The sequence below is a fragment of the Musa acuminata genome, chromosome BXJ1-1, assembly GCF_036884655.1.
Source record: "Musa acuminata AAA Group cultivar baxijiao chromosome BXJ1-1, Cavendish_Baxijiao_AAA, whole genome shotgun sequence".
In the NCBI taxonomy this organism is placed as follows: Eukaryota; Viridiplantae; Streptophyta; class Magnoliopsida; order Zingiberales; family Musaceae; genus Musa; species Musa acuminata.
Window position 1 is genome coordinate 37,619,539 of NC_088327.1, and position 125,462 is coordinate 37,745,000.

At 33.3% G+C, this 125,462-nt stretch overlaps 6 protein-coding genes and 1 long non-coding RNA gene across 20 annotated transcripts; 4 read left to right on the top strand and 3 right to left on the bottom strand.

Moving 5' to 3' along the window:
* The first annotated feature begins 58,878 nt into the window (after positions 1–58,878).
* LOC103974132 (probable sodium/metabolite cotransporter BASS2, chloroplastic) lies at positions 58,879–68,508 on the top strand. 5 transcript variants are annotated; one of them, XR_001976557.2, is made up of 14 exons: positions 58,881–59,254; positions 59,347–59,440; positions 61,930–62,053; positions 62,183–62,224; positions 62,355–62,468; positions 62,557–62,619; positions 63,608–63,735; positions 65,122–65,203; positions 65,316–65,367; positions 66,236–66,333; positions 66,704–66,865; positions 67,560–67,649; positions 67,747–67,944; positions 68,109–68,360. XR_001976557.2 is itself a non-coding variant. In XM_009388892.3 (13 exons), the coding sequence occupies exons 1-13, from the start codon at positions 59,086–59,088 to the stop codon at positions 68,184–68,186; spliced, it is 1,296 nt and encodes a 431-aa protein (XP_009387167.2). In that variant the 5' UTR covers positions 58,882–59,085; the 3' UTR covers positions 68,187–68,508. The 5 variants fall into 5 exon arrangements, 3 of the variants coding, with proteins under 3 accessions (XP_065047407.1, XP_018677274.2, XP_009387167.2); XR_010514962.1 differs by lacking the exon at positions 66,236–66,333 and having other exon boundaries at positions 58,879–59,254; XM_009388892.3 differs by lacking the exon at positions 67,747–67,944 and having other exon boundaries at positions 58,882–59,254; positions 68,109–68,508.
* On the bottom strand, positions 68,279–69,164 carry LOC135678480 (uncharacterized). The gene is made up of 2 exons (XR_010514967.1): positions 69,087–69,164; positions 68,279–68,913 (listed from the first exon to the last, which is right to left on the bottom strand). It is a non-coding gene; the product is annotated as an uncharacterized LOC135678480 (long non-coding RNA).
* A 122-nt stretch (positions 69,165–69,286) lies between these two features.
* Positions 69,287–72,929, top strand: LOC135678475 (indole-3-pyruvate monooxygenase YUCCA1-like). Its single transcript, XM_065191351.1, has 4 exons — positions 69,287–70,901; positions 71,011–71,259; positions 71,477–71,599; positions 71,892–72,929. Exons 1-4 carry the CDS (start codon positions 70,272–70,274, stop codon positions 72,087–72,089), a joined length of 1,200 nt encoding a protein of 399 aa, XP_065047423.1. The 5' UTR covers positions 69,287–70,271; the 3' UTR covers positions 72,090–72,929.
* Positions 72,930–81,319: 8,390 nt separating this feature from the next.
* Positions 81,320–93,895, top strand: LOC103974134 (transcriptional corepressor LEUNIG). The gene is made up of 19 exons (XM_009388895.3): positions 81,320–81,428; positions 81,561–81,774; positions 82,148–82,245; positions 82,338–82,447; positions 84,552–84,893; positions 84,993–85,078; positions 85,353–85,440; positions 85,509–85,584; positions 85,898–85,947; positions 87,914–88,228; positions 88,358–88,537; positions 89,172–89,414; positions 89,504–89,621; positions 89,757–89,866; positions 89,985–90,134; positions 92,140–92,295; positions 92,432–92,548; positions 92,882–93,088; positions 93,451–93,895. Exons 2-19 carry the CDS (start codon positions 81,743–81,745, stop codon positions 93,592–93,594), a joined length of 2,622 nt encoding a protein of 873 aa, XP_009387170.2. The 5' UTR covers positions 81,320–81,428; positions 81,561–81,742; the 3' UTR covers positions 93,595–93,895.
* Positions 93,896–94,398: 503 nt separating this feature from the next.
* Positions 94,399–101,847, top strand: LOC103974135 (protein PGR). Its single transcript, XM_009388896.3, has 5 exons — positions 94,399–94,635; positions 94,715–94,828; positions 97,904–98,126; positions 101,115–101,363; positions 101,564–101,847. Exons 1-5 carry the CDS (start codon positions 94,490–94,492, stop codon positions 101,693–101,695), a joined length of 864 nt encoding a protein of 287 aa, XP_009387171.2. The 5' UTR covers positions 94,399–94,489; the 3' UTR covers positions 101,696–101,847.
* A 91-nt stretch (positions 101,848–101,938) lies between these two features.
* On the bottom strand, positions 101,939–104,570 carry LOC135678492 (acyl transferase 5-like). The gene is made up of 2 exons (XM_065191375.1): positions 104,064–104,570; positions 101,939–102,866 (listed from the first exon to the last, which is right to left on the bottom strand). The coding sequence occupies exons 1-2, from the start codon at positions 104,553–104,555 to the stop codon at positions 102,021–102,023; spliced, it is 1,338 nt and encodes a 445-aa protein (XP_065047447.1). The 5' UTR covers positions 104,556–104,570; the 3' UTR covers positions 101,939–102,020.
* A 1,813-nt stretch (positions 104,571–106,383) lies between these two features.
* LOC103974137 (protein MLN51 homolog) lies at positions 106,384–121,634 on the bottom strand. Of its 10 annotated transcripts, none has more exons than XM_065191415.1 (12): positions 120,855–121,634; positions 119,884–119,986; positions 119,519–119,733; positions 118,549–119,414; positions 118,215–118,329; positions 111,773–111,892; positions 110,241–110,263; positions 110,061–110,106; positions 109,916–109,983; positions 109,754–109,832; positions 106,783–106,868; positions 106,384–106,692 (listed from the first exon to the last, which is right to left on the bottom strand). In XM_065191415.1, exons 1-9 carry the CDS (start codon positions 121,406–121,408, stop codon positions 109,956–109,958), a joined length of 2,070 nt encoding a protein of 689 aa, XP_065047487.1. In that variant the 5' UTR covers positions 121,409–121,634; the 3' UTR covers positions 106,384–106,692; positions 106,783–106,868; positions 109,754–109,832; positions 109,916–109,955. The 10 variants fall into 10 exon arrangements, with proteins under 10 accessions (XP_065047487.1, XP_065047481.1, XP_009387172.2 ...); XM_065191409.1 differs by having other exon boundaries at positions 109,916–109,986; XM_009388897.3 differs by having other exon boundaries at positions 110,220–110,263.
* Positions 121,635–125,462: the final 3,828 nt, after the last annotated feature.

Here is a 125,462-nt window from a genome sequence, read left to right on the forward strand (position 1 = left end):
TGATGGTGCGGTTCATCCTCTCTGCAATTGCATTATGCTGAGGTGTACCAGGAACTGTCATCTCATGTTGGATCTCATGCGACCTGCAATAGTCATTAAACAATCCCATATACTCACCACCATTATCTGATCTTATGCATTTCAATTTCCTTTCTGTCTCCCTTTCAACCCTGGCATGAAACTCTTTGAAGACATTAATAACCTGATCTTTGGTCTTCAAAGCATAAGCCCAAACTTTCCTGGAAAAATCATCTATAAAAGTGACAAAATAAAGTGCACCACTTATACCAAGAACATCAACAGATCCACCAGGAGTTTTTGTCCTCAAAGGACCACATACATCTGTATAAACACGGTCTAAGGCATGCATTTTTCTAGACAAAGCAGCACTAGCAAATGAAACTCTATGTTGTTTACCAGCCAAACAATCAATACAAGGGTTCAGATGTATACCTCTGAGATCTGGTAATACCTCTCTCTTGGAAAGAGCTTGCAGCCCCTTCTCGCTCATGTGTCCCAATCGCCTATGCCACAACTCCATACTGAAGTCTTTCTCTGTAGCATTTAACTGCTCACCATAAGCTTTAGCCTACAACCTGTACAAAGTATGACATTTCTTTCCATTAGCTATAACAAGAGAACCCTTACTGAGCTTCTATTGCCCTCTGTGAAATCTGCTTTCATACTCTTCATCTTCTAGTCTTCCAACTGAAATTAAATTTAGCCTCAAGTCAACCACATGCCTCACATCCTTAAGTACCAACTTACAGCCAAGGTTGGTCTTTAAATGGATATCACCCATGCCAATGATGTCTGCTGTGCCATAGTTGCCCATCTTGACAACACCAAAGTTTCCAAACGATGTCAAATGTTTTTATATCTAAAATATCATATTTCAAATAAAATATTATTAAGTATAATATTTGGGAAGTAAAACAACAAATAATAAAAACAAATCCAAATTGGAAGGTCCGAACCATTTGACGACCAAATAGATCTTTTGCTATCATTATAATATATAGAAAATCATAAGTTCAGTTAAGAATATTTGATTTATTGTCTTATTTATGAAATAAAAGATAAAAATTATGTTTCATGTATTTTTAGTATATCATAAAATGGTAAATGTAAAATAGAATTTGTATAGCATAACAAGTTAATTGATGATATATTTATGGCACCATCCTGATGATATTTGATTAATTTCAAATATTTTTTATTAGCATTACAATATTCAAGAGCCTAGTCTATTGAAAAATTTTTACAAACATGTTTTACATAGAAATATAAAAAATGGATAGAAATCATATGTGAAGTAACATGAATGATATTGATGAATGTTTATTCTTATTATCATAATAATACTAACATAGTATTCTTGATTATCTTTAAATTGATTACTTTTTATTATTATAATTCATTATGTGTATATAATATTTGTTCTTATTACTACATTAATCCAAACTTAGTATTCTTAATTATTTTTAGATTGATTAATTTGTATTCTTATAAATATATATATATATATAATAATTATGAATATTATTGTTAGACAACATTTGATGTTTCATAAGACATAAATAATTATTAAAAAATATATGATTATTTTTGTGATATTATTGTGTTTAAACAAAATCAATAACACTATCATATAACTCAATTTATCAAATTGGTTCCCAATATCTATTGATCATTTACAAGATGTTATCACTTTTGTATAATTGTTCACCATGTGATATTCATAATATCTAAAAAAATAGTAATTATTTTATAAACATTGTTGTGGATTTTAAAATATATGATTATTCATGATTGTTTTTTTTACGTAGTGCCCTTAAAATTTGTGAAATGTATATTACAAAAAATAAAATGACCTACCCATATTATAAAGTTATTAATAGTATCTTACTTATTAAAAGTTTTTTAATAAGTATTATACTATTTATATTAGTAGATTTATTCACGACTACGAGTATGTCAGTACTAGATTTTCTAAGAAATATGAGAAATAATATCTTTGAATTTATTTTAAGAATATTAGATGTATTATTTAATAATCTTTATTTGCAAAAGATAAATCTCTTTTGTACTTCTGCTCTGATAGCTTCATCGATTATGTTGGGAGGTATATATAATTTGTATAGTTTTTATTTTAATAATTATTTTTCTATTAGGTGCATACAATATATACTTTATTAGAGCTCAAAAAGAGGATGTGCCAATTGATTTTTGGATGATGATTCTTTTCATCATAATGATTTTATTATTTTGGTAATTCTGGATTATACATATGAAAAAGTAAGCATTTCTATTTTTATAAAAAGCTTGGTGGTTAATTTTTCACTTAAAATTTAATTATAATAAAAATTATGCATATATTAACAAATATTCTTTTCTTTCCAGATTATGATTGTGAAACTTAATTTTTGGTTCTCAAATGTAGCCACCAAGTATACATTATTAGATACTTTTCATCAAGATTATATGAATAATATAAGGTAATTTATTATTTAAAATATTAGATTATTTTATAAGAATTGAAATATAATACAACTCATTGTTATATAAATGTTATAGGAAATAAAACATGTATTGCAAACTTACATTTCTATTAAGCTTTACTTGGGGAATCATTCGGTGGATTTTTGTAAGAGAAATAGAGTGTGGTCTCTAAACGTTACCTATATTTGGCATATTAGTATTTAAGAAACTATAAGTTTCTATTCATATAAATTTTATTATAATAAAAAGTTATATTATAATTAATATTTATTTTGTTACATTAGATTGTGGTTGATATTGGCTCATTAGTTTAGAGTGTGGTTGATATTGGCTCATTAGATGGTATAAAGGTATAAATGTACTATTGTTTCATTAGAAGATCAAGTTGTGGTTTCAAGTGATAAATTTTATATCATTAAAATATTTTTATTGTTCGAACAAATTACTCTATCTTTTGATTGATTTAATAGATTTAACAACTTTTAGTACCTTCTATTACCATGTGAAGTTTCAAATCTGAATCTAATATAAGAATGTTATTCATGATTATTGTGCATATATGTTGACATAAATAGAGACATAAATTAATTAACAATTGCTAAAGAATACTAAACTAAATATAATAAATATTTTAATAAGAATACTATATTTCTTATTTGATTACATTATTTACTATTAATTAAAGGATTATGAAATGGTCATATAATTTCTGATATTTTAAGAATATTATGCTTCCATATAGATAAGAAAAATCTTGAGATAAAAAGTTAGGTCTAATACAAATCTGTAATCATGCTTATCATCATCAAATATCCTATATTTCCTCAATTTTCTATATAACAAATTATGTGTATTAGTTTAAATAATAATATTTTAAATGAATGATATAATAAAGAAATATTTTATATTTAAAAAATAATTATATTTTTCATAAATAAATTATCATCACAAATTAGTTAGAATTATAGTTTGATACCATATACAGCAAGTACTATAAGATTTTTTAGCCCATTATTTTTGGTTTGATATTTTATTATTTTAAAACTGCATTACAAAGGAATGTTTCTCATATCTGTTTTTTTTTTTATCATCATTTGATTTTCTTTGCAACATTTTAAGTTAAAAAAATTAAGAACAACAACAAGCAAACTATTTTTTTTATAAAAGTAAGCAGTATGGATTCAATTCCAAGAATATACTATGATCAAGATATTTATCATCTAAATTGACATTATTGGAAAATTTAAAATATTTTATGAGTTTGATAACTTTAATGATTAAATGTTCAATCTTTTAAATTAATCAAAATATAACATAATTTTATCGAATAATAAAAATAATTCATTAATAAAAAATTTATCACTTAAAACCACAAAATAACTTGATCTTCTAATGAAATTATAATACCTTTATACATTCTAATGAGCCAATATTATCCATATTATTTCATGTTAGTTTTCAGAATATCTTTAAGATCATTACATCTAATGTAATAAATTGGATATTCACTATAATTTAACTTTTAATAAAAATGAAGTTGATGTGAACAAAAACTGACTATTTTTGAAATACTAATATGTCAAATATGTGTAAGATTTGGAGATCATAGCCTACTTCTCTTACAAAAATTAATTGAATGGAACTAAAGCAAAACTTAGTAAAAATGTAAGCACACAATGCATACTTTATTTTGTATAATATTTATATAACTATTTGTTGTATTATATTCAAATTCTTACAAAATAATTTAATATTTTAAATAAAAATTACCTTATTTTTTGTGTAATCTTGATGAAATGTGTCTAATAATGCATAAGTGGTGGTTGTATTTGAGAACTGAATATTAAGTTTTATAAATATAATGTAAAAAGAAATAATAATTAATAATATATGCATAACTTTTAGTGTAATTAAATTTTAAGTTAAAAATTATCATGTAGTTTCAACAGTTTTAATAAAAAAAAAATATTTACTTTCTTCACATACATAATCTAGAATAGCTAACCTAATACAATCATTTTGATAAGAAGAATTATCATTCAAAAACTCTAATTGTATACCTTCTTTTTTAGGTATGCAGCTAACAAAAAAAATATTATTATCAAAATAAATAAATAAAATATATATATTAAAATAAAAACAATACAAATTGTATATACTTACAAATATGACGATGAAGCTATCGCAATAGTAATGCAAAGAAGATTTATCTTTTGTAAATTGAGATATTAGATGATACATGTAATTTTTTTCTAATAAATTGAATGATATGAACTCCTAAATTTATTGGAGAATCTACTTATACTAACATAACCAGTGCAGGGCATCTCTTTTAGACCAAGATTTTTGTTTCAGAACGATTAAGGTAGAGACAAGCTAGAAGGCTACCCGAAGCCAAACACATACCGCAGCTCATTGTAGGTCCAATTATTCATTGAGATGTCTTAAACTCTTCGCTTTTTTCAGTTCCACAAGATTGTATGTACTTCATTGATCTGCTTATGTTTCTTTCGTATGTGTATCTTCTTTCAATTATCACCAAGCGACCATCTTTTGTTGTCCTTAAATGAATAAGATTAAGAGCTAATATAAATGATAGTATGGCTTGGGACTTAGATGACAACAAGAGAAAATTTACAAGGAATCTGAGAAGTGACATGTGTAAAATATAAAGGGTCATCTCTAAAATTTTTCACTTTAAAGGATTATATCCAAAGAAAACCTAAAATTTAAGCTAATTATGGATTTACACACATTTGTTAAAATCAAAGTATTCCATGTAGAATTTTAAAATTTAGACGGGTGAATGTGTACAACCCCCTCATAAGAACATCGTACATAAATGTAATATTTCAAGTAATGTTGTTTACAGTTGTATTTTGCCAACTGTTTGCTTCTATCAATGGCAAGCCGTATGCTAAGTTTTTCATCATTTAGACTCGATGTAACTCTACAAGGATATACAAACATATTATTCCTCTGAATAAATCTACAAATGCATTGAAACCATCATTTACGAGGCTTTCCTTGCAACTGAGGCGATATTGCAAGTATAAAGTTTGCTTCTACCAAACCTCTTCTATGGAACTCATCTTCTACTCATACTCTCGACATCAACTCTCGAACTGCTATAGCCTCCTATGGTGTATGTCATTTTCCTCTTCCTTCTCAATGCAGCCTCGACATTCAAAACTCGTCATTGCAATTCTGCAAGGACAGATGATTTCATCAAAACCTGCTCAGATTCTCCACCTTGTAAATGTATTCCAACCTCCAATGAGCTGATGAGCAAACAATAAAAAGAGCAGCCAAAAATTTGAAATAAAAACTTAGATATGAACAGTACAAAATATCAACTTTGCTAGCGACCCTCCCCCAAAAGAATTAAACCATGCGGCTATCAATAGTACAATAATAGAATTGCTAGTGGATACAATGGACCAATCTACTGCATTATAAGATAATGATGTAAAGAATGATATGATTGGAGAAAAGATTATAAGATAACAATATGGTACCATATTAATGGAAGAATAAGAGGGATGAGTACAAAATGAAGGACTATGGTGCATATATGCAAAGGACCGATAAATTTTATAGGAATAAACTCTTTAATAAAGTACTGCCTTTGCCTCTCTTCTTTGGGATCATGATCTTGTAACCTTTCCCTCAAAAAGTGCAATATGAATTTAACACATGTCACAATCATTTTAAACATCTAAAAAACAATATCGTGAATGCAAATCGCAATATAAGTACAAGCCTGCAAAACACATTTAAACAATAGAAATAAATTACATTAATATTTGATATACTATATATCATAATCATAAATAAAAAAGATAAAAATAAAAATAAAAAAGATATATTTTATGATTTTACTATGTGAAAAATATATTGAAGTAACAAATAAATAAATAAGTAAAATTACAACTACATAACAATTATGTTGATTTACAAGTTCAATGGCAATGAAAAAGCAAATCTGAATAATTAATTCAACGCAAGGAGTGCAACATTTTGAGGGCTTCAGAAGTGAGCGCAAATATCTCAATATTAAATAGTAGCTAGCTAACTTGATGTATGAAGTATAACTCTTAAGGAGGTTGACAAAATCAGATAACCTTGGCTTTCTAAACTTTTGAGAGCATGGGTAAAACTAAGTACCCAACTTATCTTAGTTATCTAGTAAAAGAGTTTTGCATATTTTTGTAGATCATTTAAGTACTTAGCAACACATAATAGTTATCAAATTCTCACTTATGATGATTGGTTTTACTAAAGATAGTTTATTTGCTTCATTCCATAATAGGGTGGCAATTAAAAGTGGAGAGAATAGGAACCTAATTGGAGGTGACAATTTTGTAGATGAAGAATCAATGGACAAATACTGTGTAGGACATGGTCTCAAAACTTTTAACTTTCATGAGATGATGCTCATTGAATCTTCAATAAATATCCATCTAGTTCGGCCACTATAATATGCTACATATGAAGGTTTTCTCCTTCACTTGAAAGATTTGTTAGAACTAATGAAGATAAAGTGCAATTCGATCCACCACTCAATAGAGTCAGAGTTACAAGTGACTTGAACTGACACTAGTGATCAAAATTTGACTACTCAACAACAACAATAAGAAAATAATGGGGAGAGAGAAGGTGCATTATAGTTTGGTCCCCGGAGTGGCCCCTCAAAACTTCATTCATCTTAGAACATTGGAACCCTTGGATCGCACATGACAAGCTCTGGAGTAATGTATTAGGTTGATTTGTCACATAGTTCGGTAGCAATGTCGTATGGGCACTTGTCCTTAGGTAACTTTATGATATTATGAGGACGTCGACTCTTTATGTACAAGCATATAAGTGTCACACTACTTAGGCAAAACTAAAGTCTACGAGAGTATATCTTATTTGATTCTTTATTTGGATATAATTATATACTTGAGATTGAGAATACATTATATATGAAAGCTACAGTTGAAGACTTCATGCAAGTCTATTGCATCAACATTAAAAAGAGATAATAAATTTTAGATAATAGAAAATCTCAATTAAGATTAGGTAAAAGGTATGAAATTACTTTGTACCCTTAAAGGCTTCTTATATTAGAAAATTTGATGTGTTCATTGTACCACTAGCCCCCTTTGGTTTCTAAATATTACCACAAGATCCCCATAAGATTAATGCCCCTAGAAGCATGGAACATGTATGTCTCTTAAACATTACCATGCCTAGACAAATATAGGTCGTGGAAAAGTTGAAGTAGAACATGTAAATAGAAGATAATGAGAAGATCAGTGAAATTTATCATTATCAATTTTTAATCTAAATTTAAAAATGAATAATGAGAATAATATAAAGTAAATTATTGTAAGCTAAAATAATATTTTAATATTACATGGATATACAATCTATAAAATACAATCATTATATTAATGATATCGAATTATCATTATTGAGCTCGTCATAAGAAACTCTAATGTAATATTTAAAAAATTGAGTTTAAAGCTAGAAATTACACATAATAAAAAAATCTAATTTTTTATTTCAAAATACATATAAGTTCATCACATCTAATGTAACAAAATTGATATTCACTATGATATAACTTTTAATTATAATAAAGTTAATATGAATAGAAACTTACTATTTCTGAAATGCTAATTTGCTAAGTAAGGTTTAAAGACAGCAATCTACTTCTTTTGCAAAAATTTATTTAATAAGTATTATATTATCATTTATATTAGTAGATTTATTTATGACTATGAGTATATTAGTACTAGTTGATTTTTTTAATGAATCTGGGAGGTCATATTATTCAATATCTTAGAAGAATATTATATGTATCATTAAATAATCTCTATTTAGAAAAGATAAATCTCCTTTGTATTTCTATTGTGGTAGCTTAATCTGTCATATTGTGAGGTATATACCATTTATATAGTTTTCAATTTTAATATTAATATTTATATTTTTTTATTAATAATTTTCTATTATGTGCATACAAGATATATCTTGTTAGAGCTCATAAAGTAGGTGTGTCAATCGGTTTTAAGAAGATTATTCTTTTTATCATAATGATTTTATTAGATTAGAAATTTTGGATTATGTATGTGAAGAAAGTAAATATTTCTATTTCTATTAAAAGTTAAAAACTACATGATAATTTTAACTTAAAATTTAATTATACTAAGAATTATTCATAATATTAACAATTATTCTTTTCTTTTCAGGTTATGATTGTAAAATTTAATCTTCATTTGTCAAATGCAGTCAATACTTATGCATTATTATACACTTTTTATTAAGATTATAAGAAGAGTATAAGATAATTTATATAAATATTTTTGTAAACAAAACATGTATTGTGTACTTACATTTCTATTAAGCTTTGCTTGGGCATCAATTTGGTTGATTTTTTCAAGAGAATGAGGGTAAGGTCTTTAAAACTTAACCATATTTGACATATTAGCATTTCAAAAATAATATGTTCCTATTCACATCAACTTTATTATAATTAAAAATTATATTATAGTTAATATCAATTTTGTTACATTAGATGCGATAAACTTAAATGTATTCTGAAGACTAATATGAAGTAATTTGGATGATATTGTCAATAGAAGCTATAAATGATAAAGTACTTTTAGATAGTATAAAGGTACTATTATTTCATTACAAGATCAAGTTATTTTACGGTTTTAAGTGATAAATTTTATATCAATGAAATATTTCTATTATTCAATCAAATTACTTTATGATTTGATCAATTTAAAAAATTTAACATTTAATCATTTAAAAACTTATCAAACTGACAAAATATTTTAAAATTTTCAATGATGTCAATCTGGATGGTAAATATCTTAATCATTAGTCACATATTCTTGGAATCGAATCGATACTACTTAATTTTATTAAAAAAAAATATTGCTTGTCATTTTCCTCAAATTTTTTATCTTTAAAAGTTACAAAGAAAATTAGTTGATAACAAAAGAAAAAAGGGCTATGAGAATCATTCTTTTATAGTATAATTTTAAAATAATAAAATATCTAACCAAACGAAAATGTGGCTAAAAAAACCTTAAAGTATTTACTTTTGTTGATATCAAACTATAATTTTAACTAATTTATTATGTGAATTTATATATTAAAAACATAATTATTTTTTAAATATAAAATATTTCTTTATTATATCATTTACTTAAAAGTTTACTATTTAAAATAATGCATATAATTTTTTATAGAAAATTAAAAAAATAACAATGATATAAGCTAGTGATGATGATGAGCACGATGTCAGATGTTTTTATATCTAAAATATCATATTTCAAGTAAAATATTATTAAGTTTAAAATTTATGCAAACACTTTTTCTTTACGAAGATAAAAGCTTTTTAACAACTTTTATCTTATTTGGGAAGTAAAACAAAAAATAATAAAAACAAATCCAAATTGTAAGGTCCCAACCATTTGACGATCATGTAGATCTTTTGCTATCATTATAAAATATAAAAAATCATAAGTTTAGTTAAGAATATTTGATTTATTGTCTTATTTATGAAATAAAAGATAAAAATTATGTTTCATGTATTTTTAGTATATCATAAAATGGTAAATGTAAATTAGAATTTGTATAGCATAACAAGTTAATTGATGATATACTTATGGCACCATCCTGATAACATTTGATTAATTTTAAATATTTTTTATTAGCATTACAATATTCAAGAGCCTAGTCCATTGAAAAATTTTTACAAACATGTTTTACATAGAAATATAAAAAATGGCTAGAAATCATAAGTGAAGTAATATTAATGATATTGATGAATGTTTATTCTTATTATCATAATAATACTAACATTGTATTCTTGATTATCTTTAAATTGATTAATTATTATTATTATTATTCATTATGTGTATATAATATTTGTTCTTATTACTACATTAATCCAAACTTAGTATTCTTAATTATTTTTAGATTGATTAATTTGTATTCTTATAATTTTTTATTTATATATAATAATTATGAATATTATTGTTAAACAACATTTGATGTTTCAAAAGACATAAATAATTACTAAAAAATATATTATTATTTTTATGATATTATTGTGTTTAAACAAAATCAATAACATTATCATATAACTCAATTTATCAAATTTGTTCCCAATATCTATTGATCATTTAAAAGATGTTACATTTTTGTATAATTGTTCACCATGTGATATTCATAATGTCTAAAAAAATAGTAATTATTTTGTAAAAATTGTTATGGATTTTAAAATAAATGATTATTCATGATTATTTTTTTTATGCAGTGCCCTTAAAATTTGTGAAATGTATATTACAAAAAATAAAATGACCTACCCATAATATAAAGTTATTAATAGTATCTTACTTATTAAAAGTTTTTTTAATAAGTATTATACTATTTATCTTTGTCGATTTATTCACGACTACGAGTATGTCAGTATTAATAGATTTTCTAAGAAATATGGGAATTCATATATTTCAATTTATTTTAAGAATATTAGATGTATTATTTAATAATCTCTATTTGCAAAAGCTAAATCTCCTTTGTACTTTTGCTCCGATAGCTTCATCGATTATATTGGGAGGTATATATAATTTGTATAGTTTTTATTTTAATAATTATATTTTTATATTTTTATAATAATATTTTTTGATTAGGTGCATACAATATATACCTTGTTAGAGCTCAAAAAGAGGATGTGCCAATCTATTTTTGGATGATGATTCTTTTCATCATAATGATTTTATTAAGTGGGTAATTCTGGATTATGCATATGAAAAAAGTAAGTATTTCTATTTTATAAAAAGCATTGTGTATAATTTTTCACTTAAAATTTATTTATAATAAAAATTATGCATATATTAACATATATTCTTTTCTTTCCATATTATGATCGTGAAACTTAATTTTTGGTTCTCAAATGTAGCCACCAATTATACATTATTAGACACTTTTCATCAAGATTATATGAATAATATAAGGTAATTTATTATTTAAAATATTCGATTACTTTATAAGAATTGGAGTATAATACAACTCATTGTTATATAAATGTTATAGGAAATAAAACATGTATTGCAAACTTACATTTCTACTAAGCTTTACTTGGGGAATCATTCGGTGGATTTTTGTAAGAGAAATAGAGTGGGGTCTCTAAACGTTACTTATATTTGGCATATTAGAATTTAAGAAACTATAAGTTTCTATTCATATAAACTTTATTATAATAAAAAGTTATATTATAGTTAATATTAATTTTGTTACATTACATGCGTTGAACTTAAATATATTCTTGAACCCAACATGTAGTAATGTGGTTGATATTGGCTCATTAGATGGTATAAAGGTATAAATGTACTATTGTTTCAATAGAAGATCAAGTTGCACTATGGTTTCAAGTGATAAATTTTATATCATTAAAATATTTTTATTGTTCGGACAAATTACTCTATGTTTTGATCGATTTAAAAGATTTAACAACTTTTAATACCTTCTATTACCACATGAAGTTTCAAATCTGAATCTAATATAAGAATGTTATTCATGATTATTGTACATATATGTTGACATAAATAGAGACATAAATTAATTAACAATTGCTAAAGAATACTAAATTAAAATAATAAATATTTTAATAAGAATACTATATTTCTTATTTGATTACATTATTGACTATTAATTAAAGGATTATCAAATGACCATATAATTTCTAATACTTTAATAATATTATGCTTCCATATAGATAAGAAAAATCTTGAGATAAAAAGTTAGGTCTAGTACAAATCTGTCATCATGCTTATCATTATCAGATATCCTATATTTCCCTAATTTTCTATATAACAAATTATGTGCATTAGTTTAAATAATAATATTTTAAATGAATCATATAATAAATAAATATTTTATATTTAAAAAATAATTATATTTTCATAAATAAATTCTCATCACAAATTAGTTAGAATTATAGTTTGATACAATATACAGCAAGTACTATAAGATTTTTTAGCCCATTATCTTTTGGTTTGATATTTTATTGTTTTAAAATTACATTACAAAGAAATGTTTCTCATATCTTTTTTTTTCTTTATCATCATCTGATTTTCTTTGCAACATTTTGTATGTGAAGAAAGTAAATATTTCTATTTTTATTAAAAGTTAAAAACTACATGATAATTTTAACTTAAAATTTAATTATACTAAGAATTATTCATAATATTAACAATTATTCTTTTCTTTTCAGATTATGATTGTAAAATTTAATCTTCATTTTTCAAATACAGTCAATACTTATGTATTATTAGACACTTTTATCAAGATTATATGAAGTATATAAGATAATTTATATAAATGTTTTTGGAAACAAAACATGTATTGTGTACTTACATTTCTATTAAGCTTTGCTTGGGCATTAATTTAGTTGATTTTTTCAAGAGAACGAAGGTAAGGACTTTAAACCTTAACCATATTTGACATATTAGCATTTCAAAAATAATATGTTCCTATTCACATCAACTTTATTATAATTAAAAATTATATTATAGTTAATATCTATTTTGTTATATTAGATGTGATAAACTTAAATGTATTATGAAGACTAACATGAAGTAATATGGATGATATTGGCTTCAGAAGGTATAAACGATAAAGTACTTTTAGACAGTATAAAGGTACTCTTATTTCATTACAAGATCAAGTTATTTTACAGTTTTAAGTGATAAATTTTATATTAATTAAATATTTCTATTATTCAATCAAATTACTTTATGATTTGATCGATTTAAAATATTTAACATTTAAATATTTAAAAACTTATCAAACTGACAAAATATTTTAAAATTTTCAATGATGTCAATTTGGATGGTAAATATCTTGATCAATAGTCGCATATTCTTGGAATCGAATCGATACTACTTAATTTTATTAAAAAAAAAGATTGTTTGTCGTTTTCCTCAAATTTTTTATCTTTAAAAGTTACAAAGAAAATTAGATGATAACAAAGGTAAAAAGGGCTTGGAAAAAAAGGCTTTGAGAATCATTCTTTTATACTATAATTTTAAAATAATAAAATATCTAACCAAAAGATAATGTGGCTAAAAAAACCTTAAAGTATTTGCTTTTGTTGGTATCAAACTATAATTTTAACTAATTTATTATGTGAATTTATATATGAAAAATATAATTATTTTTTAAATATAAAATATTTCTTTATTATATCATTTACATTAAAGTTTACTATTTAAAATAATGCATATAATTTTTTTTTGAAAATTGAGGAATAACAACGATATAAGCTAGTGATGATGATGAGCATGATGTTAGATGTTTTTATATCTAAAATATCATATTTCAAATAAAATATTATTAAGTATAAAATTTATGCTAACACTTTTTTTTTATGAAAATAAAAGCTTTTTAACATCTTTTATCTTATTTGGGAAGTAAAATAACGAATAATAAAAACAAATCGAAATTGTAAGGTCCCAACCATTTGACGACCATATAGATCTTTTGCTATCATTATAATATATAGAAAATCATAAGTTTAGTTAAGAATATTTGATTTATTGTCTTATTGATGAAATAAAAGATAAAAATTATGTTTCATGTATTTTTAGTATATCATAAAATGGTAAATGTAAACTAGAATTTTTATAGCATAACAAGTTAATTGATGATATACTTATGGCACTATCCTGATAACATTTGATTAATTTTAAATATTTTTTATTAGCATTACAATATTTAAGAGCCTAGTCCTTTGAAAATTTTTTCAAACATGTTTTACATAGAAATATAAAAATTGGGTAGAAATCATATGTGAAGTAATATTAATGATATTGATGAATGTTTATTCTTATTATCATAATAATACTAATATAGTATTCTTGATTATCTTTAAATTGATTAATTTTTATTATTATAATTCATTATGTGTATATAATATTTGTTCTTATTACTATATTAATCCAAACTTAGTATTCTTAATTATTTTTAGATTGATTAATTTGTATTCTTATAATTTTTTATGTATATATAATAATTATGAATATTATTGTTAGACAACATTTGATGTTTCATAAGACATAAATAATTACTAAAAAATATATGATTATTTTTGTGATATTATTGTGTTTAAACAAAATCAATAACACTATCATATAACTCAATTTATCAAATTGGTTCCTAATATCTATTGATCATTTATAAGATGTTATCACTTTTGTATAACTGTTCATCATGTGATATTCATAATGTCTAAAAAATAGTAATTATTTTGTAAATATTGTTATGGATTTTAAAATATATGATTCTTCATGATTGTTTTTTTTATGCAGTGCCCTTAAAATTTGTGAAATTATATTACCAAAAATAAAATGACCTACCCATAGTATAAAGTTATTAATAGTATCTTATTATTAAAAGTTTTTTTAATAAGTATTATACTATTTATATTAGTAGATTTATTCACGACTACGAGTATGTCAGTACTAATAGATTTTCTAAGAAATATGGGAAATAATATCTTTCAATTTATTTTAAGAATATTAGATGTATTATTTAATAATCTCTATTTGCAAAAGATAAATCTCCTTTGTACTTCTGCTCCGATAGCTTCATCGATTATGTTTGGAGGTATATATAATTTGTATAGTTTTTATTTTAATAATTATATTTTAATAATTATATTTTAATAATTATATTTTTATAATAATATTTTTCTATTAGGTGCATACAATATATACCTTGTTAGAGCTAAAAAAGAGGATGTGCCAATCGATTTTTGGATGATGATTCTTTTCATCATAATGATTTTATTATTTGGGTAATTTTGGATTATGCATATAAAAAAAGTAAGTATTTCTATTTTTATAAAAAGCTTGGTGGATAATTTTTCACTTAAAATTTAATTATAATAAAAATTATGTATATATTAACAAATATTCTTTTCTTTCCAGATTATGATCGTGAAACTTAATTTTTGGTTCTCAAATGTAGCCACCAATTATACATTATTAGACCATTTTCATCAAGATTATATGAATAATATAAGATAATTTATTATTTAAAATATTAGATTATTTTATAAGAATTGGAATATAATACAACTCATTGTTATATAAATATTATAGGAAATAAAGCATATATTGTAAACTTACATTTCTACTAAGCTTTACTTGGGGAATCATTAGGTGGATTTTTGTAAGAGAAATAGAGTGTGGTCTCTAAACGTTACCTATATTTGGCATATTAGCATTTAAGAAACTATAAGTTTCTATTCATATAAACTTTATTATAATAAAAAGTTATATTATAGTTAATATTAATTTTTACATTACATGCGTTGAACTTAAATATATTCTTGAACACAACATGAAGTAATGTGGTTGATATTGGCTCATTAGATGGCATAAAGGTATAAATGTACTATTGTTTAATTAGAAGATCAATTTTCTCTATGGTTTCAAGTGATAAATTTTATATCATTAAAATATTTTTTTGTTCGAACAAATTACTCTATATTTTGATCGATTTAATAGATTTAACAACTTTTAGTATATTCTATAATCACATGAAGTTTCAAATCTGAATCTGATATAAGAATGTTATTCATGATTATTGTGCATATATGTTGACACAAATAGAGTCATAAATAAATTAATATACTATATATCATAATCATAAATAAAAAAAAGGTTAAAATAAAAATAAAAAAGATATATTTTATGATTTTACTATGTGAAAAATATATTGAAGTAACAAATAAATAAATAAGTAAAATTACAACCACATAACAATTGTGTTGATTTACAAGTTCAATGGCAATGAGAAAGCAAATCTGAATAATTAATTCAACGTAAGGAGTGCAACATTTTGAGGGCTTCAGAAGTGAGCACAAATATTTCAATATCAAATACTAGCTAGCTAACTTGATGTATGAAGTATAACTCTTAAGGAGGCTGACAAAATCAAATAACCTTTGCCTTCTAAACTTTTGAGTGCATGGGTAAAACTAAGTACCCAACTTATCTTAGTTATCTAGTAAAAAAGTTTTGCATATTTTTGTAGATCATTTAAGAAGTACTTAGCAACACATAATAGTTATCAAAGTCTCACTTATGGTGATTGGTTTTCCTAAAGATAGTTTATTTGCTTCATTCCATAATAGAGTGGCAATTAAAAGTGGAGAGAATAGGAACCTAATTGGAGGTGACAATTATGTAGATAAAGAATCAATGGACAAATATTGTGAAGGACATGGTCTCAAAACTTTAACTTTCATTAGATGATGCTTATTGAAGCTTCAATAAACATCCATCCAGTTCAACCAATATAATATGCTACATGTGAAGGTTTTCTCCTTCACTTGAAAGATTTGTTAGAACTAGCGAAGATAAAGTGTAATTCTATCCACCCCACAATAGAGTCAGAGTTATTAGTGATTTGAACTAACACTAGTGATCAAAGTTTGACTAATCAACAACAACGACAAGAGAATAACTGGGAGAGAGGAGGTGTATTATAATTTGATCTTCGGAGTGGCCCCTCAAAACTTCGTTCATCTTAGAACATTGGAACCCCTAGATTGCACATGATGAGTTCTGGAGTAGTGTATTAGGTTGATTCGTCACATAGTTCGGTAGCAATGTCGTATGGGCACTTGTCCTTAGGTAACTTTATGATATTATGAGAACTTCGACTTTTTATGTACAAGCACATAAGTGTCACACTACTTAGGCAAAACTATAGTCTATAAGAGTATATCATATTTGATTCTTTATTTGGATATAATTATATACTTGAGATTGAGAATACTTTATATCTGAAAGCTACAGTTGAAGACTTCATGCAAGTCTATTGTATCAACATTAAAAAGAGATAATAAATTTTGGATAATAGAAAATCTCAATTAAGATAAGGTAAAAGGTATGAAATTACTTTGTATTCTTGGAGGCTTCTTATATTAGAAAATTTGATGTGTTCATTGTACCATTAGCCTTTGTTGGTTTTTAAATATGGCCACAAGATCCCCATAAGATTAATACTCCCAGAAGCGTGAAATATGTACGTCTCTTAAGTATTATCATACCTAGACCAATATTGGTTGTGGAGAAGTTGAAGTAGAACCTGTAAATAGAAGATAACGAGAAGATCAGTAAAATTTATCATCATAAATTTTTAATCTAAATTTAAAAATCAATAAGGAGAATAATATAAAGTAAATTATTGAAAGCTAAAATAATATTTTAATATTACATGGATATACCATCTATAAAATCCAATCAATATATTAATGGTATCAAATTATCATTATTGAGCTCGTCATAAGAAACTCTAATGTAATATTTTAAAAATTGAGTTAAAGTTAGAAATTACACATAATAAAAAAAATCAAATTTGTTTATGTCAAAATACATTTAAGTTCATTACATCTAATGTAACAAAATTGATATTAACTCTGATATAACTTTTAATTATAATGAAGTTGATATGAATATAAACTTAATGTTTTTGAAACGCTAATCCGCTAGGTAAGGTTTGAAGATCACAATCTACTTCTCTTGCAAAAATCCATCGAACAAATCCCCAAGCAAAGCTTAGTAGAAATACATGATGGGAATATAAAGAGGAATAACCTTTGTATATAAACAAATACTAGTAGGCCAAAACACACAGCGGAATTAAATGGAAGCACAATCAAATAGAATACCAAGATATACGTGGAAAACTCCTTCAATATGAAGGGTAAAAAACCACGGAGCAAACTAGAGATAATCCACTATGAGAATAATGAATATATAAATCTCAATCTCTTGCCCTAAACCCTAGCAACAATCACAAGAGAATAACTGGGATATAAGGATCACGTCACTGCCTACAATATTAAAAACCTCCCCAAGTAATCACAACAAGATTCTACTGTAGATTTGATCTAACCTGAGATGACACACTACTAGATGATTGAGAACAGTCTCTCTGCATTGTCCTTGTCTTCTTCCCTTTTTTTCTCTTGTTTTTCTGTCTTGTTCTCCTTCTTTTCTTTAGAATCTTGTGGCTGTAGCCTTCTCCCATGTTGCTACCTTTTTCTGCCTCTAAAACACAACCTCCACCCCCCTTATATTGATCTAGGATTAGGTTAAGAGGGGGCGTGGGTTGTGGGCTGATAAAGCTCACATTGGGCTAAACATGGGCTATCAGCCCAACAACCTCCCCCTTCAGCCCATAAGGGAGGCTGTCCCATGACTCCTCAATGTGAAGTCACGCTAATCAGCTGGTTAGCTGTCGGTATATCTCCTGTCTTTCTTTTGGTAAAGTTTTTGTCAACATGTCTGCTCCGTTGTCATATGTATGAATTTTCTGAAGTTGCAACTGCTTCTCTTCAAATACATTTCGAATCCAATGATATCTAACATCTATATGCTTTGACTTGTAATGAAACATTGGGTTTTTACATAAATGGATGGCACTTTGGCTATCACAATATACCACATAATTTTTTTGTTTCAGCCTCAATTCTTGTAAAAATTATTTTATCCATAACATTTCTTTGCATACCTCTATAGCAGCAATATATTCTCCTTTTGTGGTAAATAGAGTAATACACCTTTGCAACCTAGATTACTATGGCACAGCTCCCCCTGCAAAAGTAAGTAAATAATCTGAAGTGGACTTCCTTATATCTATATCTCTTACCATATCTATATCTGTGTAACCTGTCAACACAAGGTCCACCTCCAAAGCTTAAACAAACCTTAGAGCTCCCTCTAAGATATTTAAAAATCCACTTCACTGTTGCCCAGTGCTCTTTGCCTGGATTTGCAAGAAATCTGCTAGTAACACCTACTGCATATGCGATGTTTGGCCTCGTACATACCATTGTATACATTAAACTTCCAACTGCTGAAGCATAAGGAACCTTTTGCATTTTCTCCTTCTCCTCATTGACGGACTCTGTTTTGAGCACAACTTGAAGTGGCCTACAAGAGGAGAACCAACTGGTTTTGCTATGACAACCAAATCTTCTTGTTTTTCTTGTCACGAGAAATTTACATGCCTAGTATTTGCTTTGCTGGCCCCATGTCCTTTATTACAAAAGACTCACTTAGTTCCTTCTTCAACCTGTCAATTTTAGACATATCTTTCCCAAGAATAAGCATGTCATCAACATAAAGTAAGAGAATAATAAAATCCTCACCAAACCATTTGATATATACACAATGATCTGAAGTCATTCTTTTGTATCCATTTTCTATCATAAATGATTCAAACTTTCTGTACCACGGTCTTGGAGCTTGCTTTAACTCATACAAGCTCTTCTTTAATTTACAGATAAAATTCTCTTTACCTTTGACTTTAAAGCCTTCTGGTTGCTCCATATAAATTTCCTCCTCCAAATCCCCATGAAGGAAAGCAATCTTCACATCTAACTGCTCAATCTCTAAGTCCTGGCTAGCAGCAATACCAAGAGCAACACGAATAGAAGATATTTTAACAACAGGAGAAAAAATCTCTTTAAAGTCAATACATTTCTTTTGATCAAAGCCTTTCACAACCAATCTAGCTTTGTATTTTGGTTGAGAATAATATTCTTGAGTCTTTAATCTGAATACTCACTTGTTCTTCAAGGCCTTCATTCCATTTGGTAGTAGCACCAAATCATAAGTGTGGTTCTTCTGAAGAGTATTCATCTCTTCTTATATAACAACTAACCACTTCTTTTTCTACTCACTTTCAACTGCTTCCTGATAACTTTCTGGTTCACCTGCATCAGTAACCATCACATACTCATTTGTAGAGTATCTTCTGGAAGGTTGACGTTGTCTAGAAGATCTTCTCAATTGAGGTTCTATGGGAAGTTGTTCTCCAACTTCTTCTTGCTCAACATGTCTTACAGGTAGATTAACATCAGGCTCCACACCATCTTCCTGCATATCTCTCCCATCACCCTAATATATTGAAAGAGTAACTGGGTCACAATCTGCTAATCCTTCTGTAGAAGTCTTGGCCGGTGCCCCTTTCTTCAAATCCTCAAAGGTTTGATCCTCAAAGAAGACCACATCTCTGCTTCTAAACACCTTCTGTTTTTTTGGATCCTAAAGCCTGTAACCAAAATGATCATGTGAGTAGCCAAGAAAAATACATTCTTTAGTCTTACCATCTAGCTTGGACCTCTCATTGTCTAGAATATATGCAAATGCATGACAACCAAACACTCTTAAATGCTTGTAGGAAACATCTTTCCCTGACTATACATGCTTTGCAACATCACCATCTAGGGCTGTACATGGTGATAAGTTGATCACATCGACTACAGTCCTCAAAGCCTCATCCCAAAACCTTTTGGGTAGCTTGGCCTGTGAAAGCATACATCTGATCTTTTCCATAATGGTATGATTCATCCTCTCTATAATTGCATTATGCTGAGGTGTACTAGGAACTGTCATCTCATGTTGGATTCCATGTGACCTACAATAATCATTAAACAATCATGTATACTCACCATCATTATCTGATCTTATGCATTTCAATTACCTTTTTATCTTCCTTTCAACCCTGGCATGAAACTCTTTGAAGACATTAATAACCTAATCTTTGGTTTTCAAAGCATAGGCCCAAACATTCTTGGAAAAATCATCTATAAAAGTGACAAAATAAAGTGCACCACTTATACCAAGAACAGATCCACCAGGAGTTTTTGTCCTCAAAGGACCACATACATTTGTATAAACATGGTCTAAGGCATGCATTTTTTTAGACAAAGCAGGACTAGTAAATGAAACTCTATGTTATTTACTAGCCAAACAATCAATATAAGGGTTCAGATGTATACCTCTGAGATCTGGTAATACCTCTCTCTTGGAAAGAGCTTGTAGTCCCTTCTCGCTCATGTGTCCCAATCGCCTATGCCACAACTCTATGCTGAAGTCTTTTTCTGTAGCATTTAACTACTCGTCATAATCTTTAGCCTGCAACCTGTACAAAGTATAACATTTCTTTCCACTAGCTATAATAAGAGAACCCTTACTGAGCTTCCATTGCCCTTTGTGAAATATGCTATCATAGTCTTCATCATCTAGCCTTCCAACTAAAATTAAATTCAGCCTCAAGTCAACCACATGACTCACATCCTTAAGCACCAACTTGCAGCTAAGGTTGGTCTTTAAATGGATATCACCCATGCCAATGATGTCTGCTGTGTCATAGTTGTCCATCTTGACAACACTAAAGTTTCTAGACCTATATGTGGCAAAAAACTCCCTCTGTGGTGTAGCATGATAAGAAGCACCTGTGTCAATCACCCACTTAAGATCCTGACACACACAAGAAAAAATATCATCAGAAGGAGACAAAATCAAATAATCACCACCCTACACTATAGTTATGATATTATCTTTTGACTCTATAGACTCCACTTCTTTCCCCTTTTTCTTGCTCTTGTTAGGTTGCTTACATTGGTTCTTGTAATGTCCTTTCTCACTATAGTTATAGCAAACAATATATTTTCTTGATCTCGACTTACTTTTACCCATGCATGAACTGCTTTTAGACTTTGACCTTCCTCTGTTCTTTGAGATAAGTGCCTGTAAATCATTCTGAGATGTTGCTGAACTCTTTATTCTCAACTCCTCATTCAATAAACTGCTTGTTACTTGACTTATAGTGATAATACCATCTAGCACAGAATTACTGAGGGAAACCACCAGTATCTCCCAACTTTCTGGTAATGAACTAAGAAGTAACAAAGCCTGCAACTCATCGTCAAGAGACATTTTCATAGAGGATAACTGGTTAGTAATACTCTGCATTTCATTCAAATGCTCAGCAATAGAAGCGCCCTGTCTATATTTTAGGTTCATAAGTTTTCTAATCAAAAAAGCTTTGTTGCTAGCTGTTTTTCTTTCATAGAGACTTTCCAACTTTTTCCAAAGAGAATATGCAGAAATTTCAATAGAAACATAGTGAAAGACATTATCATTAAGCCACTGTCTAATAAACCTAATTGTTTTTCGATCTAACCTTTTCCACTCATTATCCGTTAGAGTTGTAGGTTTTGCACTATCCCCCTACAAAGGTCCATACAAATCTTTGCAATACAAGAGATCTTTCATTCTTGGTTTCTATATCATCTAATTGTTTCCATTCAAACTAATCATACGAGAAACATTACTGGCCTCCATGTTCAAATACAAAAATTAAATCACCAAAACTCCGTTCTGATACTAGTTTATGGAGATATAAAGAGGAATAACCTTTGTATATGAACAAATACTAGCAGGCCAAAGCACACAGCGGAATTAAATAGAAGCACAATCAAATAGAACACCAAGATATACGTGAAAAACTCCTTCAATGTGAAGGGTAAAAAACCACGGGGCAAACTAAAGATAATCCACTATGAGAATAATGAATATACAAATCTCAATCTCTTGCCCTAAACCCTAGCAACAATCAAAAGAGAATAACTGGGATATAAGGATCACGTCACTGCCCACAATATCTAAAACCTTCCCAAGTAATCACAGCAAGAGTCTACTATAGATTTGATCTAACCTAAGATTAGAACACTGCTAGATGATTGAGAACAGTCTCTCTGCGTTGTCTTTGTCTTCTGCCCTTTCTTTCTCTTGTTTTTCTGCCTTATTCTCCTTCTTTTCTTTGGAATCACGTGGCTGCAGCCTTCTCCCATGTTGCTGCCTTTTTCTACCTCTAAAATGCAGCATCCACCCCTCTTATATTGATCTAGGGTTAGGTTAAGAGAGGGTGTGGGTTGTGGGCTGATAAAGCTCACATTGGGCTGAACATGGGCTATCAGCCCAACAATACAAGTATGCAATATAGGCTTTGTTTCTATAACATTTATATAACAATGAGTTGTATTATATTTAAATTCTTACAAAATAATTTAATATTTGAAATAATAAATTACTTGATATTTTTCATATAATTTTGATGAAAGGTGTCTAATAATGTATAAGTGGTGGCTGCATTTGAGAACTAAAGATTAAGTTTCACAATCATAATCTGAAAAAAAAAAAAAAAAGTAATTATTAAGATATGCATAATTTTTAGTATAATACATTTTTAAGTTAAAAATTATCATGTAGTTATCATAGTTCTAGTAAAAAAAGAAATACTGACTTTCTTTATATACATAATCCAGAATTGCCCACCTAATAAAATCAGTATGAGGAAAAGAATCATCTTCCAAAAACTGATTGGCAGACTCTCTTTATGAACTACAACAAGGTATGTCTCAAATGCACATAGCAAAAAAAGATATTAGTATAAAAATAAATAAATAAAATATAAATATTAAGATAAAACTATAGAAATTGGGTATACCTCCAAATATGATCGATGAAGTTGTCTCTCTTTTTTACTACAGCAAGGTATGTCTCATATGCACATACCAAAAAAAGATATTAGTATAAAAATAAATAAATAAAATATAAATATTAAGATAAAACTATAGAAATTGGATATACCTCCAAATATGATCGATGAAGTTGTCATAATAGTAGTACGAAGAAGATTTTTTCTTTTGCGAATAAAGATTATTAGATGATACATGTAATATTTTTCCAATAAAATAAAAAATATAACCTTCGAGACATACTAGAAAATCTACTGGTACTGACATGCTCGTAGTCATGAATAACTCTACTAATATAGATGATAGTATAATACTTATTAACAAACTTTTAATAAGTAAGATACTATCAATAACTTTATACCATAGCATGGTCATTTGTAATATATATTTCAGGAATTTCAAGGGCAGTGCATGAAAAAAAAAATCATTAGAAAAAATAGATTTTAAAATCCATACAATATTTACACAATAATTAAAAATTTTTTAAACATTATGAATATCATGGTGAACACATTTAAGCATTAAATTTTTAAACATTATATTAAGTATCATAATAAAACTAAATAATGAAATAAAATTATCCAAAAAGTAACATGAAAAGAATACAATTATACCAAAGTGGTAACATCTTAAAAATAATGAAAAGATATTGGAAACCAATTTGATAGATCGAGTTGTACTATAGTCATATTCATTTTGAATCAATATGACAACTATATAGATCTTTTTCTATCATTGTGATCTATAGAAAATCATAACTTTAGTTAAGAATATTTAATTCATCATCTTATTTGAGAAATAAAAAGTAAAAATCATGTTTTGTGTATTTTTTAGCACATCACAAAATGATAAATGTATACTAGAATCTGAATAGTGTAATAAGTTAATTGATGATATATACTCATGTCACCATTATAATGTGATTTGATTAATTTTAAATATTCTTTACTAGCATTGCAATATTCAAGAGCTTAATCCACTAAAATTTTTGACAAACATGTTTTACTTAGAAATATAAAAAATGGGTAGAAACCTTATGTGAAGTAATATGGATTATATTGGCTAATGTATATTCTTGTTATCATAGTAATCCTAACTTAATATTCTTGATTATATTTTGATTGATTAATTTGCATTCTTATAATTCTCTATGTATATATAATATTTGTTCTTATTATTATAGTAATCCACACTTAGTATTCTTGATTATCTTTAGATCGATTACTTTATATTCTTATATTCATTATGCATATGTAATAATTGTGAATATTAATATCCAACAACATTTGATGTTTCATAAGACATAAAGATTTGCTAAAAAACATATAATTATTTTTGTGATGACTTTGTGTTTAAATAAAATCAATAAGACTATCATATAACTCAATCTATTAAATTGATTTTCAATATTTTTTCAGCATTTTTAAGATGTTACAATTTTGGTATAATTATATTCTTGTAATATTACTTTTTGTATGATTTTATTTTTTATTTAATTTTATTATTATAATTAATATAATTTTTAAACTTTTAATACTTAATCATTTTCACCATGTGACATTTATAATGTTTAAAAAATATTAATTATTTTATAAACATCATTATGGATTTTAAAATATATGATTATTAATAATTATATTTTTTTTATTCAGTGCCCTTAAAATTTGTGAAATGATTATTATAGAACATGAAATTACTTTCAATTGTATAAGGTTATTGGTAGTATCTTACTTATTAAAATTTGTTCAATAAGTATTATATTATCATTTATATAAGTAGATTTATTCACGACTACGAGTATATTAGTACTAGTAGATTTTTTATTAAATTTGGGAGGTCATATTATTCAATTTCTTTGAAAAATATTATATGTATCATTAAATAATCTCTATTTAGAAAAAATAAATCTCCTTTGTATTTCTATTGTAGTAACTTAATCGATCATATTGGGAGGTATATACCATTTGTATAATTTTCTATTTTAATAATAATATTTATATATTTTATATTAATATTTTTTAATTATGTGCATACAAGATATACTTTGTTAGAGCTCAAAAAGAGGGTGTGCCAATCGATTTTCTTATAAAAGATGATTCTTTTCTTCACAATGATTTTATGAGGTAGGCAATTTTCGATTATTTATGTGAAGAAAGTAAGTATTTCTATTTTTATTAAAAGTAATAACTACATGATAATTTTTAACTTATAATTTAATAATACTAAGAATTATTCATAATATTAATAATTATTCTTTTCGTTTTAGATTATGATTATGAAATTTAATCTTTGCTTGTCAAATGTAGCCAATACTTATGCATTATTAGATACTTTTTATCAAGATTTTATAAAGAATATAAGATAATTTATATAAATGTTATTGGAAACAAAATATGTATTGTGTGCTTACATTTCTATTAAGCTTTGTTTGGACATTAATTTGGTTGATTTTTTTAAAAGGAGGGTAAGGTCTTCAAACCTTAACCATATTTGACATATTAGTATTTCAAAAATAATAAGTTCCTATTCACATCAACTTCATTATAATTATATTATAGTTAATATCAATTTTGTTACATTAGATGCGAAGAACTTAAATATATTTTGAAGACTAAAATGAAGTAATGTGGATGATATTGGCTTTAAAAGGTATAAACGATAAAGTACTTTTAGAAGGTATAATGGTACTATTATTTCATTACAAGATCAAGTTATTTTACGATTTTAAGTGATAAATTTTATATCAATGAAATATTTTTATTATTCAATCAAATTACTTTATAATTTGATCGATTTAAAAAATTTAACATTTAATCATTTAAAAACTTATCAAACTAACAAAATATTTTAAAATTTTCAATGATGTCAATTTGGATGGTAAATATCTTGATAATTAATCATATATTCCTGGAATCGAATAGATACTACATACTTTTATTAAAAAAATAAAAGATTGCTTGTCATTGTACTCAAATTTCTTGTCATAAAATATTACAAATAAAATTAGATGATAACAAAGGAAAAAAGAACTATGAGAATCATTTTTTTATAGTTTAATTTGAAAATAATAAAATATCTAACCAAAAGATAATGTGACTAAAAAAACCTTAAAATATTGCTTTGTATGGTATCAAACTATAATTGTAACAAATTTATAATGAGAATTTATATATGAAAAATATAATTATTTTTTAAATATAAAATATTTCTTTATTATATCATTCACTTAAAAGTTTACTATTTAAACTAATGCATATATTTTTTTATAGAAAATTGAGAAAATAACAATGATATAAGCTAGTGATGATGTTGAGCATGATGTCAGATGTTTTTATATCTAAGATATCAGATTTCAAGTAAAATATTATTAAGTATAAAATGTAAGCTAACACTTTTTTTTTATGAAGATAAAAGCTTTTTAACATCTTTTATCTTATTTGGGAAGTAAAATGATAAATAATAAAAACAAATCCAAATTGTAAAGTATCAACCATTTAACGACTAAATAGATCTTTTGCTATCATTATAATATATAGAAAATCATAATTTTAGTTAAGAATATTTGATTTATTGTCTTATTTGAGAAATAAAAGATAAAAATTATGTTTAATGTATTTTTAGTACATCATGAAATGATAAATGTAAACTAGAATTTGTATAGAATAACAAGTTAATTGATGATATACTCATGGTACCATCCTGATAACATTTGATTATTTTCAAATATTTTTTATTAGCATTGCAATATTCAAGAGCCTAATCCACTGAAAAATTTTAACAAATATGTTTTACATAGAAATATAAAAAAGGGGTAGAAATCATATGTGAAGTATTATGAATGATATTGACTAATGTTTATTCTTATTATCATAGTAATATTAACATAGTATTCTTGATTATCTTTAAATTGATTAATTTGCATTATTATAATTCATTATGTGTATATAATGTTTGTTCTTATTACTATATTAATCCAAACTTAGTATTCTTAATTATTTTTAGATTGATTAATTTGTATTCTTATAATTTTTTTATGTATATGTAATAATTATGAATATTATTGTTAGACAACATTTGATGTTTCATAAGACAAAGAATTACTAAAACATATATGATTATTTTTGTGATAACATTGTGTTTAAACAAAATCAATAAGACTATCATATAACTCAATCTATCAAATTTGTTCCCAATATCATTTGATCATTTACAAGATATTATCACTTTTATATAATTGTATTATTTTGATATTACTTTCTATATAATTTATTTTGATATTTAGTTTTATTATGATACTTAATATAATGTTTAAACTTTTAATGCTTAATCATGTTCACCATGTGATATTCATAATATCTAAAAAAACAATAATTATTTTGTAAACATTGTTATGGATTTTAAAATATTTGATTATTCATGATTGTTTTTTTTATGTAGTGCCCTTAAATTTTGTGAAATGAATATTACAAAAAATAAAATGACCTACCCATAGTATAAGGTTATTGATAGCATCTTACTTATTAAATTTTGTTTAATAAGTATTATACTATTTATATTAGTAGATTTATTCATCACTATGAGTATATCAATACTAATAGATTTTCTAAGAAATATGGGTGGTCATATTTTTTAATTTATTTTAAGAATATTAGATGTATTATTCAATAATCTCTATTTGCAAAAGATAAATCTCCTTTGTACTTCTACTATGATAGCTTCGTCGATTATATTAGAAGGTATATATAATTTGTATAGTTTTTATTAAAATAATTATATTTTAATAATTATATTTTTATAATAATATTTTTTATTAGGTGCATACTTTTGAATCTTGGATTTTGATGATTAAACTATTGATAGTGTTTGTGATTTAATATGCATTTAAGTGATGTAGGGGTAACGTCGATCAGAAAAGGTAAATTGATTAAAGCAGGAGGAATCAGATGTTGAGCCAAAGCAAACATATCAAAAGATTAGACGTCGGGTCGGAGGAATGATTGACATATCAACAGAAGGTTTCGGGCCGTGAATTTGGGCATTGGGCCAAGAATATCGGACGAAGCATCGGATGAACTAATAACATATCGGACAACAAGAATTCGCTTGTAATCGATTATGTCTAGATCGAGTTAATTAAAGTCTGATTGGTTAGTTTAGAAAGTAATTAAGCTAACTCAATTAGGGGCCAACTAGGCCCAAAATAGGGCTATTTTGGGCTAAGAGAAAGGTCATTCCGTGACCTAAGTTTGGGCTATGTTCGACCAAATGAAAGGCCCAAACAGTGACCAAACAGGTGAAACTATCATGGCACAGTCTCTAAGACTATGTCCGACAGTGGTACCGCCAGTTTGGGTGGTGGTACCACCCAAACACAGTCTCCGAGAGACTATCAGGCGGTGGTACCATCAATCTGGGTAATGGTACTGCCTAGTGCTAGTGTTGTAGACGGTGGTACCACCCAGCACAAGCAGTGGTACGGCCAGGACCCGGGAAACCCAGGATGAGATATTTTTAAGCTCCAAGTTTGAATCAACTTAAGGCCTATAAATACCTCTCTCGTCCCTAGTTAACAAACACAAGTATTGAGAGTGAAAAAGAAAAGAAATGCTGCTGTAATCTTATGTAGACTCCTCTCAAAAGATCTAAATGTTAGTATAGTTTGAGAGAGGAGTAAGTGGGGGTGTAAGGGTTATCTCCTAAACTTGGTAAAAGGAGAAAGAGCTATAAAAGGTGGTTGGTCTTCACCTATTGAAGTAAGACCGTTAGTGGATGCCGGTGGCCTCGACAAAAGAGGAATCAGTGGAGTGGATGTAGGTCACGATGACCGAACCACTATAACTCGGTTTGCATTTACTTCTTACAATTTACATTTACTACAAATTGTCCTTCTTTACTTGCTTTATATCCACTACACTCTTTCGTATGCTTTCAAGTTAACATCTTCCGAAACGGTTTTCAACGAATGAATATTTTCCAAAATCGATATTTTTACTACTGTACTAATTCACCCCACCCCCCCTCTCTTAGTGCCGACTCATTCCTAACAGTTGGTATGAGAGCCCCATTATTTCTCATTTGGTTTAACACCTAAGAGAAATGGCTCTTTTCGACTTTTAAGAAGGTCAGTCTCTCATTCGTCCTCTCATATTAAATGGGATGGACTACACATATTGGAAAACTCGAATGAGAGTTTTCTTGTTTTCTATTGATTTAAATTTATGGAATATAGTCAAAAACAGATTTCAAAGGTCTTCTCTTCCAATGAACGAATGGAATGATTTGGAGAAGAAAATTTTTCTTTAAATGCTAGAGCTATTAATGCTCTATTTTGTGTTTTGAGCAAAAATGAGTTTAATCGTGTTTCTTTATGCGAAACTGTACACGAGATTTGGCACATACTAAAAGTAACTCATGAAAGCACGAATATAGTAAATGATTATAAGATAAACCTTTTGATGCATGATTTTGAACTTTTTCGGATGAAGCCAAACGAGACTATTGGAGACTTGTATACCTATTTACGAATGTCGTCAATAGTCTAAAAGCTCTTGATAAAAGTTTTTCTAAATTTAAACTAGTTAATAAAATATTGAGATCCCTTCTAAAGAGTTGGGACCCTAAAGTAACGGTCATTCAAGAGGCCAAGGATTTAAACCATTTTTAACTTGAAGAACTTATCAGGTCTTTAATAACCTATGAAATAAGTTTTATAGCACAAAATGAATATGAGAACAACCTTTCAAAGAACAGGAAGGATTTGGCACTTTGAACAATTGAATACCACTTGAACAATGACTCAAGTGATGATGATGATGACCTTGAACTCCTCACAATGAAGCTTAAAAAATTCTTAAACCAAGAATCAAAGAATAAAAATAAACTTAAAAAGAAGTTTCCAAAGAAGAAGAGAGTGCTCAAGGCAATATGGGATGAATCGAGTACATCCAAAGATGAATAACAAACCAACAAAGGCGAGGTGGCAAACTACGCCTTAACAACTTTTGATAACGAGATAACCAAAACCCCTTTGCTTTATTTCGAAATTACATAATGCATTTCATGAGTTATTTTTAAATTAGTTTAGAAATTTTTTTAAAATTTGTATGATGTAATAAAAATAAAAAATTATTTTTGGGATCATGCTAGTAATTTTGAAAATGATCATGACAACTGCATGTGTTGTGAAAATACAACAAAATGATGCTTAACAAGATTAATCTTATGTTTAAGAAGTAATAATGTGTATCATGTTGATTTTCGTATTGCTTTTCAATTTTGATTGAAAATGCTTTATGTTTAATGAAACCATACTTAATGTTTTAATGAAAATGTTAAGAGATTTGATATCATGCTTAATAAATTTATAGTTTGAAATTGTGCATGATATATCTTGAAAACTTGAAACCATATTTTGATGTCATGCCCAAAGTAGTGATGTATAATGATCATGCTTAATAAGTTTATAGTTCGAAATTATGCATAATGATTTTTGTGATTCATGGCATATTGATTTTTGTCACAATGAAAGTTGCTTTTTCGGTTTTAAACAAGATGGATGGTTTTCATATGAAAAACTTGAGCATATTTATAGGAAATCAATCACATAAAATAAAACACATAAAAAGAAAAATGTATTATCATTGCAATTAAAATGATAAATCAAATCTCTTGTCTAAAGAAGCCATATACTTAATGTGTCATATTTTTGGACATGATGATTAAATTTGTTTTTCGGTCTTAAACCATGATGCATGTTTTTTATTTGGCATAAAAAGGACATAGGCATGCTTGTATGAAACAAACAATTTAAAATGAAACATCTCTATCTTATTGACTTTTCGATAAAAGATTTATGAATCCATATATATTATTTTCTTTTTATGAATCTCTTGAAAATGATTTTGATTTCAAGATTTGAATTTGAGTGAGATATATCTTGATTTTTTGAGATTTATAACTTAAAATTTCTTATGCATGAATCAATATATTATATCATTTGATCTATCAAGATTTCGTTTTGATTATTTAAAAGGAGATTTACTATATGAATTATGTCTTTTGGTATTCAAATGGTCTTATGTTTCATGACATGATTTCTTTATATTTATGACTTGTATGCCTTGTAATGATTGAAATATTTTACACCATTATGTTCTTCCCTTCTTTCTTGTTTAAAATGACAAAAGGAGGAGAAGTTATGATCATGCATGGTAGGATGTAATTTGACATTTTGATACCATCATGATGTGAAATATTTATAATTTTGAATGATGCATGCAATACTTATGATTTTATTTTGATGATGTATATGATGTATTGCATATGATGTGAATTATGATTAAAATTGCCTTGATTAAAATTGCATATGATGTATTACATATCTATGATTTTTTTTTAATGAAATGATGAGAGAGTCAACAATTATCATTTTCTAAAATGATACTCTAGAATGATTATTTATCTTTGTCATGCTTTGAAATTTTTTGTAAAGGTAAAAAGAAATACAAAATTGTATTCTTCCCTTCTTTTTGACAATGACAAAGGGGGAGATAAAATCTGCTAGCTTACACACTTCAAGAAGTAAAAGGTGGCTAATTTGCACATCACAAAGAGTGGCAAAACTTATTAGCTTGCTCATCTCAAAAGCAAAAGTGCTATCTTGCCTATCTCAAGAAGCAAAAATTGTAACTTGCACATTGCAAAAGGAAGCAAGAATCACTAGCTTGTACACGTCAACAAGAATGCTATCATGCATACTTTGAAATGATATAAAATCTGCTAGCTTGCATGATATGACATAATACTTGCTAAATTTTTTAGCTTACAAATTGCATGATGATAAATGCAACGTTTGACATTATATCTTAAAAACTTGATAGTTGCACTTCTCCTTTTTGTTGATGTCAAAGGGGGGAGAAGTATGATGATGTTATGTATAATTTTATGATAACATGTTGCTTGGATTTTTAAATCCAAGAGTTCTATCAATATGGCATATTGATAGGGGGAGTTTGGTTAAACTCCGGGAGTTTGTTTAAACTCAATCATCAATTAGTTGTCATCATAAAAAAGGGGAGATTGTTGAATCTCAGATTTTGATGATGAAACCAATTGATAGTGTTTGTGATTTAATGTACATTTAAGTGATTCAAGGCTAACGTCGATCAGAAAAGATAAATTGATTAAAGCAGGAGGAATCATATGTTGGGCCAGAGAAAACATGTCAGAAGATTAGATGTCAGGCCGAAGGAATGTTCGACGTATCGGTAGAAAGCTTTAGGCTATGAATTCGGGCATCGGGCCAAGAAGATCGGATGAAGCGCCGGATGAACCAATGACATGTCGGACAACAAGAATTTGCTTGTAATGAAATATATCTAGATCGAGTCAGTTTAGAGTCTAATTGAGTCGGTTTAGAATATAATTAAATTAACTCAATTAAGAGCCAACTTGACCCAAAGTAGGGCTATTTTGGGTCAAGAGAAAGGCCCATTCAGTGACCCAAGTTTGGGCTATGTTGAGCTAAGTGAAAAGCCTAAACAGTGACCAAACATGTGAAACCATCGTGGCACAGTCTTCGAGATTGTGTCAGGCGGTGGTACCACCTAGTCACAGTCTCCGAGAGATTGTCAGGTGATGGTGTTACCAGTCTGGGCGGTGGTACCACCTAGTGCTAGTATTGCATGCAATGGTACCGCTAGGACCCGGGAAACCTAGGATAAGACATTTTTAGGCTCAAAGTTTGAACTTAAGGCCTATAAATACCCCTCTCATCCCTGGTTAACAAACACAAGTATTAAGAGTGAAAAAGAAAAGAAACGCAACTGTAATCTTGTGTGGACTCCTCTCAAAAGACCGAAGTGTTAGTATAGTTTGAGAGAAGAGTAAGTGGGGGTGTAAGGGTTATCTCCTAAACCTGGTAAAAGGAGAAAGAGTTGTAAAAGGTAGTTGGTCTTTGCCTATTGAAGGAAGACCATTAGTAGATGCCGGTGGCCTCGACGGAAGAGGAATCAGTGGAGTGAATGTAGGTCACGACGACCGAACCACTATAACTCGGTTTGTATTTACTTCTTGCAATTTACATTTATTGCAAACTGCCCTTCTTTTCTTACTTTATATCCACTACACTCTTCCGTATGCTTTCAAGTTAACATCTTCTGAAACGAGTTTCAACGAACGAATATTTTCCAAAATCGATATTTTTACCACTGCACTAATTCGCCCCGCCCCCCCCCCCATTCTTAGTGTTGACTTGTTCCTAACACATACAACATATTCCTTGTTAGAGCTCAAAAAGACGATGTGCCAATCGGTTTTTGGATGATGATTCTTTTCATCATACTGATTTTATTATATGGGTAATTTTGAATTATGTATATGAAGAAAGTAAGTATTTCTATTTTTATTATAAGTTTAGTGGATAATTTTTCACTTAAAATTTAATTATACTAAAAATTATGCATATATTAACAAATATTCTTTTCTTTCCATATTATGATTGTGAAACTTAATCTTTGGTTCTTAAATACAATCACCAATTATGCATTATTAGACACTTTTCATCAAGATTATATGAATAATTAAGGTAATTTATTATTTAAAATATTAGATTATTTTATAAGAATTGAAATATAATACAACTCATTGTTATATAAATATTATAGGAAATAAAGAATGTATTGGATACTTACATTTCTACTAAGCTTTACTTAAGGAATCATTAAGTGGATTTTTGTAAGAAAAGTAGAGTGTGGTCTCTAAACTTTACCTATATTTGGCATATTAACATTTAAGAAACTATAAGTTTTTATTTATATAAACTTTATTATAATAAAAAGTTATATTATAGTTATATTAATTTTGTTACATTAGATGCGATGAACTTCAATATATTCTTAAACCCAACATGAAGTAATGTAGTTGATATTGGCCCGTTAGATAGTATAAAAGTATAAATATACTATTATTTCATTAGAAGATCAAGTTGCTCTATGATTTCAAGTGATAAATTTTATATCATTAAAATATTTTTATTATTCGAACAAATTACTCTATGTTTTGATTGATTTAATAGATTTAACAAACTTTTAGTACCTTCTTTTCTTTTACCACATGAAGTTTCAAATCTGAATCTAATATGATAATGCTATTCATGATTATTGTGCATATATATTGACATAAATAGAGACATAAATTAATTAACAATTGCTTAAGAATACTAAACTAAATATAATAAATATTTTAATAAGAATATTATATTTCTTATTTGATTATATTATTGACTATTCATTAAAGGATTATCAAATGATCATATAATTTCTGATATTTCAAGAATATTATGCTTCCATATAGATAAGAAAAATCTTGAGATTAAAAAGTTAGGTCTAGTACAAATCCGTCATCATACCCATCATCATCAGATATCCTTGTTATTTCCTTAATTTCCTATATAACAAATTATGTGCATTAGTATAAATAATAATCTTTTAAATGAATGATATAATAAAGAAATATTTTATATTTAAAAAATAATTATATTTTTCATAAATAAATTCTCATCACAAATTAGTTAGAATTATAGTTTGATACCATATAGAGCAAATACTATAAGATTTTTTAGCCCCATTATCTTGTGGTTTGATGTTTTATTATTTTAAAACTATATTACAAATGAATGGTTCTCATATTTTAAAACTGTATTACAAATAAATATTTGATTTTCGTTGCAAAATTTAAAGATAAAAAATTTGAGGACAAGAACAAGCAATCTATTTTTTTTATAAAAGTAAGAGTATCGATTCGATTCCAAGAATATGCTACGATCAAGATATTTATCATCTAAATTGACATCATTGGGAAATTTAAAATATTTTGTGAGTTTGATAACTTTAATGATTAAATGTTCAATCTTTTAAATTGATCAAATCATAAAGTAATTTGATCGAATAATAAAAATAATTCATTGATATAAAATTTATCACTTAAAACAAAAAAATAACTTTATCTTCTAATAAAATAATAATATCTTTATACGTTCTAATAATCCAATATTATCCATATTATTTCATGTTAGTCTTTAGAATACATTTAAGTTCATTGCATCTAATGTAATAAAATGGATATTGACTATAATATAACTTTTAATGAAAATGAAGTTGATGTGAATAGAAACTTACTGTATTTGAAATGCTAATATATCAAATATGTATAAGATTTGGAGACCATACCCTACTTCTCTTACAAAAATTAATTGAATAGAACTTAAGCAAAACTTAGTAGAAATGTAAGTACACAATACATATTTTATTTTGTATAATATTTATATAACTATGAGTTGTATTATATTTAAATTCTTACAAAATAATTTAATATTTCAAATAAAAAATTACCTTATATTTTTTATGTAATCTTGATGAAATGTGTCTAATAATGCATAAGTGATGGTTATATTTGAGAACTAAATATTAAGTTTTATAATCATAATCTAAAAAGAAATGAATAATTATTAATATATGCATAACTTTTAATGCAATTAAATTTTAAGTTAAAAATTATCATGTAGTTCCAATAGTTTTAAGAAAAAAAGAAATATTTACTTTCTTCACGTACATAATCCAGAATTGCCAACCTAACACAATCATTTTGATAAAAAGAATTACTATTCAAAAACTCATTGGTATTCCTTCTTTTTGAGGTATGCACCTAACAAAAAAAATATTATTATCAAAATAAATAAATAAAATTTAAATATTAAAATAAAAACAATACAAATTGTATATACTTCCAAATATGATTGATGATGCTGTCGGTAATGCAAAGAAGATTTATCTTTTGCAAATTGAGATATTGGATAATACATGCAATTTTTTCTAATAAATTGAATGATATTACCTCCTAGATTTATTGGAGAATCTATTTATACTAACATAACCATAGTCATGAATAAATCTACAAATATAAATGATAGTATAGCTTGGGACTTTGATGACAATAAGAGAATATTTGCAAGGAATCTAAGTAGTGATATGTGTAAAATATAAAGGGTCATCTAAAACTTTTCACATTAGAGGATTATATCCAAAGAAAACAAAAAATATAAGCTAATTATGGATTTACACACATTTGTTAAAATCAACGTGTTCTATGTAGAATTTTGAAATTTAGACGGGTGAATGTGTACAACCCCCTCATAAGAACATCGTACATAAATGTAATATTTCAAGTAACGTTCTTTACCGTTGTATTTTGCCAACCGTTTGCTTTTATCAATGGCAAGCTGCATACTAAGTTTTCATCATTCAGACTCGATGTAACTCTACAAAGATATACAAACATATTATGCCTCTGAATAAATCTACAAATGCAATAAAACCATCATTTACGAGGCTTCTCCTTGCAACTGAGGCGAGACTGCAACTATAAAGTTTGCTTCTGCCAAACCTCTTCCATGGAACTCATCTAGTGCTCATACTCTCAACATTAACTCTCGAACTGTTGGAGCCTCCTATGGCCTATGTCATTTTCCTCTTCCTTCTCAATGCAGCCTCGACTTTCAAAACTCGTCATTGCAATTCTGCAAGGACGGATGATTTCACCAAAACCTTCTCAAATTCTCCACCTTGCAAATGTATTCCAACCTCTAATGAGCCAGTGAGCAAACAACAAAAAGTGCAACCAAAAATTTGAAGTATAAACTCAGATATGGACATGAGCCAAACTTTTCTAACATCTTTAAGCAAAAAAGGCGAAAATTAAAACTTCACATGACAAAGAAGTGCAGCATAATGCAGAAATATTCACAATGGAAAGAAAAACATAAATCATGAAATGATAGATAAATCATAAGCATAAATCATAAACACAATATCCACAAATTATATTAGTAGGCTAATCCATCAATTAGCACTCTATCTAATGCAAACGATAACTTTATCTATTGGAAAGAATATGAACTTCAAATACAATCAAGAATGCAAATAGGAAGATCATGACATTGTGAGTTAGTGTTTGATCCAATGATCTTCATTTTAACTTTAGTGCTGGTTTCAACGAATCAAAAATATTTTTATTTCTATAGTTTCTCCAATTTCAGATATTTTGGCACTTTCAACACTTTTCAGCTATTTATGTCAATTTCGGTAGTTTTAGTTTTCCATATTGAAATATATGGTTTTCTTTAACCAAAAACTAAAGAGCATAAGGTAAATATTTTATATATTACGAGATTGAAGATATCAATGAAAACAGGATCAGTTCATCATTTTCAACCAATTTGTTGATCTCTATTGATAGTTTTTGCCAAAACCATTATGTTTCAAAGTATCCAAACTCAGGAAAATTCAGATTGGGACAAACTATATGAGGTCCTTTTTTGTCAACCTAGACAGGAGTCAACCTAGAGATAAAACATGAATCGTTAATTAGTTAAAAGTATAGATTATCATAAGTTGATTATCATTCAAAATATTCCATATGAATAATAGATAGATAGGAAAATCAAGAAAGAGCATATGTATGAATAAAGAAATAGCATAATGCACATGATTTGCAATTGAATAGTAAAACATTTAATATACCATATCCACGGAAGCATATGGGTAACTTTACACCTTTTAATTCAAGTAATGCAGTAGGTAGGTCCCATAGTCTCTCTTCGCATATGATGCCCCAAGCAAATGTAGGTCATAATATTTTCGTATGGACTATTCGATACTTTCACCAAATAAAATCTACAATAATTCCTATGAACAAGCTAACGACAAAGAAAGGCTCACTAAGAAATGGAATTGCAAGTGCAATTGGATCAGGTACGTATTGAGACCATGAAACTTTCTTCTTTTGTAACTATTAATGAAGAATATTAAGGAATATTGAAATAAAAAAGAACAGAATGGATAGGGGAAAATAATTTTATGGTAAATGCTTCCAATTGTTGTTTGCTATGAAATCCATTCCTCTATAAATAGAATTATATAGCACCCTATATCTCCTAAGTGATGTACTAATCGGAAATGATTTAACTTTCAATAAGTAGACTGATACACCAATCACATTATCTAAGTTAATGCTAAAAGTGTGTCCAATGAAAGTCAATCATGGGGATATCTTAGAAAGATATCCTATCTTAAAATCTTCACTCATGATGGATGATCTCATTCCCATACAAAATAAAATAGTACAAAATATCAACTCTTCCAACGACCCTCCCCCAAAAGAACTAAACCATGAAGCTATCAAGAGTATAATAATAGGATTGCTAGTGGATACAATGGATCAATTTACTGCATTATAAGATAATGATGTAAAGAATGATATGATTGGAGAAAGGATTATAAGATAAATAATATGGTACCATCTTAATGGAAGAATAAGAGGGATGAGTACAAAATGAAGGACTATGATGCATATATGCAAAGGACCAATAAAATTTATAGAAATAAACTCCTCAATAAAGTACTACCTTTGCCTCTCTTCTTAGGGATCATGATCTTGTACCCCTTCCCTCAAAAAGTGTAATATGAATTTAACTCACGTCACAATCATTTTAAACAACTGAAAAACAACTTCCCGAATACAAATTGCAATATAAGAAACAATTTGGTACCCTCTTAATGGAAGAATAAGAGGGATGAGTACAAAATGAAGGACTATAGTGCATATATGCAAAGCACCGATAAACTTTATAGGAATAAACTCCTCAATAAAGTACTGCCTTTGCCTCTCTTCTTTGGGATCTTGATCTTATACCTCTTCTCTCAAAAAGTGTAATATGAATTAATCACATGTCATAATCATTTTAAACAACTGAAAATCAACATCTTAAATGCAAATTGCAATATAAGTATAAGCCTGCAAAACACATTTAAACAATAGAAATAAATTACATTACTATTTGATATACTATATTCATAATCATAAATTGGAAAAAATGGTAAAAATAAAAATAAAAAAATATATATTATATGATTTTACTATATGAAAGATATATTGAAGTAATAAATAAATAAATAAGTAAAATTACAACTACATAACAATTTTGTTGATTCACAAGTTCAATGGTAATGAGAAGGCAAATCTGAATAATTAATTCAATGCAAGGAGTGTAACATTTTGAGGGTTTCAGAAGTAAGAGCAAAGATTTCAATATCAAATACTTGCTAGCTAACTTTATGTATGAAGTATAATGCTTAAGGAGGCTAAAAAAGTCAAATAACCTTGGCCTTCAAAACTTTTGAGAGCATGGGTAAAACTAAGTACCCAAGTTCTCTTAGTTATCTAGTAAAAGAGTTTTGCATATTTTTGTAGATCATTCAAAAAGTACTTAGTAACACATAGTTATCAAATCCTCACTCATGTTGATTGGTTTTACTAAAGATAGTTTATTTACTTCATTCCGTAACAGAGTGGCAATTAAAAGTGGAGGGAATAAGAACCTAATTGGATGTGACAATTATGTAGAAGAGGAATCAATGGACAAATAATGTGAAGGATAATGTCTCAAAACTTTAACTTTCATGAGATGATGCTCATTGAAGCTTCAATAAACATCCATTCAATTCAGCCAATATAATATGCTACATATGAAGGTTTTCTCTTTCGCTTGAAAGATTTGTTAGAACCAGCGAAGATAAAGTGCAATTCGATCTACACCACAATAGAGTCAGAGTTACCAATGACTTGAACTAACACTAGTGATCAAAGTTTCACTACTCAACAACAACGACAAGAAAATAACTAGAAGAGAGGAGGTGCATTATAGTCGGGTTCACGGAGTGGCCCCTCAAAACTTCATTCATCTTAGAACATTGGAACCCCCATATCGCACATGTTGAGATTTGGAGTAATGTATTAGGTTGAGTTATCACATAGTTCTGTAGCAATGTCGTATGGGCACTTATCCTTAGGTAACTTTATGATATTATGAGGACGTCGACTCTTTATGTACAAGCACATAAGTATCACACTACTTAGGCAAAACTAAAGTCTATGAGAGTATATCATATTTGATTCTTTATTTGGATATAATTATATACTTGCGATTGAGAATACTTTATATCTAAAAGCTAGAGTTGAAGGCTTCATGCAAGTCTATTGCATCAACATTAAAAAGAGATAATAAATTTTGGATAATAGAAAATCTCAATTAAGATAAAGTAAAAGGTATGAAATTACTTTGTATCCTTAGAGGCTTCTTATATTAGAAAATTTGTTGTGTTCATTGTACCACTAACCTCTTTTGGTTTCTAAATATGGCCACAAGATCCCCATAAGATTAATGCTCCCAGAAGCATGGAATATATACGTCTCTTAAGCATTACCATGCCTAGACCAATATAGGTCATAGAGAAGTTGAAGTAGAACCTATAAATAGAAGATAACGAGAAGATCAGTAAAATTTATCATCATAAATTTTTAATCTAAATTTAAAAATCGATAATGAGAATAATATAAAGTAAGTTATTATAAGCTAAAATAATATTTTAATATTACATAGATATACAATCTATAAAATCCAATCATTATATTAATGATATCGAATTATCATTATTGAGCTCGTCATAAGAAACTCTAATGTAATATTTAAAAAATTGATTTTAAAGCTAGAAATTACACATAATAAAAAAATATAATTTATTTATTTCAAAATACATTTAAATTCATCACATCTAATGTAACAAAATTGATATTAACTGTGATAGAACTTTTAATTATAATAAAGTTGATAAAAATAGAAACTTACTGTTTCTAAAATGCTAATCTACTAGGTAAGGTTTGAAGACCACAATCTACTTCTCTTGCAAAAATTGATTGAACAAATCCCTAAGCAAAGCCTAGTAAAAATACAAGTATGCAATATAGGCTTTGATTCGATAACATTTATATAACAATGAGTTGTATTATATTTAAATTCTTACAAAATAATTTAATATTTTAAATAATAAATTACCTAATATTCTTCAAACATATAATTTTGATGAAAGGTGTCTAATAATGTATAAGTGGTGGCTACATTTGAGAATTGAATATTTAGTTTCACAATCATAATATGAAAAAAAAAAGAGTAATTATTAAGATATACATAATTTTTAGTATAATACATTTTCAAGTTAAAAATTATCATGTAGTTATGATAGTTCTAATAAAAAAGAAATATATACATTCTTCACAAACATAATCCAGAATTGCCCACCTAATAAAATTCGTATGAGGAAAAGAATCATCTTCCAAAAATTGATTGGCATAATTTCTTTTTGAACTAGTGCAAGGTATTCTCATATGCACCTAGCAAAAAAAATATTAGTATAAAAATAAATAAATAAAATATAAATATTGAGATAAAATCATTCAAATTGGATATATCTCTAAATATGATCAATGAAAATGTCACAATAGTAGTACGAAGTAGATTTATCTTTTATGAATAGAGATTATTAGATGATACATGTAATATTTTTTTAATAAAATAAAAAATATGACCTCTAAGATATATTGAAAAATCTACTAGTACTAACATACCCGTAGTGATGAATAACTCTACTAATATAGATGATAGTATAATACTTATTAAAAAACTTTTAAAAAGTAAGATACTATCAATAACCTTATACCATGGGATGGTCATTTCATTTTCAGTAATATATGTTTCAGGAATTTCAAGGGCACTACATGAAAAAAAAAAATACATCATTAGAAAAATTAGATTTTAAAATCCATACAATATTTACACAATAATTAATATTTTTTTAACATTATGAATATCACATGGTGAACACAATTAAGTATTAAAAGTTTACACATTATATTAAGTATCATAATAAAATTAAATAACAAAATAAAATTATCCAAAAAGTAACATCAAAAGAATACAATTATACCAAAGTGGTAACATCTTAAAAATGATGAAAAGATATTGGAAACCAATTTGATAGATCGAGTTGTACGATAGTCATATTCATTTTAAATAAATATGACAAATATATAGATTTTTTTCTATCATTATGATATATAAAAAATCATAACTTTAGTTAAGAATATTTAATTCATCATCTTATTTCAGAAATAGAAAATAAAAATCATGTTTTGTATATTTTTTAGCACATCACAAAATGGTAAATGTATACTAGAATTTGAATAGTATAATAAGTTAATTGATGATATACTCATGTCACCATTATAATGTGATTTGATTAATTTTAAATATTCTTTACTAGCACTGCAATATTCAAGAGCTTAATCCACTAGAAAATTTTGACAAACATGTTTTACTTAGAAATATAAAAAATGGGTAGAAACTGTGAAGTAATATGGATGATATTGGCTAATGTATGTTTAATTCTTGTTATCGTCGTAATCCTAACCTAATATTTTTTATTAAATTTTGATTGATTAATTTGCATTCTTATAATTTTTTATGCATATGTAATATTTGTTCTTCTTATTGTAGTAATCCATACTTAGTATTCTTGATTATCTTTAGATCGATTAATTTATATTCTTATAATTCTTTAAGCATATGTAATAATTGTGAATATTAATGTCCAACAACATTTGATGTTTCATAAGACATAAAGATTTGCTAAAAAATATATGATTATTTTTGTGATAACTCTGTGTTTAAACAAAATCAATAAGACTATCATATAACTCGATCTATTAAATTGATTTTTAATATTTTTCAGCATTTTTAAGATGTTACAACTTTGGTATAATTGTATTCTTGTAATATTAGTTTTTGTATAATTTTATTTTGTTATTTAATTTTATTATGATAATTAATATAATGTTTAAACTTTTAATACTTAATCATTTTCACCATGTGATATTCATAATATTTCAAAATTATTAATTATTTTATAAACATCATTATGGATTTTAAAATATATAATTATTAATAATTATATTTTTTATCTAATGCCCTTAAAATTTGTGAAATGATTATTATATAACATGAAATTACCTGCACATAATATAAGGTTATTGATAGTATCTTATTTATTAATTTTTACAATAATTATTATATTATCATTTATATTAGTAGATTTATTCATGACTACGAGTATATTAGTACTAGTAGATTTTTTAATAAATTTGGGAGGTCATATTATTCAATTTCTTTGAAGAATATTATATGTTTCATTAAATAATCTCCTTTATATTTCCATTTTGGTAGCTTAATCGATCATATTGGGAGGTATATACCATTTGTATAGTTTTCTATTTTAATAATAATATATAGTTTTTATATTAATATTTTTTTCTATTATATGCATACAAGATATATTTTTTTGGAGCTCAAAAAGAGGTATCAATCGATATTTAGAAGATGATTCTTTTTATCATAATGATTTTATTATGTAGGCAATTCTGGATTATGTATGTGAAGAAAGTAAGCATTTCTATTTTTATTAAAAGTTAATAACTAATAATAATTTTTAACTTAAAATTTAATTATACCAAGAATTATTCATAATATTAACAATTATTCTTTTCTTTTTAGATAATGATTGTGAAATTTAATCTTTGTTTGTCAAATGCAACCAATACTTATGCATTATTAGACACTTTTTCTCAAGATTATACGAAGAATATAAGATAATTTAAATAATGTTATTGGAAACAAAACATATATTGTGTACTTACATTTCTATTAAGCTTTGCTTGGGCATCAATTTGGTTTATTTTTTTAAGAGAATGAGGGTAAGTTCTTCAAACCTTAACCATATTTGACATATTAGCATTTCAAAAATAATAAGTTCTTATTTGCATCAAGTTTATTATAATTAAAAATTATATTATAATTAATATCTATTTTGTTACATTAGATGCGATTAACATAAAAGTATTTTGAAGACTAAAATAAAGTAACGTGGATGATATTGGCTTTAGAAGGTATAAACGATAACGTACTTTTAGAAGGTATAAAGGTACTATTATTTCATTACAAGATCAAGTTATTTTATAGTTTTAAGTGATAAATTTTATATCAATGAAATATTTTTATTATTCAATCAAATTACTTTATGATTTGATCGATTTAAAAAATTTAACATTTAATCATTTAAAAACTTATCAAACTAACAAAATATTTTAAAATTTTCAATGATGTAAATTTGGATGGTAAATTTCTTGATCATTAGTCATATATTCTTGGAATCGAATCGATAATACTTACTTTTATTTTAAAAAAAAGATTGCTTGTCGTTGTCCTCAAATTTCTTGTTTCAAAATGTTACCAAGAAAATTAGGTGATAACAAAGGAAAAAAGAGCTATGGGAATCATTCTTTTATAGTATAATTTTAAAATAATAAAATATATAACCAAAAGATAATGTGGCTAAAAAAACCTTAAGTATTTGCATTGTATGGTATCAAACTATAATTTTAACAAATTTATGATGAGAATTTATATATGAAAAATATAATTATTTTTTAAATATAAAATATTTCTTTATTATATCATTCGCTTGAAAGTTTACTATTTAAACTAATGCATATAATTTTTTATAGAAAATTAAGAAAATAACAATGATATAAGCTAGTGATGATGATGAGCACGATGTCAGATATTTTTATATCTAAGATATTAGTAGATTTATTCGTGACTACGAGTATGTCAGTACTAATGGATGTTCTAAGAAATATGGGAGGTCATATCTTTCAATTTATTTTAAGAATATTAGATGTATTATTCAATAATCTCTATTTGCAAAAGATAAATCTCCTTTGTACTTTTATTGCAATGGCTTCATCGATTATAATAGGAGATATATATATATAATTTGTATAGTTTATATTTTAATAATTATATTTTTATTTTTATTTTTATTTTTATAATAATATTTTTCTATAAGGTGCATACAATATATACCTTTTTGAAGATCAAAAAGAGGATGTGCCAATCGATTTTTGGATGATGATTCTTTTCATAATAATGATTTCATTAGGTGAGTAATTCTGGATTATGTATATGATGAAAGTAAGTATATTTATTTTTATTAAAAGTTTGGTGGATAATTTTTCATTTAAAATTTAATTATACTAAAAATTATGCATATATTAACAAATATTCTTTTCTTTCCAAATTATGATTGTGAAACTAAATCTTTGGTTCTTAAATGTAGCCACCAATTATGCATTATTAAACACTTTTCATTAAGATTATATGAAGAATATAAGGTAATTTATTATTTAAAATATTAGATTATTTTCTAAAAATTAGAATATAATACAACTCATTATTACATTAATGTTATAGGAAACAAAACATGTATTGCATACTTACATTTCTACTAAGCTTTACTTAGGGAATCATTCAGTGGATTTTTACAAGAGAAGTAGAATGTGGTCTCTAAACTTTACCCATATTTGGTATATTAGCATTTAAGAAACTATAAGTTTCTATTCATATAAACTTTATTATAATAAAAGTTATATTATAGTAAATATTAATTTTTTTACATTAGATGCAATGAACTTAAAGATACTCTTGAACCGAACATGATGTAATGTGGTTGATATTGACCTATTAGATGGTATAAAGGTATAAATGTACCATTGTTTCATTAGAATATCAAGTTACTCTATAGATTCAAGTGATAAATTTTATATCATTAAAATATTTTTATTGTTCGAACAAATTACTATATGTTTTGATCGATTTAATATATTTAACAACTTTTAGTATCTTCTTTTACCAAATGAAGTTTCAAATCTGAATCTAATATGAGAATGCTATTCATGATTATTGTGCATATATGTTGACATAAATAGAGACATAAATTAATTAATAATTGCTTAAGAATACTAAACTAAATATAATAAATATTTTAATAAGAATATTATATTTCTTATTTTATTACATTATTGACTATTAATTAAAGGATTATCAAATGATCATATAATTTTTGATATTTCGATAATATTATGCTTCCATATAGATAAGAAAAATCTTGAGATAAAAAAGTTAAATCTAGTACAAATATGTCATCATGCTCATCATCATTAGATATCCTTGTTATTTCCTATAATTTCCTATAAAACAAATTATGTGCATTTGTTTAAATAATAATCTTTTAAATGAATGATATAATAAATATATATTTTATATTTAAAAAATAATTATATTTTTTATAAATAAATTCTCATTACAAATTAGTTAGAATTATATTTTGATACAATATAGAGTAAATACTATAAGATTTTTTAGCCCAATTATCTTTTGGTTTGATATTTTATTATTTTTAAACTGTATTACAAAGGAATGGTTCCTCTTTTTTTCTTTGTCATCATCTGATTTTCTTTGCAACATTTTAAGATAAAATATTTGAGGACAAGAACAAGCAATCTATTTTTTTTATAAAAGTAAATAGTATCGATTCGATTCCAAGAATATGCTATGTTCAAGATATTTATCATCTAAATTGACATCATTAGGAAATTTAAAATATTTTGTGAGTTTGATAACTTTAATGATTAAATGTTCAATCTTTTAAATTGATCAAATCATAAAGTAATTTGATCGAATAATAAACATAATTCATTGATAAAAAATTTATCACTTAAAACCATAAAATAACTTGATCTTCTAATGAAATTATAATACCTTTATACGTTCTAATGAGCCAATATTATCCATATTATTTCATGTTAGTCTTCATAATATCTTTAAGTTCATCACATCTAATGTAATAAAATGGATATTCACTATAATATAACTTTTAATAAAAATGAAGTTGATGTGTAAGATTTGGAGACCATACCTTATTTCTCTTATAAAAATTAATTGAATGGAACTCAAGCAAAACTTAGTAGAAATGTAAGTACACAATACATACTTTATTTCATATAATATTTATATAACTATGAGTTGTATTATATTCAAATTATTATAAAATAATTTAATATTTTAAATAATAATTACCTTATATTTTAAATTCTTATAAAATAATAATCTTGATGAAATATGTCTAATAATGCATAAGTGGTGGTTGCATTTGAGAACTGAATATTAAGTTTTATAATCATAATCTAAAAAAATAAATAATTATTAATATATGCATAACTTTTAGTGTAATTAAATTTTAAGTTAAAAATTATCATGTAGTTCCAATAGTTTTAAGAAAATAAATAAATATTTACTTTCTTCATATATGTAATCCAGAATTGCCAACCTAATACAATCATTTTGATAAGAAGAAGTACCATTCAAAAACTCATTGGTATTCCTTCTTTTTGAGGTATGCACCTAACAAAAAATATTATTATCAAAATAAATAAATAAATAAAATATAAATATGAAAATAAAAATGATACAAATTGTATATACTTTCAAATATGATCGATGAAGCTGTTTCATCATAAATGTTTCAAATCATCGAAAACTCGTAGGGTAGAATTGTTTTATCATAAATGTTTCAAATTATCAAGGTATCAAAATATCAAAGTATATTACATCCTACCATGTATGATTATCATATTATCATATCTTTTCCCCCTTTGTCATCAACAAAAAGGAGAAGTGCAACTATCAAGTTTTAGAGATATGTAAGTTTTACAACATACAAACTAGCAACAATTTTTAGTTGTGCAAGTTTGTAAATTTTGCTTTTTGAGATAGGCAAGATAGCACTTTTGCTTCTCTTGAGATTGTAAGCTAGCAATTCTTGGTAATGTTCAAGATAGCAAGTTCTTTCTTCTCTTTTGAAAAGTACAAGCTAAAAGTTTTGCTTCCTAGCAAGGTTTTTTCCTTGCAATTTGTAAGCTAGCAAATTTAGCAAATGTTACATTATATTAAAATATGCAAGCTAGCAAATTTTACATCAATTTAGAGCATGCAAGCTAGCAAATTTTATACATATGAAAGTTAGCAAAATTTTACATTTTTGAGATGTGCAAGATAGCCTATTTTTGCATCTTCTTGAAATGTGTAACTTAGCAAACATTACTTCTCTTGAAATTTGTAAGATAGCACTTCTTGCATCTCTTTTGAGATGAGCAAGCTAGTAAGTTTTGTTCCCCCTTTATCATTATCAAATAGAAGGGAAGAATACAATGTTGTAATTCTTTTCCCTTTACATCAATTTTCAAATTATGATAAAGATAAATAACAAGGATAGATTTATATCAATATTTCAATTATCAAAAATAAAAGATCTAAGTCATGAATACCAAAAGATGATGTATCATTTTTGATAATTTTTTTTTTTTTGTAAATAGAAGGAATGATAGGAAACGATCTTGATTTAAAAAGAACACTCAAGTCATAAAAATCAAGAAATCAAGATCATGATCCGAAAAATGTATAAGAAGAGTTTATGCATTTGGGAGATTTAATAATTTGCCAAAATTTAACATTCCAACTAGCAGTTTTGGTTCTCTTAATATGCTAGCAATTTTCTTTCTCCCCTTTGTCAACGTAAACAAGTAAGAAGTAGAGTGGAAGAATACAATGGTACCCCTTTTTTTTTTTACATTAATGCTCTACTTATAACATAAGGTTTACAACCACAAATACAAAGGAATTTCACATCATGTTATGAAAGATAATATCAGAGATCATGTGAATACCAAAAGACATGATTCATTTTGACAAATCTCCTCTTAAATAATCAAAAAGAAATCTTAGGAGATCAAATAGTAAAAGATCTTAAATAGAAATTTTAAGTCATGAATTCTGATAAAGATATTCTTTTTAGTAAACAACAAAAGAATTATAGGAGAACAAATAATAAATTATCTTGATTCATGCATAAGAATTCTCAAGTTGTCAAGATCATGATTCATATATCAAAAAGTTTCAAGTTACAATTCCTAGAATTCAATATCATGTTATAGATAAGACTCATTCAAATTCAAATGATCAAATCATTACTTATCATCAAAATCACTTTTTTTAATTCATAAAATAGATTCATCACTTAGAATCACTTGTTGAAAAAAAATGAAAAGCTTTAGAGATATTTTCAAGAAACATATATTCTTTCCTTTTTGTTTCAATTTAAGTGGTTTGATTTCATACAAGCATGCTTTTATCTTTTATGCCAAACAAAAATATGCATTATCATTTAAAACCGAAAAAACAACTTTCATTACGACAAAGATCAATAAGCCATAAATCATAAAAATCATCATGCATAATTTCGAAATATAAGCTCATTAAGCATGATTTTAAATCATCAATACTTCAAATCATTATTATATTATTACATCATTAAATCATCGAGCATGGTTTCATTGAACATAAAGCATCTTCAATCAAAATCAAAAAGTAATACGGAAATGATCAAGATATGCATTATTGCTTCTTAAAAACATACATAGGATTAATCTTATTAGGTGTACAAGCATTAGATTTAAATCTAATATTTAATTCCTTTATCATAAAGAGATGTAATTGTCATGATCAATTTTTTTTAATTTTTCAAAAACATTAAAAAGAGAAGCATGATATTTTTTTGCCTTTTTTTATTTTTCTATTAACTAATTTAAAAACAACTCATGAAAAGTATCAAGTTATTTCAAAATAAACTAAGGGGGTTTTGGTTACCTTGTGAAAAGCATCAAGTTATTTCAAAAGCATCAAGTTAAAAACAACTCATGAAAAGCATCAAGTTTTTACCTTGAATACTTTCTTCTTCTTTTGCAGCTTCTTCTTTTAAGTTTATTTTTATTATTTGATTCTTGTTTTAAGAATTTTTTAAGCTTTATTGTGAGAAGTTCAAAGTCATCATCACTAGAGCTTTCGCTCGAGTGGTCATCTTTGTTGAATCTCGGATTTTGATAATGAAACCAATTGATAAGTATTTATGATTTGATATGCATTTTAAGTGGTGCAGGATACTTCGATCGGGATGAGACAATTAAAGCAGGAAGAATCATGTTGGGCCGGTGGAACATGTCAAAAGATTGGACGTCTAACCAAAGGATCAGATGACGTATCGACAAAAGGCTTCGGGCCATAGATTCGGGCATCGGGCTAAGAAGAGTGAAAATTGTGCCAAGGATATTAGAGTTGCGGAGGTCAACTGGTCGATTGGGCAATAGGCCGCAAGAGAGGACGATGCGTCGAAGAATCAAACGAATCATCGATGGATCAATGACATGTCAGACAATATGATTCATGCTTAGTAATAATTGTCTAGATCGAAATATATTTTTACATGTGCAGGATTAACTACGATAGCAAGGCATAAAACAAAATGAAGTTCCGGAGTCAAGAACACGATTTTGTTGGGAGTTCAAGAGTTCGTAGGAAGTTCGGACGTTCATCGGAAGTTCTACGGGAACCAACCGAGAAGTTCAGGAGCTTGCCAAAGAAGCTCATCGGAACTCACCAAGAAGATCATCGTGAAGTCCAGGAGCTTGTCGGGAGTCTGCTGGAACATTATCGAGAGATTGTCGAAAGTTCGTCGGAAGATCGCCGGAAGCTCGCCGGAAGAAACCAAGACTTACGGACTTGTTTAGCTTAAGTATATCTTAGATTTTATAGTTAGCACGTAATTGGGATTGGATTGGGGCCAACCCAATTATGGGCCAGTTGGGCCCAATGAAAGGCCTAAATAGTGACCCAAGGAGTGACACTGTCATGGCATAGTCTCCGAGATTGTGTCAGGCGGTGGTACTGCCCCTAGAAGGGTGCCAGGTGATGGTACCGCCAGTGCCAGGCGATGGTACCACCTAGTGGCCCAGTGCCAGGCGGTGGTACCACCCAGTGGCCCAGTGCCAAGCGATGGTACTGCTAGTCTGGGCGGTGGTACCACCTAGTGGCCTAGTGTCAGGCGGTGGTACCGCTAGACTGGGCGGTGGTACCACCCAGCGTAGTGTTAGTGTTAGATTGACACTGGCGGTGGTACCGCCCATACCTAGGAAACCTGGGATGAGATATTATTAGGTTCCAAGTTTGAATCAACTTGAGGCCTATAAATACCCCTTTCATCCCTGGTTAATAAAACATACAAGTATAGAAAGTTTTAAAGTGAGAAAACGCTGTAGAAACCACTTGAGAAATCCCTCCTCTAACTTAAACTTAGAATTCAGTTTAGAGAGGAGTGTGTGTACTTGTAAAGGTTGACTCCTAAACTAGTGAAAAGGAGAAGAGGGCTGTAAGAAGGAGATTGATCTTCGTCTATTAAAGGAAGATCGATAGTGGATGCCTGTGGTCTCAACGGAAGAGGAATCGGCGGAGTGGATGTAGGTCACGACAACCGAACCACTATAAAATATGGTTTGTGTTTTTTTGAGTAATTTACTTAAACTACAAACCACTTTACTTACTTTATATCCACTATGCTCTTTCGTACGCTTTCAAGTTAAGTTTCCGAAATCGATTTTCAACGTAAACGGATTTAATCGCAATGAAGATTTGAACCGATGTAATTTTCACCGCTGCACTAATTCACCCCGCCCCCCCCCCTCTTAGTGCCGACTTGTTCCTAACAATTGGTATCAGAGCCTCGTATTTCTCATTTGGTTTAACACCTAAAAGAAATGGCTCTTTTCGACTTTCAAGAGGGTCACTCTCTCATTCGTCCTCCCTTATTCAATGGGACGGACTACACATATTGGAAAACTCTGAATGAGAGTTTTTTTGCTTTTCTTGAATCTTGATTTATGGAATATTATTGAAATTGGATTTCAAAGGTCTTCTCTTCTAATGAACCATTGGAATAATTTGGAGAAGAAGACTTTTTCTTTAAATGCTAGAGTGATGAATGCTCTATTTTGCGCCTTAAATAAAATCGAATTTAATCGGGTTTCTACTTGTGAAACGGCCTTTGACATTTGGCATACTCTTGAAATCACACATGAAGGTACTAGCAAAGTTAAAGATTCAAAAATCAACTTTTTGATGCATGATTTTGAACTTTTTCATATGAAACCAAGCGAAACCATTTGAGACATATACACCCGTTTTACGGATGTCGTCAATGGTTTAAAAGCACTTGGTAGAAGTTTTTCGGATTTTGAACTTGTAAACAAAATTTTATGTTCTAGTAATAAGAGTTGGGATTCAAAAGTAATGGCTATTCAAGAATAAAAAAACTTGAACCATTTACCAATTGAAAAACTTATAGGGTCTTTGATGACCTATGAAATAATATGCAATGCACGTGAAGAACTTGAGAACCACCTTCCAAAGAATAGGAAGGATTTCGGATTTAGAACAATTGAAGATCGCTCGAGCATAAACTCAAGTGATGGTGAACTTGAACTCCTCATGAAATTTTTAAAACAAGAATCGAAAATTAAAAATGAACTTAAAAAGAAGAAGAAGGCGACTTTGGATGAATCAAGCTCATCCAAAGACGAGGAGAAAAACAAAGGCGAGGTGGCAAACTACGCCTTAATAGCATTCGACAATGAGGTAAATAACTCAAATAAAACTTCATTAATTTATTTCGAAATTACATAATGCTTTTCATGAGTTGTTCTTAAATTAGTTTAGAAAAATTATATATTTTTTAATTGCATATTTAATGAAAATGCAAAAATAAAATTGGATCATGCTTACCTTCCTAGTGATTTTAAAAATAATCATGTTTTATGATAAAAAAATAATAATTTTGATTAAAAAATGCCTTATCATGATGAATGTTTTAAAAATAAATGTTTATATCATACTTGATGATTTTTATGCATGAGGACTTGAAGTAATGATTTGAAATCATATGTTTTGGAATTATGTATTACACTTTTTGATCTTGATGATTTTTTATCTTTCCGTTTTAAACGTTGATGCATGCTTTTATTTGGCATAAATGAAAAATGCATGCTTCTATGAAATAAATCACATGAATTGAAACAACTAAAAAGAGAAAAGTATTTTTCTTGAAAATTTCTTTTTCTCTATCTTATCAATTTTTCACTAAGAGATTGATAAAGTCGTTTATGTCATTTTGAATCTCTTGAATTATAACTTGAGTCTTCTTTTTGAATCAAGATTGTTTCCTATCATGCTTTCTATTTACAAAAAGAAGAAACTTATTAAAAATGATATATGATATTTTGACATTCATTTTTGTTGTTTACCTTTGTCATGATTTGAAAATTGTTATAAAGAGAAAAAGATATGAAAAATTGTATTCTTTCCTTTTTTTTTTGACAATGACAAAGGGGGGAGATAGCTAGCTTGCACAAGTCAAGAAGATACAAAAACTTGCTTGCTTGCTTGCACATCTAAAGAGAAGATGAAAACGTACTTCATGTAGCTTGCTTCAAGTAAAACATTGTATCTTGCTAGCTTGTTATCTTACATTATTTTTCAAAAATTTGCTAGCCTTCATACTTCAAAGAGAAGTAACACTTGCCAAATCGCTAGCTTGCATATTATAAAATAATATAAAATTTTGCTAGCTTGTACTTTGTAAACGAAGCAAAAATGACATTTCTCAAAAGAGAAAAAAATGCTATCTTGAACATCACCGAAGATTGCTAGCTTGCCTATCTTAAGAAGCAAAAATGCAAACTTACAAAATTTACAATCTTGTACATCTTCAAAATTAATGATGATTTGGTGATTATGCATGTTGTTAGGAGATGAACCAATATGCTAGCTGTATGTTGTAAAACTTGTACATCATAAAAATTGCTAGCTTAAAATCTAAAGAGAAGCAAACAGTTGCTATCTCAGAAAAGGCAAACATGCTAAACTTGCACATCTTTAATTATTGCTAGCTTACGTAATGATAAAACTGGAAATTATGTTTATTATGCAATGACTTAAATTTGTATGTCTAAAATACTTGATAATTAAACTTCTCCATTTTGTTGATGACAAAGGGGGAGAAGTATGTTGATGTTATGCATGATTTTATCATGACATGTTACTTAAATTTTTGAATCCAAGAGTTCAACTCAAATATGTCATATTGATAGGGGGAGTTTGTTTAAACTCCGAGAGTTAAGGTTAACTCCGTTATTAATTGGTTGTCATCATAAAAAATGGGGAGATTGTTAAATCCCGGATTATAATGATGAAACCAATTAATAAGTGTTTATGATTTGATCTGCGTTTTGAGTAACATAGGATGCTTCGATCAGGATGGGACAATTAAAGCAGGAAGAATCATGTTGGACCGGAGGAAAACATGTCAAAAGATTGGACGTCAAGTCGGAGGATCGGTTGACGTATCGACAGAAGGCTTCGAGCCATGGATTCGGGCATCGGGCCAAGAAGAGCGGATATTGCGCTAAGGATATCGGAGTTACGAAGGTCAACTGGCCGATTGGGCAATAGGCTGCAAGAGAGGACGATGCGCCAAAGAATCGGATGAAGCGTCGATGGACCAATGACATGCCAGACAACATGATTCATGCTTAGTAATAATTGTCTAGATTGAAGTATGGTTTATGTGTGCAGGATTAACTACGATAGTAAAGCATAAAACAAAATGAAGTCTCGGAGACAAGAACGCGATTTCGTTGGGAGTTCGAGAGTTCGTCGGAAGTTTGGACGTTCATCGGAAGTTCTACCAGAATTGACCGAGAAGTCCAGGAGCTTGCCAAATAAGCTCGTCGGAACACAGTAAGAAGATCGTCATGAAATCCAGGAGCTTGCCGAGAGTCTGTTGGAACATTGCTGAGAGATCGTCGGAAGTTCGCTGAAAGATCGCTGGAAGCTTGCCGGAAGAAACCTAGACTTACATACTTTGTTTAGCTTAGTAAATATCTTAAAATTTGTGGTTAATATATAATTAGAATTAGAATTGGGCCAACCCAATTAGAAGACAGTTGGGCCAAGTTTGAGCTGTGTTGGGCCAAGTTTGGGCTGTGTTGGGCCAAGAGAAAGGCCCAAACAGTGACCAAACAAGTGAAACCGTCATAGCACAGTCTCCGTCTTCTAGGCGGTGGGGCGGTGGTACCGCCTAGTGCAAGCGGTGGTACCACCCGTACCCTAAAATTTTGAGGGTTTGAATTTTGGGCTCCAAATTTAAATCCATTTGGGGCCTATAAATACCTCAGCTATTCCTACATGGATTAGTAAGAAATATTAAGCAAAACCCTGTTATTCTAAAGTTGTAAATCTTATAAATTTGAGTTCCCTCCTCCCAAAGCTTAGAGATGTTGAATCTCGTATTTTGATGATGAAACCAATTGATAATTGTGTTTATGTTTTAATCTGCGTTTTGAGTGACGCAGGATGCTTTGATCAGGATGAGACAATTAAAGTAGGAAAAATCATGCTGTGCTGGAGGAACATGTCAGAAGATTGGACGTCGGGCTGATGGATCGGTCAACGTATCGACAAAAGGCTTCGGGCCGTGGACTTGGGCATCGGGCCAAGAAGAGCGGGTATTGTGCCAAGGATATCAGAGTTGCGGAGTCAACTGACCGATTGGGCAATAGGCCGTAGGAGATAACGATGCGCCGAATAATCGGACGAAGCGTCGAGGGACCAATGACGTGCCGGACAACTTGGTTAATTGCTTAGGATTAATTATCTCGATCGAAGTTTTATTTCAAGTGTGTAGGATTAACTACGATGAAAGTAAGACATGCAGCAGGAGTTGCGCCGGAGTCAAGACTATGATCATGTTGGGAGTTCGAGAGCTCGACGGAAGTCCGGACGGTCGTCGGATGTTCTACGGGAACAAATCCGAGAAGTCCATGAGGTTGCCAAAAGAAGCTCGTCAGAACTCGCCAAGTGGATCGTCGCAAGTCCAGGAGTTTACCGGAAGTCCGTCGGAGCATCGTCGGAGGTTCGCTGGAAGCTCGCCGGAAGAAGCGATTGACGCACCGGAAGCAAGTTGTAGTAAATGTCTTAAGAAATTCGTAGTTAGCACGATGATTAAGTTAGAAATGGAAGGTGATCCCATTAACTTAATCTTGGGGCAATTGGGCCCTTGACAGACCCAAATTGGGCCGAATGGATCAACCCATTCGGACCCAGATTTCTTGGCCAGAGGTGGCACCACTTGGGTCGGCGGTGGCATCGCATGGGTCGGCGGTGGCACTGCCCAGGGCTCAGTCTCTGAGCTCTTGCTGGGCGATGCAACCGCCTCTGACAGAGGTGAAACTGCCTGAGCTCGGTCTCCAAGCTCTAGCTAGGCGGTGCAACCGCCCCAGTCAGGCGGTGGCACCGCCTGAGCTCGGTCTCCGAGCTCTAGCAGGAGGTGCAACCGCCCCTGATAGGAGGTGGCACTGCCCAGAGGCTCAGTCTTCGAGCTCTGCCAAGCGGTGCAACCGCCAGACCCCGGAATTCCGGGAATTGACAATTTTTAGCTCGGAATTCAAACCGGGTTAGAGCCTATAAATACCCCACCCTTTTAGCAATGAAAGGGCAACCAAAACCACCGAAATCCTGATCTTACTCTGTGATTTTTAGAGCTCAAAAGTGTTGTATGAGTTAAAAGTTCTCCTTCCTCTTTTCTTCCAAGTTCTGATCTTTCAAGAGAGGAGAGAAAATTCTGTAAAGGTTGTCTCCTAAGCCCGTCAAAAGGAGTGAAACTGTAAAAGGGTGGTTGCCCTTCGCCTATTGAAGGAAGGCCTCTAGTGGACGTCGGTGACCTCGTCGGTGGAGGAAGCCAGAAAGTGGATGTAGGTCAAGATTGACCGAGCCACTCTAAAATCGTGGTGCTCTCTGCATTTACTTTGAGCATATTATCTTTACTGCAAACCTCCTCAATAGCTTACTATCTTCTGCGAATTTACGATCGTGTTTTAAAGTTCAGTATTTTCCGAATCGGTATTTAGACGTAAATCAGTTTTATCGTACGAACATCCTATTTCAGTTTGTGCTTACATTCTGATTTCCATCATAACTGCAACCTCCCTTTATAGATTCGCTTTAACTGCATCTTGCTTGATCATAAGTTAAAGTGATTTACGAATCAGCTTTTCTACCGAAATCGCTCTTATCGTACGAACGCAGTTTTAATCATCGAAAGTTTTCCGCTGCACTAATTCACCCCCCCCTCTTAGTGCTCTTGATCCTAACAAGAGAGAGTTCTAATGGAGGTGTGAGAGGGATACCTTGTAAAAGAGGGTTGTAAAAGGTTATCTCCTGAATATGTGAAAAGGAGAAGAGGGGTGTAAAAGGATAGTTGGTCTTTGTCCATTGAAACAAAATCGATAATGGATGCCGGTGGCCTCGACGGAAGAGGAATCGGCGAAGTGGATGTAGGTCACGACGATCGAACCACTATAAAAATCTGGTTTGCGTTTCTCTTGTGCAATTTACTTTACTACAAACTATTTTACTTGCTTTACATCCACTACGCTCTTCTGTACGCTTTCAAGGTTAATACCTTTACGAAATGGTTTTTCATCGGAAACGGATTTAATCGCAACGAAGTTTTGAACCGACATAATTTTTACTACTACACTAATTCATCCTCCCTCTTAGTGCCGACTCTTTTCCTAATAATATAACTATCTCATACGTGGATTTAAGTTTTATGGATTTTTACACATCAATCTTCGCACGACGACGAACACTTTTTTGAGAAATTTGAGGTTTTTTGTTTTTTATTCTTCCGCTGCGTATATGATGTCGCCCTTAGATTTTTCTACAAGTAATTAATCTTTGCCTATTAGAAAAAAAAAATCAGTAGTAAAAGTTTGTTGGGAAACTTGGATAAAGCATCACATGTCCTGAAGTGGGAGATTTTGGTGATGATGGTGTATTTTGCATCCAAGTTTTTTTTAGTTATATCATTACATGTTTATATTCATCAAGTGCACTAATTTTTTTTAAAATTTAAAAAATAATAATAATAATAATAATTTTTATATTATAATTGTTTAAAAAATAAAAATTTATCAGTACATTGGAACCATCGATTTCGATTTCGATTCCAAAATCATTTAATTTTAATTTTAATTTCCATGGAATCGAAACCAATTTCAAAATCAAAATCGAGGATTTCGGTTCGCGCCCAAAATACATCACTCACTCTTTTCGCATGTGCACGGGTTTGACCAATAGGAAGAGCGCTCTGCTGAGATCCGACTCACCATTTCGTCCGAGGCTCACAGTGAGCGAACCCTAACACTTCGATAGAGAGTCGGAAGAAGGGAGGAAAAGAACGCGGTCTCGTCCGACAGCAAGTCATGTGTGGTTCCCTCGTAATCCACGCCCACCCATCCGTCCCTCTTCGTTCGACGACAAACCGAGCCGATTCGGGCCTCCTCCTACTCCCCCCAAAACGCAGACTCCGCCCTCGGCCGCTAAACCCATGGCTACAACGGTGACGACGGCGACGGTAGCGTCTTCCTCCTCCTATGTGGCCTCCATCTCTCGGGTCCTCTGCAGAGACAGTGGATCTCAGTCGCGACACGCCATGGCCGCCAAGTGCTGCTCCTTCTCGTCATATATTGCCCGTTGCGTCCCCCAACCCCCTCATGGTACGCGCTCTATCTGTTCTGCTAGCTGGATTCATGCGGCTCCGGCTGTGACCAAAACATGGCGCTTACTGTTCCTTCTGTTTCAAGATTAGCTTTGGGAAGTGGGTCACCGATGCCGAATGGAGGAAGAGGAAGGAACGAGGCGGTTGCTTGCTCGATGGCGTCGCCCATCATCCCGGTTTTGAGGTGTGTCCTTTTTGATCGATTTCGTCGCCGACCATCTAAATTTAAATAGAAACACATGAAGTGAAGTTAAATCTGATTTGTGTGATTAAATCTACTGCGGTGAACATATGTTATAATTTTCCTTTTCAGATAAATGATGAGATTTATATTTCCCAAAAAAAGAAAAAAAAAAACATTTACAGCTCTTTCGTTGGCCCCTAGTAAATCTGGTGTGCATGTTGCATACATGTATTGCAATGACGCTTGACTTTGACTACAGATGGACATATCGTTTAACTATTCCATTTGAGATTACACATGACAATTTTTCATTAGCAAACCATAAAATACGTACAAATGTTTGTATGATACAAATGTAGAATTGTTTATGTAAAATTACTCTAAAGTGGGGCATACCTAGGGATCAATTTCCATGAGTTTACATGCATGATAACACCAACGATTAATAAAATTCTATTGTAAGACTTATGAAAAATATTATGCAATTCACAAACACTTAAATAATTACCTCGGTATATGTAATATCATGAAAAAACATTAATGCATTCATTGATGCTAAATTTTCTTGAAAATGTGGGGGCTTTCAAATTGCATTAATAGTGACACTAGTATCATGTTTGCATATATGAATTTGTTTAATATGTGCAATAATCTATATGCAAGACTTATGAAAAGTATTGTGCAATTCACAAACACTTGAATAATTACCATTGTATATGTAATATTATGAAAAAAAATTAATTCATTGATCCTAAATTTTCTTGAAAATGTGGAGGCCTTTCAAATTGCATAAATAGTGACATTAGTGTCATGTTTTCATATATGAATTTGATTAATATGTGCAATAATTTATAATCTTTTATTATGATAAATTGTAATTACATATTGATATCTATAGTGTTATGTTCAGAAATGATATATTCTATATGAAGAATAATATGCTTATTCTTATCATGAATGCTAGCATTAATTAAAACAAAATTAACATAACTATAAAATATGTCATCATAAAGGTATTTATAAATTGACTATTGTCTTGATATCATCGAGGGGGATGGGTTTAGCTTATAATGGGTCTTCCAACCATGCGAACCCAACCCCTGTGATGAGAAATCCCTGAAGGAGGTTCAATATGATAATAACTAGTTGATTGGTACACCAAGGAGCATGATTGTGTGGCATATTAGTGTACTATATAGATTGGAGTTCAATTATAATCTCGTTACTATGTTGACGAATGCTCCTATATAGAGCCATAGGAAGAGTATAACTCTTAAAGAGACCTGAGATAGTATTTTCACGAGATGTGACTCTCTGTACGTCACTGGTAGATTCTTGCAGTTAAGGAATCGTTACATTATCTCATGAATAAACAAGAGATACTCGCGCATAGCCATTAGTGCATAAATCTATAAAGATATATTTCATACTATATTTGAGTTAGTTGGACTCTAGCTTGAAGGAATGTAGCTCAAGACTTGGTTCACACTATTTTCGATGAATACTTTCTTCACTAAATAAAGCTAAAGATACCTTATTTACCACATAGTAATTGCACCTATAATATTTTATTTATGTATTTATTTGAGTATTTGGAAATTTTGAGTTTTATGGGGGATTGTTGGAACATTAATGAGAAGACTCTAAATTTCCTTTTGCATACTTGCTGAATTTTCTTTTGCACACTTCTGTTGCAGGGACATCTAGAGTTGAGGGAAATTGTTTCCCCCTCTTATTATTCACTCTCTGTCAAGTCATTAAGTGACTTGATGGATAAGATGGTAGGTCAAAACCATTTATATGTGTGAGATTGGATGTTCATTGACTTGTTTTTTATTTTACCTTTTTACCCTTGTTGCCCTTGCTGTAACGACATTTTTTTGTCGTTGCATCGCCCATGCGACATGTGACTTGGGAAGACCCTATGACCCACGAACTTCCGTAGATGGAGCCACGACGTGGCATCATACGGAAGATGTTATAAAAGTCTGCTTCTTCCTTAGCGAGAGGTAACATTCAAAAAACCTTAGATGGATCCTACCCAGTTGTATCTTGGGATGGTTTTCATGATCAAACCTGCACGAAGGCTCGAATACGTCTTAGGACAGCTATTCGTGCCTTCGGATCTTTTCTAATTTTTTTTCTCAATTTCAATCGCATGTTATTTGAATAAATTTCTTACTTGGATTGATTTTATTTATTTTTTCCCTAACATAGCATGTTCTTGTTGCACTAGAATCTGTATTTCATTCTGGCTCATCTTAGGGATGATGTGGTTAACAATCAATTTGTGATACAATATGAGTATTTTATCTTAAAAAAGAAGTACAATTTAGATTTGTCTTATCCAGCATGCTTAAGTTTATATTTGCTTATTTTCTTTGAATAATGTCCTTTTCTAACTCCATGCAATTAAAATTATCTTTTGCTAGAATCTAGATACTAGTATGATGCATGGTCGCCTTTTTCATTGTGAACTAAATTTACAGGAGTCGACAAGTTTTGTGTAAAGCTGAAGCAAATGCTTCTGGGGATTTTCCAAATAATCCTGTGGCTGAAATGAGCCAGTATGAGAGTATAGTTGAACTACTTACGACTCTTTTCCCTGTTTGGGTATGATCCAATTGTTCATCTTGTTAAATCTGCATTAATCTCCTCTCTTCTTCCTGAGTTTGCTTTCAGCTTTAATATCGAAGTTATAGCAAGTGGAGTTATCCAAATAAACTCCTTTCTATTTGACAGGTCATACTAGGGACTATTATTGGCATATACAAGCCATCTATGGTAACAACCCTTTCCTCCACTTAAGCCATTTGATTTCAGAGCTGTTTTCATTGTTTGTGTTTTACAACTTCCTATTTTGCTTCTGATATAACAGCTTTCTAACTACCTGATATTAACTTTCTGTCGATAGGTTACCTGGCTGGAGACAGACCTTTTCACTGTAGGTTTGGGATTCCTGATGCTATCCATGGGTTTGACGCTTACATTTGAGGATTTCAGAAGATGCTTGAGAAACCCATGGACAGTGAGTTGCTCGAACACCTTGATTATTCCATGGAGATTATTTGTTGATGTTCACTATCACACATCTTTTATTTCTGTTCCATTTGCAGGTAGGCGTAGGATTCCTTGCACAATATTTAATTAAACCTTTGCTAGGCTTTGCGATTGCTATGGTATGGAGACCCTATCTCTAGCAGTATTAAGATTAAACCTTACTGTCCTTTTCTTCTTTTTCGTCCATAGCAAAGATTTCAGATTTTTAGGACTGATTTAAGAGATGATTCTGATGCAGATTTATCCTTGATATTTTTGTCTGATCTCAAGTAAAACACGTGTTCTATTATTGCGAACTGATAGTAAATCTGTAGTGATTTCTTCGAATCCGTAAAAATGTGTCCTTTAGGAGGCTTTTGATTGATAAATACCAAATACTTTATAAACTCAAGAATAATTAGAGCCAGCCACTTATAGTTGGTGATCTTGTTTACTTGGTTTCATGAGCTACTAACAAACAAAAACAACTAAAACATAACCATGTAGCATAGAATAAATTATATCATTCTTCAACAAGCTTGAGGAAAAACTGAGAAGTCATAAATGGTTGAAAGGAAAAATTAGAATATTCAAATCTGCAAGAAAAGGAAACCTACATTCCATAAAGCCTCGGGTCCTGGAGATTTTACACCAAGAAATTCATTTCCAAATTCTCTCCAATTATCTGTTTGAACAATTTTGCAAAGATGAGAATGTTTGTCAGAATAAATTATTGAAGCAAACCTTTTAAGCATAAAATGATAAATTATATTTATTTTTAACATCTTAGCACTTAAAAAAATCCAAGACTATTACAACCACATAATGATGTTTTAACTTTTAAGTGCTGTGACTATCCGACTTTCTATTCAATATGCTTCTAAACCCAATATCCATCAAAGCATATTCATTTGATTCTTTATATAGCTTTTCTCATGCGCTTTTGTACATAGAAAATTGTATCTTCATTTTAGGCTCTCCAAACTCCAAAGCATCCGATATCTCATTTCTTATATGAAGTATTTTGCTAGTTATGCTAAAAACGAATTGCTTTGTCATGTTGTGTTTGTTGAATCTTATATTTTTGTTATTTGTGTGTGCTGAATACCATCCTTCCTCTTACTGCAGACACTGAAATTATCGGCTCCTCTTGCAACTGGTCTTATTCTGGTATCATGTTGTCCTGGAGGCCAAGCATCCAATGTTGCGACTTATATATCCAAAGGAAATGTCGCACTTTCAGTCCTTATGACAACGTAAGTTTCTGTATTTGGTGTTGTTTGGTGATCCCTAATTGCTTATACGCAGACCAAAATATCCTGAATCCTCATGATGAGCTACAAAATACCTGGGAACCTATATTTTTTTCCTTAGTCCTACCTAGGATCTCAATTTTTTGTGATTCAGGAAGTGCAAGTGGATACTTCTGTGAGCAACACAGTTAATTTACACAGTTGTGTCAGTGTTAATGATGAAATTGGAAAGAACTCATTTGGTATTTGATTGAGAAAGTGATTGGCATCGTGCTGGTTGTATGAGGACAATTACTACTAACGTTATTAGTATATTACTGTTTTTCTTGCTCTCTGTCCTTGCTGTTTGTTGATATATGCATGTGTAACAGTTATTAGTTGCAATATGATATTTTGATAATAGTCTAAATAAGTTGATTATACTCAATTGAAGTAGGCACATGACAAGTTCAAATAAAATAAGTTTACTGTTTAAGGGAATCTTTGTACAGTTAAAAGCTTGTCTTTATTAATATCACGGAATTTATGTCTTAGGCGTCGTGATGTATGATTTCTTTTCCCCATTATTGCGAGTGTGAACTTTTAAATGATGAACTTCCCTGATAACAAGGTACGTTGTTTCGGGTATTGGACTTGTATCGGTCGCTGGCTGAACCGGTGCGTATCAGTCCATAATGATGTCCTGACATATGGAACACCCCCTACATCGATATGTCCCGGTGACTCGAAGCAGAAGGAACAGATGACAGTGGAGGAAGAGGAAGGAGCAAGGAGGAGGAATAAAGAAGAGGAGCCAGTGAAGAAAGAGCAAGGAAGAGGCACATACTCGGTAGGTGGTGCACGGCTTAGGATAAGACAGTTTTTTCTTTTTATATGGTCAGACTGGACCACTCGAAATTGGGTGATCCTCATACCAGTACTCACTGCCCATTTCTTACCAGTCAAGGTGAAATGGCATTCCCTCCTGAAAATATAAGCTTTATTGTGTTCCTGACAAGTGGAATCCCTTAACTGAGACTGAACAGCATATTGAATGTTTGTGGTATTGCAAATTGCAGAGATAGTGATACTTTTATCTAGTTGATAGGGGCATATTATGTGGGAATTTTTATGACCATCTACAAAATTATACACAATGCCATTAATTTGTTAATCACTGTAAAATAAGATATTCACCATGCTCAAGTTTTGCTAAACATGTTTCAAGATCTGGATGCTGTACTGGTATGACTCTATCTTTATATTACAGAGTTGAACTTTGATACTTTGTTTACCAATTCGGTGTGAATTTATTTGTAGTTTTTTTTTACACTGAAATTCTTCTTGCAAACCATGTTCGGTGTGATTTTTATCACCACACTAACAATTGTTCCTCTAAAAAATTTTCAGTTGTTCGACAATTGGTGCTATAGTCATGACACCCCTTCTTACTAAGCTCCTTGCCGGCCAGCTTGTTCCTGTTGATGCAGCTGTAAGGATATGCTTCCTTCTTTTTAGATACAAATAATCAGTGGTTTTTGACTGGATATATTGTATATAAGACATTCATAGTTTACTAATAGAACAAAAATGTTTCTCTTCAGGGATTGGCCATCAGTACTTTTCAGGTGGTTTTGGTGCCCACTATTGTTGGAGGTAACTCTTTTTTTTTTTGGAGAAGCAGCTAAAAAAATGATATGTCAATACACACAGAAAATTTGACCTCTGTGTATTTTGATTCATAAAACTAGAGCTCAAAGAATGACACATCCGAATGGGAAAAGATGTCATGCATATAACACAATCACATACTTGCTACCTACACACTGTAATCACACTCTTTCTAGTACTTTCCTTTCTCGGATCCTGTCACTCTACAACAGATAAAGTTTCTCTGTAGCTTTGATTTTCTCATATCCTCCTAGAATTAGTGGGTCCACAGAGTGATAAAGGACCCTTAAGCTCTTCAAGTACACTATAAAATGGTGAGACATTTTTTTTGTTTTGTTGGGGTGGGATCTTTGAAATTTTTCTGAAGCACGAGATAAGTGTGCTGGAGGGAGAGAAGTGTATCTTTACCCCAGATTTGTTGCTTTTGCTTGTACTTTAGACTGTTCCCATTACTTTTCTCCCAAAGCAGATGTAATCTACAAATTATAATTTTGAATATGGTGCTTATAGCCTATGGGATTAGAGGGTCTGGAACTTCTATTTATAGGGGGTCTAGTAGATTATGCAGGCTTCCCATCAAAGTTAATGCACTCCCCAAGGGCTCCTAAGGAGTGGGCATCACCTTTCCAATCACCTCCTGCATTGGACTTGAGTCCTGTACAAAAGGTCTCTACTCTGAGGAGGGTAGTGTAAGCATGACTTCTTTTCCTGTTGGATGGAAAGTGTAGCAACTCCAGCTGATATAACATCTATCAGATTTAATTTATGTGTATAGTAATAATAATTTCCTTTAAAATGTTCAGCTTGCATGCATCCAGACCTAATAATGAACTTAATGGTTTGTCTTTGGCAGTGTTGTCACATGAGTATTTCCCAAAGTTTACTGAGCGAATAATCACACTTACGCCACTGATTGGAGTTATCCTTACCACATTGCTATGTGCAAGCCCTGTAAGTATGCGTGACAGTAAGTTTAAGTTAATATGGAGTAATTTGCATATCTGAATCTCTGATTTTGAACTAAAGTGCTATTTGCTAGTTTTCCTAATGTTTTAGTGCTACCTATGATTTCTATTATTGGTGAGCTTTAGTCGCAGAGGAAAAAGTTAGTAAAAAGGGTTTTATTGGTTTCAGAAAGACATCATTACTCATTTCATAGTTTCATGGATCATTCTGGAGAATATCACTTTCCACTGCAGCGAATTCTAGTTTGACATGCACTGGTTGATGATCGAGGGATGTTGTCTGGGTGTCATTTGATATTTTCGTTAGCACCATTCTTTGAATGAGATAAATAACTTTTTATTTTATTCTTCACAAGATTGGGCAAGTTGCAGTAGTCTTGAAGGCTCAAGGAGCACAACTTATTATTCCTGTAGCTCTCCTTCATGCTGCAGCATTTGCTCTTGGTTATTGGTGTTCAAGATTGTCATCATTCGGGGAATCCACTTCTCGTACCATTTCCATAGAATGCGGAATGCAGGTACTATATCTGTACTCAAGCTAGTGAAAAAACCAAACCACTTGAATCAAATTACATTTTAATATTTGTAAAAATCAATCAGAATACCTTTGCAAAAGTTAATATGTATATTGTGAAAATGTTCATTTTTGTTAGTGGTTTTAAAGAAAGGCTTTTTTTTTTTTCATTTGCACATGTATCATGAGCTTGCGTCTTTGCTATCGACATCCAGTAAGTTGCAAGCTTCTTTTAGAATAAACTAGCATGTGATATTCTTGTAGCATGATACCACAGTAATCCTGTACTCACTTAGAATCAAGGGCCTTCATAAATATTAGATTGTTTTCTACAAGAGTTTCCCTTACTATCAATCGAGGGATCCTAGATAATCAGACTTTAAATTAAGCACTCCTGCATGTTTCCTGTTCAAATTATGCACGAAGTATCATATAATTTTTTTTTTAAATTCTGTTTGGCATAACTTGCAGAATCATTAGTATTTTTTGGAATTCCATGTTTCAATATGCTTTTCTTCGATCTGGTCTCATGCTAGTTCAATTTTAACATCTGCTGGTAGCACTTGGCATGTATTACAAATACGTGTTGCAAATCCTTGGACACTTGGACCTGCTAGAGGTGGCTTTTGTAGAGATTACGATGAGAACTACTGAAAATGCTTTCTGGAAATTTAATTTGCTGCATGTCTTTGGTGCAGAGTTCTGCTCTTGGATTTTTGCTTGCCCAAAAACATTTCACAAATCCTCTCGTAGCTGTTCCTTCAGCTGTCAGTGTTGTCTTCATGGCGGTATGAATTTTGGTGGAAGCCACATCGGCATTGATTCTTTATTATTTTTGTTTTATATTTTTTAGTAATGAATGAATGTTTACAAAACCTTTTACAGTCAGCGCTTACGTACATGTGTGCTGCCTAAAGTTGCTAAGGTGTTGTCTTTGAATTGGTCTTTGTTCACGATACGTCTATTTTTGGCTGGCAAAGACATGGCAACTGGGTTTTAACCTGGAATTAGTGAAAAAATGGTTATTCTCGGAATCTGACATGAAATTGTAGCAGATCACAATCTTTTAGTAGAAGATATCTGGTAAAAATTTGGTTTCTTTTGTAAATCCCAATGTCCGAGTTTAAGGCTCGGAGATCCGTTTTGTTTGAAATGGATATAAAAAATAAGATAGAAAATGCTTGATTTTGTTTCAGCAAACAAGTTTCTTACCGTAACTTATCACACTGCATCTTATATTTTGACAGCTTGGTGGGAGTGCCCTAGCCGTGTTTTGGAGGAACAGGCCGATTCCTGTGGATGACAAGGATGACTTCAAAGAATGAGGTGATTCTTGTTCTTTGGTTGCCATTGAAATCTCGAAGCTATTACTGAGAGGTCATATTGGTAGATGCAAAAGTAGGATGTTTAATCCCCGTGGATTTTTTTTTTCTCTTTTTGTCGGAGAATTTGTTTGGGTTTCTTGGTCTGCAGAAATTTGAGCTAGCATTAGTCTTTTATTGATCCTTCCCCGACAAGACTTTCTTTTTCCGACATGCCAAAACCATTCATTTGAATAAATTGCAGTTGGTTGTGTGACTACAGACAGACGATATTATTTTCATCTTAAAATCATCATTCAGAATCAATATAGTTATGATGGTTTTATGTCTGTGTCTTATAATTTTTTACTTATGTTCAATGCCATTATTGGTTTAGATATTATTATTCTTGATGATATTTGAACTATTAGTATAATAAGTTTAAATCCTTAGTTACGATTATCATTGGTTTATAATATTTAAATACAAGTTTATGATAATAAACTCATATGCTTTTGTAAATTTCTTCAAATTCTTTTCGATACTATATATATATATATATATATATATATATATATATATATATATATATATATATAGGTTAAAGTGAACAGGTGACTTGCGATATCCCATCGCACGTCAAGAACCATAAAGACCAGCGTCACCATGTCGTCAATCCCCATCCTCCTCATCCCAGCAGCAGCAGCGTCACCATGTTATTGTTGTTGATGATGATGATGTTGATGGGTTTCTGTAAGAGAAAGAGCGAGGGATTTGGGGTGATCTTTCCTATTCAGGGAGATCTCCCATGAGATAGGGAGGTGGAAGCAAGCAGAGAGGATTGCTGAAAGGCTTACAAGGATTGCTGAATAGAACTAGGAAACAGTAAGCACAAAGAACGAGAAGAAAACTTAAATTGCTTACAAAGGATTGCTGAAAGGCTTACAAGGATTGCTGAAAGGCTTACAGATTGGTTTTTACTCAAGTAAGGCTCTGGTTTTTTTTCCGACCGATGCCTTGCAAGAGTCTGGGCGAGGGTTTATATAGAAAGGAAGGATAAAGTCGGGTGCTCATTGGGCCCCATCGCACTTACATCCATTCCTTTTATATTCCTTTGTCCAGCTGTTGCCAGCTTTCGAACTGAGCGGCTCCCCGAGGCCCTCGTCGTCGTCACCCAGTTCCAGAAGCAGTGGAACTGAGCGGCTCCCCGAGGCCCTCGTTGTCCAGCTGTTGCCAGCTTTCGAACTGAGCTTGACGAAACGAAGCCCTCGTCGTCATCACCCAGTTCCAGAAGCAGTGGCACTGAAACCATGTCGCCGATAGGTCAAGCTCGTCACCGAAAACTCCTCTCCTCAACACAGCCTCGGTGACTGCAACCCGGCGTGAGCACCACTGGAGTTACTAATGATTAATTTGCTGGGCGACGTGAAAACACTGGCACGAAGGACGTGCCGTGTTCTGAACCCCTTGGCCGGGGATTTGACCGTGAACGAACGTGACAGGCAACGGTAGCCCAAATCCAAATCCAAATCCAATCTCCTCTTGCAGCCAGCCGATCTGCAACAGGACCCGTCGACTAGCTAGCTAATGAATGATGCAATCGCTGCTCGATGATTCTTCCCTGCATCATGTACTCATCATCAACCTTACGGTCGCGTTGCCGTCTTCTCTCTCGCTCTAGACATTATGAGGAAGAGTGGAGCCTCGCGTTCGACGCCCTCCGATTAGTTTCACCTGCGTAATCCCAATTAGATCCTCCACCCTCTCCGTCTCTCGGCAGAGAATAACCATTTAGGGAGAGAGAAAGAACCAAATCCTTTGCCTCAGTTCTCACGCATCTCCACATTTCACACTCGTCGTTGTCTTCTTCTCTGTTCTGCAAGCAGAAACCTCCCCCATTAAACCCCCCGCGCGAACACCCCGAGTTCCAAAACATCCACTCTCTCTTTTCATCCTTTCTCGACCCCTATAAGACCCCGTCCGGTTCCTCTTCCTCCCTCGCTCGTTCACAGAGCGATAGAACAACCTGAGCATAACACAGCCATAACGCAGGAAGAACCCAAAGAAGCAGGAGGGAAAACAGAGTAGAAGAGAGGGCACATTGGTTCCATGGGGGAAGCCGAGGTTGATTCGAGCCCATCTACATGGCTGCCTGGCCCCCTCATTGTCGGCGCCGGCCCCTCCGGCCTCGCCGTCGCGGCCTGCCTTGCCGACGTCGGAATCCCCTCCACCGTCCTCGAGAAGTCGAGTTGCGTTGCCTCGCTCTGGCAGCACCGCACCTACGACCGCCTGCGCCTCCACCTCCCGAAGCAGTTCTGCGAGCTCCCTCTGATGGGCTTCCCCGACGGGTTCCCCAAGTACCCGTCGAAGCATCAGTTCATATCCTACCTGGAATCCTACGCCACCGCATTCGGCATCCGGCCGCGGTTCGGGACCGAGGTCCTGGACGCGGCGTTCGACCGGGGAATCGGGGCTTGGAGAGTCCGGACTCGCGGCGGCGAGGATTTCGTGAGCCGGTGGTTGGTGGTGGCGACGGGCGAGAACGCGGAGCCGGTGGTGCCGGAGTTCCCGGGGATGGAGCGGTTCGGCGGGCGCGTCGTCCATACGTGTGCCTACAGGTCTGGTGCTGACTTCAGGGGGGAGAAGGTGTTGGTGGTCGGCTGTGGGAATTCCGGCATGGAGGTAAGCTTGGACCTCTTCCGCAATGACGCGAGGCCTCACATGGTGGTCAGGAACACAGTAAGCTTCCCCTTCTGCTGACTATCCTCCCTCGCATTGTATAATAAGCCCAATCTTTCTTCTCCACCATCTGTAATGCTCCGTCCCGATCGGTTCTGCTGGTGTTCAGGTGCATGTGTTGCCCCGAGAGATGTTAGGGTGGTCGACGTTCGTAGTAACCATGGCGCTCCTCAGGTGGCTGCCGCTGAGGCTGGTGGATCAGTTCCTGTGCGCCATGGCGCATCTCATGTTCGGCGACACCGACCGGCTCGGCCTCCGGAGGCCCAAACTGGGGCCCATGGAGCTCAAGAACCTCGCCGGCAAGACTCCGGTCCTCGACGTCGGCGCCCTCGCCCTAATCCGATCAGGAAACATCAAGGTGACGACCTTCCCACACGCTGCATGCCCTGCATTTGATACATCCTCCTCGTTACATCTCATTATTATTGGCATCATTCTTATATTAAGTGAATCGGAAAACTCTTACGAACAAGACAAAATCTCCATCAAATATATATGTATATAGTTTTCTCGAGCTCGACTGTTGTTATTGCTAAATGTTCTATTTCTCTTCCGTTGCTTTCACGGGTGCGAAGGTGATGCGAGGGGTGAAGGAGATAACCAGAGGAGGAGCAAAGTTCGTGGATGGAATGGAAGAGCAGTTCGACGCTATTATTCTGGCGACGGGTTACAGGAGCAACGTGTCTTCCTGGCTCATGGTAATATATATATATATATATATATATATATATATATATATATATATATATATATATATATATATATATATATATAAATGCTTCACATGCATGCCTTGTCTCTTTCCCCCTTCTTCCTCGCAGGAGCAGTCGACCGTGGTGTGGAACCATGGATTCTGGTTCATTAATATGTTGTGGAGATGGTAGTCTGTACCATGCAACATATATAACGGGTCCAAAAGTAAATGGTTCTCTTCTAGCAATCATACATCGTGGTGATTGATGCGCGCAAACGCTGTTGTAACAATGGCAGGACGACGGTGGTCTGTTCACGAAGGAAGGCATGGCGAAAGACCCGTTCCCTGGAGGTTGGAAAGGGGAGAAGGGACTCTACTGCGTGGGCTTCACCAGGCGCGGCCTCCTCGGAGCCTCCCATGACGCTCTCAACATCGCCAGGGACATCCTTCTCCAGCGGAACAACCCCTCCTCCCACCATTTGGCCAAGCAATGATGGTGAGGCCGCCTGCTCCCTCCATCTTCTTCTTGTGGTGGATGAGCTGACGACCGAGACCTCGTGCTCTCCGTCTCTGTACATAAACCCAATTTTGCATGCATGCAACACATATATATCTCCGGGATGTGGAAACGGGCAAAGTCGTCTCCTTGGCACGAAAGCATTGCCTCTCGGAGAATGCTAAAACAAGAGAAGTTGGAGGGGGCGTTCGATCCTTCCGTGGCCTGAAATCGTTAGGAGGAACTCCGTCGGAGGTTGTCTGCGCTTGCACAGTGATGTGGACCTTTTCTGCTTTGGCTTCTGCCGCGGCATTCATAGCTGCGAGCTGGAGAAGAAGGCAGACTTATCAGGGGAATAAATGACACCATGGGAAACCTTGTGATCCTCTGGTGCTCCCTTCAATGACTCTCCACATTGAAGAAGATGCGGCAGAAGAAGAGGTCACGCTTTGTTGGGTGAAGTGCGTCGCCAGTCTCTTACGTTAAACCTCTCTGACAGTGAATTAATGGAAGCAGAAACACTAAAGAAGGGACACTTCATTTCTAACCAGTGTTCTGAGTCCCCCAACCACACCACACCACACCATACCACTACTTGGGGATCTATCTCTTAGGAGCAGTTTCTCACCATGACTCCTCCCATCGTTTGCCCGATATCTTGTGTGCTGACTTGCATGTCCTTGTCATTGCTAGACCTGTACTGATGATGATGCATGTCGTCGATGATGTCGTCGATGGAGGTCATCAGCTCGACGGGACGGCAGCGGCTATAATGATGAGTAATTGCTTGAGGAGATGGATGTACACCTGAGTGGCGATCGCCGGTGGCTTCATTGTATGGAACACCCTCAAAATACAAAGGTCAACTCCAATAAAGTCTCCTCGGTACTCCCTGCCCGGTCCCTATCTGAATAATTTAGACAATGATGGGGCGCTACCTATGGCTGCACTGCCACCACCCACTGCATGCTTGGCTTGTACGTATCAGAATGAATGCACTGCGTCAGCCATGCGTAGCAATTAATCCTCCCCACTCCGAATAGGCGTGAAAAATGGGGAAAAATCCGCAAAGATCATCATCGATCGACAGCACGAGAATTGAGACACCCCACGCTGGCACCACGGACTGCTTGCTGCATGCGTCGTGTCCGCAACTACGTGTACGTGCCGTGGGTGAGGGGATCTATCTATGGGCCCCACTTAAATAGCTTTGGCATGTCACTTCGTTCGATCACGATTAAATCCGATCGATTCCGTATCAGATCTATCTATGGATGTTTGTTCGTCTTCGTTGTCACCCTGAAATTAAATCCGGGTCGGATCGATCACTTCTAATGATCCGATAAGTCTTCCCTAAACGACGCGGTGAGGTAGAAATGCATACTCTTCCTTGATATGGGCCGAGGACCATAAAATGGGGGGGGGCCTCATTTGGAACGGATCAGGATATGTGTTATTATAACTAGAAAATTAGGATATATTTATTTATATGTTGTTTTTTTGTTTTCAAATTTAAACTTCGAGAGTGAAATATTCTTTCACCTGATAAAAAAAAAAATATAATGATTTCGTCAAAATTTATCATATACACTATCAACCTAGGATAAATGAGCCAAAGATATGTTGGGTCCAACCCATAGGTGGGCTTGGATCGGACGATCAATCTGATTTATTAAAATAAAACGAGGAAGTGGAGACGTGCATGAGAGAGAAGCATGCGATCGGTGAAAACGTAGAATAAGAAGGGAGAGAAAAGGAGAAAGAAAGTTAAAGTTTTGAGTTTTTTCTATATGATCAAGCGATAAAACTTTATTGATTTTGGTCCAAATTTTATGTAAAGAATCATTGCAATAAGCTCTATGATTTTAACGATTTCCATATGCGGTTTGTCCTCTCTGAGATACCTTTTTGCAATACTTACTTGGTAAAATCTAATTTTATTTTTATGAAATTCATGTATGGTGATGATGATATGTTATTGTTCAACTAATATTTGTGCTCTTGATGTTATTATTATTGAATCTCGTATTTTGATGATGAAACCACTTGATATGTATTTATATCTTAATCTACGCTTTGAGTGATGCGGGATGCTTCGATCAGGATAAGACAATTAAAGCAGGAAAAATCATGTTGTGCCGGAGGAACATGTCAGAAGATTGGACGTCAGGCCGGTGGATCAGTCGACGTATCGACAGAAGGCTTCGGGCCGTGGACTCGGGCATCGGTGTCACGCCCCTCAAAATATCAATAATATTAAAGATTTTTTAACACAAATCCATCCAGGATCCAATCACGCATTTGAGGTCACTAAGAAAACATTCAGATCAAAACTTGACCTCTATAATCTATAAATTTATAAACCCTATGCAGTTCATAAACATACAACACATCGCTCGATGATTCATAAAATCTGAACCCAACTCACCAAAATAATAACCACAACATAAATTCATAAATTTATAAACCCTGTGTAGTTCATAAACATATAACACATCGCTCGATGATTCATAAAATTTGAACCCAACTCACCAAAATAATAACCACAACATAAATTCACAAGTGTGGGAGTTTGTACAATCATAAAACCAACGTTTACCATAAGTTCATATCGTTACACGAATTAAACTTAACATTCCAGAATCTTAAACATGAGAGGTCCTTTAAACTTTTACAAAATCCACAAGTTTAGATTCATCGTCAACATTTCATTAGATGCAGCATGTGCTTATACAACAAAAACATATATACTAATAAAGATCTGCCCAAAATCTTTTAGCTTTCCATTGCCTCAGCCCAATCTTAACATTTAAGCAAGTGACAAGCTATCCTGAAAAATTTATACAACAACGGGGTGAGCATATAAAGCTCAGCAAGTGACTAACATATCCATGTCAAAAGAGGACAATTTCCAAAGAGATAAAGTTTCAAAATGCAAGGCAGAATATAAGAATTCATAGACGTAATATCATTAGGTGCAGAATCACAATTGTCATTTCAATCATACATATTTAGTTCATAACAGATGGGGCATAGAGTAATTGGAGTATATCAGCAACGAACGAAACATTTTGGAGCATATCAATAATAAATGAAATATTTCGGAGCTTATCAATGGCATATGAAATGTTCCGGAGCATATTAATGGCGTATGGAACATTTCGGAGCATATCAATGACGTATGAAATGTTCCGGAGCATATCAACGGATATGGAACATTTCGAAGCATATCAATAATGAATGAAACATTTCGGAGCTTATCAATGGTGTATGAAATGTTCCAGAGCATATCAACGGCATATGGAACATTTCGGAGCATATCAATAACAAATACCAAACAGAAGCTCAAACGTCGTCTTTGACGTTGCATTCATATCATTCTTATCCAAAGCATATACAGAAACATATAACCAAAGCTTTGGATATCATATCAAACATACAGAAGGTGAAGTGAGATCATAACATAATATGGTACATCTATTTCTGAATGACCACCAAACATAAGTCTCTCACGTCTGGGAGGTCTCCCACGTTTGGGAGCTCCATCCACCCACGTCTGAGTGAAGTCATAGGGGCCGACAGAGCATCTCAGGCTCTATGCATAACTCCCTTCACCATTTCTAGCGAAGGTTCACAATATCCTACAAACATCAGAGTACAAAAGGATAGTATGAACAATGAATAGCACATATCGGAAGCACACGCGGAACAACAAAACATACATGTGCCTTTACGAGTCAATCCGAAGTAAGCAATAATCTTTCACAATTATATTCAGATTTGAAAGGAATTAAAAGCAAGGGCACATATGGAATCCAAGCAATCACATACAACTCAATTCAAATAAGAAGGTTAGATGAATTCGATATCCAAAGGAATGAAACTAGAATAGGCACACATTGAAAGCAAATGCGGAACAATGGGTTATACCTGTGCCTATATAAGTCAATGTGATATAGCATAAACGTTACACAATATGTTCAGGAATGGTAATAATTTATAGACAAGAGCAAATGAGAATTCAAACATTAATATAAGCCGCAATTGAGTGAAGGGAACTGAACAAAATCTATTTCCAAACGAACAAAAACAGAAGATACGAAATCGATCAAAGCTCGATTTCTGACAGAATTCGAGAGGCTCATTGGATAAATACTTCAGATTATCAATTATGCTCCAATACCCTCAAGAAGGCTATTGTCAAAAGATATATCAATCTATTTTCTATTGAAACAAGTTTCGTATGAATCATGGTTTCCAACAAGGAGTTACCTTTGATTTGGTAACACAAGGTCAAAAACAAAATCACTGTTTTGCAGAATTCATAGGGTCGGATTCAACAGATAATAGGGTAGGCATTTGAATTTTAAAATTTTCAATCTATATGTTAAAAGAAAGGTCTACAAGTCTAGTTTCGAACGAAATCAGTTTGGTACAAATCAGAATTTTCAACAGGGACTTATAGGTATTTTAGTATCAAAAGGTCAAAAATTTTAATCCCTGTTCTACAGTATCTATAGGCTCATTTGAAATAGACGTTTGGGTAAGTATTCGGTGTCCAAAATCTACAAAATCAGTGTCAAAAGAAAGATATAAGAGTATAATTTCAAATGAATAAGGTCCTGTCTAAATCTACATTTGGTGCTAAAAATTATGGCTGAAATAGTGTATAGGGGTCAGTTTATCGAAAAAATTTCAGATCCTTGGTTTTATGTCCAAAGAGAGAAATATCAGATTCTAAGCATAAATCTTTCAGAATCAATATAGGAATATAGACTAATACTTCTGTAGGATAGGGTTAGAATATTTGCCTTTGAGAATTTTGACCTTAAATGAAAAGATTTGAGCAAGAAACCTCAAAGCCCCAAATTTTTTTTTTTTTCTTCTTCCCCCTTTTTCTTCTCTTCTTCTTTCTTTCTTTCTCCTGTGCTTCCACGCAGCTGCCTTCTCTAGTTCCTTATGAACGAAGGCAGAGAGGCTTAATCGGTGGGATTTGTAATTTTATGTATTTTACAGTTTAGTCCTTGTATTTATTATATTTATGATTAGGTCCTTAGGGTTTACATATAGGTCCTCAGATTTTTTTTTAACAAATCCTCCAAATCTTATGAATAAGTTCTCAGATTCATACTTTGGCTCTTTTATCAAATTTAAAATAGATACTTACATTATAACTAGAAACTTATACGAAAATTCAGAAATGAGGGATGTTACAATCGGGCCAAGAAGAGCGGGTATTGTGCCAAGGATATCGGAATTGTGGAGTCAACTGACCGATTGGGCAATAGGCTGCAGGAGAGAACGATGCGCCGAAGAATCGAACGAAGCGTCGAGGGACCAATGACATGCCGGACAACTTGGTTAATTGCTTAGGATTAATTGTCTTGATCGAAGTTTTGTTTTACATGTACAGGATTAACTACGATGGAAGAAAGACATGCAGCAGGAGTTGCACCGGAGTCAAGACTATGATGTTGATATATCTTTTTGAAATATCTTTTTAATGTGATGTTAATATTTTGAGATGCCTATTGGAATTCATGACATGAGATAATTGAATCCTTGACTTACTCTTTATCTGGCTTGAAAATAGATGTTTAAAATCTTGCTTGATGAGTTGTTTTATAAGATTTTGCCTTTACGTCTTGAACTTTCATGCTTATATTGATTTGGCATATAAAGACTAAGGCATGCTTAGATGAAAAAGAATCACTTAAAAAATGCTTTTCCCATCTGATTGAGATTAATGATTTCATGATATTTTATGAATCTCGAAATTGATTTTGATGACTTGATTATGAGTTTCAAGTTAACGATTTGATTTGAATGAGTTTTATCTAAATCATAATCTTGGTCTTGCAAAATTGGAATCACAAATAATATCTTTGGTATTCATGAATTGATACTCACAATATGAAAGTATTGGTATTCATGACTTGAATTTGATTGAAACATTGCATGCTTAAATTAATCATTCTCCTATGTTTCAAAAAATTTTTAAAAGCCTTATGAGATGACTGAAAATTAATTTGTTTTATGATGAATCACGAATCATAACTTGATCTATGATATTGATATATTTTAATCATGATCCTTGGTTGTATAATTCTTTTGCTCTATTAAAAGGATTTATCGAATGAATCATATCCTTCTTGAATTTTCTTGATATCATGACATGATTTTGTAATTTGGCTTGTATAATGATTAAAAAATTTTTGCCATTGATTTCTCCCTTCTTTTCGGTAATGACATAGGGGGAGAAAGATTGCTAGCTCAAGGCAAATGCTGGCTAGCTTGTACTCTTCCCTTTTTTTTCGACAAAAACAAAGGGGAGAAAGCTTTTGCTAGTTAGAACATGCAAACAAAAGCAAAGTGCAATCTTGCACAAGAAGCAAGTGTTGAATTGTCATGATTGAACTTAAGAATCTTGTTATGCTTTTGTGCATATACATTGTGATGAAAATCTAGCTTCATGTTACAAAAACTTGTATATCTTTTAAAATAGCTAGAGCTACTTCTCCTTTTGTTGATGACAAAAGGGGAGAAATATATGAATTGATACTATGAGTGCTATATTTGAATGAGAAATATATGAATTAATGCTATAAGTGCCATATTTGAATTTGAAATATGTTAAGATATCAAAAGAAGCTTGCATCTAAATATATGGTAAATTGATAATCGAAATGCTATGATTGGCATATACCATGTTTGCATCATGTTAAGATATCTATAACTTGCATCTTAATTTTACTTGCTAATATCTTGCCATGTGATGAAATGCTACGATTTGTTGCTAAAATGATGTATGCAATACTTATGCTTTTTATGTGATGTATTGCATATGATGTGAATCATGATTAAAATTGCCTTAATTTGAATTCAAGGTTTATTTCAATTATGGAATTTTGAAAAAAGAATGATTACTCACCTTTATCATGATTTAGAAATTGACATAAAGGGTCTTCTCTTCTTTTTTACAATGACTAAGGGGGAAATAGCTTGCACAATTCAAAAAGAAAGCAAAAATTATACTTATCAAAAGAGAAGAAATTGCTATCTTCAACATCACCGAGAATTGCTAGCTTGAAACATCAAGAAAATACAAAAATGTGTTATCGTGCCTATCTCAAGAAAAGCAAATATGCCAACTTACATATCTTTGAATTTGCTAGCTTGTAAAACTTACATATTTCAAGAAGCAAGGTTGCTTTCTTGAACATCTCTAAATTGCTAGCTTGCAAGTTCTAAAATATTATAAAATTACTAGATTGCATGATGATAAAAATTTAATATTATGTTTTTCATGCAATGAGTTGAACTTATATTACAAACATAAGAATAGTTGTACTTCTCTTTTTTGTTGATGACAAAGGGGGAGAAGTATGTTGATGATATAACATGTTATGCATAAGTTTATGCATATGTTCATGATGACGTGTTGCAAGTATTCATGATGAATATTGCAATGACTTGAATTCGAGGTTTTATCAATATGACATATTGATAGGGGGAGTTTGTTTAAATTCCGGGAGTTAAGGTTAACTCCATCATCAAGTGGTTGTCATGATAAAAAAGGGGGAGATTGTTGAATCCCGTATTTTGATGATGAAACAACTTGATATGTGTTTATATTTTAATCTGCGTTTTGAGTGACGTAGGATGCTTCGATCAGGATGAGACAATTAAAGCAGAAAAAATCATGTTATGCCGGAGGAACATGTCAGAAGATTAGAAGTCGGGCCGGTGGATCGGTCGACGTATCGACAAAAGGCTTCGGGCCGTGGACTCGGGCATCGGGCCAAGAAGAGCAAGTATTATGCCAAGGATATCGGAGTTGTGGAGTCAACTGACTGATTGGGCAATAGGTTGTAGGAGAGGACGATGCGCTGAAGAATCAGACGAAGCGTCGAGGGACCAATGACATGCCGAACAACTTGGTTAATTGCTTAGGATTAATTGTCTCGATCGAAGTTTTGTTTTACATGTGCATGATTAACTACGATGGAAGAAAGACATGTAGCAGGAGTTGCGTCGGAGTCAAGACTATGATCACGTTGGGAGTTCGAGAGCTCGACGGAAGTCCGGTCGGAGGTTCTGCGGGAACAAATCCGAGAAGTCCAGGAGCTTGCCAAAAGAAGCTCGTCGGAATTCGCCAAGTGGATCGTCGCAAGTCTAGGAGTTATTATGATCATCTAGTTATTCTGGAGAAGATTTATTATAAACCTATTATTATTATTGGTGATAGTGAAAGTTTGAAGTGGGTTATATAGTTTTTTTCGTATTGAATTTTTTACATAAAAATTGAAAGTGATTCATTGTTCTACTATTTATACTACTCTAGTTAAAATTTACTTTTGGTAATAAATTTATATTTTGATGAGAAACTCATTTTCATATTAGGGAAAAAAATTATTTCACTATAATAATTTTTTCAATAAGATATTAGGATTTGTATTTTATGTACCATATATTTCCTATCGAAGAGACTTGTGAGTTATTATTGTTAGAATGAAAAAGTTTCAAAAAGATGCATTTTATTCAGTGTACGGAATATATCATCACAAATGTCTTATATTCACTTCTTAAGACTTGAAAGCTTGAGATCTTCTTTAATAATTTTATATCTAAAAAACTTATTATGGTGATATATTAGACTCGTAATCTTGTAATATATATATATATATATATATATATATATATATATATATATATATATATATATATAGTAGTCCCCAATATAAAAATGGATCTAATTATACCTTTTTTTTTGGGAGGAATAATAATAAAACGGAAAAAAATAAAATGATAAGAATTACTTGTCTTAAGGTTGTCAATTGACTTTGTCTCCCAAACGACTATAATTCGGACAGTCAATTACCCATTTGTCAAAGTCAAAATTGAATCACTCCATAACATATTGCCATATGAAATCCATTTATAATGAGACCCATCTAAAATCTCTCTCTCTCTCTCTCTCTCTCTCTTTGGTATTTTCATGAAATAATCAATGATCCATGACACAGAAAAAAAGGTAATGAAGGAATAATCGATGATGATTTGCATCATCTTTTGTGCCAAACCACCATTAAAGTTGCTTCAAGGATAAGATCAAGCTGACCTGTTACTATGTGGCCACTCCGTCTACACACTTGGCACATTAACGTGTCTCAACCTTGTCCAAATGGTAGTGGTTGGAGGAATAAGAATCATATTCTGGTCAATCTCTTGCAACTCACTTCATTTATTCTTCCACCCTATATATATATATATATATATATACACATAGATTACTTCTCTTCAAGATCTCTGTGTTTCCAATCATACCAAAGGAGAGGTAAAGCTGCCTTGCCATGAAAATTGAATTTTATTTATGTTATATATTTATTTATTTTTCTTTAAACTCTTTCCCCCCTTTTCTCTTTTATTTATATAGATTTCCTTTGGTTATTACTTCTGTTATCTCTAGGGTTTGGGTGGGTGGAAGGAGAGAGACAGAGAGAGAGAGAGAGAGAGAGAGGAGGTTTGCTAATTTGATGGGATCCCGTTCGAGGCGCGAGGAGAGAAGGGTGGAGACAGCGTGACATCTCGGTGCTAGTGGATCGCGCAAGCCTCGAGCGCCGGGAAAAGGGCGTACTCGGTGCTGGAATCATGTCGCAGACCAATTGGGAGGCCGATAAGATGTGAGCTACTGTTTCTTTTGCTCGAATTTTGACGAGTTTTTTGGGCTTTGTGGACGATAGACTCTCTTGATTGACCTCGCTTAGGTTGTTTTTGTTTGTTTTTTTGGGGGGGGGGGGGGGCATTTTAGCAGCTGGATGTGTTCATGTTCTCCCTTGATTCCCTTCCGGAAAGGAACTCGGTTTTCTTTGGATCTTTTGGCTTCGTTACCTGACGCAATCGGTTTTGTGCTCTTTCCATATGTTTCACGGTGAACCATATTTCTTTGTTCTTCGTGTTCTCTGCGCACCTTTGCTTCTTCTTCCTTCCTTTGCGGATGCAAAGATCGGAGGTTTTGCTGATATCGAAGCCGCTTATTAATGACCTGGAAACCAGGTTGGATGTGTACATTTATGACTATTTGATGAAGAGAGGCCTGCAGGCCGCTGCAAAGGCCTTTCAAGCTGAAGCCAAGGTGTCATCCGATCCAGTGGGTAGGTTTCAGAGAATCTTATGGAACTTGTCGTGTTTATGCTTTCCGGTTCTTCCATCCATAAATTGAGCACTGGTTTTACCCTTCTTTCAGCTATTGATGCCCCTGGTGGTTTTCTGTTTGAATGGTGGTCTGTGTTCTGGGATATATTTATTGCAAGGACAAACGAAAAACACTCTGATGCTGCTGCTTCGTACATAGAGGTAAGATTCTTTGTTCTTGCTTCCCATTATGCGGTCTTGAAGATCCGTGAAGCTTTGACCAAAGAATATTTCATTTACATGGTATTTCTCTGTTTACGATGATTTTATTGTCTTTAGTGCAAACTTAGGAGCTTGTTAGGATTCTGGGATGTCTTATTTTGTTGGTAATTTTGGCAAATGAAAACCCTCTTTTTATGGGTTAAAATCCATTTTAGCTCATATTATTTTGGTCATAGACCACTTAAATCCTTATGATTTATTCTTGTCTAAAATAATCTTTATATTTTAAAAAATATAGTATATAAGCCTGTCTCGTCAAGTCTGAGTTAACAGACGTTAGAGTCTACTTACGTGGCATGCCGATTCACAATAAACCATTAATATAATGATACATGTAATTTAAGTTTAAAAAAGTGTTAATGTTTATTTTAGCCTTTGTGGTTTTGGTCATGGATTACTTAAGCCCTTATGGTTTATTTATGTCTAAAATAACTCATATATTCTTAAAAACGTAGCATATAAGCTCCTCTTGTCAAGTTTGAGTTAACAGACGTTATAATTCACTTACGTGACATGTTGACTCACAATAAACTATTTATATAATGACACGTGTAATCTAAATTTAAAAAAGGGTTAAGGTCTATCTTATCGAGGAAGAGGAAGTGGCGAAGACCGTAGCGACGGATGAAGGCGGAGAGGCAGAGGTAGGAGGGGCTGGAGGCGAAGGTGAGGGAGAGCTGGACCAGGAGACCTATGTGCATAGTGTCATAGGCACGGTGGGTGGGGGCGCAGGAGAGGATAAAGTGAGAGGCGGTGGTGATGAAGACGCTTGGAGGAGGAAGAGGGATCAAGAGACCACTATATGCATAGTGTCGGACTAATCGCCGCACATCCACCTAAGGTAGGACTGGAAGCTCCTGAGCTTGTCGTCAACACGGGAGAGGCTGCATGCATACGATGCCCTGCTAGGCAGCAGCAGTTTGGTGCTGTTGCTGGTGGTTGCTTCCACAACGACGTCTCCTCCCGGCATTGATGGTGGTCTTAGTTTTTCTTTTAAACTTAAGTTACATGTATCATTATATTAATGGTTTATTATGAGTCAGCATGTCATACAAGCAGATTCTAATATCTGTTAATTTAGACTTGACGGAAGGGGTTTATATGCTATGTTTTTGAAAATATATGGGTTGTTTTAGACACGAATAAACCATAAGGGCTTAAGTTGTTTATGGCCAAAACCACAGGGGTTAAAATGGGCCTTAATCCTTTTTTAGACTTAAGTTATACGTGTTATTATATTAATGGTTTATTGCGAGTTAACATGTCACGAAAGCAGGCTCTAATATCTGTTAACTCAGACTTGACGGGAGGGGTTTAGATGTTACGTTTCAAAAAATGTAAGGGTTATTTTAGATTTGAGGAAACCATAAGGAATTAAGTGGTCCATGACCAAAATTACAGGGACTAAAATGGACCTTAAGTCTTTCTTTATTATGGTCAAAAGGACTGATATATCCTTTCTAATTAAGAATGGTTACTTTGCAAGCTCATGATATAGATTTCTCCACTACTGTCACACTATCAAAAAAGCTTTAGGCACTTGATTTTGAGATGATGAAGGGTGTATAAGAAGGATATTCACAGCTGCTGCCGGTCTCTAGAATGTTTAATTATTGTATTTGTTTGCCCCTAGTTCAGTTTCATAAGTGTTTTTGTGGTTCAGTCCCAACAATTAGGTTGTATTATGACGCCTGACCCAAATTTAAATGCAATATGGCAGCATCAATAACAATAATTGTTTATACACAACAAAGCAATAAGAATAAGGGTGGCCCATGGCATGAGGCTCCCGCCAATGCATGCGAGGTCCAGGGTTTGGACAACAACACAGTAATAAATTCCAATATGACAAATTCGTTTAGAAAAAATTTTCACACTTAATTTTCAAATAAGAAGTGACATGACGAAAATGCAACAGCATATGACTGCCACCATCTTCTGGAATCCAACATATATAGACATATGAATAAAGTATTGATTCTTTGAATGGATTGCCCATGCTCTTTCTTTTTTTCTAAGCATCCATATTGGTTTTTGATGCTAGACTCAGCATTTAAAAGCAAGGGAGCAGCAACAGCAACAACTGTCTCCACAGCAGCAGCAGCAGCAGCAACAGCAACAACAACAACAACAACAACATATTCAAATTCAACAACTTTTGTTACAGAGACAGGCACAACAACAGCAGCAACATCAGCAACAACAACAACAGCCACAACGAAGAGAGGGATCTCAGCTTTTGAATGGCAGTGCCAGTGGGCTTGTTGGTACAGATACTTTGATGCGCCAGAATTCCGGAACTGTTAATGTCTTAGCAACAAAAATGTATGAAGAACGGCTGAAGTTGCCACTTCAAAGGGATTCTCCAGATGATCAATCAATTAAGGTACTAATCCAGACTATTAAGTTATTTCCTCTGAGATGGCTGTCTTCCCTGGTATGTATAGGATTGATTTTATTGATCATTTGTTATTTCTTTTTGCAGAGGTATGGTGACAATGTGGGTCAGGTCATGGACCCAAACCATGCTCCCATGCTGAAGTCAGCTCCAAATCCTGGACAACCTTTAGGGTACGCTCACTTTGCATAGATAAAATGACCATCTGCCCAGCATGCATTAAACTTTTTCTGCTATAGTTGGATAATGTAAATGCCATATGAGCGCAGACATGGGCACCAAAGGCCCATGTGGATTGTTATGATATACCTACTGCTAATCACGCTGTTCAGTACCTATGCATTCATAAACCCTATCTACTGGCGAATCTTCTTGCTGGCACTTGATCTTAGATATAAAGCATTGTAAATAGATTTTGAGATTTGTCATGGAATACTTCCAATTCAGGCATGTTTTGCATGGTTCGGCTGGTGGTCTATCAGGGCCTCTGCAGCTGGTTCAGGCTAGGAATCAACAGCTTCCTGGGTCATCGCAGGTTGTTTTTTTATTAAAACAATTTTGTTTCACAATTTATTACTGATTTTGTAATTGTAATATGGACAGGACATAAAGAGTGAGATTAATCCAGCTTTAAGCCCCAGAGCTTCAGGTCCTGATGGCTCATTAATTGGAATTCCAGGTAGTATTTCCCAAAATCAACTTACTTTAGTGTTCTTTTTAATATTATGCTTTTGGTTTTCTTTTTGCTGTCTCTATCTTTCATCTCTAGATCCTTTACTTGCACGCCCTTCTGTATTAATATGCCGCTTGAGCCACAGAACTTCTAGCGTTAAAATGGAGGGTCCATGATGTTTGGTGTGTGGAAGCCAATGTTCTATTTGTTGAGTTTCATTAAGTGGCAGTTTTATTGCACAATGTCCAAACATCATTTACATTAAACAGTGTTTGCAGCTGTAGGGCTTATGCACTCACTGTTTGTGTTCTGTTAGCAGGTGCCAATCAGGCTGGAAACAATCTGACTCTGAAAGGCTGGCCCCTGACTGTAAGTTTGCTTTTGTGAATAGGAAGATCCTAATTCTTGTTGATTTAGTTTTTATTTGTTTCTTGTAAATAAGATACGCATTTCCTTGATAACTGCAATATGTGCTTTACTTATTCTCGTGTGTGTTCTTATGTCAGTGAGCACTTGGCCTGCTTCATTAAACTTGTTTAATTTGAAAGATCTTTGCATTTCTCATTCCTCCTTGTAGCTTACTGTACTTTAGTCTGTCATGTTGAACTGAAGTTTCTTGCCATCTCTGATACTGTTAAATGTATCTGTTTATGTTACATGCTAGGTATCTTGTATGTATTCATCTACTTATATTTTCATGTGTGCACAATGGCATGGACATAGAAAGTTATATGTTTTTGTATACATCGCAGCATGATGTAGACACTTGATGAATGGAATAGCTTGGTTAAATAACTTATTTAACAAAATTATGAGATTCAGAAATACACTTGATGAATAGAGAAAGAGTTTTTTTAGTATCAATTTACAAGAATAATGGTGACATTCAAAACTGTTCTAATTATAGAAGAGTTAAAATCAGAAGTCATACTATGAAACATTGGGAAAGTAATCGAAAGTAGGATAATGCTTGAAACAAATATATTTGAAAATCGATTTTGTTTTATGCTGAAAGATCAACCGTAGAAGTTATTTATTTACTAAGACAGTTAATGAAAAATTATAGAGAGAAAGAAAGATTTGCATATGGTTTTTATAGACTTGGAGAAAATTTATGATAGAGTTCCTAGAGATATATTATGGTGGGTTTTAGAAAAGAAAGATGTATCAATTAATTATATTGATGGTATTAAGGATATGTATGATAATGTAACTAATAGTATTAGAACTATAAGAAGTATGTCTGGTGAGTTCCCTATTAGAATAGGATTACATCAAGGATCCATTTTAAGTCTCTACTTTTTTATGTTAATAATGGATGAACTTACTCGTTATTTACAAGATAGACCTTCCTAGTGTATTTTATTTGCTAATGATATTGCCTTAGTTGATGAAAGCCTAAGTGGAATTAATTATAAACTTGAATTGTAGAGGCAATCCTTAGAAACTAAAAGATTTAGATTAAGCAGAACTAAACTGAATATATGAGATGTAATTTTAGTAATACTAAGAATAGATGAGAATATAGTTAACTTGGATAGATTAGAATTTCTTTTAAGTAAAAGTTTTAGGTATTTTAGATCAATTATTCAACAAGATGGAGAGATTGATGAAGATATTATTCATAGAGTAGAAATAAGATGGTTAAAATGACGATAGGCATTAGGAATTTTGTGTGATCATTAGATACCTTTGCGATTAAAAGAAAAATTTTATAAGACTATTATGAGACCAGTAGTGTACTATGGTTTCGAGTGTTGGTAGCTAAAAAGTATCATATACAATAAGTTTGTATTGCGAAATGAGAATATTGAGATGGATGTGTGGAGTTACTACGAATGATAGGAAAATAAATATTCTTATTCGTCAACAATTAGGTATTGTTCCAATAGAGGATAAAATGAAAGAGAATTATTTAAAATGATATGAGTATATGTTTAGGAGACCTATGGATGCAGTAGTTAGAAGAGGTAAAATAATTAATATTAATAGTAACAGAAGAGGTAGAGGAAGACCTAAAACAACCTTAATAGAAACTATAAATGAAGATTTAAATACTCTAGACTTAAATAAATATATATAACTTTTTGCAGATCTTAATGATAGCAAAAGATCCAAGTAATTGACCCCAGATAGTTGGGTCTTACGGTTTTATTGCTGTTATTGTCATTGTATACATTGCGGCATGAACACATCTACTTGTTGTCGATGTTACGTTGGATTAAGCATTCAGCTTAGCTTAATGTTCTTATTAGGCATTTTGAGTAGGGCTTTGGGTAGTAATTTGGAAATGCAAAATATGTCAACTGTTATTTATTTTGTTTTCAACCTATAGGATCTAGATCAACTTCGTTCGGGGATTTTGCAACAGCAAAGAACATTTATGCAGTCACCTCAGTCGGTTCATCAACTTCAGTTTCTAAGTCCCCATCAACAGCAGCTACTGCTTCAGGCACAGCAAAATCTGAGTTCCCCATCAGCTGCTGATATTGATAACAGAAGGCTACGAATGCTTTTGAACAACAAGAACATGCTCTTGGGAAAGGATGGCCAGTCAAATGCTCTTAATGATGTCATTCCAAATGCGGGATCTCCCATGCAAACTTTAAACCCTGTGATGTCTCGCACTGATTCAGATTTGTTAATGAAGGTCTGCTTTTTTTTTCCTTCAAATTTTGGGATGATTTTAGTTGTTCATCACTTCACTGTGTAACTTATGCATGAATAGAAATAATAACTTCAGCTGTATAAACTTTGTTTCTCTTTGTATTTGCAACAGAAAGTAGCTCAGTTACAACCACAGCAACAAAGCAGTAACAGTCAGCAACAGCAGCTTCAACAACATTCTCTTTCAAGTCAACAATCACAAAACTCAAATCACCTTAATCAAGAAAAACTTGGAACAGCCAATATGATGGTTGATGGAAGCATGTCAAATTCATTTAGAGGGACTGATCAGGTATATCTTTTACCTTACCTTGGTATTAACATAAAAATTATTTGCTTTTGTTGTCAGTGTTCTATTTTTGCATTAGCTAAAGGTTCTGAAGATTTTTACATATGTAAGAAATCTGATCAGATTGTGACACTACAAGATAACATGTTAAAAATGTCTGAAGAGATTGTCACTTTGAGATTTTGATGTGTTCAGTGAGAGATTTCACTTGATTAGTTGATTTCTGTTGGCACTTCTCACTTGGTTGTGATAATGTTTGTCTTGTCTTTATTTCACTAATGAGTTGAGCATAGGGATTATCTTCAGTTTGTTGGCCATTCTCGTGGTGCCAACAATTTCTTGGCAAGTTCATGCACACAACCTTTTAAGCCATGCTGCAGTGGCCTTTATTGCTTGGCAAGTGCCAACAATCACGTGGTACCAACAATTTCTCATGTCAGTGGTATCCTTGTAAAAATAGAAGGCCATGCTACTGTGGTCGAATGTGGTATACTAGTAGGTTAATACATTTTGTTTCAAACTTATTATGTCATGAGACTGTTGCTCTAGACGAGTCACAAATTTTCATATACATTTCAGTCTTTAAATGTTAATGTTTTTCCCTAACTTTTAGCAACTAGTTTTTAACGGACTGTAGACCTCAAACAATCAAAGTGGCCGGAAGCGGAAGCAGCCTGTGTCATCCTCAGGTCCTGCCAATAGCACAGGAACAACAAATACTGCTGGACCTTCTCCAAGCTCTGCACCCTCAACCCCATCCACTCATACGCCAGGAGATATGATTTCAATGACACAACTGCAACATAATGGTGGGTCATCTAAGCCTATGATTATGTTTGGTGATGCGACGGGTGCTTTGACATCTTCAGCCAACCAATTGGTAATTATTCAGGAACATATTTGTTGCTAATTAATCAATTTTGCACAGATTGATTTTAACATTAGGATGTCAAAGTTGTTGACTTGCAGGCTGACATGGATCGCTTTGTGGAGGATGCATCTTTAGATGACAATGTAGAGTCATTTCTATCTCATGATGATACTGATCCAAGAGATTTGGTTGGTCATTCTATAGTTGCTACAAAAGGTGCTATATATTTCTTCTTTTTTTTTGCCTAGTTTTTACTGCCTTGTGTTTCTTACATCTGGATAGTTAGGATAAGAAAATGTTGTGTCCCTGGTCAGTTTGCTCTCTGTCTGATGTCAGCAATTGCTCTATCAGGATTCCCATTTACCGAGATCAAATCAGCCAGAGCAAGTACAAATAAAGTTGTTTGTTGTCACTTTTCCTCAGATGGAAAACTCCTTGCAACCGGAGGCCATGATAAAAAGGTCAAAAGCAACTTGATGGCCCACCAACCATTTCTTATTAATTATGAATCAACTCTTTCCCATCTTGGTAGCAAAATACTTTAAGAAGCTATTTAAGGCATTTGATCCCATCCTGCAGGCTGTTTTGTGGCATGCTGATACCTTAAAGAACGAATCTACATTGGAGGAACACACACTGCTGATTACTGATGTTCGGTTTAGTCCTAGCATGCCACGCCTAGCTACATCCTCATTTGACAAGACTGTCAGAGTATGGGATGCTGATAATGTTAGTATCAAGTGTTTCACTTTTTCATGCTTTAATGCAACACTTTCATCTAAAAACATCTCTTTTGTCATTTGGATGGCATTATTGGCATGTTGGGAATATTTTAAGATGTTTGTTTATGTACATCCATCTCTTCTTACAAACACTGTTATATTATCTCATCACTTCTTGTGGGAAAACTTTTGTGCTGATTATTTGAGATCTTACAAGATGTATAATGAGAAAATCTGAGTTGCCTGTAATAACTTGGACTCAAAGAGTATTTGGTTGATGTTTCTAGATGACTCTGTAAAAGTTATTAGGCTAGTGGGTTCGATTAGATTGGGACAATATACGCAAATAGCTGAATATATGAAAGACTGTGCCATAAAAATTAGTAGGTTTCTGCCAAGCTTTCAATTTGATGTTTATACTTGTACTAAATCTAGTGACTGCAAAAATAATGGAAGGTTTATTTTCTGATGATAGTAGGTCACCGATGTTATCCATATAGTGTTAACAAAAGTCAAAAGCAACCACAATGCTGTAGTAAATATTATTGACACTTGTATGCTTTTATTCATATATAAAGGTCGTCTGTGATTGGTATCTCTCAGATGGACATTCACACTGTTTTCTTGTAGTACAACTGTTGGATGCAATTTCAGACATGACCACTAGAACTATTTTTTTCTTGATTTATTAAATAGGAGATGTTCCGCAGATGGTCTGTACTGACTCGGAGGAAGCATATTATTTACCATCTTGGAATGGATTTAGCAAATCATGTGAGTGCTTAAGTATGATGGACCAGCGTGCACACATGGATTGCCATGCTAACTCATGCCAACTATACTGTAGCCAGCTGAGTGGGCATCAGTATCGTTTCATGCCATGACAAGTATGTCCGGCACACCCTTGGCAATGTGCCGGTGGACAAGGGGCCAATTCCATACTGTGCTGACTGGTAAATACTGGTCTGGTTAAAGTTCTACCACACATCTACTTAAAGGCCATATTCTTGGGTGCACATGCAGATGTTTGAGATTATAAATATATGCTTATTCTGGAGAAGGGTCAATGCCGAAGGCATTATTGGAAAGACAATTGAGTTTTTGCTAAACTACAAAATATATCTCTTGTCAGAGTTTGTACAAAAACAAGTGATCAGGAAGATGTAGCATGATACTTGTTTTTGGATGGTATATTCAGGCATATATGGTTGAATGCTTGACAAGATTATGGATACGACCTCGTATTTCATAGGAAATTCTGTGGAACTAGGACAAAACATGCTATACCTATATTTAATAAAATGTAGGGAACCTTGGGGTGGATGCCATAGATTTATCTGCTATAAATATTAACTGTGTACCAACTATAAAAAACAATGAGGATTGTAATCAAGTGGTTTAATTGTCTATCTTATTGGTATATGGTACATTTTATAAATAAATGCTCATGATGGCTCCAAGTTTGTGCTTGAGGCTGGACAGCAGAATTGTGATCCATGTACATTTTTCTTTGAATGAAGTAGGAAAATCTGTCAAATTTATTTGATAATTATGAAAGAAAAAGTACTACATTAATTCGGCACTTCATTCATCCAGTAGCATATTATTAGCAGATCGGAGAAATTTCTCCACAATTGACTTTCATTGTCCATTTAACTAGTCTACATGGCAATTCCCTGAACACAGATGTCAAGTAGTAGGAAATTTTTCTGTCCACAGTTTTGGTCATCACAATCTTCATTCTCATGGACCATGAACAGTGTCATGACTTCTTTTTGTAAAAACCAATCAACACTCATGCTCATCCATGGTCTTATGAATGTGTCAGCATTCTTGTCTGTACAAGTCTGAAGCAATCTGGCTGTGAGAAACTTCTGAAAGGCAAAAATGTTGTGATTCTTCAATTACCATGGACAATGTGAATATTTTATTTTTCTTGTCATGTTGCTGATTTTAATCTTTTGTTGAGTTATTTCTAATGAGTTGTTTGGCTACATGATGTCAATGTACAGCCAGGCTATTCCCTCCGTACTTTCACTGGCCATTCTGCATCAGTCATGTCCCTTGACTTTCACCCAAGTAAAGAGGATCTCATTTGTTCCTGTGATAGTGATGGGGAAATGCGTTACTGGAGTATAAACAATGGTAACTGTGCCAGAGTTTTTCCGGTATGAAACAGTGGTCTCTTTTTTTTGCCTTCAATTGTTTCTGTCAAATGCAACCCCTGAAGAGTTTGTGGACAACATGGTGCAAAGATTCTTCTGCTGGCTAGCTAACTTTTTTTTTTTTTCATTGTGCATGCAGGGTGGAACAACTCAAATGAGGTTTCAACCTCGTCACGGTAGGTTTCTTGCTGCAGCCGCTGAGAACACCATAGGCATACTAGATGTTGAGACACAAGCTCGCAGGCATTTGCTACAGGTTGGTTGTCTTATCTGGAACATTAGGTATGCAATGGAAGCAGTACATCATGTTCTTTTATTAATATCTTACGTGAATCACAAGATGATTTCACAAGTGAGGATTATTAAATTGAGAATCAAGCATGCATTTTCCTGAGTAATAACTTATGGTTCTCCAGATTGTCAAATTTTCATTTCCTACCATCCATAATTTCTTGATCATTTGGTACTGCTGTTAATATATTTATCTAATCAGCAAAGAATGGATCAGTAGCCTTACTTTGATTTTTAACACCTTTGCTGTGAGGTCTAAACAGCATTCTAGTTTGTTGACATCACTGTTCAACTACAGGGACATACAAAACATGTTATTTCGATCTGCTGGAACTCTTCGGGTGATCGTCTGGCTTCTGTTAGCGAAGACTCAGTCCGAATATGGTCACTTGGTTTGGGAAGCGACGGGGAATGCATAAAGGAGTTGAATTGTAGTGGAACTAAGTTTCACTCATGTGTTTTTCACCCCAGCTATCCATCATTGCTTGTGATTGGTTGCTACCAGGCGAGTTTAATGCTTAAATTACTCGCACCACTAACATTTAGCCATACATCTATCATGTGTCTTATAGATTGTAGGTGAAGTAGCCCTCTGATTCAATTTGCACCATTCTTAATATCCATCACTAATTATTATACTATTTGTGCATTATTTATCTTTCTTGTTACCAAGAATTTGTATATATGTAATTTTAATAAATGTTGGCGGCATGGGCATGAGATCACACTTGAAACTGTAGGAACACAATTACTCAAATAAGACTTGAGTGATATTTACTGAGAGGTTCAGTCTCTTGTAGATAGTTTGTTGTTGTTCTGTATTGTAATTGATCAAATGACTACTAACTGAAGTCATCAATTCTGTAGGCGCTGGAACTCTGGGACATGAATGAGAACAAAACCATGCCCTCTTCTGCGCATGAAGGTTTAATTGCAGCATTGGCAGCATCCAATGTAACTGGAGTAATAGCATCTGTGAGTCACGATAAGTGTGTCAAGCTTTGGAAGTAGCCTCTTTGCAGAAACAAGAAGCTAGCTGCTGGTAATTTGCTGTAGAAGCTATGATGTCCTGTATACCATGTCGTTAGAGAAGGATAGTGTTTTGTGGTATGAGACCTCATGTTATATTATCATCTAACTTATGGAACACCTGGTACTAGGTTAAATAGATATTGTACTAACCATGTGTTGTATTTTAGTCACGTATTGCTGTTTCGTCTGCTATGCTTCGACTAATTGCGGCTCGATCGAGTTGCCCTCGTCTATATTGTGGTATAAAACAATGGGTAAATTCTTCTCTTTTCTGGCCTTCTGATCTTTGTGTGTCAGCCCATTTCATTCTCTATGTTGCCATGCTCTCTTTGTAACTTGCGTGAGAAGCAATGGACGATGAATTGTATGTGCCGATTGTCATTTAGCTAATAAACCCATGGATGTTGAAGTTCAATTGTGCTTCCGAAGTAGTTGTTAGAGTCTCTTATGCCAAGCAACAAACGCATTCTTGCTAACAGTAAAATGGGTTTTAAATTTTGGGGTTAACCCACCTCACAGAGGTCCCACACCGATGGACCAAATCACCCCGGACACTTTACACGGGCGATTCGGTCTCTCCATTGCCTCTACTTACCTTGCACCTTTCGACCATCCCCCGTGTCAGCCGTTCGCCGGTTTTTTCCCCACTTCCATGGCACTCGAGCGGCGACGCCGACCCAGTCAGCCCTGGCAAGTGTCAGGGCCGATGGTCCCACTTCTCCCTACCAGTAAGATAAATAGAGAGAGAAGTGGGGCTCTCATCACATCTTTCACTGATTTCCCGAAAGATTCCATTCATTATTTGGAATTATTTTTTGTTCCCCTCTTCCCCCTCCACTACTCAGAGAGAGAGAGAGAGAGAGAGAGAGAGAGCATGGAGGGGTTCTTGGTCAGGAGTGCGGTGGCCGTGGTGCTGTCGCTGGGAATCGCGGCAAGGGCGTACCTCCACAGGTCGCTCGATCGATCGGGGGCGATTGCGGGGTTCCTGGTGACGGCGATCCACATCGCGGCCAGCTACAGGTTCAAGCCCTCCACGTTTTTTGGATTTGGATTCTTCCTCCAAGTAGAGGGCTCACTGTCGGTGCCCCTTCTCTTCCAGATTCGCCGCGCTCCTGCTGGTCTTCTTCTTCACCTCCTCCAAGCTCACAAAAATGGGAGAGGAGAAGAAACGGAGCATCGACGAGGATTTCAAGGAAGGCGGGCAGCGGAATTGGTGACATTTCCTTCTCTTCCCCCTTAGTTTGTTCTTATTGGCTAATGATTCCTTCATTCTTAGCGTTCTGTCATTACTAATAAATATTATGGGAATTGTTGTGATGGCCGCATCAGATCCTGCACTTGTTAAGTTCGTTAAATTTCTTTCAGCTTTATATTGTTCTACTGGACACATTTATGTTTTTAACTTTAGGGCCTGAAATTTTCAGATTAGCTAGGAATCACTGAATGTACTGCCCTTGCATGCCTCCTTTATTTGGTTAGTTCTCTGTTTCAGATGGAACATCTTTTGTGGCTGTTTCGAACCAGACAGACAATAAATCCAATTTGTAGGCCATTCTTTAGATATCAGTCAATCTGTGGAGAACCATCGTGTCGTAAAATTGTCATTAAAGAATGCTTAGTTGCAGAGAGGTGCCTAAATTTGATCGAGGGGAAAGTTGTATTATGTTGTGGCCTTAACAGACGTGAAAAACTTACCTCTTTTTAATTATAAGAATATCTCAGATTGATGGTGCGGTGAACCATGAATTTGTAAATCAATAGTTAAAGAATGCTGAATTTAGAAAAGGGGCTAAAATTTGAGTGGATGGGTTGGCGAGAAGGCTTTATTTAGTTTGGATGAGATTTACTATATATATATATATATATATATATATATATATATATATATATATATTTTTTTTTTTTTTTTTTCTGGTAAGTGAGATTTAAGGGTTATCCTGAGGTCGAGAGATTTACTATATTTGGCTACTGATTTGAAAAAACAAACTATCTGCAAGACAGGTTAACCAGAGATTTTCAGTCACATTTGGCGCTAAGTTAGCCACGCTGCTTTTGACCTTTTGTTCCAAGTTATGATGAAACATTGATATATTCTAAATTTGGAGGAAACAAAATGTAATATCCCAATTTAGTTTCACAGCAAAATGGAAGATGACTGGAATTGTTGTACAACTAAATGAGTCTATTACCATTACCTTGGGTTAAACCATCTTGGGCTAGTGGTTCAGACTTGGAAAATTAATGAATGAGTTATTACATTAGATTGGATCATACTTATAATTACATATATATCCCTACTAAGTCAAAATACATTTCCTTATTTAATTTGGATATAACAACTAATGTTGATAATATACCTATTCTCAAGACTTGTATCTTCTACAGACTTTTTATTGCAACAAAATGAAAAGAGTTTAAGATCTAATCCGCCTGTGTGAATTGTGAGATTAGGAGAACTACAGAACTCCTAGGATATTTAATTGTGTTTTATCAATGTTTTACATGACATCATGTCACTATATGCTCTAAAAGTGTAACTATATAGGTCTCTTGTGGTAAAGTCTAGAGAAACTTCATTTCCTTTTTAAGAAAACTCACATGTATTTTCAAAGTCAAGTCTTCTAAAGTATTGTCAATCTATACTATCTTATTTCACTTCCTTTTGACTCGAGTAACCAAGCATTCATGAAACTGTTCTAATTTTAGATGAATTAAAAATATGAGTTAATCTAATTTGATTTTATGTTTGGAAGATCAACAATAGAAAACAATTAATGAAAAAGCATATAGAGAAACAGAAAGATTTGCATATGGTTTTTATTGATATAGAAAAGGTTAAACACAGAGTTCTTAGATATTTATTAGTGGGTTCTAGAAAAGAAAGGTGTACCCACTAAATTGATACTACTAAGAATATGCATGATAATGTAGCTACTACTATTAGAACTATAAGGAGCGTGTTTAATCAATCTCCTATTAGTATGAGATTACATTAAGGATCCGTATTAAGTTCCTACATTTTTACATTGATAATGGATGAACTTATTGATCATTTATAGGATAGGCCTCCTTGATGTATATTATATGCTGATGATGTTGTCGTAGTTGATGAGAGTCTAAATAAAATTAATTTTAAATTTGAGTTGTGGAGCCAATCTTTAGAAAGTTTTTATATTAAGTAGGATTAAAATTAAATATATGAGAGCTAATTTTAGTAATACTAGGAATAGACATGCGAATATAGTTAAGTAGGATGAATAAGGAGTTTTGTAAGTAACTAAAGATTTTATATTAAGTAGGACCAAAATTGAATATATGAGATACAATTTTAGTAATGTTAGGAATAAACATGATAATATAGTTATGTTGGATGGGAAAAGAAATCCTTCAAATAAAAGATTTAGGTATCTTAGATTAATTATTCAACAAGATGAAAATATTGATAAAGATATTATTCATATTTAATAGAGTAAAATATGATGATTAAAATGACGAGGAGCGTTAGGAAACTTGTGTGATTATCAGATATCCTTGAAATTAAAAGAAAAATTTTATAAGACAATTGTTAGACTAGCAATGCTTTATGGATTTGAGCGTTGGGTAGCCAAGAAGCAATATATATAAAAAGGTTCTCTTGTCGAGAAGAGAATATTAAAGTGGATGTGCTGATTTGTTAGGAAAGATAGAAAAATAAAATATGGTTGTTAGAAAAAATAAAAGATAATAATTTAAAATAGAATGAACATGTGCTCAAGAGACCTGAATATATAGTAATTAGAAGAGATGAAGTAATTACAGTTAGTAGTATAAAAAGAGGTTGAGGAAGATCTAAAAGTATAATATTAATGGCAATAAAAGATCTATGTAGTCGGCTCCAAATAATTGGGACTTACGATTTTGTTATTGTTATTGTTGAAACAAGCATCTATGAAAAATATTTTACTTTAGAATGAACATTCAGGTGACATATGCAATTTGATTGGCAATTGTGCTGTAAGATTGCTTTTTATGTATAAGTTTTTAATGATTGTTTCAAGTTTGATCTAATGGTGATAAAGCAGACTTATCAATGAGTGGTGCTGGGTGGAATATGTTCCATATGGTGCACAATTTTTCTTGACATTCAGTATTGCAGATCTCATGTCATTTATGAGCTTATAAAATGATCCACTTTTTATGCTATAATTTGAGAATACTATATGAGGATAGATAATCTTTGTAACTTATTTTTATTTCAACCTTATTGCCTTCATAGCCTGACATTACGTGTGTTCAATTATGTTATCAGGATACAAGTGTTGGCTAATAGTTGGCTTGCAACTATTTTGGTAGTGGTGTTCGTAACTGTAACTGGGGGACAAGATACCTGCTTGGACACAAAAAAGTCAAAATTTCTCACTGGCATCATTGGTGGCATTATTGGACATTATGCCTGTTGTAATGGAGATACCTGGTCATCTGAAATTGGAATACTTAGCAATGCTCAACCCAGGCTAATCACTACCTTCAAGGTACATATTAATGTGGTTAATTAATTTGACCTTATTGTGGCTAAGAATCAATATCTTACTTTGTCTTTGTTGATTTGTTCATTCGTTTCGTGTATGTTACTTTATTTTAACTACCGGATACAAGGAAGCAATGATATCTGCTTTGTGCTTTACTATTAATCAGGCTGTTTAGTTATCTTATATCAATCCAAGTTATTTGGTTTAGCATGTTTTGGTTTATTTGCTAGAGGGAATGTTCTACTGGCACCACAAGTATAGTAGAGAGATCTTATAGTAGTAGATTTTGATTGAACTCTACTTTCTGCTCTAATGAATATTCATGCTCGGAAATTGTACATTGATTTTTTTTTTTTTTGGGTTGCAATCTCTTTTAGCCCTTATGGTTTTAGTCATAGATCTCTTAAGCCCTTATAGTTTACTCATGTCTAAAATAATTCTTACATTTTAAAAAACGTAGCATATAAACCTCTTCCGTCAAGTTTGAGTTAACAGACGTTAGAGTCTGCTTACGTGGCATGCTGACTTATAATAAATCATTAATATAATGACACGTGTAATTTAAATTTAAAGGGTTAAGGTCCATTTTAGCCTGTGGTTTTGATCATGAACCTCTTAAGCCCTTGTGCTTTACTCGTGTCTAAAATAACCCATACATTTTAAAAAACATAGCATATAAGCCTCTTCCGTCAAGTCTGAGTTAACAAACGTTAAAGTCTGCTACTTACGTAGTATGTTGACTCACAATAGACCATTAATATAATGACATGTGTAATTTAAGTTAAAAAAAAACTGAGATAATTATCAATGATGGGAGGAGGCATCGTGGTGGAAGTGACCACCAGTAGTAGTATCGAGCCACTGCTGCTTAGTAGGGTGTCATACGCACACAGCCTCTCCCACAACGAACTCAAGTGCTTCCGGTCTTGCCTTAAGTGGATGTGCGTCGACTAGTTCGACGCTAGGCATGCAGTGGTCTCCTGGTCCCTCTTCCTCGTCTTGGGCATCTTCGTCCCCACAGCCTCCTACTTCGTCCTCTCCTGCGCCTCCACCTACCGCACCTATGACGTGGTGGTCCAGCTCTCCCTCACCTTCGCCTCCGGCTTCTTCGCAAGGGAGGTGGCTTACAAGGTATGGTGGTACTTGTCGAGATCGAAGAGGGTGTCGTTCGCGGTGGCATGCAGCGCCGTGGTGGCATGCGCTTTGGAGTTGGTGAGTGACACCCGTCACCACGAACGACACCCGCTTCGATCCCGACGAGTACCACCATACCTTGTAAGCCACCTTCCCCATGAAGCACGACATTACGAAGATAGAGAGCAGGTGGAAGGAGTGGTTGAGTTGGTCCATGTAGCCCTCCCACACTCGCTCGCTCTCCCCGACCAGCTTATCGAGGAAGAGGAAGCGACGGAGGCAAAGGTAGGAGAGGCTGGAGGCGGAGGTGAGAGAAGTGGACCACCATGTTGTTGGCGCGGGTGGGGACATATGAGAGGAAGAAGTGGGAGGCGATGGGAGCGAAAACGCGCAATAGGAGAAAGAGGGACTAGGAGACCATTGCATGCCTAGCATCGGACTGGTCGACACACATCCACCTGAGGTAAGACCGGAAGCTCCTAAGCTCGTCATCAGCGCGGGAGAGGCCGTGGGCGTACGATGCCCTACCGGGCAGTAGTGGCTCGGTGCTGCTGCTGGTGGTCGCTTCCACAACGGCGCATCCTCCCGCCATTGATGTAGGTCTTATTTTTTTAAAAAAATTTTAAATTATATATGCCATTATATTAATGGTTTATTGTAAGTCAGCATGCCACATAAGTAAATTCTAACGTTTACTAATTCAAACTTGACGGGAGGGGCTTATATATTATGTTTTTGAAAATGTAAGGATTATTTTAGACACAAGTAAATTCTAAATGCTTAAGAGGTCTATGGTCAAAACCATAGGGGTTAAAATAGACCTTAATATATTAATGGTTTATTATGAGTCAACATGCTACGTAAGCAGACTCTAACATCTGTTAACTCAAACTTGACGGGAGGGGCTTATATGCTACCTTTTTTAAAATGTAGGGATTATTTTAGACATGAGTAAACCATAAGGGCTTAAGAGGTTCATGACCAAAACCGTAGGGGCTAAAATTGACCTTAACCCTTTTTTTTTTGCATTGATCATACTAAACTGGTCTAATTCTGTTGTTTTTCAATACTATGATTTATCGTAGACTATGGAGTGTTTGTCTCAAAGGTCCGTTTTAACTGTCTTGCTTAAGAAACAAGGAAAAAGATGCAAGTGCAGAGAATTCCAATTTTAGAGCTGCTTCATTAAAAAAAAAAAGCCCAAACATGTGTCCAATAGTTTCATTTGCAAAACAAGAAGAGACCTCTTCTATATGTATATGCTGATTGATTGCTATGCGAGCTTCCGTTTGCTTTTATCACAAAGAAACTAGTCATTCCCTTGCGATGGTGAATCATCAAAGTTGAAGGGAATGATTCAGTTACTTGTTTTGACATTTATGTATGGCTGACTGTTAACTTTTCTGGATATTTTTTTCCTTCCTGCACAGCAACAACTGCTAGTCCCCTGATACATGAGAAAGGACCATTCTGCATATCTTGTTATTTGATCTCACTGTTATTTTTTATATCATTGATTAGTCATATTAGTATCATTTGGAAATGATCTTGCTTCGAAACCCGCCAGATAGACCATAGAAAAATGTCAAGTATTGCAGATAGGTTTCAGGTGGAAGAAGCATGACCGTTTCCAAGTTAAAATCCCATGTGAAAGCTGTGAAACCTGTTTGTTATTCTCTCTTCATGGCTGTTTCACCTATGCAATTTAGTTCTTGAGAGTTACCAGATGATGCAGTCAATTATGCTCCGATCCTCTCTTTTTTTTCTTCCTTCAGATGTATGTTAAAGATTGTATGCTTGTCGAGTGTTAGTCCTGAAACAATGACCATCTCCTCTTTGTTGTTTTCATCTGCACAGACCGTCCGCAAAGGTACAAACGGTGCAGTCAGTGTGCAGGGACTTGTGGCAGCCACAGCAGCTGGTTTACTTATCGGGCTTACTTGTGTCATTGTGGGACTACTCACAGCTGAATGTGCTACTGATGCGGTCTTGAATCAGCTGTTGGCGATACCAATTGCTGCAGCAGCCGGGCTGGGTGGTAGCCTGATCGATTCATTACTGGGTGCAACTCTTCAGTTCAGTGGATACTGCACGGTTCGTAAAAAGGTAGACCACCAATATCGCCTCATAGTTTTCTTATTATTTCCAGGCATTTCTTTAACGTTATTGTCTGGTTAACCTAAATCACAAAATGGAACAACCAAAAACATAGTCTGTTGTTGTTGAAATAATAATAATAATAATAATAATAACAATAGTAATAATAATTAATTAATATTATTCTAACATGCAATTGGACTTGCAAGGTGGTCGGCAAACGGGCACCGACCGTGATCAAGATCTCGGGAACGGACGTGCTGGACAATAACGCCGTTAATGCTGTGTCCGTATTGTTGACGACACTGCTAACTGCGGTGGCGTGCATGTACATTTTCTGAGGGGGCACCGTATCTCCGCCGAGCTTGGACGATCGAGTAGGTGTCTGTTGCTGCAGGTAATGATCCAAATTATAATTCATAGACTTGCCTGTGACCCCACATGATATAAATGATGTGCCGTTTGTTACTGGGAAACATATTACTGTTGAAGACGCATGCCTCGCCACCTGTTTCGTTTCTTGACCTTCGAGCAGAGTTTATTACGACCGGTAGAGGTGACGTGAGAAAGCCAAGCTCGACGAGTTGATGCAAATGTTTATGGCATCAGAACGGTCCGAAATGCATGTAAAACACACTGAGAGCGAGAGACAGATGTATGTGTGTCCTACTTGTGGACAAACTCCATCATCTCTTGGCTGAAGGCGGAGAGATGGGCCCGTTGGACGCACCGCGTCATCAACCTCACGCCCTGCTTCGGCTTCGACGGCTGCAGGTAGATGCAGGAGGCGATGAAGTTACTGTCATCATTAAAGGGAGACACATGGATCGGGTCTCCCCACCCGTAGTCCACTTCCGCGAACCCCACCCGGCTCCAATCCGACACCACCACCGTCCCGTACTCCAGCGGCACCTTGTACGGATCCTCCCCCGACTCCCCCATCATCCATGCCAAGAACTTGGCCGACATCCTCTCCTTGGCGTCCCTTATCAGGTCCATCACCTCCACCAGCGAAGAACCGGCCACGGTTCCACTCCTCGCCTTGACCTCCATGGGGTACACGCAGTTGCCGTAGAAGCCTTCCTGCGGCAGCAGCTGGCGCAGCAGGTGGCGGGTGTTGGCCGCGAAGCCGAGGTGCACGTCGACGTGGGGCTCCAGGCCTATCCCCCGCGTCCGGCACTGCCAGACCATGGCCGTGACCACGTCGAACGTGGAGCACTTGTGGCCCCTCTCTCGCCAGAACTGGTTCTTCACCGCGTTGATGTGGTCCAGCGAGACGTCGAACACGGCGGTCTCGAAGCGGAAGGCGGCGAGGGACGGTGGGTGCCCCCGCGATTGCTTGGGCGGACTGGGGATGACTTCTCTGCACCAAACCGGCTCGACGACAAGACGAGCATGGCCTCTTGCGATCTCAGCCACAGCTTTCAGGAACTGGGCGGCTCCGAGGCCGTCGAACACTGTGTGGCTGAATCTGATGCCCACTGCGAACCCGCCGCAGCTGAAGGTTGTGACCTGCACAGAGTCGGAGAAGCTATGGCAGTCACGATCGCTACCTCCCCCTCAGAATGACGAACGTATATCGCATTCTATTTGTTTCTTTTCTTCGTTTGGCATTCGTTTCATTTCAGTCATGTCTGTCATATATGAAGATAAACTAAAGATTTTTTGAACCCATAAAAGAAGGGAAAAGCATATAGATATGCTGCTGCTACATGTGTCGCCCGCAGCACACGCCTCAACCCACCCTCTTGATTGCCATGAAACCTACGTGCGAAGCAGGGAACGGTGGCATGGTTCCCTTGCATCTGGAAATACCTATGATGCTTGGCAATACGCAAGACCATGCATACGTATGTTGGCAAATGCTTTATGACCCAAACAAATGTTGGGCTGACAGCCCAAAGTGGGTTCGGTCCATGATGAACTTTATCGGTTCATAGTTTATACCCCATCTTAACTTAATCCTAGATCAATATAAGGGGGTATGGTGGCTACGTTTTGATACGGAGATGACTATGTTTTTTAGGTAGAAAAGAACAGCAACGTTGTGATCTTCGCAACAATAAAGAGGAGAAGAGAGGAGAAGAAAAAGGTAGAAAAATAATAGAAAGAAAGGGAAGAAAACAAGGACAACGCAGTGAGATTGTTCTCAATCATCTAGCATTGTTCTCATCTCAGGTTAGATCAAATCTACAGTAGACTCTTGCTGTGATTACTTGGGGAGGTTTTAGATATTGTGGCCAGTGACGTGATCCTTGTATCTCAGTTATTCTCTTGTGATTGTTGTTAGGGTTTACGACAAGAGATTGTGATTTGTATATTTATTATTCTCATAGTGGATTATCTCTAGTTTGCCTCGTGATTTTTACCCTTCACATTGGAGGGGTTTTCCACGTATATCTTGGTGTTCTATTTGATTATGATTTCATTTAATTTCGCTGCATATTATGACCTATTAGTATTTGCTCATATACAAAGATTATTCCGCTTTATATCCCCATTAACAAACACCCCTTACGAAATGTTCACAGGCCATCCACCGAGGGAGGGCGCCTGGTCGATGGTCGATGATCGATGATCGATGATAGATGATAGATAGTAAACAACTAATTCAGCATACTGTTTCTTCTGCTTCCGACTCGATCTCAATTACTATTGGTGTAGAGACTTGTTGAGACATGAGAAGGAAAAGCTTAGGTTACCACGTACCTGCATCATAAAGATCAAATCCTCCACGTTCACTTGAAGGGGAGCAAATGGGAGGAGCTCCTCCTTGCGCAGTACGAGGGGGCGCTCCAGGTTGTTGACACCTTCAAGACTGCAGTCGGTGGAGGCCTCCACGAACCACACGCCATCGCCGGTGCAGGCGACTTCGGCCTCGCCGGGGCTCGGCTCGACGATGCGGCCGGCGACGGGGTAGTAAGGGACGAGAGCCCTGGACAGCGCCGCCTTGATGGTCTTTGCCGGCTCCAGGCCATGCTTGAAGACGAGAACCAGGTCCACCAGGATCCTGACCACCGCCGTGCGGTCCATGGAGGAGAGAGGGAGGCGGCCGGACGGCGTGGGGACTCCGGGGGCCACGAGCTCCGGGGCCTGCTTGCTCACGCAGAAGCTCATGGTTGCTGTAGCCGCTGCACTGGTGAGGCTGGCGAGGGCATGGGGATGCGTGCCTCGGTATATATAGTCCGAGTGTCGGGCCATTCTGGGTTGGTGGGTGAGAAGGTGTGAATGAGTCGGCTTTGAAGTGTCGCTACCATACACATAGACTCCACTGAAGCCTCTCTCTTTTGAAGTGTTTCTCTCTTTTCTTATGAGTCATATCCCACACGTTTTGAGCGATCGCATGTTCAACAAAATTAATCGATATTTTTTTTTATTTTTTTCATCTTTTCTCACTGGAGGAGTGTGAAGTAATTTTGTATATGAATAAATACAAACAGATCATAATATACAGTAAAATTAAATAAAATTATAATTAAATAAAATATAAAATTTATGTAAAAAATTACTCAAACGTAAAAGGTAAAAACTATGGGACAAACCAGAGAAAATCTACGATAAAAATAATGAATATACAAATCTTAAAGTCCCTAACCTGAGATGATAATACTGTTTGGATGATTGAGAATAGTCTAATCTCTGCGTTATCTTTATTTTTTTGTCTTTTTTTTCTTCTCTTATTTTTTTTATCCTTTCTACCTTCCTTTTAATTTTGAATCACGTTGATGTAGTTTTCAATCTTTTTTGTAGCCACCTCTTGCCTCATTTTTAGATCCAGATTTAGGTTAAAAGAGAGAAATATTAAGATTAAAGTGGATTAGGGTTATTAAAGCTGGATTAAACTAATGGTTATCTGTCCAACATGCAGCTTTGACTGGTTTGTTGGCGGTCATTCAAAACTTTCAACAGAATGGTAAAAACACAAATGCAGTCATTATGGATGGGGCTGTTTACAAAATTTTATAGTGGTCTCATCCCCTGTTTCTAATATATATATATATATATACATATATATATATATATATAAAAGAAGTGTTATTATGTCATCGATGTGGATGCACTTTGATGCAACTATATCCTCTAGAAAAGTAGTGTTCTGCTGCAGTGTGGTGTGACGCACCGGCAACGTAGTTGGTATGGTAAATACAACTATATCCTCTAGAGGGAGCGTTTGACCCGACGCACTCCGAGCAACTAAAGCTAATAGGATAATCCAAGTATGACTATCTCTGCCATACATTTCAACAGGCTCGACCGAAAACTCAAAACGCCGGGGGGGGGTCCTCAATAATAATGGAGCACATATAGTGCTTATATATATATATATATATATATATATATATATATATATATATATATATAGAGAGAGAGAGAGAGAGAGAGAGAGAGAGAGAGAGAGAAAATGATGGACTGTGGTGGCTGGTGTAGTGCTGATGCTGCCGATCATGCAACGCGCCGATCAGACACGCGATGCGAACGCAGAAATATATTATTATTAATTGGAGGAAGTCTCATCCAGTCCACAAAGTAATCTCTTTTGGGGATCGAACCCAACCAAACCAAACCAAACCAAACCTATTTGGACTCTGCGGCGGCTTCGCTTTCCGGTAAAAAAAATCGAAACTTTAGCGGCGGAAAAGAGAGCGCTCCAACAACCCACTAGTATTGGGTGCTTTACTTGTGGCCAAACCCACTGGCTGTGGTCACACATTCCCCTCCCATCTTTTTAAGCATGTGCGCCTGACTCAGTTATCACCATCCGCTGCTAATTGGATTTGTTCTCCTCCCGATATCATCATGAAAATCCAAGTTGTTGTAATCCAGCCATCAACGACAGATCTCTTGACCCCATTCATTCCACGAAGAATCCAGTTAATTATTGGATTCCACTCAAGTACTTGCTCTAAGCACCGGCACTATAAGGGTTTGGGTTTGTATTTATATATTCAAAAGGATTTATAACTATTCATCACACAGAGGAGCAGAGCATAAAACCAAGTTCACGCAAACAAGGGTGGCGAGCAAAAGATGATAAAAGCACAAAAGCCGAAAGCCAAATTCTTCAATCGAACACAAGTAGTCATATTAAGAATATAGGATACGGCAGGTCAAAGCGTGTTTGTTTTTTTTTTTTTTTTTGACTCCAAAGGGGCACCACACAGTCTGGTCCAGACCCAACCAGACGAAAAACACTTGGACGGGAAATCACACTCGGGGAAGGTCAAAAACATCAACTGCAGATCTATCTATCTATCTATCTATCTATCACAAAATAATAAGCTCGCTACCATTTCCAACGTGCTTCCACCACGTCTTAGCCAAAGAAAAAAAAAGAAACCTGCAGGCAGAGAAGGAACCATATCAGCCGAATCATAGTAGTGAGTGAGACCAACCAAATACAGAACCTTTCACAGCAGAATTGTCTCACCACAGTTTCAAACACAAGAATGCCATCGGCCCTGCTGCCAACGGTCTTACTCACACACCATAACAGCAAGCGCAGGTGATACATAGCTGCAGAGATTACAATTGAAACAGTCATGTCTTACCATAAAACTTACTTCTGCTTGCATAATCCAAGAAACGAAACAATTGACCAGCGTAGGTAGGATCATGCAAGGAAACAATAGATAAATTAAAAAGAAAGATAAAAAGTCACCCTTAATTACCCAAGTAAATGCAGTGAACACTGATTAAATATTAACATGGGCACTTTGTCAAAGGACCAAATGGTGATATTTCCAACAGCAGAGATATTTCCATCTTTGCATAACAAAAATGTCTTTTATATCATCTCTTTGTTCCATTTATTATTCATTTGTGTGAGAAATAAAAGTGTGTGTATATTGCAGTCACAGTGTAGAATTCATCAACTAAAAGAATAATCAAATAACAGAGATGAAATATGAGTGACGATAGCAGTTTAGCAAGTAACAAAAAATCCACTTTCGGAGATAAATACATCCATCAATAGAATTTTCTAATGCTAGGTGATAAAATAAGGACACAAGAGCTAAGCAAGTTGTACAACAGTCAAAACTCCTGAACCCATAGCATCAGTTCAACTTCCTCAAATAGCATTCCATAAGAAATCTGCATAGAGTCAATTCAAACCACAAACAACTAACATGATAAAAGGTAGTTTGATGGACACACAAAACCTAAAATGTTCACTTGACAAAGCTTATGTGGTCAAGTCAGTTAGCTTCATGCGAGGCACAGAGGTAGAGATGATACCTTTGCAACAGACAAGCACAAAGTCTTGGAAATGCATTATATCACATGAAATAGACACAGAAATCAGTAAGCATAATTGTATTGTACCGTCATGATTTTTTAGTAAGAATCTTTGCACATGATTTAAACAATTAATGATCATCATATATGTAAACAAGCATAAGAACCACTCTTTAATAACAACAATTCATGATGACACTGATTCCACATACACATCAAGCATCTCACATCCACAGAACTGGAGAGGCCCAAAATACCAAATTGTTAATATTTAACCCGGCCAAGGGTCTAATGAAGATAATATGCACAACAATGTACAATATGTTGGACAATATACATCATATAACAAACCTTGACATTACAACTATTTGGAGTCGTTTATGTAGATTTTTCTCCCCCCATCATTGAGCTCTGCATAGGACAAAACCTCTACTTCAAATAAGTCAGATGCCTCTTAAATGTTTCTGGTAGAGTTTTTCTTATGTCACTCGCTATCTCTTCTTGCACCATTAGTCGAGAACTTACAATGACTAACCAAGTCACCTATAGGTCCCTTGAAATCATCCCATACCATATATACCTCATCTTTGACAAATAAACCATAACTTTACATAAGTAAATGTCACCGATACAGATACATAAATTTTCTGAACTATGAAGCACATATCAGGTGAACTTAATGTCCCACCATGTCGGACACATCCAATATGGGTAGGCATCAGAAATAGAGGGACACATTTGAATATACATTTGATGTATCTGCTTAAAAGGAAAGGGGAAAAAAAGACAAAACACTTTCGGTTAACTCGTGAAAGCATCGCTTGAGGACAAAGAGGATAAATTTTGTCCCAATGGGCACTCAAGTGAGTGTGTGAGATGATTAGCATCAGAGGTGCAACCAGAGCTTTAAGGCCGAAGCGAAGGTTCAACTCGCAAGGGATCTGATGAAAGGTCCAGAAGAGCTCCCACAAAAAAGAATCAAGGAAAGAGCTGGGGATTCAAAAATTTTACTAGTGGTTTCTGTGCTAGAGTGAAGAGAAGGGATCACTTTAAAGCCGAAGCAAAGGTTCAACTTGCAAGCGATCTGATGAAAGGTCCTGAAGACCTCCCATGAAAAAGGATCAAGGAAAGAGATGGGGATTCAGAAATTTTGCCAGCGGTTTGTGTGCTAGAGTGAAAAGAAGGGATCACAAGATATCAATCATGTGAAGTGGTAAAAATGTGGTTTTTAAAAATTGTAAAAATAAAATAGTTTGGCTTATATGGAAAGTCTTAAAAAAGGCATTGCAAGGAACATGTCCTTTATTTAACCAACATAAATATATCTTGGGTTAATGACAACAATTTTTTGGGCTATCCCCGATGAACCTAGCCTAATATACATAGAACAAGTTTGAGATCAAATACAAGTGTTCAACACTAATATGACAAGTATTCTTAAAATCTGTGTTTGGTTTGTTACTTCCATAACTTGATACAACTTATGTGGCTTAAACAGGAAAATCAGAGAATGATGCACTTAATACTGCCATAAGAATGCCTGGATTAATGCCTTACCAAAGATTAACAAATGATGCTTGATAAAATTTAAGAAGTCAATGCAACAAAGTTATGGCAAGCAAATAAAAATGGGAGCGCATCATTGATAAAACAACTACGTCTCTTAACGGCTGCTTTAACCTCTTTTCTCACATCAACATTATCCTAAACACTGAAATACTCCTGCCAATAAAAATGCTTACTTCTGTAATTAATCCCTCTCAGGGTACTTCTTTTAATAGTCATTTAAAAAACTATGACTGCATAAAAAAATCTTTAGTAGATAGGATTTTGCTTCTTTTCTCATTCATTTGCAATTTTCTTTATAAAATATTAATTTTCAGAAATATTTTTTTGAATTCCATCCCAGACCTAGAATGATCCCTATTCTCTATCTTGCATTTGAAGCGACTAGCGAAACAGCTAACATATCTAAACAAACAGAAGCTAATAGTTTCTACCATTGGCAAAGTACATGGTAATTGCATTCATGCAAACCTCAATAACATGTTCAATGAAGAAAAGCAAAGTTAGAGCATGATTGTGTGACTTGGAAAACTTGATCGATATTAAGTGGTCAGTAGCAGAAACTTCAGGTGCTTGATGACACAAGAAAAAATTACCTAATCGATCTTGAGACAATAATCAGCCCATAGTGCTCCAGATCAGAAGCTGAAGATCACAGAGGGCTTGAATAAAGGCCTGCAGAATAAATACGCATCACAGATTATTTAAGGCCGGTCAAGCAAGGCCCTCATTAGCAGATAAGCATCTGTCACACTGACCTTAACCTGCTTATTCCAAAATGCTAGACGAAATGTCTGTTCACTGGCCAAAGTTCATCTCAGAATATCTGCTGAGGTAACCATAAAATCAGAATATATGATGACAAAAGGGCATTAAATGTGATGAAACATGACTTTGACTTGCCTACGAGGCTTATTCTGGCGCCGCCCAGCTTCATCAATTACAGGATCTGCGAGATAAAGAGAATCAATTCCTTAAACATAATATAACAGCACAAGAGACTACATCAATCATCTTTTAAAGTTCAAACACAAAAAAGATGCATGTGCTGATAGAGTCTACCAGACTGAGACATATGAGTACCAGGTTTGCTTGTGGTGGTTTCTCTGCATCAAAGGAATGACCAATTAGGTTGCTGAAGTATCACAATAAGCTACAAAACCAAGGTGCCCAGTAGGTACAATCACCAATAGAAGATAAAACAAGAATTGCACATTCAACTAATCTCCAAAAGCATCATGGGCATAGCAATTCACAGGAGAGACGCTTAAGAGTAGTTTCTTGAACAACTGGTAAGATCAGATCTATGCATTTATGTTTGTTCGAAGAAGCTTTCAAATAGGCACACCTATGCTAAGTTAGAAAGGGAATAAGTAATGTCTCAAGTCTTGGATATATTGGGCAGATACTAATACAAGAGATCTGTGAGGAAAAAAAAGCTCTTTCATTAAGTCATTATTGAAGAAATTGTAGCTTCATTGTTTACGCAAAATATAAGCTTCTAACTTTATTGATATGCTTAGTTATCACAAAATCAAAAGAAATATGATGATGCCAATACTTATAGTATCATCATGGTGTAACCATGTTACTAATACAATAAAAATGCATAGTCAAAACTTATATCTTATCAGCATATGATGTATGGTGAGAATTAAACAATGAATGAATGTTTTTGGTACATTCTACTGATCAACCACTTGCGATGCACTCCCTTGCATTGAATACAACCTTCCGAGTTATATCATAAAGGTTCAGAAATAGATGGATATAAATATGCTATACTAGAGTCTATCGTCACCCAAGCATCATAATCAGTCATTAGATGCTTCCATCCAATATAATGCTCACATGTATTGTATATGCTGCACGTGATGAACTTGTTGTCACATATATTGTACATAAAATAATCAATTCCATTTCCAGATACCAACATGTTAAGGCACAGACGTTCTAACATAACTGGGATCAACATGTATTGCTTCTTCAATAAGTACTGCCTCATTGATACAGAAGCCTTATGTGCATTAGTATCTTTATCCTTCAGAAGCTAAAACAAGCATTGATTTATACAAATAATAATAAATGCACCATCATAATTCAAGCAAGCAGACATTTTTATTCTTATTTCATATCAGAAAACATACCAAACTCCACTTGGTATTGCTACCTTGTTTCAAGCCAAGCCAACCATCTCTTCCAAAAGAGCCAACACCTCTTTCGGTTGAACCAAAATCAATTTTCCTAAATTTCCATATCTACACCTCTTGTTGATCTCATAAGCCTCACTTTTTCCCAGGGGTCTACACAAAGATCAATCTAATTGATGTCCTTTTTCTATTTGTCCTTTTCAATTTTATAAAACTAAGGAATCCTCTTCTACAATTACCTTGTCTTATGAAATGACAAATACCTTCCTCAGCTTCCAGTAATTTATGAGACACCTCTACCTGCTTAGCAAAATTCTTTCTCTAGAAGAAACCAACTGTAACATGGTCAAGATTCATCTCATCATGAAAACAACAGAATATAGAGCACACTGAAACAATTGAGAGTCTTGAGACAAACAGAAGAAAATTTTCTTTCACAGAAAGCTATAATAACTACATTCTTACTTGGAGGAAGCTGATGATGAGTTCTGTCCTGAAGGACGATAATAGTTTCCATCAAGAGCAAGGTAGGGTGGGCAATAAGATGCCCCTAGAGCCCCAGGCATACCCGCCAATACTGGCACCCTAGTGATCATATCAAAAGGAAATTTCAGAAAAAATGTGGTAACAAGAATCATGTAGTAAATATCTCATACACAAAAATATTCATGATTAACCTAATGTACCATTTTGTACATACTGAACTACAAAACAATGATCACTGAAGTTCGATATAAATATGTCAATGCTCATAATTGATCCAAATTGATATTTGTAATGACCATGACATAACATCAGCTAATACATGGACATAGCATACTACACATCTCTAGTGTGCAAGTAGTAACTAATTGCACTATTCTATCACATAAAGACTGGATCACTTGAAAGAAAAGCCAATAACATTGAACAGAAGATATGTACCTAAATCTTTATAAACAAAGTCCAGATGATTACTTGACAATGCATCTAGGAAAACAAAACATAATGTAGACAGAATTGGTTTACCTAAGACTATGTAGACCATGTGATTTGTAAACAAACACACTGATCCCCAACTAAGCATCATAGAATTTTATGTGGACACATGTTTGACCATAAATCAAGCTTATCATTGTATTTCAAAGCTAGATCTGTTTATCCTTGACCACATGATGAATGATATGACATGGAGATCATAATAACAATATTTTTTTTTTCTGGTACTCCAGAAATGATATGTCAAGTTTGGTAGTATTGGTCTAGGAACTAGATCATTGATCTCGAGCACAACACACAAGGGTTCAATAAGTTTATCCATACATATACACATGTAATTTTAACTATGTTTACCAGATCTTGTGCTTAATGTAATCCTTCAACTAGTTAGAGTGTTCCTAGCTTCACTCCATATATATAATGTATGTATCTAACTATAATTTACTAAATCTAGTGCTTTATGATAGTAATGCATTGCTATCTGCAGATGTAGCAAAATGATAGGGAGGGCTTAAAACTAAAAAATAATGGCCTGACTATTTTTAATTAAGTAGATAAAAAATTGATATCATATCACTTTCTAAAGCAGATACCAGATAGAAGTGTATCAAGAAGTTGAAAATTAGGATAATAATGAAGAACATGCAAGAGAACCAAGGATGGGGAGCTGCAGCCAAAAAACTTGTTTATCTTTTCATTAAAATCATGCAAGCATGCCTTCACAAACAGATCCTCGGTAAAAAAATAGCCATATTCACGAAGATAGACAGCTGTGTGTATCCACTCTAAATCACTCTCAAGTAAAACTCCTCTTTTAACAATATTTAAATCTGTTTAGGATTATTCCACAGAGAGAACAGGCAGCAAGCTGGCTAATAATTACGCAAATAAACCGACTCTATTTCTCACCATTAAAGAAACAAAAGAGTCCAAATTTTAAATATTTACAAAATGGAATCATGCATAAAGTAACTAAAACCTTAGCCCTATGTCAACTTGATTCGGCTGCAATAGTACCATAAACACTTTGGCAGGTTAGTTGGGGAAGATTAGATATGTAACTGCACAATGTAAACACCACGCTCAGAAACATAGCCTACATGATGTAGATCTATACAAGTTCAAAAATGATTAATATATCAAATGGAACTTTGGTTGACACAGTTTTCACAATGAAACATTTGGAAGGTTGAGAAATTTCACAGTATGCTGCATTCATGAAAACTAGAATACAACATACTGGACCATCAAAATAGAAATAAGAATTATGAGTTAAACCAGATCCCTAGACAGTAAGGAATGAAAAGGCAAATTAACCATTGCTACACCTATATACCACCGCGATAAGAAGTAATAGCCACAAATTGAACAATAATAACCAGCCATCTCCTAAAAGTCAGCAAGAACCCAATAGACTAAATAAAGAAAGGAATCTTATGTTGAGAACGGTAAAGTCACTGGGCACCCAGGCGCTGGCCTAGGCGCCTAGGCAAGGCAAGACCCGAACAGTCACCTATTGGGCTAGGCGGGCGACTTCACTCAAGCGCGACCCAGGCGCTCGCCTAGGCCCAAGTGCTGGGTGGGCCGGGCACTCACTTGGTTTAACTCAATCCAGGTTGAGCTTGAGTCAAACCAAATCACACACTGGTTCGATTGAACCAGGTAAAGCAAAGCTGTCAACACCCCGCGCGAGTCGTGCCCTGACATTGAACTGTCTCTTTCCCACTACGTTTTTGCATGACAGCAAACTTCCTCGCATTGACGAATGATGGCAGCAACGTCTTCCTCGAATGACAACGGCAATGTCTTCCTCTAGTGGCAATGGCAACATCTTCCTCTGGCGACAGTGGTGGTTTCTTCCCCTCTCCTCCCAGCATATATCTTTCTTTCTCCTCCCTCCTACCTCTGCCCTGTTCACCACAGCCCTCCATCCACCCCCCCGGGGCCCGGCCTTGCCGTAGCTCCCCTTCCCCGATCCCTCTTCCGTCTACCCTTATTGCTGCTTCTTCCCTCTTCCCCTCCCTATGCGACCGATGTATCTGTTTATTGCTGCGTTTTCTTCCCACGACTTCATCGACTATGGCCTGTTGCCATCCCTGCTATTGCTTATAGGACTGAATCAATAGAAAAAAAAAGAAAGAACTAGGTCAAATGCTTATACCCCTTCAGCTGGTGGAAGCAGGTATTCACTGGGCTATTCATCCAGATTGACCCCTTTATGAAACTGAAAGAGAGATTCAAGGACTTCAGCCGACTCAAACAATCACCGGCAGCATCTTTTCCCTCTTCCCCTACTGTCAAAGCTTCCCCTATCCAAGAGTCACCCCTATCCAACAATCATTGGCAACATCTTTTCAGTCACCGATAGCCATCCACCTCCTTCTATGTTACTATTTAAATTAATATAACATGTAAATTTTCTGTTAGTATTTGTAATCAGATTATTGCTACCTTTTAGTGTTTTGAAATGTCACTACAGCTTTAAAATCTTGAATCATGGCTACAGTAGGCAGCACTACAAATGACTCATTAGTGAGAAACTCCAAAGAGAATCCTGCATGGAAGTACAATTATTTAAAGGACCCAAAGAATCCTAATGTTGTTACATGTAAGGATTACAATTTCGAATAATACCGCCAGTACCAGGCAATACGTATCGGTCCGTCAGCAGACCGGTACACGGACCGCCCACTACGGAGCGGTATTATATATATAATATATATTATAATATATATATTATATAAATATGCGACGTCTCCCCAAGCGGGAAAAGGCGACGTCGCATCGCCTCGACAATGTTGCCGAAATTTTTTTTTACTTTTATATACAAATATATATAAGATTTTATATACAAATATATATATATATATATATATATAGGCGACATCGCCGAGGCGACGTCACCTAGTTTTTCTGCGACGTCGCCCCCACCTAGGAGAGAGAGGAAGCGATGTCGTCGAATTATATATATATATATATATATATATATATATATATATATATATATATATATATATATATATATATATATACACCGAACGGTATACTGCTCAGTATACAATACCATACCGTACCGAGCGAATGTCGAAACTCCGGTATGGTACGATATTTCAATCCTTGGTTATATATATGTTTTGCGATAAGACAACAAAAGGTGGTATATTTCGTGCTAAACAACATCAAGTCAGAAATTCTAAAAATGCATCCACATACAAAATATGTCCTGCAGAGGTCGAACTTGAGTTAGAAGCATCCATGAACGAGAAAAAAAACCAAAAGACTGAATCATATTGATATTTACCTGAGGATGATGAAGTTTAAGAATTTAATGATGTGGAAGAGGTAAATGAAAGTGGTAAGAGAGCATCAGATAGAAGAGGAAAAGAAATTATTGTTGCTAAGAAGCCAAAAGTTCCACAAAGGAAAGGACCAATGAATTTATATATGTTTCAAGAACCAAATACATTAGTACAAAGTCAACAAGGAGTCAAATTAAGACAAACAAATATACATGATGCTTGTGACAAGGAAGCAAGATTTAGAACACATCAATATATTGCAATTATTCCATTCAATTCAGCTCGTTTAGATAATTTTAAGCATATGATTGAAGAAATTGGAAGACATAGTTCTAAGTTGAAGCCTGCTAGTTACCATGAGTTAAGAGTTCCACATTTGAAAAATAAGTTGGAATACACAAATTATTTGATGAAGGGACACAAGGGAGCATGGACAAAACATGTTTGTTAAATTATGTTAGATACATGGACCAATAGAAGACAAAGAAGCATAATTAATTTTTTCATCAATTGTTTATTAGGAACAATGTTTGTTAAATCAATTGATGCATCCTCTTTTATGAAATATGAAGTAAAAATATTTGAATTACTTGATATGTTTGTTGAGAAAATTAAAGAGCAAAATGTGGTCTAGGTGATAACAGACAATGGAAGATACTATGTTATAGCTAGTATGATTTTTTTCTTTGAACATTTTAATTATGTTATTTTTATGTTTTCAAATAATTATTAATTTTATTTTCTTTTTTTAGGAAAATTATTACAAGCAAAAAGACCACACTTGTATAGGACTCCATGCGCGATACATTATATCAATCTTATGTTAGAGGATATTGAAAAGATTACAAATATCAAGAATACATTAGAGAAAACAATCTTTGTTGTAGGTTTTCTGTATAATCATATCGGTGCTTTGAATATGATGAGAGAATTCACAAGCAACAAGGAATTGATGAGGTATGGTGTCAATAGATTTGTCATTTCATTCTTGACATTGTAGAGTATTCATAAGCAAAAATACAATCTTAGAAATATATTTAACTCCGATAAATGGGTTACAAGTAAATGGACAGAAAATACAACAAGCAAGGGGGCAAGTGATATAATCTTGGTGCGATCATTTTGGAATCATATGGTTTGTGCACTAAAAGTGATGGACCCTCTTGTTTGAATTCTTTGGCTCGTATATAACAAGAAAATGCCAACAATGGGATATATCTCTGAGGCTATGGATAGAGACAAAGAAACTATTTGAAACTCTTTTGATGAAAATAAAAAAAAATAAGGATATCTTTGCAATCATTGACAGAAGATGAGAATATCAACTTCATCATCCACTACATGCAGTAGGATATTATTTAAACTAAAAATTCTTTTATAAGAACCCTTCGATTGAGTTTGATACAGAGGTTACATCTGGGTTATATGAGTCTTTGCAAGATTAGTTATTAGCAATGAAGTTCAAGACAAGATCATAAATGACATATCTTACATAAGAATGCTGAGGGAATGTTTGGAATTCCTATGGCAATTCGATCAAGGGCTACTAAGTCTCCAGGTATTTGTAATTTCATATGATTAACATTATGAAAGTTTTTCCGATATGTTATTATTAATAGTTGAATTTAAATTTGCAAGAGTGGTGAGGCTTATTTGAAAATAATAAACCAAATATGCAACAATTAGCCATGAAAATTCTGGGTTTAACTTGCAGCATCATAGGTTGCGAGCAAAATTAGAGTGTTTTCGAGAAATGTAAATATATAAGAACATTTTAATTTAACTAATTTATTTTTTTATATATTGATGTAACTAAATGAATCTTTAATTTGTATATGATAGATTCAAACAAAGAAAAGAAATCGGTTGGAGTATCAATGATTAAATAAACTTGTGTACATCAAATATAATCAAGCGTTAAAAGCTCGTTATAATTCGTGAGACAAGATTGATCCGATTTTATTGAAGTATATAGATGATTCAAATGAATAATTGGTGGGGAAAATGGGTGCAAATTTGGAAAATGCTGAAGATAATCTTGTTTCTGATGATGATATTTTGACATGGGAAGATGTAGCAAGAGCTTCAAGCGTTGGAGAAATAAAGGCATACACAAGACAACTCACGAAAGCAAAGATGAATGCAAAAGCCTCAAGCTCATCGCTTGCAATTATGGAAGAGGAAGAAGAGGAATATAAATCACCTACAAAAGGAAGAAAAGGAATATGGTGATAAGATTAAAGATGATGAATTAGATTTTAATGATCTTTGATGTTAATCTTGTTTTTATTGTATCATTTTTGTTATTAAATATGGACAATGTAGTTTGGTACTTTAAATGAATGCAACTTCGAACTGTTATTTTAGTTTTAGTTTATTTTTATTAATCATGATATATAATTTTAAAATTATAATATTCATGAGTGCCTCGCTTCGCTCGAGCGAGCGCCTCGAGTACTTTGGGACTAGCGTCTTCTGGTGCCTAGCACTTTTGACAACACTAGTTGAGAAAACAGTTAAATCATGAAACCGCTTCTCCAACTTAAGCTAAAGGATGAGTGAGGAACATCAACATCTATAGTGTAAATAAATGACCAAATATTTTATACATAAGAGCAAAAGAATCATACCATGTCATTTCAGAATTCCCAAAACCAAGCTGCGGTTGAGCAACATATCCAGGAAGTGCCATACCAACAGCAGGGACTCCAAGGCCACTAGGATGCTGGCCTCCAAATTGCATAACTATGAAATAATCAACAAAATACAGTCAAATGGAACTCTATATATCTTAACAAGGTTTACATCGCATTATCCTAGACAATGTTTAACAAGACAGCTTATTATTGGAACCTAAATAGACGAATTACAAAACGCTAGAACCAATACTAATTTAAAAAAAATTGATTGGAGCAAAGGTTTAGGGTTATATTAAGTAAAGACGAGAATATAACTTGGTTAAACCTGGTAAGAGTGCTGGAGTGCGGAAGTTTTGATCACCATGGGCAAGGCCCATAGCCCCAGTCGCTCCAAGAACTTGGCCTCCACTATAAATGAACGAACTTCTTCCAGTTCCTTGATTGTTAATTTTGCCCTTCCCAACCACTGAAGTTCTGGATTTACCTGAACCTGGAGGTGAATCAACATCTCCAACTTCAGATGAATTTCCTGCTGGAGGTGGAGATGAAGATGAAGTTTGATTTCCACTGACAGAACGGTGGATGAATTGCTGAGCAGGAACCCGTACAGCAGGTTGAAAAGAAGTTTGAGCTGGGCTCGGCTGAACATTTGGAGCCTGGGTATGTGCAGAAACTCTTCCAACATGGTTAACAGCAGAAGCAGAATGATTATTTGGTGGTCCAGCAGTGTTAATACCTGTTCCTTGGACCCTGGAGCTGGATGAAATATCAGCATTATCAGGTGATGGATAAAACCCCGAAGGCTGCAAATGAACACTAGCCAAAGTTTTTCCAACAACTGATCGGTGGGAATCGCTCATATACAACCTATCATGGCCAACAGAATCAACAACTGTCTTTCCTCTCAGCAATGTGCTAGACTGAGATGACTGAGAATTCTCTTCCGTATGCATTGAATAGGAGAGGCTATCGTTAATAATTCCAGCTTGTGCATCTCTTTTCTGCATCAACAAGATGTCTTGGTTGGAATTGGATGATCCAGAAGGGTAAAAAGGGGGAGAAGCAGAATTTAGGCTTGAAGCAAAAGAATGCTTTTGAGGAACAACAGGGTCCAACTCCACATTTGCAGTTTGAGAGGATTGTTTCCTTGTACTAGCACTCGTTGTTGGCTCTTGAGGTTTTGCAGGTGATCTAGACAAAAGAAATGCAAGTAGAAATATACCATCACACTTCCAATAAATCCACAATAGGGACACTTTGATGAAGAATAAAGCAAACTGAGTGCCATCACTAACTGTTTCTGTCGACTGGCAGGAATGTCTCTATTGTTCTTTGGAAGAGCTTCATAGCGCCTAGGTCCTCTTCCTCTTACAGTCCTCGAGGTACGGTTTTGACTGTTGACAACATCACTGTAATCGCGATGTCTGCTGCCTCTACCATAACCACGACTAGCACCCCGACTTTTGCCACCACCTCGACCTCTAAAACGGCCCCTGGATCTCATCCTTTCCTGGACCAGACACATGTATATATCGTTCACACTTAATGTGTGCACAGATAAAGAACTCATGAATACAAAATGCACAAAGCATTACATGATAAATGGTTGAATGAAATGAAAATGACTACTATGTCAGAGAAAAACTCTATTGCAGCATACCTCATCGTATTGTGCATCTTGCAGATTCATCTCTTCAAATCTATCATGCACCCAGGCACGTTCATCCTTAGGATCCCACAACTTCCGCCCACCAAACATACGCCTGGACATTTATCAAATAATGAAATACTTCATAAGGAGACAAATCAAGTGTTATACCTGTAACATAAAAGGGGAAAAAAAATGCTAAGGAGAAGATAGTGGTTGCAAAAGGCTCTTGATGAAGACCTGTTTCCTTTTTGAGAATACAAAAATGCGAAACAGGAGAGGTAGAAAGGTACAAAAATTAAGTGCATAGTTCTTGCCAAAAAATGACTCCAAAAAAGGTATGCTTTGTTTGTGAGGTATAGAGATCTCAAAACTCAAAAATTGCCACAACCGAAAATGAAGACCCAATGTTCAATAATAAATAAGCAAACATAAACCTGAAAGAAAATAGTAACAAATTTTGCATAACATTAAAGAACTAAACTTTTTTCAAGATCATAACTGAGCTATAATTTTTATTGATTTTCTCCTAGTACAATATGGATTGCCACAACAAGCTGCGAATGCTACTTCAGCAATCTGTGTAAATGTTGGCAAGCATGCGATTGCACACAGACACACTGCTTCAAATAAAACTAGTAGCTATAATGAATGCCACCAGGATCATCCACAAACTAAATCATCCTCAACCATTAAAAAAGATCAGATGGCACTTAAAGTTTACAATTATTGCAACCCCTATAGGATCCATATTCCATTCATTCAAATATATGAAATCCGTGACTAAATGAAGTCTAAATAAGGACTACTATTCTGGGTTTCATATGTGGTGCATATTATATAAGAAGTAATTTAGAGAAGATTACTAGAATAAAATACCAATTAGAGTCAAAGCAACTGAAGCAACTAAAGGGACAGGCGACATGCACCTCTTCTAGCATTTAGCACTATGAAAGCAGAAAAGAGAAATCAAATGGTATAACCTGCGTCGTCCCCTGCCATTGTCCTGGAATCGGTCATCATGCATGTAGAAAGCCCCAGCAGTGGGCACAGCATACGGCTCATTCTCCTTCTTCTTCTCCTCCTCATCTTCCACCTGATTCTTGTCCGGGTGTTCCATTGCGTTCCCACTGGATCTCCGGTCACCATCTCCCTGGCCGTCATATTCCAGGGACTGCCGTACGTCCTTAATACCCTCCTCCTTTACCGAGGCAGCACGATGTCCTCCCTCTTCCACGACTTCATCTTCCATTTCCAATTCCTCATCCATTTCACCATATTCCTCTTCCTCATCGTAGTACTCCTCCATCTCATCTTCCTCCTCATCCGCTTCATCGTCGTAGACCTGTGCTCCACCTTGGCCATCCGATTCTCCGTCAGATCCGATCCCAGCCCTCGGGTCCTTCCTCACCGGCTTCCCCCCGCCGTCGGATGTCATCCCGTCCTCGTCGTCGCTGGCCTCCCTCCGCCGCATCGAGGGGAGCGGCGCGTCCTCAGGATCGCTCTCGTACTCCGCGTCCTCACGCCTTGTCGCCATCGATCTCCTCTGAAACCCTATCCAGTCCTCCAAGACCGCAAGCAAGCAAGCAAGCCTCGAGAACTCGAAAACCCTAGCCCGACGTCAGATCGGCGGGATCGAAGACAAATAAAATGGTTTTGTGTGGATTTGGAGTAGCGATCTGTCGTCCCAACACAGGCGGAGATTGTGGAGGAAGGGTTCTTTTTCTTGCTTCCTTGAGGAAGCGGGGAGGGAATCTTTGGTTCTGTTCAGTTGGCTAAGGTAATAATAATCTCTATTTATATGTTTTCTACGATTAGTAATTTTCGAAAAAACCCTCTCTTTTTTTTTTTTGTGCCCATGACCTTTGTTCATGTTATGTTGCATACTTTCTATTTTCTCATAATTCCCAAAACATCTCAATCACAGTAATATCAATTCATCCATCAATCAATTATAATTTTTTAATAATATTTTTTAATACATTTATTAAAATATTATTTATTTATTCAAAAACATGGTAACGAAGACAAATAAACTCAAAACACATTCTCTTGGATTATAATATTTTATATTTTTTATAAGACAATTAAACTATTTTATAATAATTTGTTATATATTTATTAAAATATTATATTTATATATATACATATACATATACATATACATACATACATATACATATATATACATACATATACATATATATACATACATATACATATATATACATACATATACATATATATACATACATATATATATATATATATATATACATACATATATATATATATATACATATATACATATATATATGTATATTCAAAAACATGGTAACGAAGACAAATATAACTCAAAAACCACTACAAACCAACTCATCTTAAAAATAGGTGTAAACAAATATGGATAGGAATAAACAAGGAAACTTTTATATAAATTAAAGAGTCTCTTGAATAGACTTATGGATGGAAATCAAGTCACATTTTGCATACATGAAAAGAAAAAAAAAAAAAAAAGATCTAACTTAGAGTCACTTTGGATTGATATTCAATTAGTATTGTCACATGACAACTTCTATGTTGATATAAATAAATAAATAAATATATTATAATAATCATTATGGCAAAGGAAGAACATCATGTACAAAAAAAGCAAAAAAAAAAAGAAAGATTATTTTATAGAAAGATTATCTTGCAAGAAAGAAAGAACAACATGTAAAAAAAAAAATTATAATATAATTTTAAAAGCTTATTTTCTAAAATAGATGATTGGGTATAATGTATTGAATTGCCTTGATATAATTTTATTTTCTTCCTTTATTTTTTTCTATTTATGGTCTATATAAAGATGCCAAGATTATATCTTATCTTTATTTTCTCTCATTTCCTTTTTTTCTGAAGCGAACCTATGGATCAACTTCTCAATGTAACACTCCTGATTAGTTCCACATCGAAAGTGAGCAAGATTAAAATTGACTTATAAGGGTCTGATGAATGTATTACTATCAATTTTAGCTTAAGCATTTTGGTTAGTGATTTAGATCAAATGAAATTGATAGACTAGTTAACCCATCAAGCTCAAGTCGAGTCGTGTTAGAAGGATATCTCAAAGGTCTTCTCCTTCATCATCTTAGTACATATTAAATTTTAATACTTATTTTTTGATTAAATTAATATTGTTATAAATAAGATTTTCTTATTTTCTTTTTTTGTTTTAGCCTTTTTTTAATTTATTATCCACTCCCACCCAATTCTCTTATTATATTAAACATTCCATGTTGGTTAGACATGGTCAATCTTGTAATAGTCTTTTGACTAATAAACAAAAAGATGAACTTTTGTATTATCTCACCAAAAAGTTTGAGTGTTTTAACATGAAATGAACTACTTGACAGTAAATTTTGTCTACTTTTAATTATTATTATGATTTCCTTTGGTAAGAAATAATATAATAAGAAAGTAAAAATTTCAAACATCTAACTCAAGATGATAGCTCAGATCATATTGAGACAGATTAAGAGTTGGACCAAGTGCAAAATCATATTATAAAAAAATAATATTCCTAGAAATCACTATGGAAATTATTCATAACATTTTTAATACATACCCGAAAGAACATAAAAAAGATTGCATGGTGCACCACTTGTACCATCATGAAACAAATATAATTTGGATATGCATGAAAACTATTAAGACCATTTGGCTCATAGTAGACACCATCTTATCTTTAGAGAGGTTAATAATGATATTAGAAAAATGATCAAAACAAAAGCACCCTACTTCTATGGCAGATGAGACTAAAAAGTTTTCAAAGATTGGTTATCTCACATGAATGATTATTTTTAGTGATATGACATGCCAAAAGGTGGTGAGGTACATTTTGTAAAATAAAACTCTGGTTAAGGAAAACTCTACTGGACCAATATTAAGAAACAAATTCAACATTCAAAGCAAACTTTGAAATAAATATTAGGATGAAATTTAAAAAATAAAAGAAAAGAATATTTGATAGATCATATCTAAAACTTATGTCAAAACAATATGTTTGTAGCTGAATATATTAACATGAATTGATAGTTAGATGTGCTATTCAATAGATTACACATCAAACTCTCTCATGATTTCATGTGGACTAGAGTTAATTCTACATATTATTAATTCTCTAGAACACATATAATATAGCCTTGGAGTATGAACAGTACTAAGGTTCATGTATTATGTCTCTGATTTTAATAATAAAATTAATTAATAAAATTAGTGAATAAATATTATGGTAAGTGAGGTAGAAAATACTTTGACCATGGACTCAGACAACCAAAGGGCCAAATGTTTAGTTGATGAGTCAGACATTATACAAAAAGATTATTACGTCAAAGATCAAACATTGCACTAAAAGTTCAGATATCATGTCGAAAGATTGAATATTATGCTGAAAGATCAAATGTCATAGTAAAGTTAATTGATAATGTACTAGAGGATAGAGGATAGGATGATGTATTAGAGGTTCGAATAAAATATTTGAAGATTGAATGATATGCTATAAGAGTGGATAATATATCAAAAGTTTTAACAAAGTGTTGAAAGAAGTTGTTTTGAATTGAAGATAATTTGAGTTATATTTACTCTTGAATTAATCAAAATTTGTCCTATATTAAGTTCCGACAAGCTTCTTTGGCAACCTCCTGTACTTATTGATCAATTCTAACAAAACTTCTAATGAACGTCCAGACTTCCGACGAATTCTCGAACTCCTAACAAAGTTTCGTTCTTGACTCCGGGACTTCATTTTATTTTATACCTTAATCACTATCGTAGTTAATCCTACGTACTTAAAACCTACTTTGATCTAGATAATTATTATAAAGCAAATCAAATATTGTCCGACATGTCATTGGTTCATCGACACTTCATCCGAATCTTCAATGCATCATCCTCTCTTACGGCTTATTGCCCAATCGGTCAGTTGACCTTCGCAACTTTGATATTCTTGGCATAATTTTTGCTCTTCTTAGCCCGATGCCTGAACTCATGGCCTTAAGCCTTCTACCGATACGTCGACCAATCCTCCGACTCGACATCCAATCTTCTAACATGTTCTACTCCGGCCCAACATGATTCTTCCTGCCTTAATTGTCTCTCCCTGATCGAAGCATCCTGTGTCACTCAAAATGCAGATCAAATAAACACTATCAATTGATTTTATCATCAAAATCTGAGATTCAATAGATATAACATTAAATTTGAATCTAATGCTTGTATTATAGAAATGCCACACAAAAATAAATCTATGATTACTTTAAGAACTAATAATATGTATACTATTGATCTTGACAATTTTTATAATGAAACTTATTTTTTAATTTTAAATAATGATACATGGCTTTGGCATAAGAGATTAGATCATGTAAGTATGAAATTGATTTCACAAATTATAACTAAAAAACTTGTAAGATGTATGTCTAGAATTAAATTTGATCAAGATAAAGTTTATGATGTACCCCAACTAGATAAGCAAATAAAGAGTAGTTTTAAACCTAAAAATCAAGTACCTCTATGGATTTATTTGGACCAATTGACGTCACAAGTTTAGA

Excerpts from the sequence above, each read along its gene's own strand:
- LOC103974132 (XM_009388892.3), top strand. The coding sequence starts at position 59,086 with ATGGCTACAACGGTGACGACGGCGACGGTAGCGTCTTCCTCCTCCTAT. Across the intron at positions 62,225-62,354 it reads GCATATACAAGCCATCTATG|GTTACCTGGCTGGAGACAGA; the intron begins GTAACAACCCTT and ends TTCTGTCGATAG. Across the intron at positions 66,334-66,703 it reads CATTGCTATGTGCAAGCCCT|ATTGGGCAAGTTGCAGTAGT; the intron begins GTAAGTATGCGT and ends ATTCTTCACAAG.
- LOC135678475 (XM_065191351.1), top strand. The coding sequence starts at position 70,272 with ATGGGGGAAGCCGAGGTTGATTCGAGCCCATCTACATGGCTGCCTGGC. Across the intron at positions 71,260-71,476 it reads TCCGATCAGGAAACATCAAG|GTGATGCGAGGGGTGAAGGA; the intron begins GTGACGACCTTC and ends ACGGGTGCGAAG. Across the intron at positions 71,600-71,891 it reads ACGTGTCTTCCTGGCTCATG|GACGACGGTGGTCTGTTCAC; the intron begins GTAATATATATA and ends TAACAATGGCAG.
- LOC103974134 (XM_009388895.3), top strand. The coding sequence starts at position 81,743 with ATGTCGCAGACCAATTGGGAGGCCGATAAGAT. Across the intron at positions 85,585-85,897 it reads CTCATTAATTGGAATTCCAG|GTGCCAATCAGGCTGGAAAC; the intron begins GTAGTATTTCCC and ends TTCTGTTAGCAG. Across the intron at positions 88,538-89,171 it reads CATTTAGAGGGACTGATCAG|ACCTCAAACAATCAAAGTGG; the intron begins GTATATCTTTTA and ends AACGGACTGTAG.
- LOC103974135 (XM_009388896.3), top strand. The coding sequence starts at position 94,490 with ATGGAGGGGTTCTTGGTCAGGAGTGCGGTGGCCGTGGTGCTGTCGCTG. Across the intron at positions 94,636-94,714 it reads CACATCGCGGCCAGCTACAG|ATTCGCCGCGCTCCTGCTGG; the intron begins GTTCAAGCCCTC and ends CTTCTCTTCCAG. Across the intron at positions 98,127-101,114 it reads GGCTAATCACTACCTTCAAG|ACCGTCCGCAAAGGTACAAA; the intron begins GTACATATTAAT and ends TCATCTGCACAG.
- LOC135678492 (XM_065191375.1), bottom strand. The coding sequence starts at position 104,555 with ATGGCCCGACACTCGGACTATATATACCGAGGCACGCATCCCCATGCC. Across the intron at positions 102,867-104,063 it reads ATTTGATCTTTATGATGCAG|GTCACAACCTTCAGCTGCGG; the intron begins GTACGTGGTAAC and ends GACTCTGTGCAG.
- LOC103974137 (XM_018821732.2), bottom strand. The coding sequence starts at position 121,408 with ATGGCGACAAGGCGTGAGGACGCGGAGTACGAGAGCGATCCTGAGGAC. Across the intron at positions 110,264-111,772 it reads TCATCATCAGCTTCCTCCAA|AGAAACCACCACAAGCAAAC; the intron begins GTAAGAATGTAG and ends CCTTTGATGCAG. Across the intron at positions 110,107-110,219 it reads TACTCATATGTCTCAGTCTG|ATCCTGTAATTGATGAAGCT; the intron begins GTAGACTCTATC and ends TTTATCTCGCAG.